Source organism: Saccopteryx bilineata, chromosome X (genome assembly GCF_036850765.1).
Source record: "Saccopteryx bilineata isolate mSacBil1 chromosome X, mSacBil1_pri_phased_curated, whole genome shotgun sequence".
NCBI lineage: Eukaryota > Metazoa > Chordata > Mammalia > Chiroptera > Emballonuridae > Saccopteryx > Saccopteryx bilineata.
Genome location: NC_089502.1, coordinates 108768134 through 108882748, shown reverse-complemented (window position 1 = coordinate 108882748; position 114615 = coordinate 108768134). Strand labels below are relative to the sequence as shown.

The 114615-nt window shown below is 51.3% G+C and overlaps 8 protein-coding genes, 2 non-coding genes and 1 pseudogene across 16 annotated transcripts; 9 read left to right on the top strand and 2 right to left on the bottom strand.

Moving 5' to 3' along the window:
* The first annotated feature begins 1597 nt into the window (after positions 1 to 1597).
* Positions 1598 to 4457, top strand: EMD (emerin). The gene is made up of 6 exons (XM_066250112.1): positions 1598 to 1858; positions 2029 to 2136; positions 2292 to 2369; positions 2586 to 2719; positions 3568 to 3614; positions 3697 to 4457. The coding sequence occupies exons 1-6, from the start codon at positions 1777 to 1779 to the stop codon at positions 4028 to 4030; spliced, it is 783 nt and encodes a 260-aa protein (XP_066106209.1). The 5' UTR covers positions 1598 to 1776; the 3' UTR covers positions 4031 to 4457.
* A 3514-nt stretch (positions 4458 to 7971) lies between these two features.
* On the top strand, positions 7972 to 14415 carry LOC136317778 (filamin-A-like). The gene is made up of 16 exons (XM_066250517.1): positions 7972 to 8024; positions 8181 to 8294; positions 8379 to 8522; positions 9998 to 10121; positions 10209 to 10369; positions 10455 to 10545; positions 10632 to 10801; positions 11071 to 11188; positions 11287 to 11549; positions 11765 to 12362; positions 12455 to 12628; positions 12704 to 12866; positions 12945 to 13105; positions 13199 to 13369; positions 13769 to 13892; positions 13983 to 14415. The coding sequence occupies exons 1-16, from the start codon at positions 7980 to 7982 to the stop codon at positions 14413 to 14415; spliced, it is 3054 nt and encodes a 1017-aa protein (XP_066106614.1). The 5' UTR covers positions 7972 to 7979.
* A 13617-nt stretch (positions 14416 to 28032) lies between these two features.
* On the top strand, positions 28033 to 31212 carry RPL10 (ribosomal protein L10). Of its 2 annotated transcripts, XM_066248624.1 has the most exons (6): positions 28033 to 28176; positions 29086 to 29144; positions 29235 to 29342; positions 29502 to 29640; positions 30765 to 30927; positions 31009 to 31212. In XM_066248624.1, the coding sequence occupies exons 1-6, from the start codon at positions 28055 to 28057 to the stop codon at positions 31159 to 31161; spliced, it is 744 nt and encodes a 247-aa protein (XP_066104721.1). In that variant the 5' UTR covers positions 28033 to 28054; the 3' UTR covers positions 31162 to 31212. The 2 variants fall into 2 exon arrangements, with proteins under 2 accessions (XP_066104721.1, XP_066104722.1); XM_066248625.1 differs by lacking the exon at positions 31009 to 31212 and having other exon boundaries at positions 30776 to 30926.
* On the top strand, positions 30586 to 30719 carry LOC136317999 (small nucleolar RNA SNORA70). The gene has a single exon (XR_010727980.1). It is a non-coding gene; the product is annotated as a small nucleolar RNA SNORA70 (small nucleolar RNA).
* Positions 31213 to 31234: 22 nt separating the features above from the next.
* Positions 31235 to 43727, bottom strand: DNASE1L1 (deoxyribonuclease 1 like 1). 4 transcript variants are annotated; one of them, XM_066248622.1, is made up of 9 exons: positions 43532 to 43727; positions 41745 to 41884; positions 36876 to 37078; positions 36423 to 36511; positions 36256 to 36342; positions 33623 to 33723; positions 33361 to 33473; positions 33029 to 33277; positions 31235 to 32956 (listed from the first exon to the last, which is right to left on the bottom strand). In XM_066248622.1, the coding sequence occupies exons 3-9, from the start codon at positions 37002 to 37004 to the stop codon at positions 32831 to 32833; spliced, it is 894 nt and encodes a 297-aa protein (XP_066104719.1). In that variant the 5' UTR covers positions 37005 to 37078; positions 41745 to 41884; positions 43532 to 43727; the 3' UTR covers positions 31235 to 32830. The 4 variants fall into 4 exon arrangements, with proteins under 4 accessions (XP_066104719.1, XP_066104720.1, XP_066104718.1 ...); XM_066248623.1 differs by lacking the exon at positions 41745 to 41884 and adding an exon at positions 39808 to 39954; XM_066248621.1 differs by lacking the exon at positions 41745 to 41884.
* Positions 40970 to 41087, bottom strand: LOC136317881 (5S ribosomal RNA; annotated as a pseudogene).
* Positions 43728 to 44938: 1211 nt separating the features above from the next.
* TAFAZZIN (tafazzin, phospholipid-lysophospholipid transacylase) lies at positions 44939 to 55680 on the top strand. 3 transcript variants are annotated; one of them, XM_066249334.1, is made up of 10 exons: positions 44939 to 45427; positions 45510 to 45638; positions 47157 to 47202; positions 47449 to 47534; positions 53479 to 53559; positions 53658 to 53699; positions 53959 to 54021; positions 54199 to 54251; positions 54681 to 54758; positions 54896 to 55680. In XM_066249334.1, exons 1-10 carry the CDS (start codon positions 45319 to 45321, stop codon positions 54995 to 54997), a joined length of 789 nt encoding a protein of 262 aa, XP_066105431.1. In that variant the 5' UTR covers positions 44939 to 45318; the 3' UTR covers positions 54998 to 55680. The 3 variants fall into 3 exon arrangements, with proteins under 3 accessions (XP_066105431.1, XP_066105432.1, XP_066105430.1); XM_066249335.1 differs by having other exon boundaries at positions 45492 to 45638; positions 55311 to 55680; XM_066249333.1 differs by having other exon boundaries at positions 45492 to 45638.
* Positions 55681 to 66051: 10371 nt separating this feature from the next.
* ATP6AP1 (ATPase H+ transporting accessory protein 1) lies at positions 66052 to 75909 on the top strand. Its single transcript, XM_066249744.1, has 10 exons — positions 66052 to 66261; positions 66502 to 66628; positions 70999 to 71073; positions 71351 to 71544; positions 72068 to 72108; positions 72904 to 72989; positions 73408 to 73646; positions 74447 to 74494; positions 74581 to 74812; positions 75050 to 75909. The coding sequence occupies exons 1-10, from the start codon at positions 66089 to 66091 to the stop codon at positions 75257 to 75259; spliced, it is 1425 nt and encodes a 474-aa protein (XP_066105841.1). The 5' UTR covers positions 66052 to 66088; the 3' UTR covers positions 75260 to 75909.
* Positions 75910 to 76328: 419 nt separating this feature from the next.
* Positions 76329 to 82562, top strand: GDI1 (GDP dissociation inhibitor 1). The gene is made up of 11 exons (XM_066249682.1): positions 76329 to 76610; positions 77802 to 77909; positions 78053 to 78152; positions 78296 to 78430; positions 78878 to 79076; positions 79350 to 79481; positions 80166 to 80265; positions 80703 to 80874; positions 81170 to 81314; positions 81428 to 81482; positions 81572 to 82562. The coding sequence occupies exons 1-11, from the start codon at positions 76566 to 76568 to the stop codon at positions 81722 to 81724; spliced, it is 1344 nt and encodes a 447-aa protein (XP_066105779.1). The 5' UTR covers positions 76329 to 76565; the 3' UTR covers positions 81725 to 82562.
* A 707-nt stretch (positions 82563 to 83269) lies between these two features.
* On the top strand, positions 83270 to 91398 carry FAM50A (family with sequence similarity 50 member A). Its single transcript, XM_066249933.1, has 13 exons — positions 83270 to 83509; positions 84657 to 84741; positions 84844 to 84943; positions 85208 to 85353; positions 89142 to 89218; positions 89341 to 89407; positions 89543 to 89604; positions 89893 to 89969; positions 90366 to 90420; positions 90632 to 90680; positions 90763 to 90833; positions 90929 to 91039; positions 91211 to 91398. The coding sequence occupies exons 1-13, from the start codon at positions 83399 to 83401 to the stop codon at positions 91217 to 91219; spliced, it is 1020 nt and encodes a 339-aa protein (XP_066106030.1). The 5' UTR covers positions 83270 to 83398; the 3' UTR covers positions 91220 to 91398.
* A 6640-nt stretch (positions 91399 to 98038) lies between these two features.
* Positions 98039 to 98114, top strand: TRNAN-GUU (transfer RNA asparagine (anticodon GUU)). Its single transcript has one exon. It is a non-coding gene; the product is annotated as a tRNA-Asn (tRNA).
* Positions 98115 to 114615: the final 16501 nt, after the last annotated feature.

The window sequence follows — 114615 nt, the reverse complement described above, 5'->3', positions numbered from 1 at the left end:
CCCTCTTCATCTTTCAGGAGACAGAGCATGCCTGCCTTTACTCTCAAACCAAGCCAACAGCAAATCTTCTGAGGGTCTTTGTGGGCAAACCAGGGCCCCATCTCTTTACCATTCCTTGTGTGGCCACTTCTCCCTTCCATGAGCAAACCTCCATGGAGAACTGGTCTGTGTCCCTCACCACAGCTGGGCTAGCCAGCCTGAATCTGAACCAGAGCCCTCCTCTTTTCTGCTCCCCGCCACCAGCTGTCATCTATGAGAGCAAGGGTAGCACCTCATCTTCCCATGCTCTGAGTTATGGGCCTGCCTGGGGAGGGGCACCTCAGTTGGCCCCACACTCCACTGGTTGTCTTTGTTTAGAATCTGCATGAGACAGTTTCCCAAACTCCACGGGACAGCTCTTTACCGACAAGTGCCCTTACCAGCTCCTAGTGACAGTCTAGGCTCCTCAGTAGGCCTTGGTGCATTCTGTGGTTCGCTACCATTACACGGAAGCCCACCCAGACCCAAGTGTTCAGAGCCTGCTAAGCTTTTTTGGAAGCCCTAAAGAGGCCACTCTTGGTATGGAAAGGCCCCCATGGCTCCCCGCCTGGTTGCCTCCTGTGTCACACTGGGCTCAGGGGCCATTCAGAGAGGTGTGGAAACCCTCAGTGCCCCAGGTGGACGGCAACCCCAGCCAAACATTTGCTGTCTGTGCACACATCACACAGTGCCCTCTGCCAGTGCCCACTGGCACGCTGGCCTCTTCCAAGACTGTTAGCTCCTGGAGTGCTGGCAGCCTCCTGGCCTAGTGCCCCACTTCCTCCTGGGTGGAGCAGGGAAGGAGGGAGGTGGTGGGGACCGCCAGGCGCAGGTGCACAGGCCAGAGCCATGCAGAGCGGAAAGGCCGGCCAGGAATAGGGGAGTCTTGAGAGGGTGGAGGGGAGCCTGGGGGTAACCTAGGCCCCAGGCTCTGTCGGGGGTGCTTCCCTAGTGTGGTGCACGCTCTCAAAACGCTCACAGCAGCACTTGGCTCAGGACCCGCGCTCTTCATGGGTTAACCCTTAGGATTGGGCCGCTTCCCGCTACTGCCCGTAAGACATGCCAGGGTGTGGCCGGGGAACCCCAGATTCTGGAGCCCGCGGTAGCGGGAGCCGCGAAGATGGGGCGGGCCCACGTGACTCTGGAAAGGCAAGCCACACCCAGCACGCCAGCCCCGCCCCGCTCCCAGGCCCTGGTCGGTTTCTGCGGGTTCCACTCGCAGGGGCCCCACTCCTCTTCACTTCTCGCCGGAACACGCAGCGGGTGATGACTAGGCTCGCTGGTCCCGCCCCGCTCCCATGTCCAGACGCGTCTACTCTTATTCCCCTTACACTCAGGCCCCGCCCCTTTCTCACACGTAGCCCAGACTTCACAGCGTGTGATGCCTGCCTCGCCAACCTAATCCTTTCCCTAGGCGCGCGGCCCCGCCCCCTCGCACGGTCCAACTGGTCTGCGCCGCTTCGGCTCCGGCTCACCGCCCCGCCCCGCTCCTCTTTCACCTCCAGCCAATCCCACCCTTCGGTGAGGTCTGCTCATCGGCCCCGCCCACTGCGCTGGCTTCTTCCCCCGCGGACTAGCTCCGCCTTGCTCGGCGCGCGCAGCCCGTGGATTCCGAGGTTGCGACGTGAGCGTGATGTCGGCGTGACGCGAGTGCTGCCGTTCCCGAGGCGCTCGCGCTTCCCCAACCGCGGTCCGAGGCAGTCGTAGCTAGGCCTGTCTCGCCAGGCCCAGGCTGCCCCTAGGCCTCCGCCTGCCGCCATGGATGACTACGCGGTGCTGTCGGACGCTGAGCTGGCCGCCGTGCTGCGCCAGTACAACATCCCGCACGGGCCTGTCGTGGGTACGCGGCGGCGGGCGGGCCCCTTCCCCGCGCTTGGCCCTGAGCCTCCCCCTCACCCCTCCTCGGGCCCCAGCCTCGTTCCCATGGCCAGGCCAGTCTACTTCGCGCCCCCTCCTGGGAGTCCCTCTGTACCCACACCCCTGACGGCCCTGCGCTGCGTGTCTGGCCAGGCTCCACTCGCAAGCTCTACGAAAAGAAAATCTTCGAGTACGAGACCCAGAGACGGAGGCTTTCGCCCCCAAATTCGTCTGCATCCTCTCACTCCTATCGGTTCTCTGGTGAGGTCCCCGCCCCGGAGCTCCACCTGGCTGCCTGTGGAAACAGGGTTAGGGTGGATTGGGTCGCGCGGGTGTGGCTGGGGGCGCTGGCCAGGAGGGGCAGGGGAAAAAGAGCTTGGGGGCAAATGGTCTTGCTCCCCCCCCCCCACATTCAGACGTAGATTCATCATCAGTGAACTCGGATATGTACGATTTGCCCAAGAAAGAGGACGCCTTACTTTACCAGAGCAAGGGTAAGGCAGCAGTGGGTTGGGCCCTGACATTTCCATTCCACTCCCTCAGGAACCCCAGTATCAGGGAGAACCTGAGACCTCAATTCCCACTGCCTCTCAGCAGTCCGGTGGGGAGAAACCATCACAGATCCCAAATGGGATTCAAATTAAGGCCATTGGGCCAGGTGGGGGACACCACTGCCCCCTCTGCTACCTTTGCCCCCCCCCCCTTTCAAGGCTATAATGATGACTACTATGAGGAGAGTTACATGAACACCAGGACTTATGGGGAACCTGAGTTTGTGTTCACATCCAAGGGTGTCCGCCAGCCCTCGGCTTCACTCTCAGATGCTGACACCTTTCACCACCAGGTGAGCTAGCTGTTGGGTACCCAGTACTTGGGTACAATCTAAGGGGGTCATAGCTGGGTTTGGATAAATCAAGGGGGTCCCTGGATACAAATGGTGGCTCTCAAGCCTCCAGGGAGAAATGAGGTCAGCAGACACCTGTCTGATCAGGGTCTTCCTTTGGAGGGATGTCAGAACTATTTGACTAGAGCACTTGAGACATGCTCTACACCAGGGGTCCCCAAACTTTTTACACAGGGGGCCAATTCACTGTCCCTTAAACCGTTGGAGGGCCGGACTATAAAAAAAAACTATGAACAAATCCCTATGCACACTGCACATATCTTATTTTAAAGTAAAAAAACGAAACGGGAACAAATACAATATTTAAAATAAAGAACAAGTAAATTTAAATAAACAAACTGACCAGTATTTCAATGGGAACTACGGGCCTGCTTTTGGCTAATGAGATGGTCAATGGGCTTCTCTCACTGACCACCAATGAAAGAGGTGCCCCTTCCGGAAGTGCGGTGGGGGCCGGATAAATGGCTTCAGGGGGCCGCATGTGGCCCGCGGGCCGTAGTTTGGGGACCCCTGCTCTACACCCTAGTTTGGGATCTAGATTTGAGCTCTTTCTGAGAATCCTGGGGCAGAAAGTAGTATGCAAGCAGCCAGGACGGTTACTGAATAACTGGCTAAGCCCCCACAGAAATAAGACCAGGAAGGAGTTCAGAATGGTTCTGGATGGGGACAGGGCCCTGACCTTTAAGCCATGGTCAGAATAGGCCAGCCAGGGGAGTTTGGACTGAGAGATATGACAGGACCACGCTGACCTTGCCCATCAGTCTCTTCACCCTGATTCTCTTCTTTAGGTGCGTGATGACAGTCTTCTCTCTTCAGAAGAGGAGGGCAAGAATAGGTAAGTAGTGAGGAGGGCCAGTGACCAGGATTGATTCTGGGCCCAGGCCCTCCTGGCGCATCTGCTCCTCTCTTTGCCTCAGGGAACGCCCCGTATATGGCCGGGACAGTGCCTACCAGAACATCGCACACTACCGCCCTGCTTCTAACGTCTCCAGAAGCTCCCTGAGCCTGTCCTATTATCCCACATCCTCCTCCACTTCTTCTGGGTTATCTTCCTCATCTTCCCCACCCTCATGGCTCACCCGCCGTGCCATTCGGCCAGAAAAGCAGGCCCCTGGGGCTGGTGTGGGCCAGGACCGCCAGGTTCCACTCTGGGGCCAGTTGCTCCTTTTCTTGGTTTTTGCTGCCTTCTTGCTCTTGGTGTATTACTCCATGCAGCCTGAGGATGGCAACCCCTTTCAGATGGAGCCCTAAGAGTCTGGCTGGCTTTGTGGCCAGCTGCTCTTAGAAGTCTTGGCCAATTGCCTTAGTGTTTGCTGGGGGTGGGGGTGGGGGTTTTTCTCTGTGTTCTAGCTTGGGGGTGCTGGACCTGGCCTGGGGCAGTGCTTGCTACCCCTGTCTTGTGCTGCCTTGTCCTGCCTCATCCTGCCTTGTCCTGCCAGGGAGGCAGCAGACCCAGGCCCTCGACATCATGGTGTGCCTGGGTAAGCCTTCCTCTGGAGTCTCCTGACCCTGCTTGCCTATGACCCTTAGGGCCCAGGAGGGCAAGACCTTTCTCCTGGAGAGGAGAACATAGTTGTCATCGCATGCCTCCTGTTCTTGTCACCTTGTTGGGGGATTAACCAAAGGCCACCCTGACTTTTGTTTTCGTGGACACAATAAAAAGACCATTTATTTTTAACGTGTGGGCTCTTCCTGCTGGGGGAGGGGTTGGGCTCCTCTGCTTGGGGCCCATACCCTGGGTTTCCAGGATCGCCACTTGACTCTGTTGGTTCTCCCTTCTTGCTTTGGGTTTGGGGTGGGGATCACATTCTACCTACACACACGTTTGTGCTTTGCTTGTGGGGTCCACTCCCAGACCTCTTGTAACTACAGTGTGTCCGTAAAGTCATGGTGCACTTTTGACCGGTCACAGGAAAGCAACAAAAGACGATAGAAATGTGAAATCTGCACCAAATAAAAGGAAAACCCTCCCAGTTTTGTACCTATTCAGTGCAGTTCGATGTGGGCTCACGCAAAGATTTTTTAGGGCTCCTTAGGTAGCTATCCTGTATAGCCTCTACAGACTCGTCACTGACTGACATCCTACCAGAACGGGGTTTCTCCACCAAACTGCCGGTTTCCTTCAACTGCTTATCCCACCGAGTAATGTTATTCCTATGTGGTGGCGCTTCGTTATAAACGCGCTGATATTCACGTTGCACTTTGGTCATGGATTCGAATTTAGCGAGCCACAGAACACACTGAACTTTCTTCTACTGTCCACATCTCGACTGGCATTGGCCGTGGCCTGCTCCGCTGTATACACGGTGTTACGTCATCTGTGCATGTGCACATGCTGCCACATCATCCTACAGAAACTGGGAGGGTTTTCCTTTTATTTGGTGCAGATTTCACATTTCTGTCGTCTTTTGTTGCTTTCCTGTGACCGGTCAAAAGTGCACCATGACTTTACGGACACACTGTACTTACGAAAATAACTGCTGTACCATCGGATGTGAAAAGCCCAGTTGGAAATGCAGGTGAGGCTGCTGCATGCATAATGCTGGCTGTGGATGCTTTAACCAGGAAGAGTTGACACCAACCTCAGTGTTTAAGGGCAGCATGTGCCCGGTGGACCTTTTTTTCCTATAAAGCCACTTGTTTAATGATATGGGGAAGGTTCTGAAATGCCCCATCACCTCTGGATAATCCTATTCTTCAACTGACTATATTTTTATGTCCAGGTTTTCTGTCATAGTTATTTCATAATCTTAGAATTTTACATGTATATTTTTAAGTGAGTACTAAGGAAACCCAGGGTAGAATGCCATGTGAGACTATTCATCCTGTTGATACACTTTCAGCAAAGTTTGGGAAAGCATGGAGGGGCTGACATCTGCTCCATGCAAGCAGCTGGGAAGCAGAGATGAGTCCAGGGCTTCTAGAACAGGTTGGGCCTTGGCATCAGTCCGTTTCACCTCTGACTGGCTCCTTGCTACAGGTGGTATGACTCATCAGATGCCAGACTCTCACCTGGCACAGTGCCCGTGCAGCACCAGCATGTGCACCCTGGGCTCCTGAGCCTTTGGGGCTCTCAGTGTCTGGCCACGGCAAGCTCGGATCTGTCCGAGACTGGGACGCACTTACCCTCAGCTCCTGGCCATTTCTCTTTGCTGCATCCTAGTCTCTCCCCACATTTTTTGTGTTTTTCTAAAAGTAATACATGCTTTTTGTACATTTAGAATATAAAAAAGAATGAAAGAAATGAATTGCCTCTATTTTTCTCATCACTCCCATAGCTGCAGCCTCCCATATTTGCTGCAAGCCACTCTTGCCTGGCTTGTCCCCCAGTGCACAGCCACCTGTGGCATGGACTCCCCAGACCTGCGGACTGCCCCTCAGCATCCCAGTGCAAGGGCTCAGCCCTGGTGCTCTATGGCGGGCGGTAGACAAGGGCAGGAAATGCAGCGTCATCACCGACAATAGGGCTGATGATCGCATCAGATGAGCCTGTATGGGGGAGGAACAGAACAAGTAGGCAGGTAGCTAGTGCACCAGGACCCCAGAGGAGCAAGGTGACACAGCTGGTTTCAACAACTGATCCCTAATCAAGTATGTCAGGAGGGACCCCCCCACAAACACTACCTGCAGTTACGCTGGAGAGGTAAGTAGAGCCTAGCAAAACCCCATGTCAGGTCTGGGGAAGTGGCAAGGTTGACATGCCAAGGCTCTGGAGTAGCTGGGGTGTAGAAAAGGGACAGCGTGAGAGGAAGGGAAGCTGGGCTTGGGACATCCCAAGGAAGAGGAGAGATGGCTCTAGTCTTCATTTGTTTCACCAAACAGGAAAGCTAGGTAGTTATGCTTGCCAACCACGGTCGTGTCTGGCATGAGAAAAGAGGCAACACCCATGTGACACAGTGTCCCCCTTTTCATTAATTTATTCCCCAAGGGCAACCATATCCATCACCATGTGCCAGATGGATTGCTGAGGGCTCTCAGCCAAGGGACTTCGGGCCTCCTGCCCCAGGGGTCTGAGAACACCCATCCCAGGGAATCCTGATAGCTCCTCAGAAGCCCAGATTTCCCCAAGGATTCCTTCTCAGGCTTGGTCTCACTCCCCAGGGCTTCCTGAGACCCTGAGTGCTCTTGTACTGCCTCCAGTTGTCCCGAGGGCTGTGCACACCCTCACTCCCATGCTTCACACCCAAACCCCAGAGCTTGGGAGCCCTATAAGGGTACTTCACTGGTCCCTAGTGCTCTGGGTACCCCAACCTAAAGGTTTCGAGGGCTCTCTGGACCCCCAAGGGAAGCCCAGACTTGAAGGCATCCACCTGGTATTTTCCAGGGCTCTAGGACTACCCTTCCTTGAGAACTCCAAGGGGATCCTCCTCCCGAAAGCCCCCTAGGGCTCTGGGTCGCCCCTCCATGCAGAAACCCAGGGCTCATGTAGTCCCACTCCCCAGGACTCAGGCCCATCATCCACATTCCCCTTCCCTCCCAAATGCTCCACCAGTGCAGAAGACACAGCAGGGGGCAGCAGTGGACTGTGGTGCAGCAGGCCATGGTTCTGCTTCCATCGGGGGGTACCACCTGAGCAGGACTCTGTTGGGGAGCTGAGCTGTATCCTGCAAGTGGGGGGCGGGTACAGGGAGGAGTGAGTGCCCGTGCTGGTGGGGTAAAGGGTTGAGCCGAGAAGCACCACTCCTGACCACCATGAACTTGGTCCTCCTGACAGGCTCAGGGGAAGCGAGGACAGCACAGGGCAGGTCCAGAGGTGCCCTGGCATTGAACCCCAGGCTGCACAATAGCCAGCTGTCAAGTGAGAGAGGGTGCCTATTGAGCCAGTGGGGTCCCAGCACCAACCACGCAGCCTCCAAGAGGATAGCCTAGCAGGCGTCCCCAAACTACGGCCCACGGGCCGCAATGCAGCCCCCTGAGGCCATTTATCCGGCTCTCGCAGCACTTCCAGAAGGGGCACCTCTTTCATTGGTGGTCAGTGAGAGGAGCACTGTATGTGGCAGCCCACAAAACGGTCTGAGGGACAGTGAACTGACCCCCTGTGTAAAAAGTTTGAGGACCCCTGGAAGGCATGCACATCCTGAGGCTTCATGAGGATTGACAACCAGGGGCTCTGAAAGCCTTAAAGGACTGAAAAGTAACACTGGATTTTCACCGTTACTGTACCTGGAGCTGGACTGCTGGCCTAGGCCTCAGTCTCTTCATGGCTGACATCCGAGAGGCACCGCAGGACTTCCATCCAGACAGGGTAAAGGGCACATGCTGCTGGCCTGGGTCTGAGCCCCATTTGCCTCTGCTTGGGGTCTGGGCTGACTGGGTCCGGACCCTGGGCTGCTATCACTAGCATTGTGTTCCTGCCACTCTGTGCATGTGGTCCCCTGAGATCTGGGTGGCCTCCCAACAGGTAAAGGCACGTGGCCCTGGGTTGGAGAAGACAGGCATGGCTGTCAACAAACCAGCAGAGTTCACCGTGGATGCTAAGCACGGCGGGAAGGCCCCTCTCCGGGTTCAAGTGCAGGTGGGGCCCCCAACCATGGCGTGGAGTGAGGGGCGGGCAGGTCCCCAGATCTGGGCACTGACCAGTTCACCGCCTACGTTCCAGGACAACGAGGGCTGCCCCGTGGAGGCATCAGTCAAGGACAATGGCAACGGCACCTATAGCTGCTCCTACGTGCCCAGGAAGCCCGTGAAGCACACAGCCATGGTGTCCTGGGGAGGCGTCAGCATCCCCAACAGCCCCTTCCGGGTGAGCCAGCTCTCTGCAGGACTCGAACAGTCCTTAGCACATCTCCCTAGGGTCCCTGCTTGGTTTTCATCTAGATCTGTTCGCTATAAACTGAGTCCCCTACAACTCACCCATGTCAAGCACACAGCTCAGTAGTTCTGAGGCCATTCAGAGCTATGCAGTCCTCACCACAATTGAAGGCTATATCGTTTCCATCATCCCAAACAGACACTCCTCTGCCCCCGAAGTCTTCCTCCCCCTGCCCTGAGAAACCACTAACCTGCTTCCTGACTGTGGGCTTGTCTGTTCTGGACATTTGCTAGAGATCGAATCATGCAATATCTGGCCTCTTGTATCCGGTTGCTTTCACTCAACGTTATGTTTTCATTGTGGTTTTTCTACACATTAGCATGAATCCGTACTTCCTGCCTTTTCTTTCTGTTTTTTTTTTTAATTTTTATGGACTTTTTTTTTAAGAGAGGAAGAGAGAGAGTGAAAGACAGGAACATCAATCTGTTCCTGTATGTGCCCTGAGCAAGGATCGAACCGCCAACCTCTGTGCTTTAGGATGATGCTCTAACCCAGGGGTCCCCAAACTACAGCACGCTGGCCGCATGCGGCCCCCTGAGGCCATTTATCTGACCCCTGCCGCACTTCCAGAAGGGGCACCTCTTTCATTGGGTCAGTGAGAGGAGCCCATTGACCATCTCATTAGCCAAAAACAGGCCCATAGTTGCCATTGAAATACTGGTCAGTTTGTTGATTTAAATTTACTTGTTCTTTAAGTATTGTATTTGTACCTGTTTTGTTTTTTTTACTTTAAGATATGTGCAGTGTGCATAAGGATTTGTTCATAGTTTTTTTTTATAGTCCGGCCCTCCAATGGTCTGAGGGACAGTGAACTGGCCCCCTGTGTAAAAAGTTTGGGGACCCCTGCTTAACCAATTGAGCTGTCCAACCAGGGCCATTTTGTTTTTGCTTTTAAGATTTTATTTACTGATTTTAGAGGAAAGAGGGAGAGAGAGAGAGAGAGAGAGAGAAAGAGGGAGAGAAGTGGAGGGGGACAGGAAGCATCAGCTTATAATTGCTTCGCATATGTGCCTTGACTGGGAAAGCCCGGGGATTTGAACCGGGGACCTCAGCATTCCAGGTCGACGCCCCATCCACCTCACCGCCACAGGCCAGGCGCTTACCACCTTTTCATGGCTGAATGATATTCCATTGTATGGATTAGACCACAATTCATTCAGTTATTCTTTGATGGGCCTTTGGTGTGTTTTACCTTTTGGCTGTTGTGAGTAGTGCCACTATGAACATTTGGGTACAAGTGTGCAGACAATGATCTCATATGGTCATTTTATGGTTAATGATTTGAGGAGCCACTAGAGCCCTTCCCAAGGTGGTTGCACATTTTGCGTGTCAGCCAGCAGTGGAGGAAGGAACCCCCTGCCTCTGTAGGCTGGTCACGCCCTTGCACTTACCTTTGTCCTGTGCAGGTGAACGTGGGAGCTGGCAGCCACCCAAACAAGGTCAAGGTGTACGGCCCAGGAGTGGCCAAGACAGGACTGAAGGCTCATGAGCCCACCTACTTCACTGTGGACTGCACGGAAGCCGGCCAGGGTAAGGCCCTGCCTCCGGGGGGTGGACCAGCGGGCGAGGCGTCGACGTGAGGCCCCAGCCTCCACTCCACTCCCTTTCCTGCTACAGGCGATGTCAGCATCGGCATCAAGTGTGCCCCTGGCGTGGTTGGCCCCGCCGAGGCCGACATCGACTTTGACATCATTCGCAATGACAATGACACCTTTACGGTCAAGTACACGCCCCGTGGGGCTGGCAGCTACACCATCATGGTTCTCTTTGCTGACCAGGTGGGTGTTGCTGCTTCCCACCCCTCACACTGCTGGGTGTTGGGGCGCCGCTCTCCTCTCAGGCCTCTGCTCTCGCCCGCTGCAGGCCACACCGACCAGCCCCATCCGCGTCAAGGTGGAGCCCTCCCATGACGCCAGCAAGGTGAAGGCCGAGGGCCCTGGCCTCAGCCGCACTGGTGAGGAGGAGCGCCCTCTGGGGAGGTCAGGGACCTCAAGGAGGATTGGGGCCAAGTGACCCGACGTGGTCTCTTTGTTTCTTCAGGCGTTGAGCTTGGCAAACCCACCCACTTCACGGTCAATGCCAAAGCCGCTGGCAAAGGCAAACTGGACGTCCAGTTCTCAGGGCTGGCCAAGGGGGATGCAGTGCATGACGTGGACATCATCGACCACCATGATAACACCTACACGGTCAAGTACACTCCTGTACAGCAGGTAGCTGCCCTAGCCCCTCCCCGCACAGCTGCACCCGCTCACTACAGCACCAAGCCCTGGCTGCCCTTGAGCAGCGGGCTGGGTGGGCTGCTGCAGGAGGCTTCCAGCCCCTCTCGTTTCGCACCTGGGAGATGGTGGGCACGGAGGGCCAGGGTTGAAAGGGGGCGGGCCGGTGCCTTTCGGTCCACCCCGCGTGCCTCAGTGGGGAAGCTGCAGTCCAAGTAGACCGGGGTCATGACCTGTGACTCTGCCCTTCTCACCGCTCCCAGGGCCCGGTGGGCATCAGTGTGACTTATGGAGGGGACCCTATTCCTAAGAGCCCCTTCTCATTGGGGGTGTCTCCAAGCTTGGACCTCAGCAAGATCAAAGTGTCTGGCCTAGGAGAAAGTAAGTAGTTGGGGCCCTTGTCGTGGTCACTGAGGATGCCTCAGGGGCTGCCTGGGCGAAGTGTCACAGGTCTTTCCCTTCTTCCGTCAACCCCACAGAGGTGGACGTTGGCAAAGACCAAGAATTCACAGTCAAGTCAAAGGGTGCTGGTGGCCAAGGCAAAGTGGCATCTAAGATCGTGGGCCCCTCGGGTGCGTCCGTGCCCTGCAAGGTGGAGCCTGGCCTGGGGGCTGACAACAGTGTCGTGCGCTTTGTGCCCCGCGAGGAGGGGTCCTACGAGGTTGAGGTGACCTACGATGGCGTGCCTGTGCCTGGCAGCCCCTTTCCTCTAGAAGCGGTGCCCCCTACCAAGCCCAGTAAGGTAATTGAGGTACGGGGGCCGGCCCATCTTTTCCAGACACGCCTTCACCCTTCATCACTGTTGTCCTTATGGCCTGTGGCTCTCCCTGGCCTACTTGTGTCCCTGTCCACGGGGGAGGAAAGGCAGAACAAGAAGGGGCAGGTGGAAGTGGGGTCTGGGTCAGAGATCGGGGAGGTGGTGCGGCTTCAGCTCCTGACCTGTCCCTCTTCCCACAGGTGAAGGCGTTTGGGCCAGGGCTCCAGGGGGGCAGTGCAGGCTCCCCTGCCCGCTTCACCATCGACACCAAGGGTGCCGGCACAGGCGGCTTGGGCCTGACGGTGGAAGGCCCCTGTGAGGCCCAGCTGGAGTGTCTGGACAATGGGGACGGCACGTGCTCTGTGTCCTATGTGCCCACGGAGCCAGGGGACTACAACATTAATATCCTCTTCGCTGACACCCACATCCCGGGCTCCTCATTCAAGGCCCATGTGATTCCTTGCTTTGATGCATCCAAGGTCAAGTGCTCGGGCCCCGGGCTGGAGCGGGCAACCGCTGGTGAGGCCGGCCAGTTCCATGTGGATTGCTCCAGTGCGGGCAGTGCCAAGCTGACCATTGAGATCCGCTCCGAGGCGGGGCTGCCCGCCGAGGTGCACATACAGGACCACGGCGATGGCACACATACCATCACCTACATCCCCCTTTGCCCTGGGGCCTACACTGTCACTATCAAATATGGTGGCCAGCCTGTGCCCAACTTCCCCAGCAAGCTGCAGGTGGAGCCCGCAGTAGACACCTCAGGTGTCCAGTGCTATGGGCCTGGCATTGAGGGCCAAGGTGAGCCCCCCCATTGTGAAATAAGGGAACTGAGGGTGCCCAGGGCCCCCGGACCCCTGGCGCCCATGCCTCCCCCTCGTTGCCCCCTGTAGGCGTCTTCCGGGAGGCCACCACCGAGTTCAGCGTGGATGCCCGGGCTCTGACGAAAACCGGAGGGCCACATGTCAAGGCTCGTGTGGCTAATCCCTCGGGCAACCTGACCGAGACCTACGTGCAGGACTGCGGGGACGGCACCTACAAAGTGGAGTACACGCCTTACGAGGAGGGTACGTGTGGGCTCCCGAGAGAGGTGGGGCGCAGGCAGGCTGGCCTGGCCTCCTTACCGGCCTGCCGTCCTGCAGGACTCCACTCTGTGGACGTGACCTACGATGGCAGCCCCGTGCCCAGCAGCCCCTTCCAGGTGCCTGTGACCGAGGGCTGCGATCCCTCCCGAGTGCGTGTCCATGGGCCAGGCATCCAGAGCGGTACCACCAACAAGCCCAACAAGTTCACTGTGGAGACCAGGTGCGCAAGCGCCTGGGGAGGCAGGGGCTGCAAGGGACCTTGAAAGCCCGGGACTAACCGGCTGTCTGTCTGGCCCAGGGGAGCTGGCACGGGGGGCCTCGGCCTGGCTGTAGAGGGGCCCTCTGAGGCCAAGATGTCCTGCATGGATAACAAGGACGGCAGCTGCTCGGTTGAGTACATCCCCTATGAGGCTGGCACCTACAGCCTCAATGTCACCTACGGCGGCCACCAGGTGCCAGGTGAGGAGGCAGGCTGGCTGGGCCCGGACTGGGACCGCCCACTCGCCCTGCACTCTGTCTCACACAGAATCCGTCCCTGTGCCCCCCACCCAGGCAGTCCTTTCAAGGTCCCTGTGCATGATGTGACAGACGCAACCAAGGTCAAGTGTTCTGGGCCTGGCCTGAGCCCGGGCATGGTCCGCGCCAACCTCCCTCAGTCCTTCCAGGTGGACACGAGCAAGGCCGGTGTGGCACCACTTCAGGTCAAAGTGCAGGGACCCAAAGGCGAGTGTCCATATGCGTAGGAACAGGGCTGGGAGGGCACGGGGCTCTTTGAGGGGCCGGGGAAGGAGAGCAGAGGCCCGGCATGCAGAGGCTGGAGCAGGCGTGCAGGCAGTTGATAGAGGAGCCTCGGGTGACAGGACCAGAAGGAGGTAGAACGGACATGCTTGGACACCGAGCGATGTGGCAGGAGGGAGAGAGGACCAGGGTCCAGGATGGCCCCCGGATGAGTTTCTGGTGTCACGAGGGCTTGTGGCCATTCCTGGGCTGGGTAGATGAGGGCCAAGTGTGGTGGCAGCCTGGAGTGTGGGCTGGGTGCATGGCTGAGCCCTGTCCGTTCAGTGTGGTGGGACCGAGGGCTCAGGGACCTGGCTGAGGCTGTGTCTTTGGGACTGCTCCCAGGCCTGGCGGAGCCAGTAGAAGTGGTGGACAATGCTGATGGCACCCAGACGGTCAACTACGTGCCCAGCCGTGAAGGGCCCTACAGCATCTCCGTGCTCTATGGGGATGAGGAGGTGCCCCGCAGGTAAGAGGGCGTCCATTGCCAGGGTGGGGGTGGCAGGTGGAGCATCAAGAGCCTTCCTAACCACTCACAATACCCTGGCCCAACAAACAGCCCCTTCAAGGTCAAGGTGCTGCCTACACACGATGCCAGCAAAGTGAAGGCTAGTGGCCCTGGGCTCAACACCACCGGCGTGCCCGCCAGCCTCCCTGTGGAGTTCACCATTGATGCAAAGGATGCTGGGGAAGGCCTGCTGGCTGTCCAGATCACGGTGAGCTGGCTTCTAGACGGCTTCCTGGCCCTGATGGGTCGCCACTCCGGGCACAAGGAAGGCAAAGGAAGGGAGCAGCACAGGCGATCCTGGACAGAGGCTACAGGACAGAGCAGGCCTGAGCCTGAGACTGGTACAGGCACGGGGCAGGAGGGAGTGAGACGGGAGCACTGTCATGTGAGGGGCTCCAGTGGAGGACCAGTAGCCAGCACCAGCAAAGAGAGCATCTGCCGGGACCCCAGGCTGCTGGGGGCAAACAGCCTGGGACCTGCCTGAGCCCCTGGCACCCAGAGGACACCCTGGATGCTAGGAGGACACAGGGAGGTGCAACCCCAGGCCATCGGCAAGGCCCGCACACTGGGTGTTGAGGCCTGGCCACCTGCCCAGAGACAGCGGGCTGTCACCCAGTCCTCATGCCCTAGCTGCTGCTCGCCAATGGGCGCCAGGAACAGAGGAGAGGTCCCAGCCACATGGCCCCCCCACAGCGGTCGCACCCATTTCACCTACTAAGTCAGAGGAGGAGACAACAGAGCATTCTATTGGGACCCACGCCCTCAATGCAGGTCCTGTCTGCCCTGAGTGCAGACAGCCCCACGGCCAGCCTCCACCCCTGCCCCAGCCACACATTTGCACCTGACCCTCCCTGCTGCCTATCACCCCCACCTCAGGATGTTGGGAGGGATCCAGGTGGCGAAAGAGGGGCGCTGGACCCTCAGGGTAGGGCTGCCACCACCGCTTCCCTCAACACTGAGGGGGTCCCAGCACGTAACAAGGGGAACGGGGAACACTAGTCTGGAGAACCCTTGGGGTCCCTGCAGGGCCTCCCAGCACGGCCAGCCTCACCCCACTCCAAGACATGGGGTTAGGGGGCTCCAGGGCAGCCCCCTCTGAACCCCATGGAGCCAGCGGGCAGAGGAGCGGCAGCCACCAAGTCAGGGTCAGCAAGCGTGCGGGGTGCAGGGTGCCGATGCTGGCCTCAGAGCCCTCGTGTGCACACGGCGACCATGGCTCAGGCCCGTCTCTTCCCGCTACAGGCCCCCACCCCATGCCAGCGGCCACAGGTCTCTGAGAGGGCAGGGACAGACTCCTCCCAGGCCCAGAGTGTCTCCAGGGAGGGCTTTCCCTGGCAGGAGGACACTGCGCTGGTTGGAGGTCAGGCTGGTTTCAGCCACCCTGTGACCCAAAACGGGTGTCACAGCAGGTCCCCTTGAGCCCAGCGAGACCGCAGCCAGGGGAGCAGGGCTGAAGTAATCACCGATTCGTGGGCGCGGTAGAGGTTGCCCTTGGGGCAGCACAGCTGCTGGAGACAGGCCGGGCACAGACACCCCATGCTCACTGGGAAAGGACCCAAGTGCTCAGGCAGAGAGGGTGAAGGCCACCGGAGGCTGGCGGAGACAGGGTCTGGCTGGTGCTGTGACTGTGCCCATCCTCAGAGCACACCACTAGGAGGCGCTCCCGCAGGAAAGGGTGTCACGCAGCTGGGTGAGGGAGGATCCAGTGCCCCGCCAGCCCTGCATGGCCTGACCTTCGTGGGCAGGCTGCCCCCAAGGGGAAAGACTGCAGGGCAAGCAGGCCCTCCTCACCGGTCCTCCTGCCCACGGCTGAAGGACGGGAAGGTGGCTCAGCCAGGCAGCGGCCGGGGAACGGTAAGGTCAGTGGTCAGATGACCCAGGAGCATGGGGCTGCACTGGGGAGCATCTCCAGGGGAGCCCCGGGACCATGTGTTGTGATACCCTGGCTGACTGTCCCCGGGAGTCATGACCAGGATCCCCGAGGCAAGGCCAGCAAGCCTCACCTTGGTCTCCACTTCCGCTCCTGGGAAACAGAGAGCCTGGCTCCCCTGAAGCCTGCAGTCCTCGGGTTCAGGAAAGGCACGGCAGCCCGGGATGGTGCCAGGAGCTGTCACCAAGGGCCTCAGTGTTGCCAGCAGTGAGAGCCAACAAGGAAAGCACTCACTGCCCACAGAACCTCCTTGACAAATTCAGAGACACCAAGGCTGTCATCGGGAAGTCACCTCCGAGCACAGCCAAGAACCATGGTGCGGGTACATCTCCATGGAAACGAGATGCATCGGGCCTCCTTCAGCCACAGTGGGAGCTCCTTCCTTCCTGAACAACTGGACACATTGAAGCCCCGCAGGCCCACGCTGCAGGCTACCCCCCCCCCAACAACAACCTGAACCCAGCCCTGGGCTACCTGACACCCTCACTGAAGAAAAGGGACTTGTCGGCCTGCACCTCTCCACTCCCCACTCCACCCTCTTCAAGGCTGCATGGTGGAAGGCTGGAGGGGACAGGGCACGGCAGGGGGTAGGAGAGGAACCTTGCCTATGTGTAGAGAGAGGAGAAGGAGTGGGGGCAAGACTGAGCCACCGGGTGGGGACACTGGAGGGCAGGGACATCCTGCGGCCCTGCATGGGTGGGGACTGACAGGAACAGCTGCTGTGATGAGAAAGAGCTTCCTGCCTCTGTTCCTGTGTTGCTCACGTGGCCGGGACTGCCACCAGGGCTGCAAACTCCCCTGCGGAGGGCAGAGATCACACACTGGGGGCAGCTCGGGCTCTGACACACATTCTTCTTTCTCTGTTTTTGTGTAATTTGTTTGCAACCCTTTATTTTTTTTTAATTCATTTTAGAGAGGAGAGAGAAAGGGAGAGAGAGACAGAGAGGGAGGGAGAGAGGAGAGAGGGGCAGAGAAAGAAGGTGGGGAGGAGCTGGAAGCATCAACTCCCATATGTGCCTTGACCAGGCAAGCCCAGGGTTTCGAACCGGCGACCTCAGCATTTCCAGGTCGACGCTTTATCCACTGCGCCACTAGAGGTCAGGCTGTTTGCAACCCTTTAAAGACAAAGAGCCACTCTGCCCTTACAAATACAGACCCTACTTGTCTTAATCCTGGGGTAGAACTCTCACCCTTCCTTCCAGGGGTCCCCAAACTTTTTACACAGGGGGCCAGTTCACTGTCCCTCAGACCTTTGGAGGGCCGCCACATACAGTACTCCTCTCACTGACCACCAATGAAAGAGGTGCCCCTTCCGGAAGTGCAGAGGGGGGCCGGATAAATGGCCTCAGGGGGCCGCATGCGGCCCGCGGGCCGGGCCTTAGTTTGGGGACGTCTGCTTTAGACAAAGGACACGATCTTCAGGGGCTGTTCTGTGAGGAACCAGGAGTCCTTGCTGCTGGACACCCAGGTTTAGGAGCAAGGACACTCCTCAGAGCCTTCTCACTTGCTGTGAACAGAGCACCCTTCGCCCTAGTGGCTGTCGTCACCGTCCCCTCCAGCACTGTTCCAGGGTTGACCTATGTGACTTGGAAAAGTATGGCAGAGGTAAGGGAATGTCACTTAGAGATGAAGTGATAAAAGGACTGTGGCTTCCATCTTGGGGCCGCTCACCCCTCTCCCCTGGCTCTGGGGAAGCCCTGCCCTGAACAGCCCCACAGACAGGCCCTGTGGGGAGGCACTGAGACCCCTGCCACGGCCATCTGAGTGGACTTGAAGACAGAGCCCCCGCCACCAGGTGGACCAGAGGCCTGCAGCCAGCTGGTGCCTTGACTGCAGCCTGTGACAGACCCTGAGTCACAACTCCCCAGCCAAGCCCTCTAGTATTCTGTCCTTCACACACTTAGGGACATCACAAGTGTTTGTCGCATCAGGGCGCTACACTTGGGGCAATTTATTATGCAGCAACAGGGAACCGATATACAATTATAAACGGAGAAGGGGCCTCTAAGTAAGTCTGAAGCAAACAAACCGACAAGAAACCCCAGAAGCAAGTAGGAAAAGCCTGCACAGTCTGAGGACATGGAAACTAATCTGCCTGACCAAACAAACCCCAAACCACAAAGTCAAGAGACAAGTGACAAAGTGGGGGGAAATGGTGGCAAGATGTGACTCAGCGCTCTTATTAATATTAATGTATATAGAGAGAGCTTGAACAGGGAACAGCCCGCCGACCTCAAAGGAAAAGGGGATCAAGGAGGGGAAACCTGGAAAACAAAAGCCAAAGGTTCCTCCGCAAGCTGTTCCCACAGCCAGAATATGCTCAGGTGCTGAGAGGCTCCGGGACAAACGGTGGCTGGTGACTGCCAATGCACTTCGTCTGCCAACTAGATGCACTCCAACTAGATTATGGGCCACCAGGAAGCCGAATAAACACTGACCACTGCAAACATTGGCCAAAGAAAGAGGGTGGTGCTTGTGGGCAGTGACAACGGGGAGCTGGGAGACCTTCTTGGTGAGGAGCATCCAGCAGGAAAGGTGGAGACTTCCCACCAGCTCGAGGGCCGGCCACACCCGCAGACCTGACAACTGTCATGGTAGTTCCCAGGCAGAAAGCCACTTCCTGAACTGTGTGCCCCCAAATCCACATCCTTGCTCTCGGGGCTCATGTTCCTTTCTTATCCCCGAGCTAGGGGTTTGGGTCTTTCCTCTGCCTCACCAGAGAGTTCCTTCCAGCCCTACCCCCAGGCACAAATCTGATCTCTGTCTCTCTCTCTGCTGCACGTCCAGATGTTATCAGATACAGGCTGGGAATTGCTGAGCACCTGCTCAAACCCGACCCCTTTCCCAGCCTGGGCTGTGGACAGTGCCCTTTAGTGTGCCCAGGCAGGGGACAGTGACTGCTGCTAAACAGGAAGCCCCTGATATCTCGAGTGCTAGCCCCCTCCTAGCATTTCCCAGATCTGCGGGGACCCTGCAAAGGAGACAGCCCCAAATAGGGCAGGGGACACACATATAGGAGCTCCAAGCCTTCAAAGAAGTGCCTCTCCCAGTGGGGCCCCTGGACCGGCGGCATCAGCATCACGGGGAGATTGTGAGAGTCACAGACTCCCAGGCCCCACCTCAGATCTCCTACTTCTGAGACTGGGGAGGGCCCAGTGACTTAGGTTTGAACAAGCCCTCCAGGTGCTCTCCTGCTTCTGCACCCTGCAGCGTGAGAACTACCAGGATGGCTGTCTCCTGATCACACCCTGTTCTAGAGAACCCACCACCAGCTCTCTGCAGAGCTCACCTTGACCTCCCCAGGTGAGAAGCAGGCAGGCACATCTGACTACTGCAAGCACAGGCTGTCCTTGAGAAGAACAGGCCTGCTTGCGCAGGATTTCTTTCAGGAGAACCACCCTTGTCAAGTGCCACGGAGAAAACTGTAACTTCCTTCCGCCCACACCTCTGTGGACAATGCTCTCAACTCTGTCCTCCTCTCCCTGGATACTACGCTCCTGTGTGTGCGTGTTTTTGTGTGTAGTGCACGCTTTATATAAAACTGTGCTGAAACACAGTGGGCTCAGATGGCAGTGTGTACGTGAGTGTGTGTGTTGCGGTGGGGTAACCTTCTGGGCCTTGGGAAGATGGAAGCTCCCCTGACCTCGGAGCAAGGCCACTCTCATAAGCAGGACTGGGCGGGGTCGTAGACGGACTGACCCTGTCCTTTGCCATCCGGGTGGGGTCACTGCCCTCCTCTTTCCCTCACCAGGCCCCTGGGGTCTCTGATACACTGTTCCTGGCCATTTAGAGCTCCAGACACACTCAGGATAGTGGGGGGAAGTCTTGCCAGGAGAAGTGGGAGGGACGCCCGGCGGAGCCCCCACAATCTCCCGGGGTCTGGACTCGGTGGTGGCTCCTCCCTGAGGGAAGTCATAGATCCTCGGGTCAAGGGAACCGGGACTCGGACCCAGCACAGGACCTGGAGGAAAGAAAGGCGGAGGCTGGTGGCCGGGGCGTGGCCCGGCCGTGTAAGGCACCGCCCCGATCGCCTCTGCGATCCTCTCATCGTCAAGTCAGCACGCCCACCGGAAACTCCGCCCCATAGGTCGCTGAGCTCCACTTCCGGACAGATTCTTCAATGGCTAAGCTGGTCTCGTGAGCAGCCCCGCCCCCATGCCGCCTGAAGAAGGGCAGCCCTGGTCCTGACGGACACTTTTTCTGTCCAATAAAAGGCAGCCGATATCCGCGCCGTTTTAGGCTCCGCCTTGGTGAACTTTTATCTTGGCCTTTGGCTGGGCAGGCTGTGGACCTGCGAGAGTTCAGGGACTTTGCACGCAGAGCTGCGTAGTTGCCCTGTCTGTACATGCTTAGTCCTGCCTGCGTACTTGTGGTGTGAGCTTGTATTTTGCAGTAATTAAATTCAAAGGAAGTTACATAAAAACCTCACGACCTCGGGGCCCCGCCCGCAGTTCCTTAGCGCCAGCATTTTGCACATCGAATGCAACCTCGCAGCAGGGAATGAATGGCATTGGCTCCATCCCAGAGCTGCTCCGGGTTCATTGTGTGTATGTGCGCGCGTGCACACGCATAACTTGGTGCACTTTCATCACGCGATAGATTTAAGTGACCACACTGTCATCAATGTCCAGCCTGTTCCCTCACAGGGGTCCCTCCAGTTGACCTCTCAGAACCACCGCCTCTCCTCTTCTGCTGCCAACCCATGGCGACCAGTATTGTATTCTTTTCCCTACTATTTTTTCAAATGAAGATTGTTACGTAAATGGAACTGTGCAGTATGTAACCGGAAATGAGGTTTTTTAATCACTCATGTTGCCCTTGAGGTCCATCCAGGGGTAGTCAAACTTTTTATAAAAAGCGGCCACTTTTGCAGTGCTGGTCAACCTGGTCCCTACCGCCCACTAGTGGGCGTTTCAGCTTTCATGGTGGGCGGTAGCAAAGCAACCAAATCGTGCCGCGATTAGTCCACCATGAAAGCTGGACCACCCACTAGTGGTCGGTAGGGACCAGGTTGACCAGCACTGTAAAAGTGGGCGGTTTTTATAAAAAGATTGACTACCCCTGATTGTTGCAGGTATCCAGTTCTTTTTATGGCTGGTGTGGCAACCAGTGTTCAAGAATTCACCCACTGAAGGATGTGATGCTTGCTCTCAGTCTTACTTAGGCTTCTACAAATAACAGGCTATGAACATTGATTGGTGCATAGGATTTCTTGTGATTACAAGTTTCCATTTCTTGACAAAATTGCCCAAGAGTGCAAGGGTGGGGTCCTATGGAGATGGATGTTTAGCTTTAAGAGAAACCCGAGTTGCCTTTCAAAGTGGCTGTTCCATTTTACATTACCACCTTACTTACTTTTAAAATGCCCAATTGAGCCTGACCAGGTGGTGGCGCAGTGGATAGAGCATTGGACTGGGATGCGGAAGACCCAGGTTCGAGACCCAGAGGTCCCCAGCTTGAGCATGGGTTCATCTGGTTTGAGCAAAAGCCCACCAACTTGAACCCAAGGTCACTGGACCCAGCAAGGGGTTACTTGGTCTGCTGAAGGCCCGCGGTCAAGGCACATATGAGAAAGCAATCAATGAACAACTAAGGTGTTGCAACGCTCAACAAAAAACTAATGATTGATGCTTCTCATCTCTCTCCATTCATGTCTGTCTGTCCCTCTCTATCCCTTTCTCTGACTCACTGTCTCTGTAAAAAATAAAATAAAAATAAAAAAATAAAAATAAAATGCCTAATTGAAAAGTTTTACAGAACATTATTTTAAGCAAGATTGTTAACAATTTTGTTTCTCTGTTAAGTACATTTTTCTATGCAATCACCAACATAGTTATTCCCAGTTTTAAAAAACATGTACCTTATACATTTTGATTGTGATTTTCTTTTACTTGATAACATATCTTTGAGATCCTTCCATGTCGGTACACAATGTCTAGTTCATTTTTTCTCTGGCTTATTGGTATATGATAGAATACATATACCATGTATATAGTTTACACAATGAATCCCCAACTGATAGACTGGCATGTTTTTTTTTGTTTTTTTGTTTTGTTTTGTTTTGTTTTGCTATTCACTTCAATACTGCAACCACCTGCTTTTTTTTTTTTTTTGTATTTTTCTGAAGCTGGAAACGGGGAGGCAGTCAGACAGACTCCCGCGTGCGCCCGACCAGGATCCACCCGGCACGCCCACCAGGGGGCGATGCTCTGCCCATCCGGGGCGTCGCTCTGTCACTACCAGAGCCACTCTAGCACCTGGGGCAGAGGCCAAGGAGCCATCTCCAGCGCCCTAGCCATCTTTTGCTCCAGTGGAGCCTCGGCTGAGGGAGGGGAAGAGAGAGACAGTGAGGAAGGAGAGGGGGAGGGGTGAAGAAGCAGATGGGTGCCTCTCTTGTGTGCCCTGACCGGGAATCAAACCCGGGACTTCCTTACGCCAGGCCGACGCTCTACCGCTGAGCCAACTGGCCAGGGCCTCAACCACCTGCTTTGAACAGGTGTCAGTCTCCCTCTTGGATAATTTTATTTATTTATTTATTTATTTATTTATTTACTTATTTATTATTTTTGTGTGTGTGGTGACAAAGACAGAGAGAGTCAGATAGAGGGACAGATAGGGACAGACAGACATAAAGGAAAAGAGATGAGAAACATCAATTCTTTGTTGTGGCTCCTTAGTTGTTCATTGATTGCTTTCCCATATGTGCCTTGACTGGAGGGCTACAGCAGACTGAGTGACACCTTGCTTGAGCCAGTGACCTTGGGCTCAAGCTGGTGAGCCTTTCTCAAACCAGATGAGCTCGCACTCAAGCTGGTGACCTCGGGGTCTTGAACCTGGGTCCTCCACATCCCAGTCCGATGCTCTATCTATTGTGCTACCACCTGGTCAGCCTAGGATAATTTCAAATTAGTTGAATTGCCAGGTCAAAACCTATAGGCAAAAAAAAAAAAAGGCAAAAAAAACCCCCAAAACAAAACCTATAGGCATTGCCCTGGCCGGGAATCTCAGGTGGTTACAACATCGTCCCGATATGCCAAGGTTGTGGGTTCAATCCCCAGTCAGAGCTCATATAAAAATCAACCAATGAATGCATAAGTAAATGGAACAACAACTCGATGTTTCTTTTTTCCTCTCTTCCATCCTCTACCTTTCTAAAATCCAAAATTAAAAAAGAAAAAAAAACCTATGGTCATTTAACATGTTAATAGACTCTATGTAAGTATCTCCCCAAAAGACTTTACTTGTCATACACTAGACCAGGGGTCCCCAAACTTTTTACACAGGGGGCCAGTTCACTGTCCCTCAGACTGTTGGAGGGCCGGACTATAAAAAAAACTATGAACAAATTCCTATGCACACTGCACATATCTTATTTTAAAGTAAAAAAACAAAATGGAAACAAATACAATATTTAAAATAAAGAACAAATAAATTTAAATCAACAAACTGACCAATATTTCAATGGGAACTATGCTCCTTTCACTGACTACCAGTGAAAGAGGTACCCTTCCAGAAGTGCGGTGGGGGCCGGATAAGTGGCCTCAGGGGGCCGCACGTGGCCCGCGGGCCGTAGTTTGGGGACCCCTGCACTAGACTGTTAGGCCTCGGTTTAATATGTTGCAAATATTTTTGTTTTAGAAGACTAGACTTCATTATTATAGCTGTCAAGAAGTTATCCAGTTTTTCAGCCTGGGCTGTGGTTGCGCAGTGGATAGGGCTTCAACTTGGAATGTTGATTTTGCTGCTTCGAAACTCCAGGCTTGCCCAGTCAAACACGTATGAGAAGCAACCACTACGAGTTGATGCTTCCTGCACCTCCCCTACCTTTCTCTCTCTCTCGTCTCTCTAATATCAATAAGTAAAATCAAAAAATAAAAGAAGTCCTACAGTTTTATATGATCACATTTATTAAACTCTCAATTGATGATTTCTGGGTTGTATTTCTTGGGCATAGAGACCTCCTCCTATATGTGACGAGAGTAAGGAGACTCCGAGCGGAATTTCTGAGTCCTGTTAAGCAACTGCTCAATGACCCAGGCGGGTGTTGGTCATAGGACCTGGGCTGCCTGGGCCTGGATTAGTAGCTGAAACTCTCGGACACCAGCCCCTGCCCTCCAGGAATACCAGTTCATTTTGGGAGAAAGACAAGAAAATGCACAAAGAGAAGTGTTTAGTTACATTGTTCAAAATGCATAGGTGGTGACTTGCAGGTAAGGGAGGGAAATCCCTGAGGAGACAGCAAAGGAAAACAGAGGGGATGAGTGGGGGCCGGGGCCCAGAGAGGTGCTGCCAGCTGGGTTTCCAAGGCACTCAGGCTTAATGGACCTCTGAAGGGGAGAGAGTCAAACTGAGATGCTGCCCTGGCCAGATAGCTCGGTTGGTTAGAGCAACGTCCCGAAGCGCAGAGGTTGCTGGTTCCATCCCTGGTCAGGGCACATATAGGAACAGATTGATGATCCTGTCTCTCTCTTTCCCCTTTCTCTCTTGCTAAAATCACTAAAAAACATTAAAAGTAACTGAGACACCACCTAAGACCAGTGGAAAAACATCTCCATGAAAAGGAAGGCTAGGGATTGAAAAAGATGTCGGTCCATCCGAGCCTGCGTCTGAGCAAGCAGGTCAGGTGACTGTCACCCACAGCACCAACGTGCAGGGGTGACTACCTGGCTGCAGGCAGAGAGCCTCTGGCGAACCCCTGGTTGAGAGGAACAACCCCCCTTCGGTAGCACTGCTGGGCTCCTGGCAGAGCAAACCCACACTCCCTGGAAGGAGACACCTCACCCAGCACCCCACCCAGGACTCCCAGAGGCCCCGCTCAAGATGGGTCAGCAATCTAAAATTGAAGACACCACCTACGTTCGTGGAGAATCAGCAGGTCCGACAAAGAGAGGACTGGCCCTGTCAGTGTCCCCAGAGTGTAACTGTCAGAGGCCAGATGATGTAATTCTCGGTAGTGGCTGTGCGTGTTTGCTGCGTGCCTGGACTTGTCCATCCCACCCTCTTGGCAACCACTGCAGGGTGGTAGCAGTGTCATCCCTATTCTCCAGAAGAGGAAATGAGGAAAACAGGACAAAGAAGGATTGCGTAGTTTGTTCTGAATCACTAGCTAGCAAGCGGCCCAGGCAGGGTGTGGATCAGGGACGTTGGGCTCCAAGTCTGAGCCCTTTTTGCAGGCTCTGCTCTGCAGACCAGCTTGCTCCCTCATTCAGAGGTTCCCGGGTGGTGCAGGTGGCACCTCAGTACGTGCCCCCAGGTGTCAGGGGAGAGCCGTGGGGACTATCCCCCAGCACAGAAGGAAGCGAGGCTGGTGACTGAGGGGGATTTAGAAGCCCAGATTGATATTATTACCTTTGAATTCTTTCTTTCTTTTTTTCTTTGACAGAGTGAGGGACCGATAAGGACAGACAGGAAGGGAGAGAGATGAGAAGCATGAATTCTTCACTGCAGCAGATTAATTGGTCATTGACTCCTTTCCTATATGTGCCTTGATGGGGTTGGGGGATGCTACAGTAGAGCGAGTGGCCCCTTGCTCAAGCCAGCGATTATGGGGTCATGCCTATGATCCCACGCTCAAGTCAGCAGCTCTCCGCTCAAACTGGATGAGCCCATGCTCAAGCTGGTGACGTTGAGGTTTCGAACCTGAGTCCTTCCTATTTCAGTTCGATGCTCCATTCACTGCGCCACCGCCTGGTCAGGCTGTATTAAATGACATTTTTAATCACCAAATTGATATTAATAATTATCGAGATTTTGTGGAAAACATTTTTATTTTGTTTTTTTATGTATTTATTTAGTTTTTTTATTTTTCCGAAGCTGGAAACTGGGAGGCAGTCAGACAGACTCCCGCTTGCGCCCGGCCGGGATCCACCCGGCACACCCACCAGGGGGCGATGCTCTGCCCCTCTGGGGCGTCACTCTGTTGCATCCAGAGCCATTCTAGCGCCTGAGGCAGAGGCCACAGAGCCATCCTCAGCGCCCAGGCCATCTTTGCTCCAATGGAGCCTCGGCTGCCGAAGGGGAAGAGAGAGACAGAGAGGAAGGAGGGGGGGGGGTGGAGAAGCAGATGGGCGCTTCTCCTGTGTGCCCTGGCCAGGAGTCGAACCTGGGACATCCATTCACTGGGCCAATGCTCTATCCACTGAGCAAACTGGCCAGGGCCACAGAGGAATTTTAGAGTAGATATATCACATTTCATATGAACACTCCACCCCCCCCCCAACTATGTTCCATAGGAAGGCCCTGAAGCAGGTCTTTTCAGTGAGGCATTGAGAGCCGCTAGAGGGGAGACAGTTGTCTGTGTGTGTTTTGAGATTTTATTTATTGATTTTACAAGGGGAAAGGGGAGCAAGAAGTATCAGCTCATAGTTGTTGCACTTTAGTTGTTCACTGCTTGCTTGTTGCATGTGTCTTGACTGTGCAAGCCCAGGGTATCAAACCGGCGACCTCAGTGTTCCACTGTGCCACCACAGGCCAGGCCAGACACTTGTTTTTGAAAATCTCTAAAAAGACCAGTGTCTCTAGGAAATAGACAGGCAGCCTTCTACAGTACTGCTTGATGTATATAACCCTAAATTACCTAGGTCTGGGAGCCAAACAGCTGACTTTAGTTGTCACAATAGAGGGTCACAGCCTCCAACCTAGTTTCCAGATGCAGAGCCCCCTGACGGAAGGGTAGGCTGGGTCCCCTGGGAAGGCTCTGCTCCACTGCTGGATATGTCCACCCCAAATCTTCCCAAGCCTTCCCAATGGGAGCTGCAGCCATCCACTAAAGTGACAGGTTATCCTGAATAACAGGCATGCTTGAGCAGGATTCCTTTCTCTTAGGGCCACCCCCCCCCATCAAGTGACACCGAGAAAACTGTTACTTCCTGTCTCCCCCACCTCCTGAAGCTGAGACAGACCTTTGGTGAACAGCACATTCCTGGGTGACTAGCCCCACCTCTGCCTACCTCTCCCTGGAAACTAGGCTCCTGTGTGGTGGGGGGAAGGTAGGTTGAATCCATGCTTTACAGAGAAATGTCCACACTCAGGAGGCCCTGGGAAGGTAGAGGCTGCTCTCAAGAGGCCTGGGCTGGGTGGGGCCAAAGACAGAGTGAACATGCCCTTTGCCATACGGGGTGGTCACAGCCCTCTTTCTCCCTTTTTCTGAGTCACCATAGAGAGAGCACAGCGTCTCCTCTCTTTGTCGGGTCCAGGGTAAGCAGGAGAGGACCAACAGCGGTATTCACGGGGTCTCCTGGGCCCTGGATTTCGGTGGAGGATTCTCATTGGCCTTTTGGTCATGGGTGGGCGTAGACACCCCCCCTCCCGGAACCCGCTCTGGCTATGCCGCAACTCTGAGTAACGGAGACGTGGAGCAGAGCTCACAGCAAAGCTGGCTGCAGACCTTAGGCGGGGGGTAGGAGTGAGGGCATGGTGGCGGGCCTCCGGCTCCGGCCCTCCTATCCACAAAGGAATGCAGGCCGAGAGTCCAGCACGGCATGTCCCCTGCGGGTCCTGGAACCCAGAGCGAGGCACAGATAACGTGTCCTGGCAAAGTGAATCTCTGAAACACGCGCGCAGCCGCCGGGAGCCGTATCTGGGGTACTTTCCTTCTTTTTTTTTTTTTTTATGTGCCTTGACCGCGGGCCTTCAGCAGACCAAGTAACCCCTTGCTTGAGCCTGCGACGTTGGGCTCAAGCTGGTGAGCTTTTTGCTCAAGCCAGATGAGTCCTCGCTCAAGCTGGCGACCTCAGGGTCTAGAACCTGGGTCTTCTGCATCCCAGTCCGACGCTCTATCCACTGCGCCACCGCCTAGTCAGGCTATTTTTATTTTTTATATATTTTTTTACTTTCCTTCTTTTAACTCTAGGCTTACATAGGTACAGCAAAGCCTCAGGCCGAGTTCTGCGCCCTAGACGGCCAGTTGGAAGAGCGTTTCCCATGCTGACATGGTTAACCCCTTTCTGCCAGCTGACCGCCGCAATCTCGTGCTCTACCGCCTTTCCATTTTGCGCACGTATCAGCCTGCCCGCACGCAGGCGCAGAGAGCCATTGCGTCTATGATCTGCAGGTCTGAAAGAGCGTCGCCCCGCCCTCCCCAGAACTCTATGGTTCCTACGCGCGAAGAGAGACCGCCTATATAAGGCATGCGCACGCGTGGGAGCTTCTCTTTCCCTTCGGCGTGGTGAGTAGTGGTGACTGTGATCTTGCTATGCCCTTGCTGATTCTTTCCCCTGGTTCCAGCCCTGTCTTCGTCTTCTGTTCTGACTTTTTCTGTTTTGTTGCAGCCATTGAATATCCCTGTGTCGTCATGGGCCGCCGCCCCGCCCGGTGGTGAGTGTTGAACCCGTGAAATTTCGGTACTGAGAAGAGGGATAATTGCATTTGTCGCTGAAAGCAATCGTGGGGTGGGGCTTCCCTAGTCCTGCTTTCCTGTTTTGGAAACAGACTATATGTTGTTTCCTGTACCTTCTGGATCTCTTTAGATCTTTGTTTATGTTGGAATCCATGGGAGTTTATATCATGTTTTTAAACTTAAACACGATCTCATTCTTTAAGCACCTCCACAGTTTTATTGGGTGTTGCATTGACCCTGTACTGCATTTCTGAGCCAATTTCAGGCTGGAAGCGACGTCCGCCTTGCATCCCACCTTTTGTTCTGGAAATTGGCCTTTTCAGGCTCACTGCCCTCTGGGTCTTTGTGTGCCATCCCCATGTTATTTCCGGGCTATGCGGCCTGAAGGCTGCGACTCCTTGTGTGGCCTGCAGGGGGCTTCGGGAGCTCTTCATGTGGCTTGGAGGCAAAATGCCACGTGCCCCAGAATCTAGGTGGATGGTATGAACTGTGCTATCCTTAAGCAGTAAATTTGTATTACGTAGTGTCTGGAAATGAGAGGTTTTTCCCTGTTTTTGAGTATACTGGGGTGACACTCTCTCCTTCTCCTAGAGAAGTTTAACTGGGAAAGTTCGTTTCAAAGTGTTGGCCTTATAGGAAGTTTAAAACCTAACAAGGGTTCAAGGAAGATATTTTTGCCTGTATGTTCCCAATATGGCTGTCCTCTAACTTTTGGCCACCTAGTTGTGACTGTCTTTAGAGCCACTTCTCAGAAGTGAAGACATCTTACAGATTGACTTGTGTTGTCTTTCCCCTTTCCCAGCCCTCTTTTGGTTTTAATTTGGAGGTAACTGTTGTTGAGTTCATTTGTGAACCCCTTGAAACCTGGGTTTCCCCCTCCCCTGCAGTTACCGGTATTGTAAGAACAAGCCGTACCCAAAGTCTCGCTTCTGCCGAGGTGTTCCTGGTAAGTTGCAGAAGAACTCCCCAACTCGTTTGTCTGCACTGACTCAACTGTCTGGCATTCCACACAGAACGTAACCCAAGCTTTTTTCAGATGCCAAGATCCGCATCTTTGACCTGGGGCGGAAGAAGGCAAAAGTGGACGAGTTCCCACTCTGTGGTCACATGGTGTCAGATGAATATGAACAACTCTCCTCTGAAGGTGAGGTACAGGAATTACCAGTTCATTAATCATGAACGCCCAGTTGTGAGCCTCTTTTATAAAACTCACCCAGGCAATACAGATGTCCGGAGAGCCAGGGACGACCTTGTTAAGTGCTTCTGTGCCCTTCTCACTGCTCTCTTCCTTCCCCCCACCCAGCCCTGGAGGCCGCCCGTATTTGTGCCAACAAGTACATGGTGAAGAGCTGTGGCAAAGATGGCTTTCACATTCGAGTGCGGCTCCACCCCTTCCATGTCATCCGCATCAACAAGATGTTGTCCTGTGCTGGTGCTGACAGGTAAGCTGGGTCTTGGGTATTTTCCCATAACTTAAAAGCATCTGTATTGAGCTTGATATTTTTATTTTTTAGTGACCGAGAGAGGGACAGGCAGGGAGAGAGAAGAAGCGCCAACTCGTAGTTGTAGCACTTTGCTTTCTCATACATGCTTTGACAGGGGGACTCCAACCAAGCCAGCAACCTTTGGGCTCAAGCAGGTGACCATGGGGTCATATCTATGATCCTACACTCAAGCCGGCAAGCTTGGGTTTTCTAGCGTGGGTCTTCAGGATCACAGCTTGATGCTCTGTCCACTGCGCCACCACCTGGTCAAGTGAGCTTGAATATTTTTTAAAAGGTTTTTATTTATTTCCTGGTCTGTGGTGGCATCTGCTACACGTTGATGCTTCTAACTCCTCCCCTGCTTCTCTCTCTCCTCTCCTAAAGTCATTAAGTTAAAAAAATTATTGATTTTATGGAGAGAAGGGGTAGGTATCAACTTATAGGTGCTTCACTTAGTTGTTCATTGATTGCTTGTTGCTTATCGTATGTGCCTTGATCACGCAAGCCCAGGGTTTTGAATCTGAGACCTCAGTATTTAAGGTTAGTGCTCTATCCGCTGCGCCACCACTGGCCAGGCTGGGCTAGATTATTAGGGCGAACAGGTGGCCCCACGTAAAGACTCAACCACCCATAGTAAAGTCAGCCCAACAGCTGCCAGTACATTAGCAGACACTAATTGCACATATCCCTAGATCAGCGGTTCTCAACCTGTGGGTTGCGACTCCGGTGGGGGTTGAACGACCAAAACACAGGGGTCGCCTAAAGCCATCGGATTTATTTCCCTAGATGAATAGCGCTGATTCTGAGAAACAAGCATTGCTGTGGCAGTTGTGTGTTGGAAGGCTTTCAGATGAGCCCATTGGCACCTTGGCAGGGATTCTGGTTAATATGTTTTGGGGTTCACTGCAGCCAATTAAGCCGACCGTGCTCTTTTACAGTGGGGGCCCGGTGTGCAATGGCTGCGAACAGTAGCATCCTTGGTAGTGTATGCAGCCTGTTGTTGGTATGGGTTGCTTTAAGGGACCTTGGATACAGCCCTTTCTGGTGGACACATATCTGACCTCATGCTGTCCCCAATCTAGGCTCCAGACAGGTATGAGGGGTGCCTTTGGAAAGCCCCAGGGCACAGTGGCCAGGGTCCACATTGGCCAAGTCATTATGTCCATCCGCACCAAGCTGCAGAACAAGGAGCACGTGATTGAGGCCCTGCGCAGAGCCAAGTTCAAGTTCCCTGGCCGCCAGAAGGTAAGCAGTGCTGCAGCCTTGGTCCCACCTTTCTTTGCCCCAGTCCCCAATATCTTCACTTGATTCTTTGTTTCCCCCCAGATCCACATCTCTAAGAAGTGGGGCTTTACTAAATTTAATGCAGATGAATTTGAAGACATGGTGGCTGAAAAGCGACTCATCCCAGATGGCTGTGGGGTCAAGTACATCCCTAATCGTGGTCCTCTGGACAAATGGCGGGCCCTGCACTCATAAGTCTTTGGTGGTGCCCCACCTTACATGCACTAATAAATCTTACTTCCTGTCCGTGTCTTTGCATCTGGATTCATGGGGGAGGGGGGAAGCCTTTGGGAACTCCAGGTTCACTGTCCACTGTCTTCCAAGAAAAACCTGACAGCATATACCAGGGCCAGTGAACAAGCAAGCCCAGAACAGCAGCCTAGTTGGGACATTGACTTGGACCTGCCTAGGTCAGAGGCAGAGGCTGTAGGTTCAAAAGCCCAAGCCATGGTTAGTTGGTCCTGATGTATCAAGTGCTGCATTTGTAATAGTGACCTTCCCTGGGACATAGTTTGTGGCTTAAGGCTATCCTTGAGTTGCTATGGAATCTTTTGCCCATAGGTCCCAAGCCAGTAGCGTCACAGGAAATGGGGAGAGCTGAATATCACACTTAAGGATTTCTTGCAGCCTGACCTATGGTGGTACAGTGGATGGAGTGTTCACTTGGAATGCTGAGCTGGTTTCAAGTCCTGGGCTTGCCCAAAGCATTTACCAGAAGCAACTAAGTTAGCGTTTCCCGCCTGACCTGTGGTGGCGCAGTGGGTAAAAGCGTCGACCTGAAATGCTGAGGTCACTGGCCTGAAACCCCAGGCTTCCCTGGTCAAGGCACATGTGGGAGCTGATGCTTCCTGCTCCTCCCTCCCTTCTCTATCTGTCCCTGTCTCCTCTCTCTAAAAAATGAATAAATTAAAAAATTAAGTTAGCGTTTCCCATTCCTCCCCCTGGCTATCTTATCTTCCCTCTAAACTGTCTGGACAGAGCAAGCCTGGGGCTTCAAACTGGTGACCTCAGCATTCTAGGTCAAAGGCTTTATCCACAGTGCTACAGCAGGTCAAAGATTTCTTAAGAGTTTAAAACTGCAATCACCAATTTCAGTTCATCTATTGGTGACATAGGTGGTTCATATATATCCACACATAATAACTTTAGAGAGGAAGGAGAGAGAAGCATCAATTTGTCCCACTTATGCATTTATTGGTTGCCCCATTTAGAAGTTTTTTCCCCCATTGATTTGAAGGGAGACAAGCATCAGGCTCCGTTTAGTTGTACTCTTACTAATTGCATTTTGTATGTAGCTCTTTTCATCAGATTATGAGCTTAAATGTACCAGCCATCTCTGAAGTGACCAAAATTTAAATCAGCCATTGTTTGCTAGTGCGTGTAAACTGCTTATATCCATTATGTCTACTGGGATCTTCACATTGGTTATGAGTCCTGTGTACAATAAAGATGGTGTACTGACAAACTGCTACACATGTAGTGTCCAATCTTTCTGTGTAAGTTTTCCTCAGTTTTTCACATGTGATTACCTTTTCCGAGCCCTTTCCCCTCCCCCAGCCCTGGAGCCCACTCCTGCGTGCCACCCCCCCCAGGGGGGGAGAATGCTAGGGCCCCCCACTTTCCTCATACATTCTAACGCCAGGCGCAGGCCCAATAGGGAACACAAGCCAAACCGAAGGCAGGGGGCTGCAGTCGGACAGGGCAGGGCTGGAGGACAGCCGCAGTGAAGCCCCTCGAGTTGTGTTGGCCCCAGGGCAGGCAGATAGACCGTAGGGGCTGGGGTTTGAGTTCTCAACGCTGTGTGGTTACACCTGTGGGCAGCAGGTACTAGGTTAGAGGGGGACGGTCAGGCCTCCAGGCCCAGCTAGGAGCACAGGAGCGGCAGCAGCAGCGACGGCAACAACAGGGTGGCCAGGGTGAGAGGCTGGATCTTGTGCACCGCCCGGTTCAGCTCAACCTCCACAGGGTAATGGTCACTGATGTTCAGGGCCTGAGGGAGGACAGAGGGACAAAGTCAGGGCTGAGGGACTTCCCTGTGACCACTCCTGCCTTGTCCCTTTACCTCGTCCTCAGTGAGCCGGAACGCCCTGGGGAAGTTGAAGGCAGCTGCGGTGTGCAACAGGCTCCGGCAGCGCTCTCCGTGCAGCACTATGCGATCGTAGGCACAGTGGGTGCTTGCCCGCACGGTCGTGTCCTCCCCATCGGCAATCGCCCAGTAGAAATCTGCTTGAGTCCGCAGCGCCAGCTCGCTCAGGCGCTTTTTGGTCAGTGAAGCACAGTCAGCATTGAAGTCCCCAAGCAGGATTATATCCTGGAGAGGGGGACGGACAGCTGGTGGGCGTGGCCAACCTGCCATCCGATCCCATCTCTCCTGTGCAATCTGCCCAGCCCTACCTTGCTCTGCCAGCGCTGGGAGACATCCAGAAACACGTCGTACAGCGCATTCAGCTCCTTCTCTACAGCCTTCGGAGTGGTATGTAGGGGGACCAACACCAAACTGGGAAGGACTGCAAGGCCACAAAGATGGAGGGCTCCTATCAACTCCTAGCCCTTCACGCAGCCTCCTCTGGACGACCAAGCCCCAAAAGAACCAGCCAGAGCCCTCCCCCACCGCTTTCCACTTCACAGAGCAGGGCCACCCTTCTTCCCCTCCTACCCTTGCTAGGCAAAGTGAACTGGGCCGCAAAGGGCTCCCTGGCAAAGAGGTCATCCTTGTCATTGTACACGTAGTGATCCAGGACCTGCGTCTTGTGTGACCTGGGGAACAAAGGGATGGGAAGCAGTGGCCCTACATCACTGGTTTTGGTTTGCAAGTGCCAACATCAAAGCTGGCATTTAAGGAGGGGACCCTCCACCAGCAGCTTTGCTTCATGTAGGCACAGCCTTCCTAGCCTTTTTTCTAGACTTTTATTGAGATAAAATTCATATACTATAAAATTCCAGTGGTGTTTAGTACATTTACAAGGTTGTATAGCCTGACCAGGACTGGGACACTGAGGACCCAGGTTTAAAACCCCAAGGTCCTGACCTGTGGTGGCGCAGTGGGATAAAGCGTCGACCTGGAAGTGCTGAGGTCGCCGGTTCAAAACCCTGGGTTTGCCTGGTCAAGGCACATATGGGAGTTGATGCTTCCAGCTCCCCTCGCTTCTCTCTCTCTGTCTCTCCCTCTCCTCTCTAAAATGAATTAAAAAAATAATTATAAAAAAAAACCCCCAAGGTCGCCAGCTTGAGTGTGGGGTCACAGACATGACCCCATGGTCACTGGCTTGAGCCCAAAGGATGTTGGCTTGAGCACAAGGTCGCTGACTTGAGCAAGGGGCCACTGGCTCAGCTGGAGCTTCCCCCCACCGCACATATGGAAAAAAATCAATGAAAAATTAAAGTGCCACAACTGGTTTGATGCTTCTCATCTCTCTCTCTTCCTGTCTGTCCCTATCTGTCACTAAAAAAAACAACAACAAGGTTGTATAACTATCACCAGAGTCAATTTTATGTGTGTGTGTGTACATATGTGTGTGTGTGTGTACATATATACATATGTACACACACACACACACACACACTCATATTTAAGCAAGAGAGACAGGAAAGGGGAGAGATGAGAAACATCAAGTTGTAGTTGCAGCACTTTTAGTTGTTCATTGATTGCTTCTCATATGTGCTTTGACCCAGGGGCCAGGGGGCTCCAGTCGAGCCTGTGACCCCTTGCTCAAGCCAGTGACCTTTGGACTCAAGCCAGAGACCATGGGACCATGTCAATGATCCCATGCTCAAGCTGGTGACACTGCTCAAGCTGGCGAGACTGCACTCAAGCTGGATGAACCTGTGCTCAAGCTGGTGACCTTGGGGCTTTGAACCTGGGACCTCAACATCTCAGGTCGATGCTCTATCCACTGCACAACCAGTGGTCAAGCCACAATCAGTTTTAGAACATTCTTGTCACCCCAAAACATAACTGTACCCATTAGCAGTCTCTTCCCATTCTCCTCCCACTGAGCCCCCAGCAGCCACTGATCTATTTTCTGTCTCTAGATTTGCCTATTCTGGACATTTCATGTGAATGTAATCACATAATATGTGATCTTCTGTATGTGGCTTCTTTCTCTTAGCATAAGTTTCCCATGTTGTAGCATGGGTCAGTATTTCATTCTCTCTTATGGCTGAATAATATTCTGGTGGATAGAGAGACAACCTTTATCCACTCATCAGCTGATGGACACTTGAGTCACTTCCACTTTGAGGTGTTATGAGTGATGCTGCTATGAGCATTCCTGTGTGGATACTGTTCCCCGTTATGTTGGAATGAATTCTAGACATTACATAATTGCATCTATATAACGTAGTGGCACAATGGATAAAGCATCGACCTGGAACGCTGAGGTTACCAGTTCAAAACCCTAGGCTTGCCTGGTCAAGGCACATATGGGAGTTGATGTTTCCTTCTCCTCCTCTCCCCTTCTCTCTCTCTCTCACTGTCTCTCCTTTCTAAAATGAATAAATAAAAATTAAAAAGAGAAGGAAATGTCTCCTTCCCTGACAGTCCCTGTTTACCCTCTCAATCCTGACCCCAAAGGGCACCCTCAAGCTGTCCTCCCAGGATCCTAGGGCTGTTTCTGGAAAATGTGTCCACCCAAGGCCCATGACAGGCCCTGGTTGAGCCTCTTCCCAGAAGATGCAGCCAGCCACTCCCAAACCAGATCAGACATGCTATGAGCCCCAATGCCTTCCACAGGAGAGAGGCAGAGAGGTCCAACATCTGAGCATGGAGAAGGCCTGCTGTAGGGACACGTGAACACCAAAGCTGGCAAGGGTAGAGGAGAGGCCAGTCCTAGAATAAAACGGTTGAAGAGGCCCTGGCCAGTTTGCTCAGTGGATAGAGTGTCGGCCCAGCATGCAGACATCCCAGGTTTGATCTCGGGTCAGGGCACACAGAAATGACCATCTGCTTCTACTCCCCTCCCTCTCCCCCTTCTCTCTCTTTCCCTCTTGCAGACAGTGGCTCAACTGGTTTGAGCATCAGCCCGGGACACTGAGGACAGCTCGGTGATTCAAGCATCAGCTCCAGACAGGGGTTGCCAGATGGATCCCAGTCAGGGCGCATGCAGGAGATTGTCTATCTTCCCTCCTCTCACTTTAAATAAATAAATAAATAAAAAGGTTGAAGAGAATAAGTGCAATAAGAAGGCGAGGGCTGCCCCAGGAAGAAGAGGCCTGCAGCCCTTATAGGGACTACTCAGCAATCTCATAGCGGGCCAAACACAGTGTGCCCTGGCCACCATCTGTGCTTACCGATAGATGTACACGTATGTCTCCATGTATGTGCTACGCCCCAGCGGAGGACTGCTCAAGATTTGGTAGGACCCAGAGCCATCAAATCTGCCAGCAAAGGGGAGTCTAGGGTCAGAAGCCCTGAAGCTCAGGGGGGCCCTGGATTAGTCCCACAGAGCTTGGCTCACCGGTTGAGTTCTCGAAGCAGGAGGGAGATAGCAGTGCCGGAAGAGTCAACCACCTCCTGCAGCACCATGATGTCACAGCGAGCCAGGATCTGCAAGATGAGGAAGGTCGGCCCCACTTAGTGCCAGCTGCCCTGGCAGGGGGTGCAGTCCCTAAAGAAGTGGCACTGACCACTGATGTGGGCAAGAGTGTCATAGTGTGCTGGCTATGACCCACAGAGAGCAGTGGGATTAAAAAAAAGACCTGGGAGGAAGCCGAGTGCCGTGTCCACCCACTGCACCCATTTTCCAGAAGAAGAGACTCAGCCCAACAACAGAGAAGGAACTTGCTAAATGTCTCTGCATCCATGTCTCTGGATGTCCCTTCTCTTCTGGGATATTCCTCGGGTCAGGCAGGGCTGGGGGCTTTGGCCCGTGGCCCTCAGGAGTGCAGCTTCCTTACAATGATGAACCTACCTGAACTAAGGTGTCCATCACATGCTCCCTGGCCACCTTGGCGAGCGTCAGTCGCTGGGCATTGAAGGCACAGATGCGAAAGGTCTCAGCCACACCAACCAGGAGCAGGAGCATAGCTGGGCAGTGCATGGCTGTGTCCGGGCTGCTGGGACCCTCTGGAGGAATCCAGGTCACCCAGGGTATTGTCCCAGTTGGGTTTGGTTCTGGTTTCAGAAGGACATGGCGTTAGGACAGAGAAAGTAATGCTCATCCTGTTGCCCAGCACCAGCCCCTCAGAGCTGCCAGCGTTGCAGATTTCCTGCCCTTTCTCCCTGTGGACACCTTCTGACATTGGCACATATGGCTCAACCTCATTTTGTTTTTAATTTTTTAAACTTTATTTATTTTAGAGAGAAGAGAGAGAGAGAAGGGGGGAGGTTCAGGAAGCAACTCCCAAATGTGCCTTGACCGAACAAGCCCAGGGTTGCAAGCCGGCGACCTCAGCATTCCAGGTCGACACTTTATCCACTGCGCCACCACAGGTCAGGCATCAACCTCATTGTTTTAATTGTAGTAAAATACACATAGCATAGACTTTAACATCTCAACCATTTAAAAAAGTTTTTTTTTTTTTAGCGATAGACAGAGACAGACTGGAAGGGACAGAGAGGAGAAGCATCAACTCATAGTTGCAACACTTTTTAGTTGTTCATTAATTGTTTCTCCTATGTGCGTTGACCTGGGCGGGGAGGGGAGGACTCCAGCCAAGACAGTGACTCCTTGCTCAAGCCAGCAACCTTGGGCTTCAAGCCAGTGACTTTTGGGGTCCAGCCAGTGACCATGGGATCATGTATATGATCCCACACTCAAGCTCGTGAGCCTGTGCTCAAGTCAGCAACCCAGGGGTTTCAAACCTGTATCTTCAGAGTCCCAGGTTGACGCTATATCCCCCACACCATTACCTGGTCAGGCTCCATTACAGTTTTTTGTTTGTTTGTTTGTTTGTTTTACAGAGACAGAGAGAGAGTCAGTGAGAGGGATAGACAGGGACAGACAGACAGGAATGGAGAGAGATGAGAAGCATCAATCATCAGTTTTTCATTGTGGCACTTTAGTTGTTCATTGATCGCTTTCTCATATGTGCCTTGACCATGGGGCTACAGCAGACCGAGTAACCCCTTGCTCAAGCCAGCGACCTTGGGTTCAAGCTGGTGAACTTTGCTCAAACCAGATGAGCCTGCGCTCAAACTGGCGACCTCAGTTTCTCCAACCTGGGTCCTCCACATCCCAGTCCAACACTCTATCCACTGCGCCACTGCCTGGCCAGGCTCCATTACAGTTTTTTTAAAAAAACTAATTTTAGAGAGAGAGAAAGGGAGAGAGAGAGAAACATCAACTGTTGTTCCACTTATTTATGCATGCATTGGTTGATTCTTGTATGTGAAATTGAACTCAAAACTGGCGTATTGGGATGATGCTCTAACCAACTGATACCTGGTCAGGGTACATCTTAACCATTTTTAAAATTTTTTATTTATTCATTTTTATTAGAGAGGAGAGAGGAGAGAGAGAGAGAGAGAGAGAGAGAGAGAGAGCGAGCACAGGGGGAAGAGCAGGAAGCATCAACTCTCATATGTGCCTTGACCAGGAAAGCCTGGGGTTTTGAACCGGTGACCTCAGCATTCCAGGTCGACGCTTTATCCACTGCGCCACCACAGGTCAGGCCTTAACCATTTTTAAAAAAGATTTTATTTATTGATTTTAGAGAGAAGAGAGAAAGATAAGTGGGGGTGGGGAAGGAGTGGGAAGCATCAACTCATAGTAGATGCTTCTCATATGTGCCTTGACCAGGCAAGCCCGGGGTTTTGAACCGATGACCTGAGCATTCCAGGTCTATGCTTTATCCACTGCACTTCCACAGGTCAGGCACATCTTAAACATTTTTTTTTTTTTACAGAGACAGAGAGAGAATCAGAGAGAGGGATAGACAGGGACAGACAGACAGAAACGGAGAGATATGAGAAGCATCAACCATCAGTTTTTTGTTGCAAGACCTTAGTTGTTCACTGATTTCTTTCTCATATGTGCCTTGACCGCAGGCCTTCAGCAGGCTGAGTGACCCCTTGCTCGAGCCAGCGACCTTGGGTCCAAGCTGGCGAGCTTTTGCTCAAACCAGGTGAACCTGCGCTCAAGCTGGCGACCTTGGGGTCTCGAACCTGGGTCCTCCACATCCCAGTCCAAAGCTCTATCCACTGCGCCACTGCCTGGTGAGGCACATCTTAAACATTTTTTTTTTTTTTTGCCGTTAAACACAGTTCCAGTTTAATTGTAAAAAAATGGACGTAGGTCCATGCACGCCCCTTCCCACAAAGGTCCCAGCGTCCAAACACAGAACGGATGGCTTGCCATGGGCTGCATACTGCATATGGTTGCAAGGCACATCGCACAAATTACAACAATCATCTTAAACGTTTTTAAGTGTACACTTTAGTGGCATTAAATACATTAACATTGCTGTGTAACCATCACCACCATCCATCCCCAGAACCTTTTCATCTTCCCAAATTGAAACTGTTTACATTAAACACTAACCCCTCACTTCCCCTCTATACTCCCTGGCCCAACCACCCTACTTTCTGCTTCTGTGTTTCACTATTCCACAGACCTCATAGAATGGAAGCGTATAGTATTGGTCCTTTGTGTCTAGCTTATTTCATTTAGGATAATGTCCTCAAAGTTCATCCTTGTTTCAGCGTGTGCCAAAATTTCCTTCCTTTTTCTTTTTAAGTCTACCACACTCAGCCTGACCTGTGGTGGCGCCATCAGATAAAGCAGGGGTTGGGGACCTATGGCTCGCGAGCCAGATGTGGTTCTTTTGATGGCTGCATCTGGCTTGCAGACAAATTTTTAATAAAAAAAATAATAACATTAAAAATATAAAACATTGCCTGACCTGTGGTGGCACAGTGGATAAAGCGTCGACCTGGAAATGCTGAGGTCGCCGGTTCGAAACCCTGGGCTTGCCTGGTCAAGGCACATATGGGAGTTGATGCTTCCAGCTCCTCCCCCACTTCTCTCTCTCTGTCTCTCCCTCTCCTCTCTAAAATGAATAAATAAATAAAATTAAAAAAAAAATAAAACATTCTTGCCTGACCTGTGGTGGCGCAGTGGATAAAGCGTCAACCTGGAAATGCTGAGGTCGCTGGTTCGAAACCCTGGGCTTGCCTGGTCAAGGCACATATGGGAGTTGATGCTTCCAGCTCCTCCCCCCTTCTCTCTCTCTGTCTCTCTCTCCTCTCTCTCTCTCTCTCTCCTCTCTAAAAATGAATAAATAAAATAAAAAAAATTAAAAAAACAAAAAAATTATAAAACATTCTCATGTATTACAATCCATTCATTTCCTACTGCTCATGTTCATGGTTGCAGGTGGCTGGAGCCAATCACAGCTGTCCTCTGGGACAACACTAATTTTTTTTTTTTTTTTACAGAGGCAGAGATAGACAGGGACAGACAGACAAGAACGGAGAGAGATGAGAAGCATCAATCACTAGTTTTTCGTTGCGCATTGAGACTTCTTAGTTGTTCATTGATTGCTTTCTCATATGTGCTTTGACTGGAGGGCTACAGCAGACTGATTAACCCCTTGCTGGAGCCAGCGACCTTGGGTCCGAGCTTTTGCTCAAGCCAGATGAGCCCGTGCTCAAGCTGGCGACCTCGGGGTCTCGAACCTGGGTCCTTCCGCATCCCAGTCCGACACTCTATCCACCGCGCCACCACCTGGTCAGGCAAACACTAAATTTTTATTGGATAATGTGTAAGGTACACGAGTCGTTGTATGGCTCTCACGGAATTACATTTTAAAATATGTGGCGTTCATGGCTCTCTCAGCCAAAAAGGTTCCCAACCCCTGAGATAAAGCGTCAACCTGGAATGCTGAGGTCACCTATTCGAAACCCTGAGCTTGCCTGGTCAAGGCACATATGGGAGTTGATGCTTCCTGCTTCTCCCCAATTCTCTCTCTCTCTCTCTTGCATTCTCTCTCTCTCTCTCTCTCTCTCTCTCATTCTCTCCCCTTTCTAAAAAATGAATGAATAAAATCTAAAATAAAAAAATAAAGCCTACCACACCCAGTTTTCCCAGGCAGTCTCCCATCCAAGTACTAACCAGGCCCAACCCTGCTTAACTTCAAAGTTGGACAAGATCAGGCATGTTCAAGGTGGTATGGTCATAGACAAAATTTCCTTCCTTTATGAGGTTAAATAATATTCCCCTATATGGATAGATCACATTTTGTTCACCAATTCATCTGTGAATCTATACTTGGGTTCCTTCCACCTTTTGGCTACTGTGAGTAATGCTGCTATGAACATGAGTGTATGAATATCTCTTCAAGTTCCTCCTTTCAATTCTTTTGGGTATATACCCAGAAGCAGAATTGCTGAGTCAATTTGTCTTAAAGATAACATCTGTAACTCTGTGTTTAATTTTTTGAGGAACTGTCATACTATTTCCCATAGCAGCTGCACCAACTTATATTCCTACCAGCAGTGCACAAGGGTTCTACCTCAGGATGAATCCCAGCTTTTCACCACCATTAGTAACTAGGAGGACCATCTTCATGAATATCTCTTTTCTCATTTGTGAGATGTTATCTTTAAGGCAAATTCCCAAGCCTTGGCCTGGTAACTCAGTTGATTAGAGCATTGTTCCAATATGCCAAGACTGTAGGTTTGAACCCTGGTCAGGGCATATACAAAAAGCAACCAGTGAATGCATAAAAAAGCAGAACAACAAATAGATGTTTCCTTCTCCCTCTCCCTCCCTATCTCTCTCTCTCTTTCTCATCTTCTCTTAAAAAGTAATCAACAAAAAATAAAGACTTAGCCTGACCAGGTGGTGGCACAGTGGATAGTGTGTTGGACTGGGACGTGGAGGATCCAGGTTCGAAACCCCAAGGTTGCTGGCTTGAGCACGGGGTCCATGGCTTAAGCGTGGGATCATAGACATGACCACATGGTCGCTGTAGCCCCCTGGTCAAGGCACATATGAGAAAGCAATCAATGAACAACTAAGGTTCAGCAACGAAGATTTGATGCTTCTCGTCTTTCTCCCTTCCTGTCTGTCTGTCCCTATCTGTCCCTCTCTCTGTCTCTGTCACAAAAAGAAAGACTTAAAAAAAAATAAGACAAACTCCCAGAAGTCCAATTGCTGGGTTCTGGCATATGCACTTAAAATTATTACAGATAGTTGCCTTGGCTGGATAGCTCAGTTGGTTAGAGCACTGTCTCCATATTCTAAGTTGTGGTTTTGATCCCTGGTCAGGGCACATACAGGAACAGATTGATGTTCCTCTCTCTCTCACTTGCTAAGATCAATAAATAAGTTTAAAATAAAAATAAAATAAAATAATTTCAGATAGCCCTGGCCCGGTAGCTCAGTTCGTTAGAGTGCCCTCCTGATGCACCAAGTTTGCGGGTTCAATCCCTGGTGAGGGTGCATACAAGAGTCAACCAATGAGCCTGACCAGGCGGTGGTGCAGTGGATAGAGCGTCGGACTGGGATGAGGAGGACCCAGGTTCGAGACCCCGTGGTCTCCAGCTTGAGTGCAGGCTCATCTGGTTTAAGCAAAAGCTCACCAGCTTGGACCCAAGGTCGCTGGCTTGAGCAAGGGGTTACTCGGTCTGCTATAGCCCCATGGTCAAGGCACATATGAGAAAGCTGAACAACTAAGGTGTCACAACGAAAAACTGATAATTGATGCTTCTCATCTCTCTCCCTTCCTGTCTGTCTGTCCCTATCTATCCCTCTTTCTGAGTCTCTCTCTGTAAAAATAAATAAATAAAAATAAACCAATGAATGCATAAATGAGTGGAACAACAAATCATGTTTCTCTCTCCCTTCCTCTATCTCTAAAATCAATAAATAAAAAATTTAAAATATTTCAGAAACACCACATCACCCCATTTCAGTGAGGGGTGGGGCTCCTTTCCCACGCCCCACCACGTGAGCCCTTCTTGTTCATCTTATCATCTGGAGCATCCCCCTCTTCCTGAGGATCTCTGTGTGTTTATCTTTGTCTCAGACTCACCCATATTTTGCTCCTTCGGGCTCAGCTCCTGATTCACCCTGTTCATGTGGCCTTCATTGAGCGATATCCTAAGTCTCTCTACTTCTATCTGCTAGCTCTTCTCTGTCACCTTCACACTGGGGTTCCCTTTCTGCCTCTCTCAGGCTCTATCTGCTGTTTTTCTTGGTCTCTCTTCTCCGTTGATCTGTCATAGTTTCTCTGCATATCTTCACTCTCCTGGCTGGGCTCAATGTCTGTCTCTCCCTCATCACCTGCTCTGTCCGTCATGTTAGTTTGGGCCTCCTGCCTGGTGCCTATTCTGGGATGTATGTGGGTATTTGGGTAGCCCCGGGCTGGCAAAGGCAGGCTTGGACGCTCTATGGCCAGGGAGGGGCCCGCAGGAAAGTGGAGGACAAGAACCAGAGAGTGGCTGTCCTTGGGCTCAGCCAAAGCCCAGCCTGGGCTCCCAAACCAGGCCTTGGCCCCAGCCCTGGGGTTCCCTTCCCTTCTCACTGCCCTCAACCTTTGGGGTGGGGCTGAGGGCAACTTCTTCTCCCCTCTGACCAGAGGGCTTCCATACCTGCGCAGAGCAGCTTGTCTGCACACCTACCTCGGCTTTAAGCGGATCAAGATACCCCCACGGAAACGCAGCGCCTGCCTGACATGTACCGGAGAAGACAAAAGAGGAACAGGGTGTCTTCGCACCCCTCTCGTCCTGGCTAAGCAGATCACCCTACCCTTTCCGGCCGGCAGGACTAGTCCCCGCTCAGCCCCGGGAGCCTGCAGGCAGGGCGGGCGCCTAGCCTGCGATTGGCAGACCTGCCCGCCCCCTTTCTCACCCGACCCCGCCTTCCGCCTGCTCAGGCGGGACTGGGCGGGGGCAGAGGCCCGGGGCTGCTGGCAAATGACAGACCTGTGAGTCACAGAGATCGAGCGGCAGCAGCCCGTTAAAGAGGTGGTTGCCTGTACTAAAGGCGTATGGCGGGGAGGGACTGGCGCCAGAGCGTAAACCCCAGCGTAAACCCCAGGCTGCATTCTTCCAGGCCCGACTCTCAGCCCAGGCCCCCGGGACTCCCGGGGCGCGTCCGGGGCGGGACATAGGGGAGCCCCGCGGAGAGTCTGGGCACCCTCGAGGACTAGAGCCTTCTCTTCCTGTCCTCAAGCCGGGCCCCAGTGTGGCTACACGCTCCTGAGTACTGTGGAGACCCAAAGTCAGCGACAGATGGCGCAGGAACGGGCCACCGTGGGGGAAGGCAAGGGCGAACTGAGAAACTGCTGTCGAGAGAGATTGGAGAAGTGGCAGCTTAGTACTGCGTGGGCTCCAGCGCTGTCGCTGTTGGGACAACTGGGTGACTCGGGTGGGTCCTCACTGGATGGTTGTAGAGCGGTATTCAGGACGATGCCGCCGTTGCCAGGATTGGGGGTGGTGATGAGCAGGTTTGAAAAAAATATTTAAATCAATAAAATTATGATTTAAGATAAAAAATAGACTTTGAGGGATACAGGGCTTTCTTCTAGGGGTGATGAACATGTTTTGGAACTAGAGGTGGTGGTTGGCAACACTGTAAATGTATTAAGTGATATACTATATTACAATACTATGTATATTGTTACATATATATATATTGTATCACATATTATATGTTATATATACACATAGTACAATTCTGTAACATTGTACTCACATAATATTACATAATATATAGAATATAACCTGTATGTAACATACATAAAATATATTATTTAAAATGCTATAAAATACTATTCAATGGTTAATTCTATGTTACATGAATTTTACCTGAATAAAAATAAAGGGGAAAAGAAGTCAAGTGAAAGTACTACGCCAGCCGCGATTCTGAGTGTCAGGTAGTCCTACTGTGCAACCTACGTTACCTACAGAGATTTTTCTGGGGAGGAATTGAAACAAAAGAGACGTGGAACTGGCTGGCAGCCTCGAACTGAGACTGCGCTGGGGCCAGGCGGGGTTAGGGTTAGGACTGCCCCCGCGGCCGTCAAGCGGCCGGAGCGCGTTTTGCGACAGGCGACAGAGAAGCGTGGGGCTTTTGCCGGCTCGCTTTTTCGCGGGTGGGTGCGTGGGGCTGGCGGCTGTCCCCGCTAGTTCCTCTTGTTCTTCACCGCGGTTCCCGGCTCCTGATCACAGTGGCGGCTCGTCTGTGGCGAGAGCGGGGCCGGGCCAGGCTCTGGCCTGCCCCGCGAGGTGACCTTGGTCGAGTCCCCGGTCGCATCGAGTCGCGGCGCGTGTCTGTGGCGCGAGCCTATTAAGGATCGGGCTCCGGAACGGTTGATGACACAGATTTAGAGCGGCCCCACAGACTGCCCTGGGGCAGCGGAGCGGCCTGGCCGCGGGAGCGGTGGAGAGCAGTGCAGAGCGGGGAGATGCCCCTACATGTGAAATGGCCGTTCCCCGCGGTGCCGCGGTTCACCTGGACCCTGGCCAGCAGCGTCGTGATGGGCCTGGTGGGCACCTACAGCTGCTTCTGGACCAGTGAGTGGGCTTGGCTGGGGGGACCCCTGGGCCCCAGGGGAGAAGGAGGCCAAGACCCCCACAGTCTTTCTCTCCCTCCCAGAGTACATGAACCACCTCACCGTCCACAACAAGGAGGTGCTGTATGAGCTCATCGAGAACCGAGGCCCGGCCACTCCTCTCATCACTGTCTCCAATCACCAGTCCTGCATGGATGACCCTCATCTCTGGGGTACTGGACCAGTGTGCTGGGCACAGGGAGGCAGGGAGAGGGCGGGAAAGAGTGAAACAAAAGCAGAACAAACTTCTCACTGGGCTCTTCACATAGCCCTGATGTTACAGTTTCTTTGGCGTCCAGCCCTAGCAGCGAAAGTTTGATTTGTGACCCCTTCCTCATCCTCTCAGAGAAGGTGATTTGTAGAGACCTCAGAAATTTGGAGGGAATGAGGAAGTGAGGCAATGGCTGCAAGGCCAGGTCTGACAGTTACTCTGTCTGTTGCAACAGGCCTGTGGAACACTTCATTCTCTAAGTTTTTGAAGGTCCCACAGAGTCTTGGAGTCTTAGGAACAAATCCAAAGATCTGTCAAGGAAACTGGGCTAGGGGTTGGGAGACCTATGTGCTGGTTCCAGCTTTGCCCCGGGCTGGGTGTGTACCCTTCAGCCTTATTTGGGAGCCTGGTTCTCCTAGAAATTCCTGCTCTACTGACTTCACAGGGAGTTGCTTGGCTCCAGTAACCCAAATGGCTGGGCAGAGGGATGTCCAGAGCTTTCACTGCTGAACACAGGATGTTAAGACTATCCTAGAGCCTGACCAGGCGGTGGCGCAGTGGATAGAGCATCGGACTGGGATGCAGAGGACCCAGGTTCGAGACCCTGAGCTCGCCAGCTTGAGCGCGGGCTCATCTGTTTTGAGCAAGGCTCACCAGCTTGGACCCAAGGTCGCTGGCTCGAGTAAGGGGTTACTCAGTCTGCTGAAGGCCCACGGTCAAGGCACATATGAGAAAGCAATCAATGAACAACTAAAGTGCCACAACGAAAAACTGATGATTGATGCTTCTCATCTCTCTGCGTTCCTATCTGTCTGTCCCTATCTATCCCTCTCTCTGACTCTTTGTCTCTGTAAAAAAAAAAAAAAAGACTATCCTAGTGTTCGTGGGAAACCACCTGGTCAAATTGAAGCATTTCAGAGCTCACCCTGACTGCTGGGCAGAGAATGGTGCCATGGGAAGATCCCAGGAGGCCGGAAGGAGGATTTGGAACATTCCAGAAGCCTGGACTAGGGTGGTAGCCGTGAAACTGGAGAAAAAATTATAGAAGAATATGCAGTATCAAAATATTTTGGGGAGCCTGACCTGTGGTGGCAAAGTGGATAAAACATTGACCTAGAACCCTGAGGTCGCTGTTTCAAAACCCTGGGCTTGCCTGGTCAAGGTACAGACAGGAGTTGATGCTTCCTGCTCCTTCCTCCCCCCCCCCCCTAAAAATAAATAAATAAAGTCTTTAAAAAAATTTGAGGGGAGCTGGCAAACCAGACATGGTGACTAATAAGATATGAGGAGTGGGAGAGAGTGAGGAGCCAGCGAGAACTTGAGGGTCCAGACCAAGGGTCTGGAAGGTGCCACTTGGAGCCATAGGGAAATGGTAGTGCTGCTGCCCTTATTCTTCATTCCTTGAAATGCGGTGACAGAAAAAGATATTCCCTAGGAGTAAGGTAATTTGGGACATGAAGCCTTTCTTCTTCTTTTCTAGGGATCCTGAAACTCCGCCACATCTGGAACCTGAAGTTGATGCGTTGGTGAGGAGGAATGGGCCCCTCCCAGTTGGCCCGGCAATCCTCACCTGTCTCTGCCCAGATTTGCCCTCCTCCTGCCCTGCCCAGGAGGTGGCGTCCAGCAGTCCAGGCAGGGCATGGGGTGGGGCCCTTGCAGGTCGTCTTGTGCCTCTGTTCCTCATTGCTGATGATGTCAAGCATCATACTGGGGGGAATGGTTGGGAAGCAGGTCCAGGAATGTCAAGGATGACTGTGTCTGTCCCCACTCAGGACTCCTGCAGCTGCAGACATCTGTTTCACCAAGGAGCTACACTCTCACTTTTTCAGCTTGGGCAAATGCGTGCCTGTATGCCGAGGTGAGCTGCTCCACCTCACCTGGTGGGCCAGTGGGGGGCAGGGAGGCTCTTCTACAGAATTCTCTGGGCTCTTGTGGGGCAGGGAGTCTGGTGGCCAGTGCCACTGGCTTGGCAACCCTGGGAGTAGAGGGACCCAGGTGGGTCAGGCAGCCTGGAGCAAGGAGAGCCAGGGAGTACTGCCCTACGAACATGAGGCTTGGTTCCATTGGGGCAGGAGTGATGGTTTCTTGGCGAGTGCTCAATTCTTTGTGACTGCCCAAGAATTGGATGAACCTGGAGCTGACATTAGAATTCAAGGAGGCATTACCCACAGCTCCTTTTCTCAAGGACATTGCTAAGAGACTTACTGGTGGCAGTGTGGTGTCATGGGTCTGTGATAGCAGTGGCATGTGCTAGGAGGCTTGAGAGAACAAACATCTTGTGGAGTGAGGTGTGTGTAACATTGAATGACTACTCAGTACCTTCTGAGAGCCTCAGGAGTTAGGGGCCATTTTGGTTCTGATTCTCCATATGAAGGGACTCGGAGGGAATAAGCTGCTGGCCCAAGGTCACTAGGTGGGGGTGACAAAGCCAGGTTTCAAGTCCAGGTTGCTCTTTCCTCTGGGAAAGTAGAATTTTCCCAGGCAGAATATGAAAGGAAAAGCTTTCTAGACATGGGAAGCATGTGCCAGGCACTGGAGAGGTAATTGATAAAGGTAGAAAATGCAGGTTGCAGGTAGAATATAAAGGTTCTGGAATAATCATGTTAAGAATTTTGGCCTGACCAGGCAATGGCACAGTGGATAGAGCATTGGACTGGAATGCAGAGGACCCAGGTTCAAAACCTGAGGTCGCTGGCTTGAGCGCGGGGTCGCTAGCTTGAATGTGGCATTATAGTATAACCCCATGGTCACTGGCTTAAGCCCAAGGTCTCTGGCTTGAGCAAGGAAGCAAGAGATCACTTGCTCTGCTGTAACCCCCAGTCAAGACACATATGAGAAAGCAATCAATGAACAACTGAGTTGCCACAATGAAGAATTGATGCTTCTCATCTCTCTCCCTGTCTGCTTATTCCTATCTCTCTCTCTGACTCTCCGTCGCTGTAAAAAAAAAAAAAAAAAGAATTTTGGACTCTGGCCTTAGCAGGCGGTGGCACAGTGGATAGAGCATTGACCTGGGACACTGAGAACCCAGGTTTGAAACCCCGAGGTTGCTGGCTTGAGGGTGGGCTTATCCGGCTTGAGCACGGGTTGCCAGCCTGAGTGTGAGATCAGACGTGACCTCAAGGTCCTGGCTTGAATCCTAAGGTCACTGGCTTAAGCAAGGGGTCACTGGTTTGGCTGGAGCCCCCCTGCCAAGCAACCAATGAACAATTAGAGTGACGCAACTATGAGTTGATACTTATCATCTCTCTCCCTTCCTGTCTGTCTTGCTCATTAAAAAAAATATTGGACTCTGTTCTCTCATCAGCGTATTGATGTGTTTCTGTTTTTGGTTCAGAGAGATAGCACACTCTCTAGTCACAGAGTTGCTGGTGGATGGGAGCAGGGCTGGGTGGAGGCAGCAAGCCTGGTTAGGGGCTGTCACTTGTAGCTGGTCCTCTGGAAGTCACTGTGGAGAGCCTGAGAAAGGGACTGCTTTGGGATATGCTATGGAGTTAGAGTTGACAGAACTTGTTGATAGATTGGATGTGGGAGAGGGCTAGGAAGAGAACTCAAAGATGACACTAGGTGACATCTGGTGATACTGAGCCACTTGGAAGATGGGATGAGGGGGTTGGAAGGGGAGGGGAGTCCCATTTTGCATAGGTTTCATCTGAGGAGCCTGCCACTCAAGGAAGGGAGCAGTTCCAGAGGCAGGGGGTATACAGTTCTGGAACTCAAAAGAATGGTTGGGAATAAAGATTCTGGGGACTCAACTACAACCAGGTGAGATTGCAGAGGGGAAGAGCAGGGGCCCAGGACAGCACCTCAGAGCACAAAAGGACAGTTGTGTCACCAAGGAAACAGGAACCAAAGCCTCAGGAGCTTCTGGGGGCTGGAGGGGGGAGGAGATAGGAGGCAGCAGGTGTGGCTACTCCTGCCAGAGGTTGGTCATGAGGAAGAAGTAACCAAATGGCCTGACCAGGCGGTGGCACAGGGATAGAATGTCGGACTGGGATGCGGAGGACCCAGGTTTGAGGCCCCGAGGTCACTAGCTTGAGTGCGGGCTCACCAGCTTGGACCTAAGGTCACTGGCTTGAGCAAGGGGTTACTCGGTCTGCTGAAGGCCCATGGTCAAGGCACATATGAGAAAGCAGTCAATGAACAACTAAGGCAGTGGTCCCCAAACTGCGGCCCCCTGAGGTCGTTGATCCGGCCCCCTGCCGCACTTCCGGAAGGGGCATCTCTTTCATTGGTGGTCAGTGAGAGGTGCTCCTGGAGTGTACTACTGTATGTGGCGGCGCCGCAAAGCGTGGCGGCGCTCACGTACAATACTACCAGTGACCTGGGACTCACGCAACGTGGCTCTGGAAGCGTGTCATATCACTTATTACAGCTAGCAGTGACAAATATGGTACCGGACATTGACCATCTCATTAGCCAAAAGCAGGCCCATAGTTCCCATTGAAATACTGGTCAGTTTGTTGATTTAAATTTACTTGTTCTTTATTTTAAATATTGTATTTGTTCCCGTTTTGTTTTTTTACTTTAAAATAAGATATGTGCAGTGTGCATAGGGATTTGTTCATAGTTTTTTTTTTTTAGTCCAGCCCTCCAACAGTCTGAGGGACAGTGAACTGGCCCCCTGTGTAAAAATTTGGGGACCCCCTGAACTAAGGTGTTGCAATGAAAAACTGATGATTGATGCTTCTCATCTCTCCGTTTCTGTCTGTCCCTGTCTATCCCTCTCTCTGACTCTCTTTCTCTCTGTTAAAAAAAAAAGAAGTAACCAAATGGTGTTAGTGGTGTCAAGGGGGAGTTTTAAAATTTCTAGTTGGGGCCCTGGCTGGTTGGCTCAGCGGTAGAGCGTCGGCCTGGCATGCGGGGGACCCGGGTTCGATTCCCGGCCAGGGCACATAGGAGAAGCGCCCATTTGCTTCTTCACACCCCCCCTCTCCTTCCTCTCTGTCTCTCTCTTCCCCTCCCGCAGCCAAGGCTCCATTGGAGCAAAGATGGCCCGGGCGCTGGGGATGGCTCCTTGGCCTCTGCCCCAGGCGCTAGAGTGGCTCTGGTCGCAGCAGAGCGACGCCCCGGAGGGGCAGAGCATCGCCCCCTGGTGGGCAAAGCCTCGCCCCTGGTGGGCGTGCCGGGTGGATCCCGGTCAGGCGCATGCGGGAGTCTGTCTGACTGTCTCTCCCCGTTTCCAGCTTCAGAAAAATACAAAAAAAAAAATAAATTTCTAGTTGGTCAAAGTAAAACATGGTAAAATCCAATAAAGTAACCTCAAATAAATCAAAAGCTGCAGCACCCACGCCTCCAAATCCTCAGACTACTCCCAAGAGACAGCTGCCTAGAGAGACAGGAACGTGGAGCTGCTCCTGTATGTCCTGTGTGGGGAATCAAACCGTCAACCTCTGGCTCCAGGTGATTGCTTCAGCCAACCAAGCTATTCAGCCAGGTCTTTTTTTTTTTTTTTTAAGAGACAGTAAGGGAGAGAGGAATAGGGGGAAGGGAAGCATTTATTTGTTTCACTCAGTCCTTATTCACTGGTTGCTCCCCGTGTGTGCCCTGACCAGGGATGAAACCTGCAACCTTGGTCTTTCCACACGACGCTCATAACCGACTGAGCTAACCAGCCAGGGCCATGCTTTCTCTTTTTGCTGCTTTCGGAGGCTGCTTCATTTCTCTAAAGCACAAACAGAGGCTGCAGTGTCATGGTGATAGTGGAGTTGTTTATTACACCCTGTTCTGAGAGATGGGGCTCTGCTCTTGTACCCCCATCCCTGAGTCTCAGTTCCTCCCTTTAGCAACCTCAGACAGAGGCATCTCATGTCCACTTCTTGTTTCATTCTTTTTCACCTGCGTCTAAGGTTTATTTCACAATAAATTGTTTGAGAAAGAGAGAAAGGTGAGGAGGAGCATGAAGCATCAATTTGCAACAGTGAGAAAGCAAAAATCTTTTTCTTTTTTTTTTAGAGAAAGATAAGTATCAATTGTTCATTGTGGCAACTTAGTTATTCATTGATTGCTTTCTCATATGTGCCTTGATGGGAAGGGAGGCGCCGGCCAAGCCAGTGACCTTGCTCAAGCCAGCGACCTCAGGGTTTCGAACCTGGTCCTCAGTATCCCAGGTCGATGCTTTATCCACTGTGCCACTGCCTGATGAGGCTAGACAGCAAAATCTTAATCCTATAAACACCTTTGGTGAGAAAAAGTGGGCAGAGACATACATGCCTTTAATCAAATGCATTTGATGGACAGCAAAGATCTAATGTATTGAAACAAAGCAAGTATCTGGCATACTTTGCTTCTATTTTACCAAAAAATTCCCTCCCCCCAAGCATAAGTTTTGCGAGGTAACATGAAATATTGGGGTGACTTTGTACAAACTCTGCAAGTGAGTAGAAAGAGCATTTGCAAAAGCTAGATGTTATGATGTGTGGCTCCAGAAGCATAGCATTGTTTCAAAACTTTGACTTCAAGCTGGATGGCTTGTTTGCACCAGTGGGTTTTAGTAGAGAAGGAGCCGATACCTCTTAAGCCCACCTCTGCCAGGTAACACAATCAGAGGAGGGAAACTGCCATTCTCCCCGTGCTCCCCAACTCCAGTCCCTGAGGAGCTGCTGGGCCAGGTGCCCATTTGAATTATTGAGACTCCTGGAGCCTTAACTAGCACCTTCCAAAGACCCAGCCTTGCAGAGAACAGGTTAAAAGTCCATTTTCTCAGTGCACTGATCTGAGATAGTCCCAGTGTGGGTCTCTGCCTCTGTGATGTAGCTCTCACCTACTCCTTACTTGCTAAAATGATTGTTTACCCCACACCTCAGCCTCCCCCTTCTCTATCCTCTGTCCACTGTATGGATAAGGTCAATGAGATTCTTACTGTGTGTGATCATGAATTGTCTCCCCGTGGCTCCAAATTTAAAAGCTAGCATGGAGCATGGAGCGTCCATGTCTGTGTTGTTGTTGACCTCTGGGCCACCTGGGTTCAGTGTCATGGTCACAGGACATCTCCAAGGCAAGTGTTGCTAGCATTGGAGGCAGCTCAACTCCGCTGGTTCCAGTCTTGCAAGTTTGAGGTTTTCCTGACTCACAGCACCATGTTACATCAAACGGAGAGTCTAATTTTCGTGGGGAGCCCTGTAAGGAAGGAGGGATGGATGGAGGAAGCTGAGGGTGCAGGCAGGGCTGGGAGGTCTGAGAGGAGGAGTGGGTGGCTGCAGGAACTGGCCTGGCCGAGACCCCAAGCAATGGTTGCTGTCCAGAATCTGGGGCCCAAATGAGGCTGGAAGTGTTAAGTAGATTTGGTTTGCCCTGGCTAGGAGCAGCAGCTGATGGCTCACCCCAGGGTGGCTTATCACAAGGAGAAAGAAGTCTCCAAGAGCCTGTCTCGGGAGGGAGGGAAGAGAAGGCCGGCATGGGTCGGGGGTTTGCCAGGAGCTGTGCTGCAGATATATGGCCTGTGGCTGAATGGCTCGGTAGATGAGGCTCTGGTGGGACCAACAGGCAAAAGGGGAGGTTGGAGGTCAGTGAGGAATTGTCAGATGCAGAATTTCAGTACCGGACAGTTTGAGATGACCATACCGGCTTGCACACGGCAAGCACTTAGAAGTTTAGAGGGTATTACTGCACAAAGGACATCAAGGGCCACGAAGTGGTGCAGCCAGGGCTGAGCAGGCTCAGGAGAGACAGTCTTTGGAGGGTATCTGTGTGGATGGTGCAGTGAGGAAGAGGAAGGTCCTGCATTGCTGCTTCATTCTGAGGGAAAGGAGGAGGGGCCCCAGGAGAATGGAGAGTGATGGGAAGAGGCCTTTTCTTGGCAGGAGATGGTGTTTACCAGAAGGGAATGGACTTTATTCTGGAGAAGCTCAACCACGGGGACTGGGTGCACATCTTCCCAGAAGGTCAGTGGGGCTGGCAGGGTCATAATGCCCCCAGGAATATGGGCAAGACCTCATCCCCTCCAAAGCCTCACTCACGTCTGTCTCCCCCACCAACCCAGGAAAAGTGAACATGAGTTCCGAGTTCCTGCGTTTCAAGTGGGGTAAGGACAGCTGGCCTCTCTGGCTCTGTTGGCCCCTGGGACATGGAGAATGGAAGGGACAGGTGCTGGAACAAGTGCTGGCCCAGAGGAGCTGGGTTTTAATTTTATCTTATCGATTTTAGAGAGAGAGGGAGAAAGAAACATTGATTTGTTCCACTTAGGGGAGCGGGTTTTAACTGGGGGAGGGCAGAGTGGGTCCTGCTGGAGGCTAGCACTGAAGCTTTGCTTGCACCAACATTTTTGCCTCTCCGTGGGGCAGGAATTGGGCGCCTGATTGCCGAGTGTCGTCTCAACCCCATCATCCTGCCACTGTGGCATGTTGGTGAGCCTCCCTCTCGGGGCAAGCCTGCAGTCTGGGGATGGAGGCAGGGAGAGGGGCTTCCTTAGTATTTGAGGCAGTTTCCATTGGGTGGCAGGGAGGGTGCCTGGGGTAAGGGGCCCAGGGCTGCCCTTCTCCACCCCATGCCTGCTTCTCAGCCTTCTGTTCGCTGTGCTGCAGGAATGAACGATGTCCTTCCTAACAACCCACCATACTTGCCCCGCTTTGGACAGGTATGTAGGGGCTGCTGACCTTCATCTTCCTGCCTGCCTGCCTGCCTGCCTGCCATCTGCCTTTGCCGCCCACTCAGCATTACTGAGGCCAGATTCAGGAGGATCTGTGCTTGAGTCTGTAGCAGGGGGACCGTGTGGAACAGGAGAGGGCCTTTCTGGCACCAAGCATCATAGAAGGAGAGCAAAGGAAACCAGGCCATGGCAGGGGTGGTCCCTGGGGTTAGGACAGGACAGGACATCTAGAGCATGGACCATAGGACTGGCATGGCCCTTGGATGCCACTGAGTCTCTTTCTAAGGAGGGAGAGTGGCCAGAAGGAGCACATAGCAAGTTAGGGGCAGGACTCGAGTTCTGGCTCCCCAGGGCAGTGGGGCTGGGGCTCTGTACACTCCCTCTGTTCCTGTCACCTGGTGGCTGGTTTCCCCACAGAAAATCACCGTGCTAATAGGGAAGCCTTTCAGTGTGCTGCCTGTGCTCGAGCGGCTCCGGGCAGAGAAAAAGTCCACTGTGAGTTTCCCCAGGGGCCCCCTGCCCTCTTTCGTCTTTCTTCCGCCCTTCCCAGCGCCCTTGGCCTCCCAGGGCCCCCCAGGCCCCTAGGAAAAGCTCCTTGGGGGCTAGAGGTCAGCCCCAGGCCTTCCCCTCAGGTGGAGATGCGCAAAGCCCTGACTGACTTCATTCAAGAGGAATTTCAGCGCCTGAAGACCCAGGCGGAGCAGCTCCACAACCACCTGCATCCTGGGAGATAGGTCCTGCCCTGCCCAGACCGTGCCCTGGCTGTCTTGGGCCTGGGAAAGAGGCAGCTGTGGGACCCAGTCTCTACCTGCCAGGCTCCCAGTGCTGCCCTTGGGTTCTCGCCCCTGCACAGAGCTGGGGCTGGGAAATGGACTGATGCTTTGAGCTCAGATAAGGTGCCCTCTCCTAGCTGGGGGGTGTTCCAGCTCCTCTGTGCTTCTCTGGTTGGAGGAAGGATCACAGCTGCTCCTCCCACTTGGCCACAAAGGAAGGAAGAAATTTAGACAGTAGCTTCCTTCCTTTTTGCCTTCGTGTGTTCTCTCCAAGGCTGGTGTCGGAAGAGGGGGTAGCTGAAGCTGGGTGGGTGACCAGGCTGGGGCTGGTGAAGGGGCCCGAAAGTCCATTGGCTTGGAGCTGCTCACCACCTCACCGGAGATGGCCTTCAGTCACTGCTTCCTTCTGCACAGCTTCCCGCAGGCCTGGGAGCCTGGGCAGGGCCTGGGCCCAGGCTGCAGGCAGAAGAGCGGCCCTTTGCCAGAAGTGGGGCCCTCAGCAAGGGCCTGAGACCTGGTCACTTGTCCCATGCTGGGACCCACCAACTTCTCCATCCCTTCTGTGCCCCTAGCATCACTCGAGTCCCCTGGGGCTGGGCTTCCATGTTTTGTAAACAATAAAGCATCTGAGTTGTGCTGTTTTACCTCTGGCCTCTCTGTAAGGGTGGGATGGGAGGTAACCTGCTGGACAGGAGAGCTGGACCCTAAGAGCTCTGGGTTCATCCAGAGCATTTGAACAGATGGGTATCAAGCTGTCAGTGCACCAGCCATTGACTTCAATCATTGTTGTAATGTAACCTGTGAGTTCCACAAACACACCAAGTCCAGGTGAATATTTGAGGAGTTTATTAATTAGCTGGCTAGCTACATGGGCACAATCCCCAATCTTGTAGGCACTCATACAGTTCTGAGCCTGCTTTTATACACAATCAAGTACTGGTTGGGGTGGGTAAGGAGGGGTTTGTGATCCCTTTGTCCAGAGGTGTAAGTCACTCTCATGACTAGGATGGGAGGGTGAGTCAGAGTGTAGGGATTCTTAATTAGGGTACAGAAACATTCTTTTCTAACGGCTTTCAAGAACATAAGTGAAGGGATTCTCAGGTAAGTTCTTCCTTGCTCTGTAGTTAAATTATGACTAGATGACCCAGCTGCCCTTGTAAGCCAGGAAGCTCCTGCATTCTTCTCTTTCCTTTCTCCACCGAAAGGAGGGGGTAAGAGGCCTGACTTTTCCTCTTTATTTTATTTTATTTTTTGGTATTTTTCTGAAGTTGGAAACGGGGAGGCAGTCAGACAGACTCCCGCATGTGCCCGACCAGGATCCACCCAGCATGCCCACCAGGGGGAAACGCTCTGCCCATCTGGGGAATTGCTCTGCCTCAACCAGAGCCATTCTAGCACCTGAGGCAGAGGCCTTGGAGCCATCCTCAGCACCCGGGCCAACCCTGCTCCAATGGAGCCTTGGCTGTGGGAAGGGAAGAGAAAGACAGAGAGGAAGGAGAGGGGGAGGGGTGGAGAAACAGATGGGCGCCTCTCCTGTGTGCCCTGGCCGGGAATCGAACCCAGGAGTCCCGCACGCCAGGCCGATGCTCTACCACTGAGCCAACCATCCAGGGCCTGACTTTTCCTCTTTAAAATGACGTTGCTAGTGCTAAGTTTTACAGTTCCGTGGCACCTTATCACATTCCCCACTGGTTTTATTTTTTTTACAGAGACAGAGAGTCAGAGAGGAATAGAAAGGTACAGACAGACAGACAGGAACGGAGAGATGAGAAGCATCAATCATTAGTTTTTCGTTGTGCATTGTGACACCTTAGTTGTTCATTGATTGCTTTCTCATATGTGCCTTGACTGTGGGCCTTCAGCAGACCGAGTAATGTCTTGCTCGAGCCAGTGACCTTGGGTCCAAGCTGGTGAGTTTTGGCTCAAATCAGATGAGCCCGTGCTCAAGCTGGCGACCTCAGGATCTTGAACCTGGGTCCTCGGCGTCCCAGTCTGATGCTCTATCCACTGCGCTACTGCCTGGTCGGGCCCCACTGGTTTTATTTATATCATGGGTCAAATCCTTGACTCATTCGTCTCTACAGGGGAGGGGGGGTGTAAGTACCTTGGAGGGTCATTAATCTGTAGTTCGTTGCTGAACAGTGATTTCTATTATGTTCTTCATGCTGTTCACTAGCAGTGACAACAGACACGGTAAGCAGTAAGACTGCTCCTATTAGGGTTTTGAACCCACCAAAAGCTGAGAACCATCCCCCAAAAAGGCTATCGGGGTCCCATCTGTGCCAGACTTGCACAGGCACATGTGCCAGTTTTATCATTTTCTTGACAAGGTCCTCAACTGCCTGGCCCTGGTCATCTATTTACAGGCAACAATTAGTGACATTGAATTTCCCACACACTCCTCCTCCTGCTGCTAACAGATAGTCCAGCGCCAACCTGTTTGGTAGATGGCGTTTCTCATCTCAATTTGCTGATGTGCAAGGAGGGCTAGGGCTCTCCCAGTCTCATTGGCAATGATTTCCAGAACTGCCTGCAATGGGATAATCCGGTTTAACATGTAAATGGGGGTGCGGTATCCCCAAGATCCATCCTCTGCTCAGGTGGCAGGTCCATAGTATTGGATTATCTGCTCTGGGGGCCACTCATTATCTTTCCAGTCTCTTACCTGGAGTTCTCTTTTTACCCATTGTAAGGGCTGTGGAGCTGGATAGCCAAGCAATTCCCCTGTTGTCAGAGGCAAGAGGAAAAAGGAGGGCTTTATCATACCCATTATACAGCTTCCTTCCTAATTCCTGGGAAGACGAGTGTAAGCCCTGTTCCCACAGATCCAGTAAAGCCCACGTGGTACTATCCAGTCTCTGGCCCTGCCTGGGTCCCGCCAGGCCCCAGTTAGCTCAGGCAACCTGGCCAACAAATTCCTCTCCGTCTGGTTTCCTCACCACACACTCTGCTTGGAGGTTGCATTATAATACCGTTGTCCAAGGCAAGTCAGTTTCCCCATTGATTCAGTGAGATCTGCTTCTCCTCTTGCTAAGCCATATTGCTCTATGATAGCATGTTTCAAAATCCATTGGCTGTCATCAGAGGGGTAGGGGGTTGTTACATTTGGCCTAGCCCTAGTGGGAACTAGTTCCTTGACTTCCCACGGCCATTTGTCCCCCATTAGAGTTCTCCCACATACATAGCAAGAAGTGACATTTAGGGCCTGACCAGGCGGTTGCGCAGTGGATAGAGCGTCAGACTGGAATGCAGAAGACCCAGGTTCGAAACCCCGAGGTCACCAGCTTGAGCGCGGGCTCATCTGGTTTGAGCAAAAGCTCACCAGCTTGGACCCAAGGTCGCTGGCTCCAGCAAGGACGTTACTCGGTCTGCTGAAGGCCTGCAGTCAAGGCACATATGAGAAAGCAATCAATGAACAATGAAAAGGTGTTGCAACAAAAAACTGATGATTGATGCTTCTCATCTCTCTCTGTACCTGTCTGTCTCTGTCTATCCGTCTCTCTGACTCTCTGTCTGTCCCTGTAAAAAAAAAAAAGTGACATTTAGGGAATGGGCTATTCCCTCAGCCATCCTAAAGAAGAAGTTCTTAGTTGACTGTGGGGGTAAAGGTAGAGGTTCAATTGCTTCCTTATAAAAGGACTTATATACTTGGAAGGCTTGAGTAGGGTGGTCCAGTACCTGACCTCTAATAACAATTGGAACAATGGAATCTAGCCCTGTCCCGTCAATGCCAAGTGTTAGTACTCCTCCAGTCTTCCAACAGGGATTTAGGGGATTGGTTATGATCAGCTCTAAGGGATTACACCACTGAGTGGTGCAGTTTTACAGAGCTACTCCTTTCTTAAAATATACTTCTTTCCTTTTAGAGGTGTCCTTTTCCCAAGTATTCCATCGGACACATGACCAATAGTTACAGCTTATTCTACAGGGGTAGCTATGAGTACATATGTACATTTTGTTTACACTATAGCTTCTCTACCAGCTGAGAGACCCACACCCCCTTTCTGTATGACTTATAGCAGCACATGAATCAAAATTTAAGGTGACCTTAAAAAAATTTTTTTAAGTAAAAAAATAATAAATAATAAAAAATAAAAAAATTTAAAAATATAATTTAAAATTAGAAATTAAATAAATAAAAGTAAAAATATTTTTTAAAAATAAAAAATAAATAAAAATTAAATGAATAAAAATAAAAAGAAAATATAAAAATTAAAAAAAGGGCCTGGTTGGTTGGCTCAGTGGTAGAGCATTGGCCTGGCGTGAAGGAATCCTGACTTCGATTCCCAGCTAGGGCACACAGGAGAAACGCCCATCTGCTTCTCCACCCCTCCCCCTCTCCTTCCTCTCTGTCTCTCTCTTCAACTCCGGCAGCCAAAGCTCCATTGGAGCAAAGTTGGCCTGGGCACTGAGGATGGCTCCATGGCCTCTGCCTCAGGCGCTAGAATGGCCCTGGTTGCAACAGAGCAACGCCCCAGATGGGCAGAGCATCGCCCCCTGGTGGGCATGCTGGGTGGATCCCGGTCGGGCGCATGTGGGAGTCTGTCTGACTGCCTCCCCATTTCCAACTTCAGAAAAATACAAAATAATAATAATAATAAATAAATAAATAATAAGTAAATAAAAAAAAAATAAGAATAGCCTGACCAGGCAGTGACGCAGTGGATAGAGCGTTGGACTGGGATGTGGAGGACCCAAGTTCGAGACCCCAAGGTCGCCAGCTTGAACACGGGCTCATCTGGCTTAAGCAAAAAGCTCACCAGCTTGGACCCAGGGTCGCTGGCTCCAGCAAGGGGTTTCTCAGTCTGCTGTAGGCCCGTGGTCAAGGCACATATGAGAAAGCAATCAATGAACAACTAAGGATTTGCAACGCGCAATGAAAAACTAATGATTGATGCTTCTCATCTCTCCATTCCTGTCTGTCTATCCCTTTCTCGGACTCTCTCCATCTCTGTAAAAAAAATAAAAAATAAAAAATAAAAAATAAATAAAAATAAAACATAAAATAAAAATAAATAAAAATAAAAAATAAAAAATAAATAAAAATAAAAAATAAAAAATAAAAAGAAATAAAAATAAAAATTAAAATTAAATAAATAAAAATAAAAAATAAAATAAAAATAAAAAAATAAAAAATAAAAATTAAATAAATAAAAATAAAAATAAAAAACAAAATAAAAATAAATAAAAATTAAAATTAAAATTAAATAAATAAAAATAAAAAATAAAAATAAAATAAAAAGAAATAAAAATTAAATAAAAATAAAAAATAGGCCTGACCTGTGGTGGCGCAGTGGGTAAAGTATCAACCTGGAAACGCTGAGGTTGCTGGTTCAAAGCCCTGGGCTTGCCTGGTCAAGGCACATATGGGAGTTGATGCTTCCAGCTCCTCCCCCCTTCTCTCTCTCTGTCTCTCTCTCCTCTCTAAAAATGAATAAATAAAAAAAAATTAAAAAATAAATAAAAAAAATAAAAAATAAAAATAAAATAAAAAGAAATAAAAATTAAATAAATAAAAATAAGAAATAAAATAAAAATAAATAAAAAATAAAAATTAAAAATTAAATAAATAAAAATAAAAAAATAAAATAAAAATAAATAAAAATAAAAAATAAAAAATAAATAAATAAAAATAAAAATAAAAATAAATAAAAAATAAATAAAAATAAATAAAAATTAAAATTAAATAAATAAAAATAAATAAATAAATAAATAAATAAAAATTAAATAAATAAAAATAAAAATTAAAATTAAATAAGTAAAAATTAAATAATAGAAATAAAAATTAAAAATAAAAATAAAAAATAAAAATATAAAATAAAAAATAATAAAATAAAATAAAAATAAATATATAAATATAAATTAATAAAAAATTAAAACAAAAAATATTTAGAAAAAGCTAAACTCTGGTGGTGCAGTGGATCAAGTGTCAACCTGGAATGCTGAGGTCACCCGTTCAAAGCCCTGGGCTTGCCCGGTTAAGACACATATGGGAGTTGATGCTTCCTGCTCCTCCCCCCTTCTCTCTCTCTGTCTTCTCTAAAATGAAGAAATAAAAATTAAGGTGACTTCTTCTAGCTTTCCTTTGACACTGGTTTGAGCCATGGTTGGCCCTCCTTCCATTCCCAAACTCCTCCTCCGTTTGCTACTTTTACCTCAAACAGTACTTCAGTAGGAATTCTGTGGGGTTATAACAGATATAACGGTCATTTTCTGGGTCACATATTGAATATTGAGTCTGATTATAGGTACAGGTCCCTTTCTGAGTTCCCTGGCATTCACAAAAGCTATGGAAAAGCACGGTGGTGGAGAGTTTTTGGCCTTCCTTGATGATATGAATACACAGTTCACAGTCCTCTGCACTAGCTACCTTCCTACCCCAGAGTCCAATTATAAGGAGCCCCACGGTGAGCTCCCTTATGCTTCAGTCATCCATGAACCAGCCAGCTCCCAGTTTGTGGCTAGAGCAAGGCATGTTGTCCTTCTCAGGGTCAACTTACAAGGGTAGGCTGGGTCAGTCTTCTCTGTCCATGAAGGTGTCTCCGCTGGGGCTGCAGGCTTCAACTGGCTGTGGTGAATCCAGGTAGGTATGCCTTCTACCTTGGCAGCAGTGGGAGTGGTCAGGATCTTGGTGTGTGGACCCATCCACGTGAGAATCAGTCCTTGGGTAGTGTACTTCTTTATACAGACTGAGTCCTTGGGCTGAAAGGGATGTACCAGATCTCCTGGCAGTGCTGGAAGTGACTCTCTGACAGTCTTTTGGGCAGCCTGCTGAGTAATTTGCAGACCCTGTAAGTACTTAAGGAAGGAGTGGTTACTTAACTCAGCTTTCATTTCTTCTCTGAGTTTTGGTAGTAAGGGAGGGGGTCCCCAAACATTATTGCAGAAGGAGTAAATCTTTCCCTGTAGGGGGTGTACCTTGCCCTAAGGAGGGTGAAGGGGAGTAAGGTGGGCCATTTTTCACTGGTTTCAAAAATAAATTTGATTAAAGTTTCCTTTAAGATCCAATTTAAGCATTCTACCTGCCCTGAACTTTGGGGCCTGTCGGCACAATGTAATTTCCAATTAATATTGAGTTTCTTTCCTACTAGCTGTGAGATCTTGGATACAAATGCAGGCCCATCATTAGACCTAATATTAATGGGCAAGCTAAATCTGGGAATAACTTTATATAGCAATTTTTTAACAACTGTTACTGCGGTCTCATTTCTAGTAGGAAAAGCTTCTACCTATCCTAGAAAGGTGTCAGTTACTTTAGTAAAATCTATTTCTAAATGTTCACCTGGGAAAGTTCCTCTCTTTCTGTTTCTCTTTATAATTTCTTTAATTTGCTTAGTATTTATTTGGGCACAGACTAAACACTCAGACATTATGCCTTCTGCAATAGATTCTAAATCTGGCTTTTCTAATTATTTCTTATTCCTAGTTGTCCCTTTCCTGCTGGCAAAGTCTTTTTCTAATTGGCTGCAAAAAAACCTTTGGCAACAAGGGTTGTAGTAAAGTTACTAAAATTTTCTAAAAACTCCACTGGTTTTTTTTTTTTTTTAATTTTTATTTATTTATTTATTTTTTACAGAGACAGAGAGTGAGTCAGAGAGAGGGATAGACAGGGACAGACAGACAGGAACGGATAGAGATGAGAAGCATCAATCATTACATTTTCATTGCGCGTTGCAACATCTTAGTTGTTCATTGATTGCCCTCTCATATGTGCCCTGACCATGGGCCTTCAGCAGACCGAGTAACCCCTTGCTCGAGCCAGCAACCTTGGGTTCAAGCTGGTGAGCTTTTGCTCAAACCAGATGAGCCTGCGCTCAAGCTGGCGACCTCAGGGTCTCGAACCTGGGTCCTCTGCATCCCAGTCCAATGCTCTATCCACTGTGCCACCACCTGGTCAGGCCACACTTGACTTTTAGACACAGTTCAACAGACAAGGGAAGGTGGTGCTCCGTCAGGAGCCTCTCAGGTGCTCGCCTGGCTGCCTAAACTCAGGTACAGGCATCAGAGATCCCCATTTACACACCAATCACTCAGGGGTTTTTAAACAGAAACAATAAGAACAAAGAACAGGATCTCGACATGGACAGACAACACAAAGGTGTCCCGGGAAGTCTGAGGCAGGACTTACTCAGTCCCCACTAGTCTTCCCTGAGAGCACAAACAAATGTGTCTCGGGAAGTCCGAGGAAGGACTTAACTCTCTGCCAACGTCTTGGCTCTGGAGAGCCTATTGCGTAAGAGCCTATTGCATCTTATCCTTTTTTGCAATAGTTCTAGATTGACTAGTCACAAACAAAAAAAGCTAAAATTTAAAACAGAAAGCTAGAAATCAGTAAAGCAAAAGATTTGCCTTACTTACCTCTGGAGGTCAGCATTCACAGTGCTCGATTTCTCTGCCAAATCATTGATTTCTCTGCCAAATCATTGAATTTTAGGGACAGGGGGGGGTGTCTGCTGAGAAGTTGTCTGAGAGCCACTGGAAAACTGGAGCCCTGGAACGTCTCAGGGGGCGCCTCTTCTAGAGATCCAGCGAGGTCAGGCAACCTTCCGGAGACGCAGAACACCGAAATTTCACTGGAGCCTCCAGATGTTGTAATGTAACCTGTGAGTTCTACAAAGACACCAAGTCCAGATAAATTTTTGAGGAGTTTATTAATTAGCTGGCTAGCTACATGGGGCAAAATCCCAAATCATGTAGGCCTCATACAGTTCTGCGCCTGCTTTTATACACAATCAAGTACTGGTTGGGGTGGGTAAGGAGGGGTTTGTGATCCCTTTGTCCAGAGGTGTAAGTCACTCTCATGACTAGGATGGGAGGGTGAGTCAGAGTGTAGGGATTCTTAATTAGGGTACAGAAACATTCTTTTCTAAAGGCTTTTAAGAAAAGAGAAGGGATTCTCAGATAAGTTCCATCTTCCTTGCTCTGTAGTTAAATTATGACTTATCTGACCCAGCTGCCCTTGTAAGCCAGGAAGCTCCTGCATTCTTCTCTTTCCTTTCTCCACAGAAAGGAGGGGGTAAGAGGCCTGACTTTTCCTCTTTAAAATGGCGTTATTAATGCTAAGTTTTACAGTTCCTTGGCACCTTATCACACTGTAATCCCCATAACAACCTTGTGAAAGGAATATCATTTTTAAAAGGAGGCAGAGCAAGGCTAATGGACTTGCTTCAAAACCCAAAGCTAGCAAAGTAGGGAGAAGGAAGTAGAAGTTAAGTCCTCCCGGGCCTGCTTCCCAGGAGGGAGAAGGTCTCTGAAGGGCCCAGCAAACCTCCATGAGCACCAGGTGTTATGAGAGGTGGGAAAGGAAACACCTAGATTGAGCTTGGGACTCTGAGTGGAAAAAATAATGCGGATCCAGGGCAGTGGTGCTCCTGGCAGAAGTGAAAAAGCAAATCCTTACGAGAAAAGGAAGCTCAGTTTAGGCCTCCCAGTTCATCTAAGATGATGATTAACCAAAAAGCCCTCACAAAGACCACCAGACATAAGGAAATGGAGCCCTGTACTTACGTCAGCAGAAATAAGAAAAGGTTGAAACCCTTGAGGACTTCTGAAATGGACAGTGTCAGGCAGAATATAGAAAGTACTATAATAATCTAGAGAGAAAGAACCACTATAAAGATGGGATCAGTGTTGGGCCAACAAGTTTGTAGCAAGTGTTTTTTAGGTTTGCTCACTTGTACTGGGGCAGCGCCCTGTGTATAGAGTCTATGGAAGGCTGCGGGTGCTTGCTCTCACGGTGGCAGATAGCAAAGCGCAGATTGTTTGCTGAAGAAGAGGGATTTCCACCTGGCCTGTTTTGCTAGAGAGTGCTGAGGGGCGAGGGAACCCTGCTGAGAAGGGGGGGGTGGTGGTCTGTGAGTCGAGTGAGTCCAAAGTGTTGAGGGGCTTGGGAGACCTGAGTGAGAGGGAAACGGTCTTCCCTGCCTGTTTGCTTTTCCGCCCTTATGAGACTTTAATAAACGGAACGGCTCTCCATCTTCTGGCTCCACGGTTCCTTTACCATCTGCGCAAATTCAATGTGAACCTGCACCTGCATGGCCACAGTGGTGGCCGCTGGCCTTACAGCCAGCAAGAAGAGAAGATTCAAAGATGAACAGAACTGCAACTGTCTGTAATTATTCCAAAATAAAAAGTTTTTTGGTTTTTTGTTTTTTTTTTGTATTTTTCCGAAGCCAGAAACGGCGAGGCAGTCAGACAGACTCCCGCATGCGCCCGACCGGGATCCACCTGGCACGCCCACCAGGGGGCGATGCTCTGCCCATCTGGGGCGTTGCTCTGCTGCAATCAGAGCGATTCATTTTACAGCTTCTTTCTCTTTGACACATCTGAATTGCCGGCATCACCCCTCTTGCACAATTAAAGAATAGCCAGATAAAAGAGATATATAAAGCAAAGTATTCGGAAAGGACGTAGCGCTTCCGTGCCTTCTCCAGGCACTCCACTATACCCAGTCTCAACTACCACTCCTGTAATCTTAAAACAGAAAGATTAAAACATGGGTGAAGGCCTGACCTGTGGTGGCGTGATGGATAAAGCATTGACTTGGAATGCTGAGGTCGTGGGTTCAAAACCCTGGGCTTGCCCAGTCAAGGCACATACAACAAGCAATCAATGAACAACTAAGGTGAAGCAACTATGACTTGATACTTCTTGTTCTCTCCCCTCCTCTTTCCGTAAAATCAATAAATAAAATTAAAAAAAAAAACAAAAAAAAACATGGGCGAAGCCATGGCTATAGGGACCTGTGGAGCGGAGCCCACCCTGGCCCCACACACGCCCTACTATTCCTGCCCCTCTGTTGATGCCAGCTACCTCTGCAAGGTGTCGGTAAGAGCTGGCTGAACTCGACGGGGTTCCCCATTTCTACAAGGAGCATGCGCACCTGGAGACACGTATAGCCAATCAGTGAAAGGAGAGGTCATGAGTGGCATGCGCTTCGTTCAATCTTCTGAGGCCCTGGCTCTAGGTCTGCACTCTGGCCAATGGTGGCGCGGGACGGATCTCGGGCGGGGCAACGGTCACCTGATCTGAGGCAGCAGTGTGGACGGCGCAATGGACTGTGAAGCTGTGATGGCGGCGATGGTAGCGGGTCGAATGCAGGCAAGGATGAGGCGAGCCCCGGCGAACTGGCAAGTGCAGTGGCTGCCACTGTTGCTTTTGGCATTGGCGGTGGCGGCGGCGGCGGCAGAGCAGCAGGTTCCGCTGGTGCTGTGGTCGAGTGACCGGTGAGCGAGGTGGTGGGCTGGGGCGGGCTGCGCTGTGCGCTGTGTCAGCTAGGTTGCCCTCGCTCAAGTCCTGGTCTGTCCTCAGCAAGAAGCTGCGAGGGGACTGTCCCTTGGTCAGCGCCCCGTAGCTGGTCGGCCGGGTCAGAGCTTCGGGACCCAAGCATCAACCTGGGCGCCTGTGAGCTTCGGATCTCAAGCCACGCGCCCCCGCTTGACAGCACCTCTTCTGTCCACTGGCAGGGACTTGTGGGCTCCTGCGGCCGACATCCATGAGGGCCACATCACCAGCGACATGCAGCTCTCTACTTACTTAGACCCCGCCCTGGAGCTGGGCCCCCGCAATGTGCTGCTGTTCCTGCAGGACAAGGTGCGCCTGCCCCAACCCTCTTTTCCCCAGTCATCTGGAGGCAGACAGGCCCCCTTCCCCCCGTGACAGTAAGGACCATTCCCCAAGGGAAGCTTCAGTAATCTAGTCCCAACTGCAGGGAGGTGTGGCTCCTCTTTTGGAAAACCCTGTAGGAAAAGGTTCAGTGGGAATAGTGAGGGCTCAGAAATGGCACCAACTTGATCAGTGGAATCAAGTGGCCGTAGGCTGGATGCTTATAGAGAGTACCCTGAACTTATCTTACCTACCCTACATGGTGGGGATTTTTGTTTACAGATTAGAAGACAGATGCCCAAGGAGAGGAAGTGACTGGTTCAAGGTCACACAGCTAATGGGTGGCAGAGTTGTGATTCTAATTGTAAAAATCATAATAGAGATTAAAAAAATGATCACTTATTGAGTGCTTCATATGTACTGTGCTAAGCTGATGTCATTATCTTAGTTTTACTGTCAAGGAAACCAAGGCTTGTAGAGGTACAATGATTGGCTGGTTTATACACACCACAGTTGCTATCATCCCGAGTCTGTCAGACCCCCCCACCCTCAACGGCCAGTTTGTGCTCATAACCAGCACAGTTTTCCCTCCCATGCAGGTTTCTCTGCCCCCAAACCAGGCATTTAGACCATAAGAAGATTCTGGGTTGGTATAGGTTTGGTGTTTGAGAAGTTATAGAGCAGCGGTTCTCAACCTGTGGGTTGCGACCCCGATGGGGGTTGAACGACCAAAACACAGGGGTCGCCTAAAGCCATCGGAAATTGTATTTCAAATTGTATTTCCGATGGCTTTAGGCGACCCCTGTGTTTTGGTCGTTCGACCCTCGTCGAGGTCGCGACCCACAGGTTGAGAACCTCTGTTATAGAGTCTCTGCTTGTCCCTTCCTTGTTTGTGGCCTATATGGCTCATTCTTCTTGTGATCTTGCTCCGTAACTCTGTGGGCTGGTTGTGGCGGTCATGCTCTCCTGTAGTGCTTCCAGGAGGTGGTAAATAATGTAGTCAGACTGGAACTCAATTCTAGTTCTACTACCTAGCAGCCATTGGCTGTGTGAAATAATCTGCGGATGCCAGTTTCTATATCTGCAAAATGAAGATACCACTCATCAGAGGACTGTGAGGAGCAATTTTCTTTTCTTTTCTCTTTCTTTTTTTTTTTTTTTAGTTCAATGAGGGAGCCAGTGATAGACTCCCGCTTGCACCTGGACCAGGATCCACCTGGCAAGCTCACTAGGGGGCAATGCTCTGCCCATCTGGGGTGTTGCTCCGTTACTCAGCAACTGAGCTCTTCTTAGTGCCTGAAGTGGAGGCCATGGAGCCATCTTCAGTGCCCAGGGCCAACTTGCTCCAGTTGAGCCATGGCTGCAGGAGAGGGAGAGAGAGAGAGAGAGAGAGAGAGAGAGAGAGAGAGAGAGAGAGAGAGAGAAGCGAGAGGGGGAGGGATGGAGAAGCAGATGAGTGTTTCTCCTATGCCCTGACCGGAAATCAAACCCGGGACATCCACATGCCAGGCCAGTGTTCTACCACAGAGCCAACTGGCCAGGGCCGGGAGGAACAATTCTTAACATCCGCATAAAACATCTCGCTGGATCCCCGTCTTACAACATTCATCCATTTACCATTTATGAACTGCCTACTATGTACCAGTTATTAAGCGTTGGGGACATAGCAGTGAGCAGAATAACCCAAGCTCCTACCCTGAGGAAGCTGACATTCATGTGAGGATGATAAGTAAGTGTTGAGTTCTTATATGATAAAATGTTAGTAGTAGTGCTTAGAGAAGAAAGAAGCAGGATAAGGGGACAGAATGACTGGCAACCGTATTTAAGATAAAGGTGATCAGGCAAGGGCTCACTGAGGAGATATCTGAGCAGAGACCTAAATGGAGGGAGGAACAGAGCCATGTGGCTGTGGGGGGGAAAGGGTTTTCCTGGCAGAGGAAACAGCAGGTGCAAAGGCCCTGGGCAAGGAGTGCTCTTAGTGAGGCCACAGAAGAGCTGGTGTTACTGGAATATAGTGAGTGAGAGAACAGGATAGGAGATGGTTAGTCAGGTAGCTAGGAGATGAGGAGGAAAAAAGTTAGTTGCAATTCTAAATGTGGAATAAAGCGTTGGATTATTTTACTCAGAGTGCCATGAGGAGGTCGTGGTGGTTCCTGGGCTTTCAGGAGAGCCCTGGCGTCCAAACAAGGTCAGGATTCCTGTCCAGGAGAAAGAAACTGGGCAAGTGTGTATACTAAACAGAATGAGATTAGCGAAGCTGATTAAGATCACCTCTGGGGCCTGACCTGTGGTGGCGCAGTGGATAAAGTGTCGACCTGGAAATGCTGAGGTCGCCGGTTCGAAAACCTGGGCTTGCCTGGTCAAGGCACATATGGGAGTTGATGCTTCCTGCTCCTCCCCCCCTTCTCTCTCTCTGTCTCTCTCTCTCTTCTCTCTCTCTCTCCTTTCTAAAATGAATAAATAAAATTAAAAAAATTAAAAAAAAAAGATCACCTCTGGGCATAACTGGGGAAAAGCTAGAGGAAGCTGGGAGTTGGAGTGGAGAGTCAGGAGTTGAAGAGCATCTCTAGGTTGCAGAGGAAAGGGGGTGGGCATTGCGGTTACTGTGGTATGGAGAGCTCAGAAGACTAGTGCTTTCTCCAGCATGTTCCGAGATCTTTACCTTTTTCTCCTCTTTCACCAAAACAAGGTGGGAAAGGGGACCTCTCACCCTCTTTTTTTTTTTTTTTTTTTTAAAGAGACAGAGAGTCTGAGAGAGGGATAGATAGGGATAGACAGACAGGAATGGAGAGATATGAGAAGCGTCAACCATCAGTTTTCCGTTGTGACACCTTAGTTGTTCATTGACTGCTTTCTCATATGTGCCTTGACCGGGGAGGGTGTGGCTCGAGCCAGTGACCTTGGGTCCAAGCTGGTGAGCTCAGCTCAAACCAGATGAGCCCGCGCTCAAGCTGCGACCTCGGGGTCTTGAACCTGTGTCCTCAGCATCCCAGTCCGACGCTCTTTCTACTGTGCCACCACCTGGTCAGGCTCACCCTCTTTTTAAAAAGGTCCCATCAGCCCTGGCCAGATAGCTGTTGGTTAAAGCATCACCTTCTCTCTCTCCCTTCTCTCCATTTCTTCCCCTTCTGCACCCAAGGGTCCACTAGAGCAAGTTGTCCCGGGGGCTGAGGATGGCACTATGGCCTCGCCTCAGGTGCTAAAACAGCTCTGGTTGCAGCAGAGCAATGGCCCCAGATGGGCAGATCACCACCCCATAGTGGGCTTGCCGGATGGATCCCAGTTGGGCACATGCAGAAGTCTGTCTCCCTGCCTCCCCACTTCTCACTTAAGAAAAACACACAGACAAAAAAAGTCTCATCCAGTCTGATGGGTGGTGGTGCAGTAGACCTGGGACGCTGAGGTCCCAGGTTCAAAATCTTGAGGTCGCTGGTTTGAGTGTGGGGTCACTGGCTTCAGCACAGGATCGTGAACATATTTCCATGGTCTCTGGCTTGAAACCCAAGGTCACTGGCTCAGCTTGAGGACCCTGGTCAAGGCACGTATGAGAAGCAATCAGTGAACAACTAAAAAGAGATGCATCCTGACCTGTGGTGGTGCAGTGGATAAAGCGTTGACCTGGAACGCTGAGGTCGCCAGTTCAAAACCCTGGGCTTGCCTGGTCAAGGCGCATATGGGAGGGAGTTGATGCTTCCTGCTCCTCCCCCTCTTCTCTCTCTTTATCTCTACTCTGTCTCTCTAAAAATGAATAAATAAAATCTAAAAAATAAATTTAAAAAAAATGAGGGAACTTCTTATTAAAAAAAAAAAAAAGGAGATGCAACCATGAGTTGATGCTTTTAGTTTCTCCTTTCCCTTCCTGTTTGTCTCTTTCTCTCTCTCAAAAAAAATAAAAGTTCCCATTCATACTGGACATAGGTGGCTCTAGCTATTGCAACTGCTAGGCAGGCTCTCCTTTTTTCTGACTTCCCTTGTGGGGGGGCAGGCAGTAAACGCTTCTAACTGTCCTCCAGCCCCTCCCCCTAGCTTCCTCCTTCCCTACCCAGTTTCTGTTGTCTGTAGACAGGCAGCTGACTCTTACTCCTCAGGCTACCCTCAGTCAGCTGCCCACAGATTTCCTCCCCCATGACTGTCTTCCATGTCTTCTCAGCCTCACCCTTGCCGGGAAGGTGCTGAAGAAAACAGAACCTTCCATCCCTACCCCCACCCCAAACTTGCCCTTGGTGGTTCTTTCAATCGGACCAAATCTGACTCCAAATGAGATTTTACTGGCCCTGCAAATGCACAGGGAAGGGGTCTGCCCCCTCCCCTGGCCCTAGCCCCGCCTTCTTAGGCCATCTTCCCTGCTTTCCTACTAGCTGAGCATTGAGGACTTCACAGCATACGGTGGTGTGTTTGGAAACAAGCAGGACAGCACCTTTTCTAACCTGGAGGTAAGAGTCCTCTCAGCTGTGGGCAGTGGGGATTGTCCTGCACCCCTTCCCTAGCACAGTAAGAACTGTCCCCTTGAGGAACCAGAGGTGCTGGCTTTGGGGGTAGATAGGCCTGAGAGCCAGGGGCCAGGGGTGTGGGGCATTTTCTTTCTGGCCCTGAATGAGATTCCTGTGTGGGTTTGGCTTGCCAGAGCAGGGCTGCCTGAGAGCTTTGGGGGTCTGGCTCAGGCCCATTGGTCCCCTGCTAACTCATCCCTCACCTCTCCTCTGCCCCCAGAATGCCCTGGAGCTGGCCCCATCCTCTCTTGTGCTTCCTGCTGTTGACTGGTATGCGGTCAGCACTCTGACCACTTACCTGCAGGAGAAGCTTGGGGCCAGCCCCTTGCACGTGGACCTGGCCACTCTTCAGGAGCTAAAGCTCAATGCTAGCCTCCCAGCGTTGCTGCTCATCCGCTTGCCTTACACAGCCAGGTATGGCCCAGCCTCCAGCTGCAAGGCTCTGGACTCTGGTGACACAACCCATTCAATGACAACAGCCCTGTTCAGAACCTTGAAGCCCTTCCAGAAGGTACCCTGTAGGGCCAGAAGAGGCCAGAAGGGCCTTCAGCTGGGCTGTCACTCAGGAGTGGGTGCCCTGCACTAAACTAGTCCTGTTAAGACTCCAGAGACGAGGCGAACATGGGCTCTGGTGGTAGGGAGCCAACTTGGCTAGCCAGGACCTGTTCACGCAGCAGGGAGCAGGAACATGAGTGGGCCTGTGAAATGGTGGGGGGAGGGGCAAGGGATTCCAGGTGGGGGAGGGGGCAAAGATGTGAAGAGAGCATGAGCCTGGCCTCCAGAGGCCCTAGCTAGAGTGTGCTGGGTGAGTGGGGCTAACAGGGAAGGATGGTGGCATTGAGTGGAGGACATACTGGAGGGGCAGAGGAGATGTGGCTGGAGACAGTACAGAGCTATTTGGATTGTGGTGGCTCTGACACTCTTGTCTTTTTCATAGCTCGGGTCTGATGGCACCGAGGGAAGTCCTCACAGGCAATGGTGAGTCGGGTCAGGGAGAGTGTACATTTTTCATCCGTATTCAGCCCTCAGCTACAGAGAGCTGGCCTATAGCTCCTCAGCTCCCCTGGGACAACTGGAAGCTGGTCAGGGAAAAATGCTGGACCCTGGGCCTCAGCCCTCTTCAGTTAGGCCCTGCCTGGCAGAACTTTCGGGATAAGGGTCCTCCCTGCGGGAGCTTGTGGAGCCAGTTTCCACTCAGGCAACATGAATCCTATAGTTTGGGTTTAATATACATAACAGCAACATTTCAAAAAACAATTTTGAAGATTTGTCTTTTTTGCTATAAAGGACAGTCATTCCCCTTGGAAAGGTCATTAGAAATCTTGTATGAGTGGATTTGAAGTTTCTTATATCTTTATCTTTTCTCATTCCCTTTAGTTAGGCCTTGGCATTAGGGAGTTGACAACTGAGGTCAGAGGTGGCCCAGGGGAGGCTGGGAATGAGCAGGATGAGAAGCAGTTGCTATTAGGGATTCTCAATGGAAACTGAAAACACTAGTGAAGGTTAATGGGAGCCGAGTCTTAAAGGTCTCAGTGTCCGAGCACAGAGGACATGCCAGTTGCCAGGGGTGGGGAGAACTTCACAGTGAAGATATCTGGTGGTTGCCACCTCAATGAGGCGATCTCCCTGGGCTCCATCAAGAGAGGCACTGATGTGGGATGTGGAAGGGCACGGCCTTGCCTGTGCTGGCGTCTGCTGTGTGAAGGTCAGACTGGCAGTGGAAACATTGCTCTAAGCATCTACCTGTAACCTGGTTCTCCCATTACCCCCTAGATAAGGTCATTGGGCAGGTGCTGAGCACACTCAAGTCTGAAGATGTCCCGTATACAGCGGCCCTCACAGCAGTTCGCCCTTCCAGGGTATGTGCCCTGCCACAGGGGCTCTGGGAGGTGTGGGCAGAGGCCGGGTGGTGAGTTGGCCCGGAGCGGGTGTGGCTCAAGTGGCCTCAGTGGGGGGTCAGCTTCTCCCCTGGGCCAGTGTCAGAGGATACGAATAGAAACTGTGAAGTCCTGCTTACTCCTTGTAGGTGCAGTCTTCCATCTTGCCCTATCATTCTTACGGGCTGGCATGCTTGGCTAATAAGTCCAAGTGTTCTCAAATTGGAGGGACTGGGAATATCACAAAGGCTTAGGGGCCAGCTGGAGAGAGCTTCCTGGGGGAAGGGCCTCCGGGTATGACAGGTGGGACTACAGATGGTGGGAAAAGACAGGGCAGGCCACTTGATTTGGGGCATACCCTCAGGGCCATTGAGAAAAGGTTTGTGCGCTGTTTCTGCAGGTGGCCCGTGATGTAGCCATGGTGGCTGGGGGGCTAGGTCGCCAACTGCTGCAAAAACAGCCAGTGTCAGCTGAGATCCACCCCCCTGTGAGTTATAATGACACCGCCCCCCGGATCCTGTTCTGGGCCCAGAACTTCTCAGTGGCATTTAAGGGTCATTGGGAAGACCTGACCCCCATCACCTTTGGGGTCCAGGATCTCAACCTGACCGGCTCCTTCTGGAATGACTCCATTGCCAGGTAAGGGCAAAATACCTATAACTTCAAGTGGGTGTATGTGTTGGGGACGTGTGTCCAGCATGGGAACGCTGTGGTGTCATGGGGTAGGGCTGTTGGAGAGCCCTTGGAGTGGAGGTTGCTCAGAGTTCTGCTTACCCAGGCCTTGTAGTCCTTGACTACCTTGGTTTTTTGTTTGTTTGAATTTCTTTTTAATTTATTGATTTTTGAAAGAGAGAATCATTAATTTGTTGTTCCACTTATTTATGCATTCATTGGTTGCCTCTTGTATGTGCCCTGACCGGAGATTGAACCTGCAACCTTGACAAATCAGGACAACACTCTAACCAACTGAGCTACTAGGCCAGGGCGAGACTTTGGTTGTTGATACTTCTCAGTCACCAGGGAACCCGGTGCCTCCCCCTTGCACATCCTCAAGGCCACTACACTATGGCTCATTCTAGGCCAGACCAAGTTCTGGGGCTCCCATACCCTCCTTATGTGGTTGGAGAGACCGACCTCACTCTGAAAAACCAACCTGGGAACCTTGATGACCCTAAGAGGGAGCTGAAAGAAGGAGGGGCACTAGGTTCAGGGGAGCCAGAGCAAGGAGCCCTCAGCTGGAGGTGGAGGACCTGGTGCAGGTTCCTGACCTAGAATGTGACAGGGTCTCAGTTTTTCCATCCGTCAAGTTGGGGCATTGCCTCTTCAGGTGGCTGCAAGGACCCACACAGCTTAGGTAGGAGCAGACTTGAGCACCTTGATTTAAGATGCTCATGGCCCTTTCAGAGCTTGACAACTTGCCTCTCACTCTGGTCCTGCAGGCTTGCACTGACCTATGAACAACTCTTTGGTACCACGGTGACATTCAGGTGAGTCCGAGGGGTGGTTGAGGTGTGGGTGGACTGGTGTGGCTCTGGTTTCCTCATCTACCTGACACTCCTTTGGCTTCCTCCAGGTTCACTCTGGTGAATCGCTTCTACCCAGTGTCGGCCCGACACTGGTTTACGATGGAGCGCCTCGAAATCCACAGCAATGGCTCTGTAGTCTACTTCAATGTCTCCCAGATCACGGGGCCCAGCATCTATTCCTTCCACTGCCAGTATGTCAGCAGCCTTAAAGCGGAGGGCAGTCTCCTTGTGCCTGGCACACAGCCCTCTCTCTGGCAGATGTCTCTTCAGGATTTCCAGGTAGGGAGCAGGGAGGAGCCCAGGCTGGGTGATGTAGCAGGGTCCTGGTAGAGAAGGGAGGGAGCAGAGGCCTGAAGTCTTAGTACCCTTTGGGCTTGGGCTCAGGAATGTATTTGAGATTTCCTGTCCCTGCTGTGCTCCCATCTCAAGAGATTTGGACAACCCACTAATTCAGAAACCTCAGCCCTTACTGGTCCTACCTCTTTGTGGGGCCTCATGGTCCTTTCTGTCCCCCAGATCCAGGCCTTCAACGTGACAGGTGAGCAGTTCTCCTATGCCAGCGACTGTGCGGGCTTCTTCTCCCCGGGCATCTGGATGGGGCTACTCACTTCCTTGTTCATGCTTTTCATCTTCACCTACGGCCTACACATGATCCTGAGCCTCAAGACCATGGACCGCTTTGACTACCACAAGGGCCCTTCTATCACTTTGACCCAGATTGTGTGACCCTGTGCCCACTGGGGATTGAGGGTGTGATGATGTCCAGTTTGTCACAATTCTTATCGAGGCATGCTGGACTATCGAACTCTCCCACCATAGCATGAACCCCCAGCTCCCCTCAGCCTGTCTTGTTCCTGTTCAACCCCAGAGAGGCTTCCCTGGGGATGCCCACACCCCACCTCTATCAATAGGTATACATATTCTGCATAGATAGACATATCTCCCAAGCTTGGCAATTGTGAGGGTAGGGGACATGAATTCTAGAGTCCCCTCCTCCTCCTCCTTTCTCGTTATTTATTTTCATATCTGCACCTTCGCCCCTCGCTGTTTATAGTGCTTTTGTGTAGCCAGTGCTCGCTCGCTGCCTCGGCTTTATGGGGCTCCCTGTAGCAGCCAGGAGCTGGAGAGTCCCTGAGTTGGGGGTGGGTGGAAGTACTATTTAATTGTCCCGCTTGTGTGGTGGTGTTTTTGGTAATGTTCTAACAAGCAGTACACTGTGGTTTATTTCTGTGGCCTGAGAAGGAAGGGACCTCCATGCCAGGTGGTGGGTGTGCTCACTGGGTTTCTGGCAGTTCCTGCTAGGAGTACCTAGCAGGAGCCTGCGGAGCTCGGTGGATTTACTTCCTAATAAAATAAAGACAGGTCGCCATGCTTCAGCCTCTTGTCATTCATTTCTGGTCATGAGGGATGCGCTTGGCTGATGGCTTCCAGAGAGGAGCCCAGGTGTAGCTGTAGCCAAGTCAGGCTAAGCGGGAGGCGGGGAGGCCTGTAGAGGTCCTGCAGACTGCGTCAGGGAGGCCGCGAGGGCTGGAGGGTCTTTAGCAAGCCTGACCCCTAAGAGGCTAGTATGGGGAGGGGGCTGCAATGCGCAGGCAGGAAGGACCAAGGCGGTCAGCCCCTGGGGATGACAGCAGTCACAATGGCAGCCCTCGTCCCTTCGGGGCCACCCTAGGTTGCAGCAGGGGCATGCGCCTGGTCCGAAGGGTGGGGCGGGCGCGGCAGCTCCCGCGCACGGATCCCTTTCGCAGCACCGGCCACCAGCCTGCCCCGCCCTCCCCGCCCCGCCCCGCTCCCCTCGGCTCTGCGAGCGGGACCGCGCTGGTGCTGAGGCCCGGGCCCTGGCAGCCCTCCCGGGTGGCGAGCTGGGAAGGCGGTGGTTCCGGCCGTGCGCAGCGGGGAGGGGACGGGACTCTTTGACGCGGCGGAGGGGTCGGGCGGCGACCGATGCGCCGCCATCTTTGGTCCAGTGCGGCGACGGCGGCTGTGGTGAAGGAAGAGGAGGAGCCGACGGCGCTGGCACCGAGGCCTGACCATGGATGAGGAATACGATGTGATCGTGCTGGGCACCGGCCTCACCGTAAGTGCGGCCTCGGGCGCCCGGAATCCGCATCGCCCCCTCCTTCCCACAGTGCTGCCGCCCCCGGCCCCATCCTGTCACTGCCAGCCGCCGTGCTGCCGGCCCTGGCGCTCGGGCATCCAAGAAAAGCAGCCCCTTGCTCACCCCCTCACGATGTCGCCTCTACCCACCGCCGTGGCCCCCTCTCCAAGAGAGGGCCCCCTATTTTTCCGCCTGCTAGACTGCCCGGGCCCCGACCGCCGGCCCCTTCCATCCTCCGCAGCCCAGCCTGCAGCCCCACTCGGCCCAATATCCCCCAGTGCCCCCTATACCGCTCTCACCATCGCCTGTACCCCGGCCCGACCAGCATCCCCTCTCATCTTTGCTAATCCTGATGAAGATGAAATACAAGAACCTCGGGTCAGGGACCCTCGCCGGGTGGACCCTCATCCTGCTGCTTCGGCTTTTTATGGGGCCCGGGGATGCAGGGAATGTTCCAGAAGGAGCAGCCGTGGGGGCAGGAACCACATTCCCGCTACCCCGCCCTGGTTTCCCATGGAGACCGCGGGCTGGCTAGTGTCTGCAGCCTTTGTCCTTGGGTTAGTGATAGTGAATGGTAACTGTCTCCCCCGCGTCCCTCGGACCCGTTGGACAGCTCCTCTGCCTCTTCTCCCTCTGCCGTGGCGCAGAAGCCCCTCCCTGGGCGGGGAGACTCAGGGTCAGGGACAGTTTGGAGGACCCCGCAGCTCAGGGTGGGGCCTGTGATTCCTGGACCGTGATAAGCCTTTCTTCATTTCCTCGGGCCCTTCACTGTCCAGCTGGGTCTCCTCCGTGGCTCATTGTGTCTTATGTCTTTACATGTGGCTCTACGTAGATAGATGATGTTTTTCTGGCATGGTGGTAGTTGCTATATAGACAGACTGTCTGTGTGTCTGCTGGATACTCTCCGATGTTTCCATTATTTCTTTTCTCTATTTCTTTGCTTCGCAAGGTTATAAAGGACACTGTGTTAGATGAAGCCATTGTCCCCCAATTTTACGTGAGGTAGCCAGCGGGGGCAGGGGGAGGGATGAAAGGAGCTGTCCACTGGCGCAGAGTCCTTCTAGCTTGGCTCTCCTCTCTGCTTTGGGGTGGGGAACAGAGAGTTCTAGTAAGGGCTGCTAGTGGGAATGTGGCCAGGTGGGAGTGCAGCAAATGTTACCCCTTCCCCAGGAATGCATCCTGTCTGGGATCATGTCCGTGAACGGGAAGAAGGTGCTGCACATGGACCGGAACCCCTACTATGGGGGTGAGAGCTCCTCCATCACACCCCTGGAGGAGGTGAGGCCACTTGAGCCCAGGTCCATCCTTGGTAAACTCTTGCTTAGGGTGCTGAAGCAGCTCCTTGGGTTCTTTGGGCAGGGGGGTAGGGAAGGGAGGGGTGGTCTTACAGGTACCTCTCTTTTTCTCCTTCCTGCTTGTAGCTGTATAAGCGTTTTCAGTTGCTGGAGGGGCCACCTGAGTCGATGGGCCGGGGCCGAGACTGGAATGTTGACCTGATCCCCAAATTCCTCATGGCCAATGGTGAGGGAGACGAAGGAGGTCTTGTAGGGGATGATTGGGACAACCAGAGAAGGGTCAGGCTCCACAAAAGAGGCAGAGAAAGCAGCTAGAGCTTCTGGAGGGAGCAATGCTAATACTGTTGCCATTCGCTCACCACCGTGCAGGGCAGCTGGTAAAGATGCTCCTGTATACAGAGGTGACTCGCTACTTGGACTTCAAGGTGGTGGAGGGCAGCTTCGTCTACAAGGGGGGCAAGATCTACAAAGTGCCATCAACCGAGACTGAAGCCTTGGCTTCTAGTGAGTGCGGGTCCCCTGAGCCAGCGAATCACAGGGATGGGGGCAGCTATTCAGAGGAGGGTGCCCCTTGCGCAGGGTCACATTCTCCATGCAGGACCAGAAGCCTTTGCTCTGCCTTTCTTCTACCACCGTGGACTGTGCCTTACACTGGTTGCCCGGAGGGAAGTCCACGTGCAGAGGGGATGTGGAAGGGGGACTCCTTGAAAGACTTCAGCCTTTGACGGGCTCCACCTGACCAAAACATACCCCAGTGTCAGAGCTGGGGGGGGGGGTGTCGGTGCCTTAGATGGGAAACTGAGGCTGAGAAGGGCAGAGAGATTAAGGTCATGTGGTGGTTAGCAAGAGAACTCAGATGGGAGCTAGGGAACCTGCTTTCTTGGCCTGCCTTATGGGAAGGAGAGGTTCACGTTCTGTGGTGCAAAAGCTTTCCTCACATCGCCTCTGCAGATCTGATGGGCATGTTTGAGAAACGGCGCTTCCGCAAGTTCCTAGTGTTTGTGGCAAACTTTGATGAGAATGACCCCAAGACCTTTGAGGGCGTCGATCCCCAGAGCACCAGCATGCGTGAAGTCTACCGGAAGTTTGACCTGGGCCAGGACGTCATTGACTTCACTGGCCACGCCCTGGCACTCTACCGCACTGATGAGTGAGGGGAAGCTGGCATGGCACACCTCACACTGCACCTCACCTGGCCTGCACCCTTCCCTCCCTACTTCTGACTGCTGCTCTTTCAGCCCACCGTGCATATCTCTTGTACTTAGCCACACACTCACCTGTCACTGTTTCCATTCCTTACCTATATTTAATCCATGGGCTTCCCCAGGCCATAGAGGGTGGGGGAATGCTGGCCTGGTGCCTGGGTGGGGGTGAGCTGGGGATTCTGCTGTTGAAACCTCTTCTCCTGACACTGTCCCCCCAGCTACTTGGACCAACCCTGTCTTGAGACCATCAACCGCATCAAGTTGTACAGCGAGTCCCTGGCCCGGTATGGCAAGAGCCCGTATTTATACCCACTCTATGGCCTTGGTGAGCTGCCTCAGGGCTTTGCAAGGTGAGTTCGTGGCTTCTTTCATTTGGCAGTACTGAGTAGGACCAAGGCTAAGAATGAGAATGGCCCCCTTGAGCATTTTCATAGCATTTTATACTTTGCCATTGTGGTCTTCATTTACTTTGCATCTTCCTTGAGTAACGGGGGTGCTGCAGTAGTGTGTTGAAGTGCAGAGTTGAAGAATAAGGCCGCCCTGGCCAGATGTCTCAGTTGGTTAGAGCTTCGTCCCAAAGCACAGAGGTTGTCAGTTCAGTCCCTGGTCAGGGCACACACAGGAACAGATCAATGTTGTTGTCTCACTTTCTCTCTCCTCCTTTCTCTTTCTCTAAAATCAACTTTAAAAAAAAGAGTCAGGTCACCATAGATGGGGCTTGCTCAGCTCCTCACCTGAGCCAGGCACTGCTAGGATCGGGCCAGGGTCCTTGGAACCCTGAGTCAGGACTTCTCCAGAGCCCTTCATTTTTGTTTCCCAGACCATTTTCGTGCGAAGCTGTGCCCTCTTGCACCCTTACACTAGTCCTTTGCCAGATATTCTAGGTGACAAATCTGGGACAAACTATTGGGTCTCCTGAGCTCTGCCTGCCTGGGGCACCCTTCTCTGTACCCCAGTGCTGGTACGGGAAAGGTACAGTGGCACTAACCGTTTCTCCTGGGTGGGGTACTTCACCATCACTCTCTCCACCACAGATTGAGTGCCATCTATGGGGGGACATATATGCTGAACAAGCCTGTGGATGAGATCATCATGGAGAATGGCAAGGTGGTGGGTGTGAAGTCTGAGGGAGAGGTAAGCCTTCCCCACAGTGCAGTCATGATGGTTTGCGTGGAGTTTGTTCTCCTTAGAGGCTCTTTTCCCAGTGTCCCTGGCTCTGCTGGGTTTGCTACTACTCAGCTCTAAAGGCCTCGGGCTGGGAACTGGGGCTCTGAAGAAGTCTACTTAGCCATTCCTGTTGGCCAGAGGTGTCTCTCAAAGCCCATGTGCTGTGTCAGTGATCAAGGGAGTGTGCCTGATGACAGTGTCTCCGCAAAGGGGTTACCTAACCCTGTGCATTGGGGCATACCTCCCTGAGATGCAGGACGAAGCTGTATGTTACAAGAGGGGCAGTGGTGGCAGCTCAGAGGAGTACCCCTGCTTGCCAGAGCTGCCAGCCCTAGCTGTGGGCCTATCTTCATGACTATGTAGCGGAGTGTTAGATAGGGGCAAGGCCTTTTGGTACTTCACAGGTGGCCCGATGCAAGCAGCTGATCTGTGATCCCAGCTACATTCCAGACCGTGTGCGGAAGGCTGGCCAGGTTATCCGCATAATCTGTATCCTTAGCCACCCCATCAAGAATACCAACGATGCCAACTCCTGCCAAATCATCATTCCCCAGAACCAGGTCAACAGAAAGTCAGGTGGGCCAAGCTCCATGTGACTTCCTTTAGACTGTTGTCTTTTGGATAACTTTGCCTCTCCTGATAAGCTTTGGGGCTCTCTGCCTGATCCCCCATGGGAGAATAGGGACCCGCATCACAGTCCCCATGACTTGAGGATCTAGGGGTTGGGTGACTTGGACACTTCCCCGTCATGAGGGTGGCAGCTTGGATGCTGCCTGCTGTGTGGAGCTGGGAGGGGCAGGCAGGTCCAAATTGAGCCCACTCCTGGGGTCCCTTTATGTGCCCACATTAATGGAGCGCTTCCTGCGGGCAGACATCTACGTGTGCATGATCTCCTACGCACACAATGTGGCTGCTCAGGGCAAGTACATCGCCATTGCCAGCACCACGGTGGAGACCGCAGAGCCTGAAAAAGAGGTCGAGCCGGCCCTGGAACTACTGGAGCCCATTGACCAAAAGTGAGGGGCTTGGGGGAGAAAGGGAGTCAAGGAGCTGGGGGGCTGGGGGTTGAGGACCAGGGAGGGCAAGGCTGATTGTGAGGCCTGTCCCCTTCCCTCCATTTGCCCCTCAGGTTTGTGGCCATCAGTGACTTGTATGAGCCCATCGACGATGGTTCTGAGAGCCAGGTAAACAGCCTGTCCCGGCCCCGGCTCCTGACTGCCTGCTCAGGGCCTCAGCCCAACTCATCATGGGCCCCGGCTCTGGCTGTTTTCAGGTGTTCTGTTCCTGCTCCTATGATGCCACCACACACTTTGAGACAACCTGCAATGACATCAAAGACATCTACAAGCGCATGGCAGGCTCCGCTTTTGACTTTGAGAACATGAAGCGCAAACAGAATGATGTCTTTGGAGAAGCTGACCAGTGATTGCTGACCAGCCCTGGATGCCCTCTCCCCTGTTCTCTAGGGCTAGGGAGAGGGGTGTGGCTGGGCACCCCTGTTTCCAGCATCCTCTGCTTCTACCACCACATTCCTGTCACCCACCTCATTGATTCACTGACCAAATCCTTAATCTTAGTGATGGTTTGGGAGGCGGTGGGGGGTGGTTAGTTGGATAGCATCCTCTTTCTTGGCCCTTCCTTATCCTGGGAAAAGAGGGTTCCTCCCCTGTGTGATTCTTCCCCCTATCCCTAATTCTTCTGCCCTGTTTGGGAAGACTGTGGAGGAAAAGCTGACTTCTGCCCCCACCGCTCTTATTCCCACTGTTGTGGCCTTTGGAGATGCCCCCTGCCTCCCCCCACCTACTCGTGCGTTGAGAGAAGGGACCCTCCCAGCATCAAGTTTCATCCTTTATTCCTCCTGCCCCTCTTAATTTATTCTAATTTATTAACTTCTCCCCGCCCAGTCTGAGCAGGAGTGCTGGCCCCCTCCCTTGCAGTCTTCTGGTGAGGCTGGGGCTGTGGAGCAGCTCCCCTGGCCACCTGGGCAGCCTGGGAGGGGGAAGGGCTTGGGTGTGGCCTCATTGGAGGTTTGTCTTGCAGTTTTTGTTTCTTTGTGTTTGTGTCCTTTGAAACTGGCTGAGAGAAATGTGAGCAAAGCAGAAGGAGGTGGGAAAATGGATCCAGACCCCCAGTGTGCCCTCCCCCATGCCTTTCCCTTAGTGGTGGGAAACCCTTATCTTGCAAAGTGAATGTGTGCCCTTCCCCAACCTCTAGTGTATTCCACAGAAAACAAAACCTCCCAATAAAACTGTGTGGAAACCTGAGCCCAGATCTTAAGCTTTATTAACCAAAAGCTGGGCATCGTGTGGGGCCTCGGCTTCCTAGGATGTCATGCTGTCCCTATGAGTTTGGGACTCTGGCTTAGCTGGGCTCCTGATGGCTATAAAAAGGTCACTTTCTTTATGACGGAATTAAAGGGCCGAAAGGGCCTGTACAGAAGCAATAGGTTATATCACCCTGCCCAAGGCCACCCAGCAAGTTAGTGCTGGCACCAAGACTGCAACCCTTGAGGGTCAATGTGAAAAACTGGGAGAGGGGTCTGGCCTGGGGGTTGAAGAGGAGGGAGCAGGGTCCTTGCCTCCAGGTAAAGGAAGAGGAAGCAGAGGGCACCCACACCCAGCCTCGTGGGAAACGGGGGACTGGGGCCCAGTCTTGGGTAAAGGTCAAACTGGTGGAAGCAGGTGAAATAGGCTGTCTCAGGCAGGGCAGCAACAAGGTGGAGTCTGGCTTTGGGTCGGGTCAACATCAGGGAAATGGAGGGCCCAGGGGCTCAGCCTTGGGATCAACAGGAAGATGTAGGACTAAGGTACCCAGCCTACGGCCTGGGAAAGGGTAGGAGGGGTGTGATCGACAGCAGGAAGCGGAGGGTACTGGAGGCCGGCCTCCGGTGGTTCGCAGGGCGGGGCGGGCGGTGGTCACGTGCCGGGGCAGTTGGCGCGGGGCGGGGCCCCCGCGCGCTCCCTGTCGGACGTCACGGCGCGCGCGCGCGGCCGGGCGGGCGTCTGCTGACTGCACTGAGGCCGTACGTCGCGGTCACCACAGCCGCTGACCGCCGGGCTGCTGTCTCTGCTGCCGCTGTTCTGCCGCTGCCACCGCCACCATGGCTCAGTACAAGGGCGCCGCGAGCGAAGCGGGCCGCGCCATGCACCTGATGAAGAAGCGGGAGAAGCAGCGCGAGCAGATGGAGCAGATGAAGCAGAGGATCGCCGAGGTGCGGGCTGGGCCGGGGCGCCTCAGATCATGCGCGCTGCCCACTGCCCGGGCCTCCTGGGGCCCCGCGCGACCCCGGGAGGCGGGCGTAGAGCTTGGCTCTGAGCCGGAGCGGGGCTCTTGCTGGCTGACCTCCAGCAAGGGGCAGAAGTGAGCCGGCGACTGTCTGCTCATCTGTAAAATGGGCCCAGAAGGCTGAGCTGAACTAGCTTGTGACAAACTCCACCTGGAGGAAGCAACAGTCAGTGGTTCCATTGTTCACATCAGAGAGCCCCTTGGGTGGGTGCACAGAGCATCCTGGCTCTGGTCCCTGAGACCAGAGAGTGAGGTCTCTGCCCTGAGCCAATGGATACCAGGAGGGGTAGGCCCCACAGGCCCCAGCCAGCCCACCGGTTTCTGAGACTCTTTCCAGAGCCTTTTGCGCAGCAACAAAAGTAGGCATGAGGACCAGGGGTGCTAGCGGTTCACAAAAGGCTTCAGTGAGTGGGAGGTCGGGAAGGAAGGTGCCCTCCCTTGGGCTTTGCAAGAGACTCTTCCTTTGGAAGAGCGTGGGCTCAGGACAGGAGGGGCGAACAGACACCCACCTTAGGTCCTGTGGAAGCCGGGCTCAAGGAAGTGGCCCCATGCTGAGGCCTGCTGAGGCCTCAGTTTATTGCCCACTGTCCCAGTTCTGACTCCCTGGAGGCCACTGGCTAGGGAGACCTATGTGGGATGGAGCTGAGCTGGAGTGAGGAGACCTCACGGGAACTGTTGGCAACATCCAGAGCCCAGAGGGAGCAACAACATTGCTCAGTGAGGGACTAGGCCCTTGACTACTATTGACTCTCCTGTCACCCCGTCCTTGTCTTGGGTTACAAGCCAAGAGCTTTAGCTGAAAAGCTGGTTATGAAAAACTCCAAAGGCAGGTAGAGACTGTGGCTCCAGGCTAAGGGAGCTCTGGTCCCCAGCGGGAGGCAGCTCAAAGGTCACAAGGAAACAACCTCATTCAGTGCCCCAGCACTGAAAGAGCCCCTCACAGCCCTGTGGGACCTTCTACCAACCTAGGAAAGGGGACGTGTCTCTCCCAAGGTCATGTAGACCAGGAGCAGATCTGGGACTAGAACGCAGGCCCAGGTCCCCACTTCCACCCTACTCTTCCTCTCCTACAGGAGAACATAATGAAATCCAACATTGACAAGAAGTTTTCTGCACACTATGATGCTGTGGAGGCGGAGCTCAAGTCCAGCACCGTAGGTAAGCAAAGCCACACATGTCACCCTCTCTTGAATCCAGAGGCCTGTTGCTTTGCTGACTCTGGGTGACCAATCCTTACCCCCATGTTTCCTGGCCTCACAGGACTTGTAACCCTGAATGACATGAAGGCCAAGCAGGAGGCATTGGTGAAGGAACGGGAGAAGCAGCTGGCCAAGAAGGAGCAGTCGAAGGAGCTTCAGCTGTGTGTCCTCTCCTCCCTACCTGTGATCCCCCTCTGAGATGTAGCTAGTGCTTGGGGTTGAGTCAAGCTGTTTCTGTATCTTGAATGGGGGACCCTTGTGCCATAATAAAAGCCCTGCCCATGAGCTCGAAGTAACCCAGGACAGTAGGACTTCTCAGGGTCTGCACCACGTGGGCACCACAGTGAGCACGTAGGGGGCTCTGGGTCAAAGAAGGGGTCTTGGAGTGAGGATGTGGTGCATGATGGCTATCCATGCCTTGGCAGGAAGCTGGAGAAGCTGAGAGAGAAGGAGCGCAAGAAGGAGGCCAAGCGGAAGATCTCCAGCCTGTCCTTCACCCTGGAGGAAGAAGAGGAGGTGGGCGAGGAGGAGGAGGAAGAGGCCATGTATGAGGAGGAGTTGGAAAGGGAAGGTGAGGGCAGTCTTGGGGCACGAGGGAGGGGCCTTGCCTGCAGTGCTCTGTCCTGGGTTTCTGGTTCTAGAGTGAAGAAGCATATCCACCACCCAGCCTTGATTGCCCGCAGCGTTTGTGATTCCCAACCTCACATGTCAGGGCAGGAGAGAAAGAGCCCAGTCTGCACTGTAGATAAAACTGAGTTGGGGCTGGGGCTCGCTTTCAGTGGCGGAGTGAGTCAGAGCCATTGTACGGCCCCTGTACAGGGGCATAGGGTCTTCAGTGCAAGAGGCTGTCAGAGCAAGGTGTTGTAGGTACCACGAAGGATGGACCCAGGAGGAGAGAGGGTGGTCTAGATCAGAACTTTCCATGATGGCAGAAATATATGTGTCTATGCTGCCGGGTGGCCACTGAGCATGTGGTTCATGTGACTGGGGCACCAGATCATTAAATTTTGTTTGATGAATTTCAGTGTAGAAATCACCCTGGTCATATAGCTCAGTTGGTTGGAGCATCGTCCCAAAGCACAAAGGTTGCTGATTCGATGTCCAACCGGGGCACATACAGGAGCAGATTGATGTTCCTCTCTCTCTCCCTCCCCCCCCAAATAAATACAATAAACATTTTTTTTAAATTTCAGTGTAGCCTGACCAGGCGGTGGTGCAGTGGATAGAGCGTCGGACTGGGATGTAGAGGACCCAGGTTTGAAACCCCAAGGTCACCGGCTTGAATGTGAGCTCATCTGGTTTGAGCTTAGCTCACCAGCTTGAGCCCAAGGTCGCTGGCTTGAGCAAGGGGTTACTTGGTCTGCTGTAGCCCCACGGTCAAGGCACATATGAGAAAGCAATCAATGAACAACTAAGGTGCTGCAACGAAGAATTGATGCTTCTCATCTCTCTCCCGTCCTGTCTGTCTGCCCCTACCTGTTCCTCTCTCTGTCTCTGTCTCTGTCATACACAAAAAATTTCAGTATAAATTGACACAGCCACAGAAATTCAGTGGCTACAATTGGGCAGTGCAGGTCTCAGCTGAGGGAACAAGGAGTTATAGGGACAACTTTGGAAGGGTGGGGAGTAAGGATGAAGCCGGCATGGGGCCCTATATGCCTTGCTCCTGCTCCAGGCTAGGCCGGGGCCAGGGCAGAGGGACAAAAGCAGGGCACTGTCCCTCTCACGGGAATCAGTGGGTCAGCATGCAACCTGCCAGGGCTCAGGGCCAGCCCAGGACCAATCCAGGGCTCAGGGAAAGTGTCCCATTGGGAATAGTTGTGTTGAGCCAATGAGGGGAATTTTATTAGCTGCCAGAGAAATGGGGGAAGGGAATGTGTAGAGTCGAGAAATGAGTGAGCCCGGAAGTGGAGCAGCAAGAGGGATACATTTGAGGGCTTGGGAGGGTAATGGCAGGTTTGGCCTGGTTTAGAAAATATGATGGCCAAGGAGTGGTGCAAGATGGCACTACTCAATGTGGTGACAGGCTGGGTATGGCAGGGTTTTTTTTGGGGGGGAGCATGGGTTTGTTGTTCCACTTAGTTGTGCATTCATTGTTTGCTTCTTGTATGTACCCTGACCGAGGATCGAACCCTCAACCTTGGTGCATCAGAACAATGCTCTAATCTAACTGAGTACCCAGCCAGGGTGGATGTGACAGCTTTAATGGAAGTGGCTGATGTGGACAGGAGTAAGCTTGTGGGCCTCCTGGCATTGCAGGTGTTCCAGGAGCCACAGTAAAGCATATGAAAAGAAACAAGTGAAGTTAATTTTAGTATTAGTTGGTAATAGTAAGTATTTAGTGATATTTGGTATCTAATATATTACCATCAGCACATCATCTATGTGGTAGGGGTTACTGTTTTAGCCAGCAGTCTGGGGGAAGGCTGTCAACCTCTGTGTGTTACTGAGGTCTCATTGGGAATTCCCTCTCAGAAGCTTCGTTGCGGGGATCCAGTGATGAGCTATCAGTGTGGGATTTGTTAAAAACTCTGGGGGATTCTAATGTACAGCCAGGCTCTGGAAACCCTGCCTTGGAGTATCAGGCCAGGATGCAGCTTTGTCTACGGGTCTGTGGTTCTCAAGGGTGCTCCAGGACCCCTGGGGGTCTCTGAAAACCTTTTGAGGGGTCTGCAACGTCAAAAACATTTTTATAATTATGCAACGATATTCATGGCCTTTTGCACTCTGGTTCTTTCATGAGTGTGCAGTGGAGTTTTCCAGAAGCACTGTGACATGATGACATGATTCCTCTGACAGGTGACAGTGCTTGCTCTTCTGTTCTAGAGTCTTCAGTGTTTCTCAGGCTCAGTTCCTAATTCGGTAAATATCGATGGCTGCAAACCCCATAGATGAGCTCTCTGGGGTCCTCGGTAACTGTGTTCAGGAGTGCTGAGACCAGCAAGTTGAAGAACCACTATTCTAGGCCCTGGCCGGTTGGCTCAGTGGTAGAGCGTCGGCCTGGCGTGCAGGAGTCCTGGGTTCGATTCCCGGCCAGGGCACACAGGAGAAGCGCCCATCTGCTTCTCCACCCCTCCCCCTCTCCTTCCTCTCTGTCTCTCTCTTCCCCTCCTGCAGCCAAGGCTCCATTGGAGCAAAGTTGGCCCGGGTGCTGAGGATGGCTTTATGGCCTCTGCCTCAGGCGCTAGAATGGCTCTGGTTGCAACAGAGCAATGCCCCAGATGGGCAGAGCATCGCCCCCTGGTGGGCATGCTGGGTGGATCCCGGTCGGGCGCATGCGGGAGTCTGTTTGACTCCCTCCCCGTTTCCAGCTTCGGAAAAAATACAAAAAAAAAAAAAAAAAAAAAGAGAACCTCTATTCTAGTTCATCCATATCCTAATTGGGGAAACTGAGTCCCAGAGTCCAGGATATTGGCAAGGCTGGCCTTTTCTTCTTCCTATTGGCTCTGGTCTTAGTAGCCATGGGACTTTGGGCTTTAGTTTCCTAAATGGGAAAAGGGAGTGTCATGCCCTTTTGGGGCTCTTGTGAGGATTAAACGAGACATCAGCTATGTGACTATGGTGAGCACAGCTCCTAGCACAGAGGGGTTTTCCCTCAAGCACTCGCCCCTTTGCAGATGCCTTACCCATCCAATGCGAAGGGGCCTTTGCTGCCTCAGACACTGGCCCTGTGCCGAGGTACTCTAGGTCACAGCTAACAGGACAAGAAGGCAGTGCCTGGTCATCCAGCTGCTGGCAGTAGATATCAAGGTGAAGGCTTCTTTTTTTCTGAAGCTGGAAACGGGGAGAGACAGGCAGAGTCAGACAGACTCCCGCATGTGCCCAACCGGGATCCACCCAGCATGCCCACCAGGGGGCGATGCTCTGCCCCTCTGGGGCGTCGCTCTGTTGCGACCAGAACCACTCTAGCGCCTGGGGCAGAGGCCAAGGAGCCATCCCCAGCGCCTGGGCCATCTTTGCTCCAATGGAGCCTCGCTGCGGGAGGGGAAGAGAGAGACAGAGAGGAAGGAGAGAGGGAGGGGTGGAGAAGCAAATGGGCACCTCTCCTGTGTGCCCTGGCTGGGAATTGAACCCGGGACTTCTGCACGCCAGGCTGACGCTCTACCACTGAGCCAACCGGCCAGGGCCAAGGTGAAGGCTTCTTTGCAAGGGTGCCTTTTAGGTCTCCATAGGTACTGTGAAGAGGACCATGCAGGCTGTTGTGGCTGGGAGCAGAGGGCAGTGTGTCCCAGCCAGTATGGTCTAGGAAGCAAAGCCTCCAAGGAGGTGGCGTTTGAGCTGAGGCCTAAGAGACAAAGGTCCAGGGTGCCATGGAAACAGGCCCATCACACAGCTGACTCCTGTTTCCTTTGGCTCCAGAGATTCCTGTGAAGAAGAGAAAATTGGGGAAGAACCCAGATGTGGACACAAGCTTTTTGCCTGACCGTGACCGTGAGGTAAAGGCAGCCTGACTCCAGCCCTGACCCTGACCTTGGCAGAGGCCTTTGCTCAGGAGTGAGGCCCTGCCTGCCCTCTGAGCAGCCTCGGACCTCCCTCTCATATCCCTTTCCTTTCCCAGGAGGAGGAGAATCGGCTCCGGGAGGAGCTGCGGCAGGAATGGGAAGCCAAGCAGGAGAAGATCAAGAGTGAGTGCTCCCCAAATGGGATCCTCTTGGCTGGCCTACGGAGCAGTGAGACCCGGGGCTGGGGATGAGCCCCAGGGAGCTGCGGCAGCTGGGCACCCGTGATTCTGAAGTCGAAATGGCAATTCTGCTTTGTAGGCGAGGAGATTGAGATCACCTTCAGTTACTGGGATGGCTCTGGGCACCGGCGGACAGTCAAGGTTGGCAGTGTGGGGCGTGCACCCCACTCCCTGTGCTCCTCAGATTCAGTGAGAAGGAGCTTTAGTCCTGACTTTGGAACCCCGCAGGCCCCTTCATGGGGGTGGGCCCTGGGGGTCTTGGGGGGAACAGGGAAGAGGACCTGGCTACCTGTGACAGTAATGAGGGGTCCAGGTCCCTGGCAGGGGCCTCCAGGCCACTGTCTTCTTGAGAACCTTCCTCCAGGCTTCCCTCTTACTCTGCCAACTCTTTGGTGTCCTGGGTGCTGGCTCTTGGGCCCACTCATGCAGATGAAAAAAGGAAACACTATGCAGCAGTTCCTGCAGAAGGCCCTTGAGATCCTGCGCAAAGACTTCAGTGAGCTCAGGTAGGGTGTGTGTGCACATGTGTCTCTGCGTGAGCCTGTGTGAGCCTGTGTGAGCCTGTGCAGCCTGCAGTCCCAGCCCTGGTACCACAGCCCCCAAGTGGTAGCTGCTGCTTGCGGCACCCCAGGATGATTGTCCCTGGGTAGGAAGGTGGCGTGCTGGCACTGTGCCTGAGGAGAGGGTCAGGATGTTTTCCCAGCCCTCTCACCACACGCAGTTCAGATGGAAGCATTGGCTTTAGCTCGTTAGCCCAGAAGTGGAGGACAGTGGACGCTGTCCTGGGCTCACCAAACCTAGCAGCCTGCCTCAGGGCAGGTACGGTGGCCTCCCAGCCCCAGCCCTGGCCTCCTCGGCTGGCTGCTTTCTCATCCATCCACACCCCCTTGCCTTTCTCTCAGGTCAGCTGGGGTGGAACAGCTCATGTACATCAAGGAGGACCTGATCATACCCCATGTGAGTCCCCTCTCTTCCCACAGCCCTGGGCGGGGTGGCGGTGGGAGGGCTGCTGGGCGTTGGCGTGCCTGGGGGCTTTGTGGGACAGTCTCTGCTCTAGGGCCTTGGTTTGGGCTGGGGGCTCAGGTAGTGCTGCCCGCATCCAGTCTGCGGGCAGGCAGGTAGGAGAGGCAGAGATGGGTCATCAGCCACGGCTTTCCTACCTTCCTAGCACCACAGCTTCTATGATTTCATCGTCACCAAGGCGCGAGGGAAGAGTGGTGAGTGTGCCCTGCCCAGCAGCTTGTCCCCAGCCTGTCAGGGCAGCAGCCTGAGGGCAGACGGGCTGCTTCTTTCTTGCAGGGCCACTCTTTAATTTCGATGTTCACGATGATGTGCGGCTGCTCAGTGATGCCACGGTGGAAAAGGACGAGGTACGGTGGGGCCGTGGGGGCCGAGGGAAGGAGGAGGGGAGCGCTCGGGCCCCCTGCTGGCTGAACCAGAGGCCTGGCCCTTCTCCCTTCCTCAGTCGCATGCGGGCAAAGTGGTGTTAAGGAGCTGGTATGAGAAGAACAAGCATATCTTTCCTGCCAGCCGCTGGGAGCCCTACGACCCAGAGAAGAAGTGGGACAAGTACACGGTAAAGAGGCCCCTCTGCGCGGCCCCGTCGCTGGGCTGGTCAGCTGGCGCGGGAGGGAGGAGCTGGCCGGGCTGGGGGCGGGGTTGCACTGTTCTGCTAGGGGACCGCAAGCCATGGGCCAGCCCGCCCCGCCACTGGTTTCCCTTCTCTGCCCCTTTGTCCTCACACTAGATCCGGTGAATGCAGAGGACAAACAAGCTCGCTCCCCTCGTTCCCTTCAGCCTCCCCATCGCCCAGGTCTCCGGGGTTCCAGACACCCGGCTACCCCCTCTGTGACGTCACTGATCACCTGCCGTCCCTGATGTTGTCACTTACTGCTTTTTTGTTTCATGATAAAGAAATGCAACGTGTCAGAGTCAGAGCACTTGTAGTGTGTATTATTTAAAAAACATTTTTTGAGATAAAATTCACATAACATAAAGTTCACCATTTGGGCTATTTGTAAGTGTACATTGTCAGTGTTGTGCAGCCATCTCCTCTGTCTAGCTCTAGGGTATTCCCGGCACCCCGAAAGGAGACCCTGTACCTGTTAGCAGTCTCTCTCCCAGCCCCTGGTACCCTCTAGTCTACTTCCTGTCTGTGTGGATTTGCCTATTCTGCAAGTTGCACATAAATGGAATCATACAATTCTTGTGGTCTTTGTGTCTGGTGAGAAAGTGTATGTTTGGTATGGGTGGGAATGTGAGTGTGGATGGAGAAGGGGAGCGTTTGCAACCCACAGGGGCTGGGCGGGCCCAGCTGGCCCTGCAGTGTCTGCCCGCAGGGCACCTACGTGGCATTGTGGTTCTTTACTGTGAGTGGGAGGGGAGCTCCACTCCAGGCCTCCCTCCCAGGCCCGTGGGCTCTTCTTGTGTCTCCAAGTTGCTTGTCCTCTAGGGCACAGGGCTATCCTGGGGCTCCCAGCCACCCTGTATTGGTACCATAGCTGTGCAAACCCAGCCTTGCCTTCCTTGCTCTGGGCCCTTCCCGGAATCTTCCTTAGTCTCGACGTGAGAAGGCTGTTGCGAGTGCCCTTCTCAGACTGCCTTGGAGCCGGTCGCTTTCACAGCCTCAAGGGGGGAATCTGGGTTAGGGGTGGGTTCTCCCTGTTCTTGGGTATGCTGAGGCACGCAGACCTGGCTCCAGGAGGCTGAGGAAGGCAAGCTGAACACTCCTCCTCCCACCCTGAGGCCTGAGGCCAAGCCGAGGGGACAGGGGACAGCCTCTGGCTAGTAGGGAGCTCCCTAGCTCTGGGTCTGGCCTCCCCTCCCTGGCAAATGTGTGGGTTCTGCTGGGCGCAGAAGCTCCTGTGCCCTCCGCACACAGGACCCTGTGTCCTGTTCAGTCATGGCCTGGGGGGACCTGGCTGGCAGCAAGAGCTCTCACCTGTGCTTCGGGGCCCTGGCTCTGAGATGTATCCATCTGGGATCACTTGGAGGAGGGAGGAGGGTAGAGTAGGCTAGAGCACCTCAGGCGCAGCAGGGAGGGGGGTGGCCAGGCCTGACCCTAGGTCATGAACAAGTCTGGGGAAACTCAATGGGACCTTTTGTTTGGGTCCTGGAACCCTAGAGAGGGGATTGTTTAGCCTTCTGCACCAACCTTCCTCCTGTATTCTTTGAGGAGCCATTAGAAGCACAGGCTTCCCAGAGAAATGAGCCCCTCTCAGCCAGCTCACACAATGGCAGATGGTTTTCTTTTCTTTTTTTTTTAATATTTTATTGATTTTTTAGAGAGAGAGGGGATAGAGAGGGGGGGGGGAGGAGCTGGAAGCATCAACTCCCATATGTGCCTTGACCAGGCAAGCCCAAGGTTTCGAACCGGCAACCTCAGTGTTCCAGGTCGACACTTTATCCCACTGCGCCACCACAGGTCAGGCCGGCAGATGGTTTTCAAGGCTGCCTTCAGCCTTGCACCTTCTGGAAAACAAGCTCCTTGAGGCCCAATTTTGGGTTCTGGCAGGGAAGTACCTGGTTTATGGAAGGCCCCCTTAGTCCCTGGCAGGTTGCACTGAGGCAGTAGGGAGCCCTTTGAGATCGGGATCAAGGGATAAGGGCAGTGATGGGGTTCAAATATAATAATATAACAACTGGTTCTCTGCCCTAATGACCGTTTTAAGTATAAAAAAATGATATACCGAAAGGTGCTTTATTATTTCAAGCATTTAATACTTAAATAAGAACAATAAAAGAGGTACACAAAACTAGATTATGTTATGAGTTTTAAAATATTATTAAAAATATTAAGTAATACCTGACAAAAAACAATAAAACTTATTTAAGATATTTCCATATTGCTTCTTGATTGGTGTCCACACTTGCAATTTTTTCACCTATGGACGGAATGAACATCACTACAGGTGTTTAGAATATGCTGTTGCGCAGATGAACGTAAAAAAAAAGAGCAAGGAATGTAAATTTGTGATTTCCACATTGGGCGGCTGCCCAGGCGCCCACCTTAGAGAGAACCCTGATTACAAGTGCCATTTTAACAACCGGTTCACCAAACTCATCAAAAAATTAGGTATTAGTTCTGCAGAACCGGTGCAAACCGGCTAAATCCCACCACTGGGTAGGGAGATTGGCAGAGAAGAAGACCCACTTCCTTGTAGCCAGTGAAGAGATGGAAAAGGCTATCCCATGGTGGGGGCCCCAGGGCGGAACCCCTTGTCTTAAGAAAGGACTGCCGCCTGACCAGGTGGTGGCGCAGCAGATAGAGCGTCCAGCTGGGATGCGGAGGACCCAGGTTCGAGACCCAGAGGTCACCAGCTTGACCACAGGCTCATCTGGTTTGAGCAAAAACTCACCATCTTGGACCCAAGGTCACTGGCTTGAGCAAGGGGGTTACTCGGTCTGCTGAAGGCCCGCGGTCAAGACACATATGAGAAAGCAATCAATGAACAGCTAAGGTGTCGCAATGCGCAACGAAAAACTAATGATTGATGCTTCTCATCTCTCCGTTCCTGTCTGTCTGTCCCTGTCTATCCCTCTCTCTGACTCTCTTTCTGTCTCTGTAAAAAAGAAAAAAAGGAAAAAAAAAAGAAAGGACTGCAGGAGGCTGAGCTGGAAGAGCATTGGCAGAGCAAACTGCTTACAGCTGTCCCCTGAGTTGTTGCAGGGGCAAGTGCTGGCTAGCCCTGGGGCTCGTGCCTTGAGACCTTGGGTTGACATGAATGTGGAGCTCAGCGGTGAGGCTGGACATCTGCAGAGAGAAGTTGGGGAGCTCCTATCTGATGTTCTGAAAATACATGAGGTCACTGAAGTCAGTAAGCAGTCAACAATATTTCTGGGGACCAGTGTGCCAAAGCCAGAGGTGGGCTAGATCCCAAAGACACAGTGGAGACAGTGGAGACACAGTGGAGCCAGGTTTACCTTACTTGCCCGGGATTCATTCATTTTGTGTGCGTATGTGTGTGAGGTAGTGTGAGTGAGTGTATGTGGCTATAAGTAACAAATAGGGAAACAAAAAATGAACAAGCAAGGTGAAGAGGACTTACTGGCGTAGTGACATTGAAGCTGATAAGAATGGCAAGTCAGCCATCCCAAAACTGGGAAGGGGAGATCCACATGCAGATGCGAGGTGAGCAGGAACTAGAATAGAGGGAAGGAAGGAGGAGAAGGAGAGTGGGGAGGAATGGTCACAGAGCTTGCTGAGTGGGAAGGGAGGATGCTGATCTTTTCTTGTTTACCTTGAACTGTTCTGCAAAGGCCAGACATTCACCTGGTTCACACATCAGCACAAAAGGGCAGACATGGTGATGTCTCACCTCTGCCTAACTCTCCTCAATGCCCCCAACAAAGAAGCACTTGCACTTGTCACTTAATATATCCCAATAGTCGTCCATATCTGTGTTTGCAGAACCTCCTTATTCTCTTTTGTAAAGCAGTGTAATTAATTTTGCAGATATTGGCAAATTCTTTTCCCCAGGGCCTGACCCACTTTGTAGCCCCACCGGCAGGTGAGAGAGTCTTGACCCCCCTGACTTTCACCCACAGGGCACTGTTACTTCCCACGAGGAGACATATGCAACCTGGGATAGAACATGTGGTCTCTTAGCGTGGGTTTTTAAAAAATTTTTTTCCACTAAGGAAAAATTCACATAGCAAAAATAACCATTAACTATTTTTAAAATTGCACTTTTTGGTGGCCTTTCGTATATTCACAATGTTGTGCAACCATCCCATCCACCTAATTCCAGAACATTTTCATCACTTCAAAGGGAAACCTCATACCCATTAAGCACTGTCTCCTCGTTCTCCTTCCTCCCGGCCCTGGCAACCACCAGTCTACTTTCTACTTGCATGGATTTGCCTATTCTGCACATAAATGGAATCATGCAATGAAAGATCTACATAGACCGAAAGACATTCTATAATCATGAGTCAGAAGACCCAATACTGTCAGGATGACTGTATTAAGTTTCTTTGCTATAACGATATTCTATTCTATAACAAAAACTCAGGAGCTTAAAATAATATTTATTACCTGAAAGTTTGTACAGGTCAGAAGTCTGGGCATGATGGAACTAGATTCTCTACTCAGGGTCTCACAGGCTGTAATCATAGAAGAAACTCAGGGTCCTCTCCCAAACTCACATGGTTCTGGGTAGAATTCAGTTCCTTATGACTATAGGATGGAGGTGCCTGTTCTTTCATTGGCTATTGTTCAAGGAACGCTTTCAGCTCCCAGAGGCTACCTAAGGTTTCTTTCTTTTTTTTTTTTTCTTTTTTTTTTTTGTATTTTTCTGAAGCTGGAAACAGGGAGAGACAGTCAGACAGACTCCCGCATGCACCCGACCAGGATCCACCCGGCACGCCCACCAGGGGGCGACGCTCTGCCCACCAGGGGGCGATGCTCTGCCCCTCCGGGGCGTCGCTCTGCGGCGACCAGAGCCACTCCAGCGCCTGGGGCATAGGCCAAGGAGCCATCCCCAGCGCCCAGGCCATCTTTGCTCCAATGGAGCCTTGGCTGCGGGAGGGGAAGAGAGAGACAGAGAGGAAGGAGGGGGGGGGGATGGACAAGCAAATGGGCGCTTCTCCTATGTGCCCTGGCCAGGAATCGAACCCGGGTCCCCCGCACGCCAGGCTGACGCTCTACCGCTGAGCCAACCGGCCAGGGCTACCTAAGGTTTCTTGCCACCTGGCCCCCTCCATAGCCCCTCTCATGCTTTGAATCCCTCCCTTTACGAGGTTTCCTGGTCTTGATTAAGGGCTCACCTGACTAGGTCAGGCACACCCAGATAATCTCCCTTTTGATGAACTCAAAGTCAGCTGATTAGTACCCTAACCATGGGAGTGATGTCCCATCATGCGCGGAGGTTCTGCTCTGCCTCAGCAGGAAGGGATTGTATAGGTTTGTATGCTAGGAGGCAGGAATCTTGGGGTCATCTTAGAATTCTGTGCCCAAATGACAACTCTTCCTGAAGTGATTGTTGACTTCTAGGCAAGCCCAGCGTGCTTTTCAGTAGAAATTGACACACTGACCCTCAAATTATATAGAAATGCAAAGGACCTAGAATATACAAAACAATTTTGAAAAAGAACAAAATTGGGCCCTGGGTGGATAGCTCAGTTGGCTAGAGTATGGTCCTGATATAGAAAGGTTGCAGGTTCGACTGCCGGTGAAGGCACACACAGGAATGAACTAATAAATGCGTGAATGGGTGGAACAACAAACTGATCTCTCTTTCTCTCCCCACCCCCTTTCTCTCTTTCTCTAAAATCAATCAATAAATAAAAAAAGAACAGAGTGAAAGGGATCACATTAGCTGATTTGAAAACTTATTAGGAAACCACAGTAATCAAGCAGTGTTGTATAGGTGCAAGGATAGGCATAGAGGTGGATGGCACAGAATTAAGATTCCAGAAATAAATTTTCACATTTATGATGTTTAAGAAATGGGGCTGGCCCTGGCCGGTTGGCTCAGCGGTAGAGCATCGGCCTGGCGTGCGGGGGACCCGGGTTCGATTCCCAGCCAGGGCACATAAGAGAGGCGCCCATTTGCTTCTCCACCCCCCCCCCCCCGTTCCTCTCTGTCTCTCTCTTCCCCTCCTGCAGCCAAGGCTCCATTGGAGCAAGGATGGCCCAGGCGCTGGGGATGGCTCCTTGGCCTCTGCCCCAGGCGCTAGAGTGGCTCTGGTCGCGGCAGAGCATCGCCCCCTGGTGGGCGGAGCGTCGCCCCTGGTGGGCATGCCAGGTGGATCCCGGTCAGGCGCATGCGGGAGTCTGTTTGACTGTCTCTCCCGTTTCCAGCTTCAGAAAAATACAAAAAAAAAAAAAAAAAAAAAAAAGAAATGGGGCTGGAGCCCAGGCTGCTTGGCTCAGTGGTAGAGCATTAGCCCGGGTTCAATTCCTGGCCAGAACACACAGGAGAAGCACCCATCTGCTTCTTCACCCCTCCCCCTCTCTTTCTTTCTGTCTCTCTCTTCCTCTCCCACAGCCAAGGCTCCACTGAAGCAAAGTTGGCCCAGGTGCTGGGGATAGCTCCATGGCCTCTGCCTCAGGCGCTAGAATAGCTCCGGTTGCAACGAAGCAATGCTCCAGATGGGCAGAGCATCGCCCCCTAGTGGGCATGCCGGGTAGATCCTAGTCGGGTGCATACAGGTGTCTGTCTCTCTGCCTCCCCGCTTCTCACTATCAGAAAAATACAAAAAGAAAAGAAAGAAAGAAATGGTGCTGGAGCCCTGGCCAGTGGTGCAGTGGATAGAGCTGCCTCCTGGAGTGCCAGGGTCGCTGGTTCTATCCTGGGGTTGTGGGCTCAATCCTAAGGTTGCTGGTCCAAGCCCTGGTCAGGGCACATATAGAAGCAATCAAGGGTGCACAAATAAGTGGAACAATGAGTTGATCCTTCTCTCTCTCTCTCTCTCGCTCTCTCTCTCTCTCCTTTTTTCTCTCTCCCTCTCTGAGAAAGAAAGAAAGAAAGAAAGAAAGAAAGAAAGAAAGAAAGAAAGAAAGAAAGAAAAAAGAAAGAAAGAAAGAAAGAAGAAAGAGAAAGAAAGAAAGAAATTGGAAAGAAAGAAAGAGGCCCTGGCCGGTTGGCTCAGTGGTAGAGCATCAGCCTGTTGTGCAGGAGTCCTGGGTTCGATTCCCAGCCAGGGCACACAGGAGAAGCACCCATCTGCTTCTCCACTCCTCTTCCTCTCTTTCCTCTCTGTCTCTCTCCTCCCCTCCCGCAGCCGAGGCTCCATTGGAGCAAAGTTGGCCTGGGCGCTGAGGATGGCTCTGTGGCCTCTGCCTCAGGCGCTAGAATGGCTCTGGTTGCAACAGAGCAACGCCCCAGATGGCCAGAGCATCGCCCCCTGGTGGGCATGCTGGGTGGATCCCGGTCAGGCGCATACGGGAGTCTGTCTGACTGCCTTCCCGTTTCCAACTTCAGAAAAATACAAAAAAAAAGAAAGAAAGAAAGAAAGGAAGGAAGAAAGAAAGGAAGGAAGGAAGGAGAAAAGGAGGAAGGAAAGAAAGGAAGAAAGAAAGAAATGGTGCTTGTGTAGTCAAATATCTGAATGGAAAAAGTAAACTTTTTTTTTTTTTCTTTTCTGAAGCTGGAAACAGGGAGAGACAGACAGACTCCCACAAGCGCCTGACCGGGATCCACCCGGCATGCCACCATGGGGCAACGCTCTGCCCACCAGGGGGCGATGCTTTGCCCATCCTGGGCGTTGCCGTGTTGTGACCAGAGCCACTCTAGCGCCTGGGGCAGAGGCCACAGAGCCATCCCCAGCGCCCGGGCCATCTTTGTTCCAATGGAGCCTTGGCTACGGGAGGGGAAGAGAGAGACAGAGAGGAAGGAGAGGGGGAGGGGTGGAGAAGCAAATGTGCGCTTCTCCTGTGTGCCCTGGCCGGGAATTGAACCCGGGTCCTCCGCACACTAGGCCGACGCTCTACCGCTGAGCCAGGGCCCGAAAAAGTGAACTTTGATTCTCATGTTATGGCTTGAACTGTGTTTCCTGGGAAGATACGCCAGTGTCCTTCCTGTCCCCTGTAGAGGTAGGGTCTTTGCAGATATGAACCAGTTAAAATGAGACCATATTGAAGGAGAATACACCCTAATCTAATATAATTGGTGTCTTTCTAAGAAGAGAGGAAACAGACAGACAGACAGACACAGGGAGAATGCTATGTGACAAGAGAGACTGGTATACTGCATCTATAACCCAAGGAACGCAAAGGATTGCTGGCCCCCTTCAGAAGAGACAAGGAAGGACCTCCCCTAGAACCTCTGGAGGGAACGGGCTTGGCCCACTCCTCAATTTCAGACTTCTGGCCTCCAGAACTAAGAGAGAAGAAATATCTGTTGTTTTAGCCCAGGGGTCGGGAAACTTTTTGGCTGAGAGAGCCATGAATGCCACATATTTTTTTATTTATTCATTTTTAGAGAGAGGAGAGAGGGAGAGAGAGGAGAGAAAGAAGGGGGAGGAGCCTGACCTGTCGTGGCGCAGTGGATAAAAGCGTCGACCTGGAAATGCTGAGGTCGCCGGTTCGAAACCCTGGGCTTGCCTGGTCAAGGCACGTGTGGGAGTTGATGCTTCCAGCTCCTCCCCCTTCTTTCTCTGTCTCTTTCTCCTCTCTCTCCCTCTCTCTCTCCTCTCTAAAAATGAATAAATAAAATAAAATTAAAAAAAAAATAGAGCTCTAGTTTAAAAAAAAAAAAAAGAAGGGGGAGGAGTTGGAAGCATCAACTCGCATATGTGCCTTGACCAGGCAAGCCCAGGGTTTCGAACTGGCGACCTCAGCATTTCCAGGTCGATGCTTTATCCATTGCGCCACCACAGGTCAGGCTGAATGCCACATATTTTAAAATGTAATTCCATGAGAGCCATACAACGACCCGTATACATTATGCATTATCCAATAAAAATTTGCTGTTGTCCTGGAGGACAGCTGTGATTGGCTCCAGCCACCTGCAACCATGAACATGAGCGGTAGGAAATGAATGGATTGTAATACATGAGAATGATATATATATAAAATTATATATATATAAATTTTTTTTACAAAGACAGAGAGTCAGAGAGAGGGATAGATAGGGACAGACAGACAGGAACGGAGAGAGAAGAGAAGCATCAATTATCAGTTTTTCGTTGCGACACCTTAGTTGTTCATTGATTGCTTTCTCATATGTGCCTTGACCATGGGCCTTCTGCAAACCAAGTAACTAACCCCTTGCTCTAGCCAGCAACCTTGGGTCCAAACTGGTGAGCTCTGCTCAAACCAGATGAGCCCGCACTCAAGCTGGCGACCTCGGGGTCTCGAACCTGGGTCTTCTGCATCCCAGTCCAACACTCTATCCACTGCGCCACTGCCTGGTCAGGCTGTTTTATATTTTTAATGTTATTATTTTTTTATTAAAGATTTGTCTGCGAGCCAGATGTAGCCTTCAAAAGAGCCACATCTGGCTCGCAAGCCATAGGTTCCTGACCCCTGTTTTAGCCACGATGTTTGTGGAATTTTATTATGGCAGTCATAAGAAGTTCATCCACCATACAGAAAAATGAACTTGACATGGGTTGTAGACCTAAAAATAAAAGTTAATCTAAAAGAACCTATCTAAATAAAGCATGGAAGAAAAATCTTTGTGACCTTGGGCTAGGCAAAAGTTTCTTGGACAAGACACAAAAAACACTAATCATGGCCCTGGCAGGTTGGCTCAGCGGTAGAGCATCGGCCTGGCGTGCAGGAGTCCCAGGTTTGATTCCCGGCCAGGGCACACAGGAGAGGCGCCCATCTGCTTCTCCACCCCTCCCCCTCTCCTTCCTCTCTATCTCTCTCTTCCCCTCCCGCAGCCAAGGCTCCATTGGAGCAAAGATGGCCCGGGCGCTGGGGATGGCTCTGTGGCCTCTGCCTCAGGCGCTAGAATGGCTCTGGATGCAACAGAGCGACGCCCCAGATGGGCAGAGCATCGCCCCCTGGTGGGCATGCCGGGTGGATCCCGGTCAGGCACATGCGGGAGTCTGTCTGACTGCCTCCCCATTTCCAGCTTCGGAAAAATGAAAAAAAAACAAACGCCCAAAACAAAAAACACTAATCATAAAAGAAAAAAATTGATAAATTAGACTTCATCAAAAACCCTGACTTTTGCTCTATAAAACATACTACTATATGGTGAGTATGGGGAGATAGGGAACCTTGAACACTGCTGGTAAAATGCAGTTTGGTGCAGCCACTGTGGAATACAGTATGGAGGAAAAAGAAAAAGAAAACAGTATGGAGGATCCTCAAAAAAATTAAAAATAAAACCGCTTTATGACCCAGTGACTCCATTTTAGGTATACATCGAAAGAAAACCCAAATACTAATTCAAAAGAATACACGCACTGGGCTTGTGGAGGCGCAGTGGGCAGAGCGCCAACCTGGAACGCTGAGGTCACTGGTTCAAAACCTTGGGCTTGCCCAGTCGGGGCACACATGACAAGCAACAAATGAACAGCTAGAGAGAAGCAACTGCTTCACGTCCCCCTCCATAAAATCAATAAATAAAATCTTTAAAAAAGAATATATGCATCCCTATATTCATTGTATTGTTATTTACAATAGCCAAGGTATGAAACCAACCCAAGTGCCCATCAGTAGCCCAGTGGATAAAAATACTGTGGCACATATATCCAATGAAATATCACTTGACCATAAAGAGAATGAAATCTTACCATATGTGACAGCATGGATGGACCTAGAGGGTATTAAACTAAGTGAAAGAAGTCAGGCAGAGAAAGACAAATACCATATGATTTCATTCATATGTGGAATCAAAACGACAAAATAAATGAACAAGCAAAAATAGAAACAGACTCATAGACACACAGAATAGACTAATGGTTGCCAGAGGGTAGGAGAGTTGAAGAACTGGAGAGTTGAAGGACTGGACGAAAGAGGTGAAGAGATTAAGAAATACATATTGGTAGTTATAGAATAGTCAAAGGGATATAAAGTACAGCATATGTTAGTCACCACCACAACCAACAAAATATATATATATTTTTAAGTACAGCATAGGAAATATAGTCAATAACATTGTAATACCTATATATGGTGCCAGGTGGGTACTGAAAATATTGGGGGGAACACTTTGTAAACTATCTGATTGTCTAACCACTGTGCTGTACACCTGAAACTAATACAATATAATATTGAATGTAAGCTGTAATTGATGATAAATAATTTTTTGAGTGACAGAGTTAGAGACAGAGAGAGGAACAGATAGGGACAGAGAGACAGGAAGGGAGAGAAATGAGAAGCATCACTTCTTTTTTTTATTTTTATTTATTTATTTTTTTATTTTTTATAGAGACAAAGAGAGAGTCAGAGAGAGGGATACACAGACAGGAATGGAGAGAGATGAGAAGCACCAATCACCAGCTTTTCATTGCAACACCTTAGTTGTACATTGATTGCTTTCTCATATGTGCCTTGACCGCAGGCCTTCAGCAGACCGAGTAACCCCTTGCTTGAGCCAGCAACCTTGGGTCCAAGCTGGTGAGATTTTTTTGCTCAAGCTAGATGAGGCCACGCTCAAGCTGGAGACCTCGGGGTCCTGAACCTGGGCCCTCCGCATCCCAGTCTAACACTCTATCCACTGTGCCACTGCCTGGTCAGGCAGCATCACTTCTTTATTGCAGCTCCTTAGTTGTTCATTGATTGCTTTCTCATATGTGCCTTGACCATGGGGCTACAGCAGACCGAGTGACCCCTTGCTCAAGCCAGTGACCTTGGGCTCAAGCTGGTGAGCCTTGATCAAACCAGATGAGCCCCCGCTCAAGCTGGTGACCTTGGGGGATTCGAACCTGAGTCCTCTGTGTCCCAGGCCAATCCACTGTGTCACCACCTGGTCAGGCAATAAATAAATTTTTTAAAAAGAAAGTGAATGCAAAATCTTCAAATTAAAAAAAAAAGTTTTACTTAAATGATTACTCTATATCAGGGGTCCCCAAACTTTTTACATAGGGGGCCAGTTCACTGTTGGAGGGCCAGACTATAAAAAAAACTATGAACAAATCCCTATGCACACTGCACATATCTTATTTTAAAGTAAAAAAACAAAACAGGAACAAATACAATATTTAAAATAAAGAACAAGTAAATTTAAATCAACAAACTGACCAATATTTCAGTGGGAACTATGGGCCTGCTTTTGGCTAATGGGATGGTCAATGTGCTCCTCTCACTGACCACCAATGAAAGAGGTGCCCCTTCCGGAAATGCAGTGGGGGCCGGATAAATGGCCTCAGGGGGCCGCATGCGGCCGGCGGGCCGTAGTTTGGGGACCCCTGCTCTATATATTGTGCTACATATCATATCTCCATTAAAAACAAAGAAGATACTACTGAGATGGGTGGACAGCTCAGTTGGTTAGAGTCTCATCCCAAAGTTCGGGTTGTCAGTTCAATCCCTGGTCAGGGCACGTACCAGGAACAGATCAATTTTCCTATCTGTCTCTCTCTCCCTTCCTTTCTCATTGAAATCAATAAACTAAAATAATTTAAAAAATTTAAAAAGGTGCTATAATGAAAATGCAAAGACAAGCCACTGACTTGGAGAAAAGATAAACGTTTTATGATGAAGGGCTTGTATCCAGAATGTTATACATAGAAACTCCTACAAGTTAATAAAAATGAGACATTCTAATTTTTAAAAATGGGCAAAAATTTTGAATAGACATGTCAAAAGACTATATAGGAATGGCAATAGCTATGAAAAGGTGTGCACATCATGATGATGATAGCAAGCAGACCGCAAGCACCTGGAGCCGGTCCGAGGGGCATTGGCTGCGAGGCAACCTCAGAGCAGCATCAGAGCTGATGGGTATGGCATGTATCTTTTTTTTGTCTGTGTATTTTTCTGAAGTTGGAAATGGGGAGGCAGTCAGACTGCCACATGCGCCCGACCAGGATCCACCCGGCACGCCCACCAGGGGGCAATGCTCTGCCCATCTGGGGCGTCGCTCTGTTGCAACCAGAGCCATTCTAGCGCCTGATGCAGAGGCCACAGAGCCATCCTCAGCACCCGGGCCAACTTTGCTCCAATGGAGCCTTGGCTGTGGGAGGGGAAGAGAGAGACAGAGAGGAAGGAGAGGGGGAGGGGTGGAGAAGCAGATGGGCGCTTCTCCTGTGTGCCCTGGCCGGGAATTGAACCCTGGACTCCTGCACACCAGGCTGACGCTCTACCACTGAGCCAACCAGCCAGGGCCTATGGCATGTATCTTGATCAGAGGGTGGTTACAGAGAAGTATACATTTGTCAAAACTCATTGAACTGTACATTAAAAATGGGGCTATTTTATTGCCTGCAAAGTATACATCAAGAAAGTTCATTTTAAAAGGAAAAAAGGGGTCCTGGCCGGTTGGCTCAGTGGTAGAGCATTGGCCTGGCGTGCAGGAGTCCCGGGTTTGATTCCCAGCCAGGGCACACAGGAGAAGCGCCCATCTGCTTCTCCACCCCTCCCCCTCTCCTTCCTCTCTGTCTCTCTCTTCCCCTCCCACAGCCAAGGCTCCATTGGAGCTGGGTTGGCCTAGGTGCTGAGGATGGCTCTGTGGCCTCTGCCTCAGGCGCTAGAATGACTCTGGTTGCAACAGAGTGACACCCCAGATGGGCAGAGCATCACCCCCTGGTGGGCATGCTGGGTGGATCCCGGTCGGGCACATGCGGGAGTCTGACTGCCTCCCCGTTTCCAACTTCAGAAAAATACAAAAAAATAATAATAAAAATAAAAATAAATAAAAGGAAAAAAGTCCTGCCTGAACTGTGGTGGCACAGTGGATAAAGTGTGGACCTGGAATGCTAAGGTTGCCAGTTCAAAATACTGGGCTTGCCCAGTCAAGGCACATACGGAAAGCAACTAGTACAGGTTAATGCTTTCCATTTCTCTCTCCCTCCCCCAATCTGAAAATCAATCAATCAAAAAAAATTAAAAGGAAAAAAGTCCTGACCAGGCAGTGGTGCAGTGGATAGAGCATCAGCCTGGGATGCTGAGGATCCAGGTTCGAAACCACAAAGCCGCCAGCTTGAGCGCGGGATCAAAGACATGATACAAAGGTCTCTGGCTTGAGCCCAAGGTCGCTGGCTTGAGTAAAGGGTCACTGGCTCGACTGCAGCCCTTGGTCATGGCATGTATGAGAAGCAATCAATGAACAACTAAGGTGCTGCAACTATGAGTTGACACTCATCATTTCTCTCCCTTCCTGTCTGTCTGTCTGTCTCTTTCTATAAAAAGAAAAAAGAAAAAGAAAGGAAAAAAGAAAAAGAAGGGCACTAATGAACTTGCTTACCGAAAGGTGGAAGGGAACCAGGTGGTAGGGATATGGGAGGAATTGATGCTTCCCTGGGAGTATCTTCTATAGTTTTTTTGTTTGTGTGTGTGTGTGTGTTTAGCGAGAGAGAAGGAGAGACAGACAGACAGGGACAGACAGACAGGAAGGGAGAGAGATGAGAAGCATCAATTCTTCGTTGTGGCACCTTAGTTGCTCATTGATTGCTTTCTCATATGTTCCTTGATTGAGGGGCTGCAGCCAAGCCAGTGACCCCTTGCTTAAGCCAGAGACCTTGGGGCTCAAGCTAGAGACCGTGGATTCATGTCTATGATCCCACACTTAAGCTAGTGACCCCATGCTCAAGCTGGTGAGCCTGTCTGTCCCCAAGTCAATGACCTCAGGATTTTGAACCTGGGTCCTCAGCATCCCAGGTCACTGTTCTATCCACTGCTCCACTTCCTCGTTAGGAATCTTCTTATGTAGTTTTGACTTCTGGAAACATGTTACTATTTGATATACTTTTAAAAATGTCAACAAGCCTGACCAGGCAGTGGCACAGTGGATAGAGCATCGGACTGGGATGCGGAGGGCCCAGGTTCGAGACCCCGAAGTTGCCAACTTGAGCACGGGCTCATCTGGTTTGAGCAAAAGTTCACCAGCTTGGACCCAAGGTCGCTGGCTCGAGCAAGGGGTCACTCGGTTTGCTGAAGGCCCACAGTCAAGGCACATATGAGAAAGCAATCAATGAACAACTAAGGTGTCGCAACGAGAAACTGATGATTGATGCTTCTCATCTCTCCGTTCCTGTCTGTCTGTCCCTGTCTATCCCTCTCTCTGACTCTCTGTCTCTGTAAAAAAAAAAAAATCAATACCCACAAGTTCATACTGATAATGAATACATAGAAAAACAGAGGAGCTTCTCCCGATAGTAGAATGCCAACACATAAATATAGGAGGGATTATGGCAGGAGAAAAATTGCTATTTTGCAACCATCAGAGTATTCACTGTTTCAGGCAAGAATTATCAATGATTGGGTAGTATTTTGATGAGTAATAGAATATTTACCTAGTTTTAATGTTTTTTTTTTTTTTTTTTTTTTTTGTTTTTTTTTTTACAGAGGCAGAGATAGACAGGGACAGACAGACAGGAACGGAGAGAGATGAGAAGCATCAATCATCAGTTTCTCGTTGCGTGTTGCGACTTCTTCTTAGTTGTTCATTGATTGCTTTCTCACATGTGCCTTGTCCGTGGGCCTTCAGCAGACCGAGTAACCCCCTGCTGGAGCCAGCGACCTTGGGTTCAAGCTGGTGAGCTTTTTGCTCAAGCCAGATGAGCCCGCGCTCAAGCTGGCGACCTCGGGGTCTCGAACCTGGGTCCTTCCGCATCCCAGTCCGACGCTCTATCCACTGCGCCACCACCTGGTCAGGCTTAATGTATTTTTTAAAAAAAATTTATTTTTAGAGAGAGAGGAAGGGGGAAAGGGAGAGAGACAGAAACATTGATTTGTTGTTCCATTTATTTATGTATTCATTGGTAGATTCCTTTTTTTTTTACAGGGACAGAGAGAGAGAGAGAGGGATAGACAGGGACAGACAGACAGGAAGGGAGAGAGATGAGAAGCATCAATCATCAGTTTTGTGTTGCTGTTGCGACAATTTAGTTGTTCATTGATTGCCCTCTCATATGTGCCTTGACTGTGGGCCTTCAGCAGACCGAGTAACCCCTTGCTCTAGCCAGTGACCTTGGGTCCAAGCTGGTGAGCTTTTTACTCAAGCCAGATGAGCCCACGCTCAAGCTGGCAACCTCGGTGTCTCGAACCTGGGTCCTCCATGTCCCAGTCTGATGCTCTATCCACTGCGCCACCCCCTGGTCAGACCATTGGTAGATTCTTGCATGTGCCCTGACTGGGGATTGAACCCACAACCTTGGTATATCGGGATGACGCTCTAGCCAACTGAGCTACCGAACCAGGGTAAATGTATCTTCTTAAAAACTACATTTTAGTTACAAAGAGAAAAACAGTAATTGTGCACTTGAGAATCTGGTATTCAAGACCTTAACCAAGTTCTCAAAGTGAACAACATCTCAGTGAAGGAACAAAGAGACAATGACCTACTGATAAGCCCCGAAAGGGCCCAGCGGCACAGCCAGAGGCTGTGGTTGTGTACCCTCTCAGTACCTCATGGCTTGAATCTCATCATGAGAAAAAATCAAACTCAAACATTTTACCTGGCCTGGACTTTTCAAAATGGCCATGCCATGAAAGGCCAAGAAAGGCAGAGCAATGTTCCAGATTAAAGGGGACCGTAGAGATGTGACAACTGAGTTCCACTGGATCCTAGACTGCATCCTAGATCAGAAAAAACAAAGCTATGAAAGACATTATGGGAACAACTGGCGAAATTCGAATAAAACCTTAGATTGAATAATATTGTATCAACGTTAACATTTTGATACTATGGTTGTGTAAGAGGCTATAGTAATTATACTGTACTTATGAAATACAGAGTAAAGTATTGAGAAGTAAAGGGGCAAGGTGTATGTAATTTACTTTGAAATAGTTCAGAAAGATATAGTTTTACATATAACAAATTTAGAATATATTATATATGTATATATGCACACGGGTGTGTGTGTATGTGTGTGTGTGTGTGTGTGTGTGTGTGTGTTTGGAGGGTGGAGAGAATGAGAAAGCAAATTGGGCAAAGTATAAAGTATAGGCAAACCTTGGAAATATTGTGGGTTTGGTTCCAGACCACTGCAATAAAGCAAGTATCCCAATAAAGTGAGTCGTAATCATTTTGCTGCTGAAAGGTCTTGCCTTCAAACGGTAAAAAAACACCCTGGCCGGTTGGCTCAGCGGTAGAGCATCAGCCTGGCGTGCGGGGGAACCGGGTTTGATTCCCGGCCAGGGCACATAGGAGAGGCGCCCATTTGCTTCTCCACGCCCCCCCCCCCGCCCCTTCCTCTCTGTCTCTCTCTTCCCCTCCCGCAGCCAAGGCTCCATTGGAGCAAAGATGGCCCGGGCACTGGGGATGGCTCCTTGGCCTCTGCCCCAGGCGCTAGAGTGGCTCTGGTCGCGGCAGAGCGACCCCCCAGAGGGGCAGAGCATCGCCCCCTGGTGTGAAGAGCGTTGCCCCTGGTGGGCGTCCCGGGTGGATCCTGGTCGGGCGCATGCGGGAGTCTGTCTGACTGTCTCTCCCCATTTCCAGCTTCATAAAGATACAAAACAAACAAACAAACAAAAAACACAACACCTGAATAATTTCAAATTATAAAATTAAAAAGAAAGCAACCACTCCTATCCAACATTTTCTTGGAGGTTCTAACCAGGGAAATTAGGCAATAAAATGAAATAAAAATCATCCAGATTGGAAAGGAAGAAGTAAACCTATCTCTAACTGACAAAATCTTGTACTCAAAATCCTAATAAATCCTCTAAAAACTATTAGAGCTAATAACTGAGTTCAACAAGGTTCCAGGATAAAAGATCATTAATCAAAATCAGTAATCAATTGTATTTCTGTACCCTAGCAATGAAAAATCCAAAATGAAGTTAAGAAAGCAATTTCATTGACAAATAGCATCAAAAAGAATAAAATGCTTAAGAATAAATTTAACAAGTACAAGACTTATACACTGGAAACTATAAAATATCATTGAAATTAAAGAAGACCTAAATAAATAGAAAGACATCTGTTTAGTCAGGGTTCTCCAGGGAAACAGAACTGTGCTTGGATGCGCACGCGCACACACACACACACAATTTATTTTGAGGAATTAGCTCATATGATTGTGGGAGTTGGCAAGTTGGCAAGTCAAAAATTTGTAGGGCAGACCAGCAGGCTGGAGACTCAGGCAGGATTTTCTTTCTTTTTCCTTTTTATTTAAATTCTTTTTTTTGATTTATTCATTTTAGAGATGGGAGAGAGAGAGAGAGAGAAACAGAGAGAGAGAAACAGAGAGAGAGAAGGGGTAGGAGCAGGAAGCATCAACTGTCATATATGCCTTGGCAAGCCCGGGGTTTCGAAAAGGCGACCTCAGTGTTCCAGGTTGATGCTTTATCCACTGTGCCACCACAGGTCAGGCTTCCTTTTTTTTTTTTTTTTTTTTTGTATTTTTCTGAAGCTGGAAACGGGGAGAGACAGTCAGACAGACTCCCGCATGCGCCCGACCGGGATCCACCCGGCACGCCCACCAGGGGCAACGCTCTGCCCACCAGGGGGCGATGCTCTGCCCCTCCGGGTGTCGTTCTATTGTGACCAGAGCCACTCTAGTGCCTGGGGCAGAGGCCAAGGAGCCATCCCCAGTGCCGGGGCCATCTTTGCTCCAATGGAGCCTCGGCTGCGGGAGGGAAGAGAGAGACAGAGAGGAAGGAGGGGGGTGGAGAAGCAAATGGGCACCTCTCCTATGTGCCCTGGCCAGGAATCGAACCCGGGTCCCCCGCATGCCAGGCCGACGCTCTACCGCTGAGCCAACCGGCCAGGGCCCCCCTTTTTTTTTAAGCAAGTGAGCGAGACAGAGAAAGAGAGAGAGACAGAGACAGAGAGAGGGACAGACAGACAGGAAGGGAGAGAGATGAGAAGCATCAATTCTTCGTTGTGGCACCTTAGTTGTTCATTGCTTGTTTTCTCATATGTGCCTTGATGGGGGAGTATGGGGGGGAGCTCCAGCTGAGCCAGTTACCTTGGGCTCAAGCTGGTGAGTCAATTAATTTTAAGAGAGAAAACTGTAGCCTGACCAGGTGGTGATGCAGTGGATAGAGCATCGGCCTGGGATGCAGAAGACCCAGGTTCGAAACCCCAAAGTTGCTGGCTTGAGCGTGGGCTCACCCAGCTAAAGCACAGGGTTGCCAGCTTGAGTGTGGGATCATAGACATGACCCCATGGTTGCTGGCTAGAGCCCAAGGATTGCTGGGTTGAGCCCAAGGTTGCTGGCTCAGCTGGGCAAGGCACATGAGAAACCAATCAATGAACAACTAGGGTGCTGCAACGAAGTATTGATGCTTCTCATCTCTGTTCCTGTCTGTCTCTATCTGTCACTCTCTGTTTCTCTCTCTGTCTCACTAAAAGAGAGACAGAGAGAGAGAGAGAGAGAGAAACCTATAAAACTCTTAGAATAAAACATAGAGGGAAATCTTTGTGATCTTGGATTTAACAATGCTTTCTTAGGTATGACGACTGAAGCACAAGTAACAATAGATAAATAAATAAATTAGACATGATCAAAACTTAAAACATTTGTGCATCCAAGTACACTATCAACTAAGTGAAAGGAGAACACACAGAATGAGAGAAAATATTTGGAAATCATATATATATATATACATATATATACATATTAAGGGATTTCTATACAGAAATCAACAACAAAAAGTCTGATTAAATGATGGGCAAAGAACTTGAATAGACATTTCAGATTTCTTTTTTTTTTTTTTTTTTTTTTTTTTTAATTTTTTTTTTTTATTTATTCATTTTTAGAGAGGGGAGACAGAGAGAGAGAAGGGGGGAGGAGCTGGAAGCATCAACTCCCATATGTGCCTTGACCAGGCAAGCCCAGGGCTTTTGAACCGGCAACCTCAGCATTTCCAGGTTGACGCTTTATCCGCTGCGCCACCACAGGTCAGGCATTTCAGATTTCTTTGAATATAAAGACATGCACTTGCTGTATTGGCCAAGAGTTTGCTTAAAGGCTTTTAATCACTGTAAAAAAAAATAGAAGACTGGATAAAGAAGATGGGGCACATATACACCATGGTATACTACTCAGCTAGAAGAAATGATGACATCGGATCAGTTACAGCAGAATGGTGGGATCTTGATAACATTATGCAGAGTGAAATAAGCGAATCAGAAAAAAACAAGAACTGCAGGATTCCATACATTGGTGGGACATAAAAGCGAGACTAAGAGACATGGACAGGAGTGTGGCGGTTACGGGGGGGGGGGGGGGGGGAAGGAGGGAGAGGGGGAAGGGGAGGGGGAGGGGTACAAAAAAACTGGATAGAGGGTGATGGAGGACGATCTCTCTTTTGGTGATGGGTATACAGCAGAACTGAATGACAAGATAACCTGGAAATGTTTTCTTTGAATATATGTACCCTAATTTATTGATGTCACCCCATTAAAATAAAAATTTATTTATAAAAAAAAAGACATGCAAATGGCTAATAAGCTCATAAAAAGATGCTCAGCAACATTAGTCATCAGGGAAATGCAAATCAAAACTACAAGATACCGTTTGAAACGCACTAGAATGGCTAGAAACAAAATTTGAACCCTCATACACTGTTGGTGAGAATGTGAAATGGTGCAGCTTTTTCTTTTTTTAGCAAAGGGGGCAGAGAGAGGGACAGACAGGGACAGGAAGGGAGAGAGATGAGAAGCATCAATTCTTCGTTGCAGCACTTCAGTTATTCATTTCTTTCTTTCTTTCTTTCTTTCTTTCTTTCTTTCTTTCTTTCTTTCTTTCTTTCTTTCTCTTTCTTTCTTTCTTTCTTTCTTTCTTTCTTTCTTTCTTTCTTTCTTTCTTTCTTTCTTTCTTTCTTTCTTTCTTTTTTTTTTAATTTTTCTGAAGCTGGAAACCGGGAGAGACAGTCAGACAGACTCCCGCATGCGCCCGACCGGGATCCACCTGGCACGCCCACCAGGGGGCGACGCTCTGCCCACCAGGGGGCGATGCTCTGCCCCTCCAGGGTGTCGCTCTGCCGCGACCAGAGCCACTCTAGCGCCTGGGGCAGAGGCCAAGGAGCCATCCCCAGCGCCCAGGCCATCTTTGCTCCAATGGAGCCTTGGCTGCGGGAGGGGAAGAGAGAGACAGAGAGGAAGGAGGGGGGGTGGAGAAGCAGATGGGCGCTTCTTCTATGTGCCCTGGCCAGGAATCGAACCCGGATCCCCCGCACGCTAGGCCGACGCTCTACCGCTGAGCCAACCGGCCAGGGCCTTTCTTTCTTTCTTTCTTTCTTTCTTTCTTTCTTTCTTTCTTTCTTTCTTTCTTTCTTTCTTTCTTTCTTTCTTTCTTTCTTTTTTTTCAGAGACAGAGAGTCAGAGAGAGGGATAGATAGGGACAGACAGACAGGAACAAAGAGAGATGAGAAGCATCAATCATCAGTTTTTCATTAAGACACTTTGCTTTCTCATATGTGCTTTGATCATGGGCCTTCAGCAGACCAAGTAATCCCTTGCTCAAGCCAGCAACCTTGGGTCCAAGCTGGTGAGCTTTGCTCAAACCAGATGAGCCTGCGCTCAAGCTGGCGACCTTGAAGTCTCGAACCTGGGTCCTCTGCATCCCAGTCCAATGCTCTATCCACTGCGTCACCGCCTGGTCAGGCCATTGATTGCTTTCTCATATGTACCTTGACCAGGGGGCTCCAGCTGAGCCAGTGACCCCTTGCTCAAGCCAGTCACCTTGGGTTCAAGCCAGCAACCGTGGGCTTCAAGCCAGCGACCATGGGGTCATGTTAATGATCCCATGATCAAACCAGTGACCCTGCACTCAAGCTGCTGAGCCTGTATTCAAGCCAGATGAGCCTGTGCTCAAGCCAGCGACTTTGGTGTTTTGAAACTGGATCCTCTGCGTCCCAGGTCGATCCTGCTGTCCACTGGGTCACCATCTGGTCAGGCAGTGCAACTACTTTTGAAAGCAGTTTGGCCCTTTCCCTCGAAAATGTGAAGAGTGGAATTATCATGTTACCACTCCTAGGTGGATGGGAAATGAAAATGTGTTCACATAAAAACTTGAACACTGCCTGACCTGTGGTTCTGAGGTCTCAGGTTTGAAACCCTGGGCTTGCCGGGTCAAGGCACATATGAATTGATGCTTCCCGCTCCTCCCACCGCCCTTTCTCTCTCTCTTTCTCTCTCCTTTCTCAAAATCAACAAATAAAATCTTTTTTTTTTTTGTATTTTTCTGAAGCTAGAAACGGGGAGAGACAGTCAGACAGACTCCCGCATGCACCCGACCGGATCCACCCGGCACGCCCACCAGGGGGCGACGCTCTGCCCAGCAGGGGGCGATGCTCTGCCTCTCCAGGGCGTCGCTCTGCCTCTCCAGGGCGTCGCTCTGCCGAGACCAGAGCCACTTTAGCGCCTGGGGCAGAGGCCAAGGAGCCATCCCCAGGGCCCGGGCCATCTTTGCTCCAATGGAGCCTCGGCTGCAGGAGGGGAAGAGAGAGACAGAGAGGAAGGAGAGGGGGAGGGGTGGAGAAGCAGATGGGCGCCTCTCCTGTGTGCCGTGGCCGGGAATCGAACCCAGGACTTCTGCATGCCAGGCCGACGCTCTACCAATGAGCCAACCGGCCAGGGCTTTTTTTTTTTTAAATAAAATCTTAAAAACACACACACACACACATAAAACCTGGAACACTAATGTTCTACCAGCATTATTCACTGTAGCCAAAAGATGAATCCAAATGTCCACTGGTTGATGAATGGATAAATAAATGTGGTATGTCCATGCAATGGAATATTATTAGGCCCTAAACAATAAATGAAGTGTTGATACATGCTAGAACATGGACGAACCTTGAAAACATTATGGTAAGAAAAAAGCTGGACACAAAAGACACATGCATATCATACGAATCAATGTATATGAGAGGTCCAGATCAGGCAAATCCGAGTCAGAAAGTAGATTAGTTGTTGCTGGGGGCTGGATGGAGTCTAGGGAGCGACTGCAAATGTCTATGGTGGTTTCCTTTGGGGAGTGATGAAAATGTTCTAGAATTTGATTGTGGAGGTGGTTGCACAAGTTTGTGAATATACTGTTATTGATGCTACACTTTATTTATTTTGTGTGAGAGAGACAGAGACAGAGAGAGAGAGAGAAACAGAGAGAGAGAGAGAAACAGGGACAGACAGGAAGGGAGAGAGATGAGAACCATTCACTCACAGTTGGGGCACTTTAGTTGTTCATTGATTACTTTCTCATACATGCCTTGATGCGGGGAGGGGCTCCAGTGACCCCTTGCTCATGCCAGCGACCATGGGGTCATAAACCCCGTGCTCAAGCCGGGGCCCCCAGGGTTTCCAACCTGGGTCCTCAGCGTCCCTAGTTGATGCTCTAAACTACTGTACCACCACCGGTCAGGCTGAATGTTACACTTTAAAAGTATGACATATGATAGGTGAATATATCTCTAATCTGTTTTTTAAAAAAAGCCAAGGAATGAAATCCCCCGATTCCTTCCTTGGTCTCTAGCTGGGGAACGGACCAAGTGTAAATGGTGACACCTGGGTATTTGCATATTATTAGTCGCGGGCTCTCCAGCTTATGGACCGTCAAGGGAAGCGTGTCCTAATCAAGGACCTCGAGTTCTTGGCTGGTGTGCACCTGATGGGCAAGGAAGGTGGCGCACCAGCA

Bases quoted from the DNA above. Each gene is read 5' to 3' on its own strand.
- EMD (XM_066250112.1), top strand. From the start codon at position 1,777: ATGGATGACTACGCGGTGCTGTCGGACGCTGAGCTGGCCGCCGTGCTG. The intron at 2,137-2,291 runs GTGAGGTCCCCG...CCCCACATTCAG, and splicing joins TCACTCCTATCGGTTCTCTG to ACGTAGATTCATCATCAGTG. The intron at 2,370-2,585 runs GTAAGGCAGCAG...CCCCCTTTCAAG, and splicing joins CTTACTTTACCAGAGCAAGG to GCTATAATGATGACTACTAT.
- LOC136317778 (XM_066250517.1), top strand. From the start codon at position 7,980: ATGGCTGACATCCGAGAGGCACCGCAGGACTTCCATCCAGACAGG. The intron at 8,025-8,180 runs GTAAAGGGCACA...GCCTCCCAACAG, and splicing joins AGGACTTCCATCCAGACAGG to GTAAAGGCACGTGGCCCTGG. The intron at 12,867-12,944 runs GTGCGCAAGCGC...TGTCTGGCCCAG, and splicing joins AAGTTCACTGTGGAGACCAG to GGGAGCTGGCACGGGGGGCC.
- RPL10 (XM_066248624.1), top strand. From the start codon at position 28,055: ATGCCCTTGCTGATTCTTTCCCCTGGTTCCAGCCCTGTCTTCGTCTTC. The intron at 29,145-29,234 runs GTAAGTTGCAGA...AGCTTTTTTCAG, and splicing joins CTTCTGCCGAGGTGTTCCTG to ATGCCAAGATCCGCATCTTT. The intron at 29,641-30,764 runs GTAAGCTGGGTC...TCCCCAATCTAG, and splicing joins TCCTGTGCTGGTGCTGACAG to GCTCCAGACAGGTATGAGGG.
- DNASE1L1 (XM_066248620.1), bottom strand. From the start codon at position 42,988: ATGAACAGGGTGAATCAGGAGCTGAGCCCGAAGGAGCAAAATATGG. The intron at 36,512-36,875 runs GTAGGTTCATCA...CTCATCTTGCAG, and splicing joins TGATGGACACCTTAGTTCAG to ATCCTGGCTCGCTGTGACAT. The intron at 33,724-36,255 runs GTAAGCACAGAT...TTTGTTCCCCAG, and splicing joins ACATACGTGTACATCTATCG to GTCACACAAGACGCAGGTCC.
- TAFAZZIN (XM_066249333.1), top strand. From the start codon at position 45,319: ATGCCCCTACATGTGAAATGGCCGTTCCCCGCGGTGCCGCGGTTCACC. The intron at 45,428-45,491 runs GTGAGTGGGCTT...AGACCCCCACAG, and splicing joins CTACAGCTGCTTCTGGACCA to TCTTTCTCTCCCTCCCAGAG. The intron at 45,639-47,156 runs GTACTGGACCAG...CTTCTTTTCTAG, and splicing joins GGATGACCCTCATCTCTGGG to GGATCCTGAAACTCCGCCAC.
- ATP6AP1 (XM_066249744.1), top strand. From the start codon at position 66,089: ATGGACTGTGAAGCTGTGATGGCGGCGATGGTAGCGGGTCGAATGCAG. The intron at 66,629-70,998 runs GTGCGCCTGCCC...CTTTCCTACTAG, and splicing joins TGCTGTTCCTGCAGGACAAG to CTGAGCATTGAGGACTTCAC. The intron at 71,074-71,350 runs GTAAGAGTCCTC...CTCTGCCCCCAG, and splicing joins GCACCTTTTCTAACCTGGAG to AATGCCCTGGAGCTGGCCCC.
- GDI1 (XM_066249682.1), top strand. From the start codon at position 76,566: ATGGATGAGGAATACGATGTGATCGTGCTGGGCACCGGCCTCACC. The intron at 78,431-78,877 runs GTGAGTGCGGGT...TCGCCTCTGCAG, and splicing joins GACTGAAGCCTTGGCTTCTA to ATCTGATGGGCATGTTTGAG. The intron at 80,266-80,702 runs GTAAGCCTTCCC...GGTACTTCACAG, and splicing joins GTGTGAAGTCTGAGGGAGAG to GTGGCCCGATGCAAGCAGCT.
- FAM50A (XM_066249933.1), top strand. From the start codon at position 83,399: ATGGCTCAGTACAAGGGCGCCGCGAGCGAAGCGGGCCGCGCCATGCAC. The intron at 84,944-85,207 runs GTGTGTCCTCTC...ATGCCTTGGCAG, and splicing joins CAGTCGAAGGAGCTTCAGCT to GAAGCTGGAGAAGCTGAGAG. The intron at 89,408-89,542 runs GTGAGTGCTCCC...TCTGCTTTGTAG, and splicing joins CAAGCAGGAGAAGATCAAGA to GCGAGGAGATTGAGATCACC.